This window comes from Dermacentor andersoni, chromosome 6 (genome assembly GCF_023375885.2).
Source record: "Dermacentor andersoni chromosome 6, qqDerAnde1_hic_scaffold, whole genome shotgun sequence".
In the NCBI taxonomy this organism is placed as follows: Eukaryota; Metazoa; Arthropoda; class Arachnida; order Ixodida; family Ixodidae; genus Dermacentor; species Dermacentor andersoni.
Window position 1 is genome coordinate 120,002,595 of NC_092819.1, and position 144,179 is coordinate 120,146,773.

The 144,179-nt window shown below is 45.9% G+C and overlaps 1 protein-coding gene across 1 annotated transcript; it reads right to left on the reverse strand.

Moving 5' to 3' along the window:
• Positions 1 to 23,640: 23,640 nt before the first annotated feature.
• LOC126522198 (sodium-dependent multivitamin transporter-like) lies at positions 23,641 to 107,413 on the reverse strand. Its single transcript, XM_055066301.1, has 9 exons — positions 107,307 to 107,413; positions 91,848 to 91,936; positions 90,509 to 90,618; positions 89,650 to 89,717; positions 65,410 to 65,496; positions 62,559 to 62,728; positions 44,645 to 44,748; positions 24,040 to 24,140; positions 23,641 to 23,978 (listed from the first exon to the last, which is right to left on the reverse strand). Exons 4-9 carry the CDS (start codon positions 89,695 to 89,697, stop codon positions 23,886 to 23,888), a joined length of 603 nt encoding a protein of 200 aa, XP_054922276.1. The 5' UTR covers positions 89,698 to 89,717; positions 90,509 to 90,618; positions 91,848 to 91,936; positions 107,307 to 107,413; the 3' UTR covers positions 23,641 to 23,885.
• Positions 107,414 to 144,179: the final 36,766 nt, after the last annotated feature.

The window sequence follows — 144,179 nt, forward strand, 5'->3', positions numbered from 1 at the left end:
GTTTTGAAACAAGGCAAGGACCCTTCCTCAGTGGCAAGTTACCGCCCGATAGCCCTCACAAGTTGCATCTGTAAGGTGTTTGAAAAAATGATTAATCGGCGACTCATCCATTTCCTTGAACTGAGCAAAATCCTTGATCCCTATCAGTGCGGCTTCCGAGAAGGGTGCTCCACAACTGACCATCTTGTACGTGTAGAAGCAAATATCCGGGACGCATTTGTACACAAACAATTCTTCTTATCCATATTCCTCGATATGGAAAAGGCGTACGATACGACGTGGCGTTACGGAATCCTAAGAGACTTGTTAGAAATGGGTATCCATGGAAATATGCTTAACCTAATAGAAAGCTATCTGTCCAGTCGTACCTTCCGGGTAAAAGTAGGAAATGTACTTTCGCGTCCTTTTACGCAAGAAACTGGTGTACCGCAAGGAGGCGTGCTCAGCTGCACACTCTTCATCGTGAAGATGAACACGCTTCGCGCTTCATTACCACCGGCAATCTTTTATTCTGTCTACGTGGACGACATACAAATAGCTTTCAAATCCTGTAACCTCGCAGTGTGCGAGAGACAGGTACAGCACGGCCTGAACAAAGTCTCAATGTGGGCAGACAAGAATGGATTTAAGATCAATCCTAACAAAAGCTCTTGTGTTCTTTTTACAAGAAAGAGAGGCCTGGTTCCGGATCCTTCCTTAGAACTGTGTGGACAACGAATACCTTTCAGCAAACAGCACAAATTCTTAGGTATCATACTTGACTACAGACTCACTTTCATTCCACACATTAAATATCTGAAAGAAAAATGTCTAAAAACAATGAACCTAATGAAACTCCTATCCCAGACTACATGGGGTAGTGATAGGAAGTGCTTAATAAACCTATACAAGAGCCTAATTCGGTCTCGATTGGATTATGGTGCTGTAGTATATAACTCTGCCGCCCCGAGCGCACTAAAGATCCTAGATCCTGTCCACCATCTAGGAATCCGATTGGCCACTGGCGCTTTCAGAACGAGTCCCATACAAAGTCTATATGTAGAATCAAATGAATGGTCTCTCCACCTACAGAGATCATACATTAGCTATACATATTTCCTTAAAGTACGCTCTAATCCTGAACATCCATGTTTTGATACCGTTACTGATATGACGTGCGCTACACTTTTCAGCAATCGTCCCTCCATAAGACAGCCTTTCTCGCTGCGTGTGAAGGAGCTTAGCGATGAAATGCATGTCCCACTCGTCGAGCATCGCATAATGCACCTAACCAAGCTCTTACCTCCTTGGGAGTGGCAGGTGATACAATGTGACATATCCTTTATGAAAGTTACAAAGCACGCTCCTGAGGCCGAAATCCGAATGCATTTCCTAGAACTCCAGCACAAGCACTCCTGCGCAGAGTTCTACACAGACGCTTCGAAATCAATTGCCGGGGTATCCTATGCAGCCGTCGGCCCATCGTTTTCGGAATCCGATGTACTGCATCCGGAAACAAGTATTTTTAGGGCCGAGGCCTACGCATTACTCTCTGCTGTAAAGCACATAAGAAAATCGAAACTTCCAAAAGCGGCGATCTATACAGACTCTCTCAGCGTCGTGAAGGCCTTAATGTCACTCAGCAAACATAAAAATCCCGTATTTAATGAATTATATTCGGTCTTGTGCAAAGCGTACTCATCTAACCAGAATATCATAATATGCTTGGTCCCTGGCCATAGGGGAATTGAAGGTAACGTTCTGGCGGACGAGATGGCCACGTCAATCACATTGCAAGCGGTTAACCCTACCGCTGCGGTGCCTGTCACAGATCTGAGGCCTTTCCTGCGAAGGAGGCTGCGAGATCACTGGCAACGCATGTGGGACGCGGAAACAGATAATAAGCTCCACCTGATAAAACCACAGTTAGGATTCTGGCCCTCTACTACAAAATCACGCCGAACAGATGTCCTATTCTGTCGTCTCAGAATAGGACACACGTTTGGCACACATAATTTTCTACTAACCGGAAGTGAGCCTCCAGCCTGTGGTAGATGCGGGGAGAGGCTGACCGTGCTCCACGTCCTCCTGGAGTGTCGGGAAGCCGAATCTGAGAGAAAGAGACATTTTCCCTTAGCATATCGGCAGCACATTCCCCTTCACCCATTAATGTTACTCGGCCCAGAACCGCTATTTGACACCAATGCACTTTTAAGTTATCTGAAAGATGTTGTATTGCATGTTGTTAGCCCCACATGTTCGTAGCGCCTCCTCTCTTCAGAGGATGGCGCTGTGATAGTTCTTTCGTATAGCACGTGCCTCTAGGCCCTTGTGTTTCAAGGGCTCCGGCGAGGCAACAGTGCTCCAGCTATTTTAACCATCTCATATACTTTCAATTCTATGTCATTCTTTTACGATGGATTTTAATGTTCATAGTATTCGTCATTAGTCATCACCATAATTTTATATCACGTAGATTTTATGCACTTTACAGCAACTATTTTTAGGCCACTTTACAGCCAAGTCACATCTCCATAATACATCGTCAACATCACCACTTGTCATGGCGCTCTTTGGCCACACCTGGCCCTTGCGCCATTAAACACCACATATCATCATCATCATCAAAAATTCATAAGCAAGATTTCTGTGACCCTTAGTGGGAAAGCGTTGCTGCAGTACTTCACGTTAATATCACTTACAGGACAAACCTTTGTTTTCATGTTTTTCTTAGTTTTTGACGCACATGTTTATTCTACAGGACGTCTTTCGGTCCTTCTTGTGCCGGGCTGTTTCTGCTGCGCATCCATGGCTTTTTCTTTGTGAAGTTGGCCAGTGTGTTTAAAATTTTTGCCTTCACGAATCAACTTCTAGTTGAGTCAGCGTTCATGTGTGTTCACACCTTAATTCATCCTTCTCGTCTCTGTTTGGATGGTTGTCAAATATAAATGCACACCGAATTCGCAAAGTGTCCGTAGAATTGATACATGAAGTTATTTGCGCTGTTTATTTCAGGAAGAACGCTATAGGGTCTTATTTTCTTTGTTTTTAACACTGATGCACATTTTTCTAGTTCAACTTCAAGGAGTCCCCTGAGGAAGGCAATAAGAGTGATAGTAACTTCCTTTGTGTGTAAGATTTATGAATTTCATCTATTCAAGGCATGACATGTCACATGCCTGTTTGTAGGTATGCAAGCATTCGTAGTTTTTAAACATACTAAGCTTTACTTTTCGGTTCTCATGACGCTGCTTTGTACTTTGCTGCATTCTCCAGGGGCAGGAAGCTTTTTTATGCGGTAAGTGCATGTGTTCTTTTTGTATATATTGGAGAAAAATTGTCGTGAGCTTAAATGTGCATGCATATCACTTGTAGTTTTTTTTTCAACACGGGTGCTGTATCTCCCTTCGTCTGTGTTACGGCTTTGTTCCAATTTTTATGCAACCTTTATGTATTCTATGCAATAAAATTTTGGTAGCATTTAATTAGCCTTTTACCTGCGCAATTGTGGTCATTGGTGCTTCGTGTACGCATTTATTTGCGTTTTTCACTGTCTCACCAATCTGGCTGTCCAGTCATTCGAACCTTTTCTCATCCTTTGACTATTTCTGGTGTACTTGATACTGCAAGCGCAGGTGACAATTTATTTGGCTGTTTGGAATTGTTAGCCGTGTGTTACTACCAAATTTCTGTGCTAAATAATTATTATATCTCTTATCGTTCAAGGTATTAGCCTTGCCTTATCTCTTCAATGACTGAGGTACCACTTTGTTGCTGAGTATAGGCGCCGTGCACGCCGACGGACGCGCCACTGGTGGCGGCCTTGCGCAGAACACGCGGGAGAGGAGCCTGGCGCGCGCCGTAGCTTGTTGCGTCGTTGATCGTGCTTCTCTGTCTTATTCACGTTTTCAGAGCAAGATAGGCAACACCATTCGCACATGTGGGGTGGCCAAAGCTTCAGGGAATGTCGAAGAAGAATTGTTGCAGGGTGGGGGCGATATGGTTCTAATCATTCCCGGCAAAACCTCATGAGCGGGAGCAACGGTAGCAAAAATGGATCGTCGCTTCGAAGGGAAATTTCTTGTTCTCATCCTTTCCTTTGTCTCGTCGGTGTTTTTTTCCACTCGATCATAGTTAGACGTGTGAGCAACGAAGTTCGTCTGCAGTGCAGCATGAGGTTTAAAGGCATTTCGCTAAAGTTCGGAATGCTGTTTGCCGGTTATATTGTTTTCTGCTTCTTTACCGCGTCGCGCTAGCTAGGCAGCACGACTGCACGAGCGCATTGCGTTGTATGTTAAAGCTACTGAAGTTTGCAAGAACTGAAATTGTTGGTTTCATGTGGCGCGGTAAATCCTCGCACCAGCTGTCGCGCACTTCATGTTTTTACATCTATTTTATGCTTGCCTTTGCACATGTTTAACTGTTGCTAGTTGCTCCATGCATAACTCTTGTCGATTCTTTTGAGCTGCGAAGTTTTCACCCTGCCTTGTTTGTAAAGGGTATAAATCACGCTGCGTTTTATCGGAATGATACCAAGGAAGTGCTTCTTTAACAGCTTTATTCTTTTCGCCCGAGGGCATCTTAGATATTGTTTGCGTTTTTGGAAATGTGTTATAGGTAGTTAGGGCGAGAATTGCTAATAGCTGCCGCATATGGTATTTTTGTTCCATTTCTCGCTGAAAAGTTCGCGTCCTGTTTGGTAAGTCATCACACCTCGAAGCTGCCTGAGCAAACTTAACACGCCGAGTGATTTGTTTGTTTCACAACGTACTCCCTTCTTGCATGTGAGTTTTGTACTCAACTGAATTCTTTCTTATACATACACTGCAGACGACTAAACTGGGTCTTGCCGCCAGCGCTCATCTACTTTGACTGGCGCTGCCCTGCCTTTAAATATATCATGTGGCACCTCTCTAGTAATATAAAAAAGTACTGAAAAGTTAGTCAGTCTTTAGCTTTGTACGTTTCCAAGCAGCTCCCTTGGGGAATTTAAAATTGCACAAACTGCAGCGGGAACGGTAGTTCATCGGCGTATGCAGCAGAATTGCATCGGCGGTACAGCACTAATACGCGCTTTTATTATCCCGTGTGTTTGGTGACTTCGTTGGCTAGTGTACGCGTTTCCATCAATAAATTGGCAATTACTCTTCTTGAGGCAACTTCGACTGCACTTATTCGGTGATGTCAGATGTATTCATCGGCAGAAAAATCACAATGGCATATGCAAAGATTGCACCGTGCGGATTTGTTTAGTATAAGTCTGCACTAACGACGGGTGCTTATTATTCAGGTACAGAAGCAGCATTGCGGCAAGGACAGAATAAAAAAAAACATCGAGAGATCGCATCACTCAACAAAATTTATCGGCTAGTGAACATGAGCTCCACGTCATGTAAATGGGGTTCATGGCGTTTGTCTGCGGGACACACGTTGCACGTATGTGGACCATGTTGTCCCAAACACCGGTAACATCGTGTTCATACCCGCTCGCACAGAGGTCAGCATCTTCCCTACAGCTGTCACCGTAGAAGAAGCAGCCTGGCACCCAAACAAAGGAGAAATCGCAGCCGCGAACTTCAGCCATCCTTGCTGCAAAGGGTAGTCGTCTGCTACTGCTCCCGAGTGTACTGTTGGAAGCGTCCGCTAGGTGGCTTTCAGTGGCGCCTCTATAGGCGGTGCACGAGGCGTATAGGGAAAAAGGCCCCAAAAAGTGTTCTAATTAGCTTTGTGCAAGTCCAGAAAAATTAACAGAAAATGAGCTCACTAAATTGAGGAAATACCACCAACAAACTCTTCTGTACCTCAATTTAACATATACAAATGGTGTACTGTTCTTGCAAGCCTGGCTCGTCAGAAAATTGATTCAGACGTTCACCATGCCCGACAACTTTTTAAATGATGTCTCGTCAATTAATGGCTAAGTTGAATGATGTTATTTTATAAAATATTTCGCAAACATGAGAATATACACATCTCGAAGACAAAAAGCTCGGGCAAGTCTACTTTGCTAGTTCGCTAAATTTTAATCGCGGTGAAAGACGTGTGCTAAAGCTTGTATATATTTACGTGAAGTCATATGTTTCAAGTCTGTTATTTTGCCTTCTCACAGTCAGCTGTAGCTCTTCCTGTGATGTGTTAGTGTGGGAAACATTTTAATGTAACATATTCAGATCTCTTTTGTGTATTCACACGCAAGCAGCTTCAAGTGTTCATGTGTTCAAAGTTGGTTGTTACAAGGGTATGCTTAAGCCCTGCCTTTTGAGTCGCTTTGCCTTCTAGGCATAAACTTGAGCTGAAAGTGAAGACCGCAATGATCGTTTTGATTGAATTCATATGTACAGGTTTTTTCAGATGTATTTACACTGCTAGAGTGCTGTAGGTACTAGCCTATGTCTCCAGGTTTGATGTAATGGTCCCTTATGTACTGTAATAATGTTTCATGTGCACGCATCTTTAGCGTAAATAAAGGTACTTCAAATTGATCAGCCTCTCCTTTGCTTTTGTTTGTGTTTCAGAATGTTATGAGCATGCACCGGGGCAAGCAAGTGTGAACAGCAAAGCAATTTCAATATACGAATAAAAATCCACTAGCCTAACGAAACGTCACTAATATTTCAATGGCGTCTTCTGAAATTTCAATGCCATCTCAACTGGGCCACAATGTACTTTTCAGTACTGTGGCAATAATAACTCAACAACAGATCAAGAGAACTAGCACAACGTCGGTTCAACGCAGAATCAATGGTAACCCAACAACCATTCAACAAAACGAACACAATGGGCCGTCTAAGCACAATGGACTTTCAATGGTAACTTAACAATTATTCAACATTGAGATACCCAATTTTGGTTCAATTAAATCTCAGTGGCAAATATTCAAGAGCCCTCAACACTCAACCCAATAATTCTCCAACGAACTCAATAATTCCTCAATAAAAAACTCAACATTTACCAACGATACTTCAAGGACTTCTCAATACTTTTTTTGTACGGGGCAGCGTCTAGTGGTAGGGTGTGCTAAGAATTCCTTGCTCTGATAACTTGCAATGAACCAACATCTCCTGAGCCTTAAACTAATTCATTGCCAAAAAGTCGCTCATTGCCGAGAAACATTGCCTGGTGGAGGGTAATGTGTTGTCTTATGCAGGGGCAAAGTTCTATTTTGAGCTCCTACAGGCCGACTCTCTACGCAGACATGTAATGTTGGCGTCTGACCACTTTTTGGGCAGAGAGGACGTTCATCACCGATCAACAGGTCCCTAAGTGCTTTCCTAAGACGGCAGACAATATCCTCAGTTTGTTGTATTTTGGGTAATTGGCCGCCGATTTGGTACGTGTGGTGTTATAACGTGAAGTTTAATGAGTTTTGCGTTGTGCCACGTACGCTGCTAGTAGTAGTTTGTCGCGTATGAAATGCTTTACATCTATGGCAGGGACTTTCATGAAACAATTGCTTGGTTTTCTAGTTATTTATGTGACCATATGGTCGCCAAGCATATTACATTCAATGACTGTGTTTCCAGGCACTCAGCATATTATGATATGCTAGTGAGGTGCGTACAAAGCGCGTAGAATTTAGTAAATTTCAGCAAACACGGGATTTTCGTTCTTTTGTAAAGATATTAAGTTTAAGTTGAAGTTGAAATTTATTTGCATCATCACAATGCGGGAAGGCTCGAGCAAAAAGTGAAAATCAATTCGCTTGAGAAGCGCCCAAGCCCCCAATATACAAGGCATACAAAAAGCGCAGGACGACGGACGACGCTCATCAAGTGTTAAATGTTATTCCCTTTAGTAGGTTTCGCTCATTCATGTGTCTCATAGCTGAGAACTGTGCGTATACGTCCCTGGTAAACATTCTTGTTATTCGATGCAAACCACCAGATTGAATAAAATTAAATTATGGGGTTTTACTGGCCAAAGCCTCGATCTGATTATAAGGCGCGTCTTAGTGGATGACTTCAGATTAATTTTGACCACCTTGGGTTCTTTAACATGTACCTAATCAAGTGCACGGGTGTTTTTGCGTTTTGGCCCCATCAAAATCCTGCCACCGTGGCCGGTATTTGATCCCGCGACCGGGTGCTTAGCAGCGCAACACCGAAACCCCTAAGCAACCATGGCGGCTCCATTCTGAAAAGCATGTGCCAAAATCAGCATAAGGAACGCTACCATGTAACTTTGAAGCTTCAGGGTGAAATTATGGGCACAAGTGCGCATCCCGTGCTCTTGCACAAGATGTTCCCAACAGAGCATGCCACTTTATACCCGTTTTGCAGACAATCAGAAGACACTCTAGCACACATCCTTCCAGAGTGCACTAAGCTCAAGAACCCCGCACCATCCCTACCCCCCACCCTCCCCAGCCCCAACCCCCCCGAGCGATGGGAGACCTTGTTGTCCAGCCCCGACCTACCGACCCAGCTCGCGCTGGCGGCTAGGGGCCAGGAACTGTTGGACGCGTATAGGACCTGATAAGAAGGTTCCACCCCGTCTGGTGCCAGCGTGCACCAACCTTTACTAAGGGCTCAATAAAAGTTGATTCTCTCTCTCTCTCTTTTTACCTAATGTTCGAGGAAGTGCGTTGGTATGTATATTACTGGCGCTTTCTTTGGTAGCGTACTTGTGCCGCTGCGAAATTGTTGGCGCGGCTGGAGTGTTCCGTGCTTTACGCCCCTCGGCGTCTGAAGCTCCTCTGTGCCACAATGACTCAGTGGTTGTGCCAGAGCGGCCATCAATGGATTTCACTTATTATTTTTTTTTGAAAACACCCCATAGGCCCTGTCGGGCATTGATTAAGGGGGGCAATGTAATAAAGAACTGTCAAGTACAATGGAAACAACTCAAAAATAAACCTAAGACAACTGTACAGTGGCTGAACTAAAAGAACAAAACAAAGCACAGCATGATAAAGCATAGCAGGTATATAAGAGGAAGGAGATTATGTAAAAAGCAGGCACAGGCGTTCGCGAAATATTTTACGATCAGTTATCGGGACGATATCATCGGGAAGACCATTCCAGTTTGATATGGCACGAGGTAGAGCAGATAAACTGAACGCAGTGGTTTTAGCGAAAATGCGCTTGAAGCTAAAATGATTATGTAATCTTGAGGACGTACGGACGGGGGTTTCGAGGGGTAATATGCATGGCTTATCGGTATAAACATATTTGTGAAATAGACAGAGCAAAGCAACCTTGTCGCGGATGTCTAGGGGCTGTAAATAAATATTGAGCTTGATCTGCGTTATACTTGACTTTCTATCGAAATTCCGAGTTATATATCGGGCAGCTCTGTTCTGGATGCGTTCCAGCATGGTTATTAAATATTCTTGGTGTGGTGACTATACAGCGGATGCAAACTGTAATTGCAGGCATATGAATGTCAGGTACGCAAATTTACGCACGTCAGTAGATGAATTTTGTGAGTTGCGCCTCAGAAAGACAAGGGTTTTAGATGCAGTTGCGCAAATTGTACTGATATGCGGAGACCAAGAAAGGTTATTAGTGAGGTTTACACCAAGGTATTTGTAAGTAGTGGTAGGTGACAGATTCGTGTTATTTATGGTGTATGTGAATATTGAGCTAGTGCGCTTGCGTTAGAACGATACATTATTACATTTGGAAGGGTTAAGAGACTTTTTCATACATTACACCAGTCGGTAATATTGTGAAGGTCATGCTGCAAGGCGGTATGATCCTTAATGGAAAAAATTGCTCGGTAAACAACGCAATCGTCGGCGAACAGTCGTATGCAAGAGGAAATGTTTGAAGGTAGGTCGTTAATAAATATTAGGAAAAGCAGAGGCCACAACACACTCCCCTGTGGTACACCAGACGTGACCTCAGTGATAGAAGGACAATCGTTAACAACGGTAGATTGGGGACGAAGCGATAAAAAGTTTCTAAGCCAAGAAAGGGTTAGTGCGTCGATACCTAGATGAGATATTTTAGAAATGAGCCGGCAATGGGCAACGCAATCAAATACTTTTGAGAAGTCCAGGAAAATGGCGTCTGTTTGTTGACTGTTGTTCATACTGCTGTGTAGATCGCTGGTAAACTCTAGTAACCGTGTTTCACAAGATAGACCCTTCCTGAAGCCATGCTGTTTCTGAAAGAAAACAGTTATCTTTTTCTGGGTGCGTGTAAATGTGCGAGGCGAGAATGTGTTCACATAGTTTGCATGACACAGATGTTAGCGATATTGGGCGATAGTTTTCAGGCCTATGTCTATCTCCAGTTTTAAAAATGGTGACAACCTTCGCAATCTTCCAGTCGACGGGCAAGACACCAGACGACAAGGACTGCTTGAAGATATGATACAGAATGACACTTGAAATAGATACTGTGTTTTTTAATAGCTTAGTGTTAATACTGTCAATACCACAGGCAGATGTGATTTTACGTTCGTTATTGAGGCTAACAATGCCTTCAGTTGAGATATTTATGGGTGCCATCAATGGGTAATCGTAATCCGGAACCACTGGAATATCGGAATGGTCTTTCCTTGTAAAAACAGAAGAAAAATGTGCATTAAATAGCGATGAACATTCTCCGTTTGAATGAGGTTGTTGTTTGTCGTCTAGCAGGGAAATATCAAAAGTGTGACCGGGTGTTAACGTTTGCCAAAATTTTCGCGGATTAGTCTTCAATAGAGAAGGTAAGACGTGAGCGAAGTACTTTTCTTTAGAAGTGCGTAAGGCTAAAGATTACTCACTGAGGAAACTTTTGTACTTGCTCCATGAGGACTCGCTTGCACAATTTATAGCGTTGCGGTACAGACGTTTTTTTTTTTTATTACGTAGTGTTCGAAGTTTTTTATTGAACCATGGTTTAGACTTGTCGTTGGCTGCCGAAACGTACGGAATATACTTGTCTGCAAGAGCGAGTAATTTGTCTTTGTGAAGTATTCAGTTTTCGTTAACGGAACCTTGGGAAAAAGACGAAAAGAATGAGTCACTGAGAAATAACTGAAGTTCAGTGTTGATGGAGACATAGTTAGCTTTGTTGTAATCCGGAATTTTTTTATACTGAAACCCAGTAAATAACATGGGTATTCGGAGCGTCAGCCGAAGCAGCTTATGGTCACTAAAACCGTCAGACATTAACGACGGACACACGGTTTTAGGTGCAGTAGTTAGTGCCAAATGTAAAACGTTATTGTCACGGGTGAGTTGATTGATTACCTGAGAAAGATTTCAGTCCAAGGTTAATTCAATGATATCAGTTGTGTGCTATCGCGATGAGGACAAGCATGGCCAATTGATATGGGGAAAATTGAAATCGCCAAGCAGATAAACATAACTAGTTGAACATTTCTGCATGGCAGTAACAATGCTTTCGCGTAGTTTATTAACAAATGGTAGGGATAGAGTTAACCCTAATACCTATTATTACCTACAGTATTGACCCTAATACCTAAAGTAGTAGCCATTAAGTTAGCAGTGGTAGCTTAGTTGAACTGTAGGATGTTTGTATTGTGTCTTGTAGTGCTCTTGCGATGTTTTGTGCTCTTATTCGTATTGCTTATCATTGTTTTCGTGATAAACTTGGTGGGCCGCGGAATATCTATAGCAATATCTTGCACAACATTACTGATCATCTGTGTGAGTTTTCTAGATCCTTTATGTCCATAACGTTTCTCCATCCATCCATTCATCAGGCCGCTCAGGTAGTTAAACAGCTGCTCGATTACGCAACGCCCTCAATCCCAATGGGAAGCAGCTAAACGAGTGCCTGCTACAGATTCTGCGGTCAGGTGCACAATATTGCACAGTTCCTCGACACGTCTATTGGATAGGAAATATCGGTGGGAGTTGCGTGATGGAACGTGAGTTACTGCGACGGGCACAACTGTAGATAAAGGTGTAGCGGGACAGTGCCGAGAGGGACTGTTTATGTTTGTTCGAGCTAAGGAATATTGCGCCAGCTTAGACACATTTCGAGCCAGTCCTCCTGATTTCTTATCTTCGCTTCCATATCTCACATATTAGCTCAGGAGTAATTGCTTAATAAAACGTACCTTTAAAAGCAATGCTTTCTCCAGTGACGGATGCTGCTTCAGAGCCCTGTTCTAGACATGTAGAATCGACTATATGTTATTTTTGATTAGTTCTTGCCCACGTTTAAAGACACATTTTGTAGAGCATACAAGCCCTTGTGTTTGACTGCGCAGTAGGACCAACCAAATATGAAAGTTGGAGTCGGGAATGCGGCGTCACCCTTCATTACGTTTCATTAGGCCCTTCCTGCTCACAGATTGTGATTTAAATAGTATATAAGCTGCCCACCTGTCAAAGAATATTATCCATATATTTTGTATTATGTGTGCGTTATGCGCTGAACATATCGTCACACAACAAAATATTCTATTAAGTATTATATTGTTATGTGGATGCACAGTAGGTAAACCATTTAAACGGTGTATTAATAACGGCTAGCAATCATTTGCCAACACAGAAGCCCGCGAATATCAAGCGAAGCACGTCATATTCCTCAGATCAGGCAGATGTGGCTTTCGGGTATGTCCCAGTAATTTCAAGCATCCACTTCATCATCTTCAGGTAGCATATAGCTGGTCAGCACAGCTGGTCGTCAGTGCTAGTGCCATTGTGGAGGGCATCGTGTAATCGGTAACGACGGCAACCCATTCCTTTCCTAAAGCAGATGTTGGAAAGGGTTCGAGAAGGTACAAATCGACACTGAAGAAGGGGTCAGGTGGGACGTCGTTAGGCTGAAGGTAACTAGCAAGAAGCGTAGACGGTTTCTTTCGCCGTTTAAAGAGCTCGCAGGCGCTGACACAAACCCGCACTGAACGGAGAGGCCAAGCAAACAGAAGCGACGGCGCACGCGCTCATTTATCCGAGTAATACCAAGGTGACCAGCCGTTGGGGCGTCGTGAAGTTCACGAAGAAATGTGGAGCGCAAATGTGATGGTATAACGCACAGAGACTTCGCTGGGAGAGGACTCCAGGCGCTCTATTATTTCCCTTAAGTAGGAATCCTGAGGCTGTTCGTCGGCGATGTTAAACAACTGGCTCACCAAAAAGAGGCAATCGGAGAACTCAGTGTAGGAAGAGTCGCAGTCGGGTACAGGGTAGCGGGGAAAACAACCCGTATCTTTGTGAACGTCCCCTGCCTGATAAACCGCCCTGTAAGTGTACTCTTGCACACCCAGTGCCCTTCGGGCGAGTCGGCCTGTAGGATCTTTCAAAGATGAAAGCCAAGAAAGGGCATGGTGGTAGGAAGCGACGGTGAACACTCGGCCAAATAGATAGGGGCGAAATTTTGTAACTGCCCATAAAAGAGCAAGGCGATCACTTCTTAGCTGGGTAATTTCGCTCCGATGCGGACAGCAGCCCGCTGGCATAAGCTATAAAGCAGTTCATTCCGCGTTGACATTGAGCCAAGACAGCGTATATCCCGTAACCGCTCACGTCAGTGCGCACTTCGGCAAGAGCTGACGGGTCGAAGTGTGCCAAATGGAAGGCTTGGGAATAACGCGGCTAACTCACAGAAAGCCGCAGCTTGTGCAGTACCCCAGGTAAGAGGGGCGTTTTATTTAAGAAAAGCTGTGAGCGGTTTCCAATCACTGCGATTTTCTTCACGAACCGGCGAAAATAGGAGCACAGCCCTACAACGCTGCGAACATCTTCCGAATACTTGGGCACAGAGAAATCTTTCACCACTCTAATTTTTTCTGTGTCAGGTTGTACGCCGGCAGCGTTCATAATATGGCCAAGTATCGTTATGTTGCCATGGCTAAAACGGCACTTCGATTAATTAAACTGAAGCCAGACATGGAGGCACATGTCTGGAATCGGCGAGATGGGTTCCAGGCGTGTATCAAACGTCTGAGACAACAAAATAACGTCATCTAAATAACGAAAGCATGTATACCACTTGAACATATCCAGCAGAGACTCATCATTCATTCGAATGTGGCCGGGGCATTACACAGACCGAAAGGCATGACCTGGAACTTGTAAAGCCCATCAGGCGTAACAAAACCTGTTTTCTCTCTGTCCATTGGGTCCACAGAAATCAGCCGATATTCTGATCAAAAGTTGGTAGAGGAAACATCGGCACAGAAACCACACAGAAACTCAAGGACAGTATTAATTCATGGTAGTGGGTAAGCGTCTTTCTTCAGTATGTTGGGGTGGCCATTGTCCACACGAAAGCTACGCGATCCATCCAATTATATTTAACTAAAACAACAGGGGATACCAAGAGAGTGGAGAGAGAGAGAGAAAGAAAGATTTATTAAAATAAAGAGGAACCGCAAGGTCCTTCGACAGGCCTTGGTCGTGGGTAGAGTCCACAGTCCAGGACCCAATGAGCCGCTGCCGCCCGGCGCTCTCTCACCACCAGATCCAGCTGGCAATAGGAGTTGATGCTAGGCGGAGAGGCTTCCCACTCTTTGGTGGTTGGTTGTGAAACTTTAGCGTTGGCTTTCAGGACCTGGAACGCCCAAGTGGCGTGCAAGATCGTGGCCGGGGCATTGCAATCTGCGCATTGTTGCGGGTATTTTGCGGGGTACACTGCATGATACAGTGCGCTCTGCAGAAAGGTGTTTCTCTGTAGCTGCCTCCATGAAACTGCTTCGGCGCCCGTGAGGGAGTCGTACGGTGGGGATATCTCCTGCGATTTAGCCCATATTGTTTATGTATGGCAATAAATTGTTTTGGGAGTGGTTTCGAACTCTCCCCGTCGCGGTTGTCTCGCTGCGAGGCTCGTTAAGTATGCGCTCGAGAACGACCCGACAATGTCCATTGCAAGCATCTTGCTGACTTTCTGATGGATGACGCTTCCCTGAGAGGCAGATTCTCGATAGGGGCGCAGATGAACAGGGCTTTGCATTGCCTGTATGTATACAATGAGCGACAGCAGATATCTGGCCCAAAGGCCGATGAGTGAAGTCGATAATATCTCGGTATGACTCGAGAATGCGTCTAAAGGTTTCAGTGTGCTCAGGCGGAAGGGCATAGGCGATCATGCTGCGAATTTCACAGCTGCCAGAAGTTGTCGGCGTCGGAGTGCCCTTCCAAAGACTGGGAAACCAAGAGGAAGGCGGAAGATGAAAATTCAGGACGATGAGCAAAACGAGAACAAGGTAAAAATGAGAGCCAAGAGATCGAGAAGTGGGCTTGCCTTTTCAAGGCGACATATCCTTTCCTCAGCGCAGGATATACTATATAGGTAGGGTTCTTCGAAAGGAGGGCTGGGTAAAGTGGATGGCCGAGGCAAAGGCCGAGAATGTGTTAGCGGCGAGGGTGTACAATTGAAAAGAAGGGTGGGTTCTTCAACGTCGGTAGAGGAATGTGAAGTAGCGCCTGTATTTTTTTCCGGGAAGGATCCTGGACGACGGGGAGGGAGTAATTATCTGCTCCGCTGGAGGTCAGTGAGCCATCGTCTCTGTGACAGAGAGAATAAAAGAAGTGGTAGAAAATGGTGCTCATGGAAAAAATTACTCAACTGAAATTATTATATAAACAAAAGAAAAAAGAACGAAATAAAATTTAAAAAACAACAAGAAGGCTAAGAAACCCAATGAAAAATAACTAAGTGCATTTCCACTTAGTTATTTTTCATTGTACTTGGTTGGTGAAGCCGAAATTATCAAGTGGAAGGCAGGTTCTGTTAGCCTTAATGCTCAAGACCATGTAGGGTGCAGCGATACAGTGCGTGAGCAGCCTGTCCGTAAGAGGCATCTCATAGAAGTCGCAATCAGGAATAGCTGAAGAATATGGCAATTCAGTATACGCTACGCTTTTAGAAGATAGCCGAACAAAGCCTCTGCAGTGCAAGGGAGACCGAGCAGGTTAGTCAGTGGGTTCACAGAGGCGAGACAGTTCAAGGCGGAGGACACCGTCAGAGCAAGCAATCAGAGCGGCACTGGTACAAAGAAAATTAAGCCTAAGTATGAGGCCTTGAGGGCATTGCGCAAGAACTGTAAGAATAACTAGCACCTGATGACCAGCAACGGTAACCTAAGCTTTGCACAACCGAACAACGGCGGCCATCCCACCGTCAGCGACATGTACGACTCGGGTCCTGGGAGATGTGAGGATCTTCATGCGGCGACAAAAAACTGGCACGCATGCAGAAACGTGCGCCTCAGTATCAACCGAAGCTCCGACAGGGACGTCGTTGACGCGAACTTCAAGGATGTTCCGGTGGGCACGTAAGGGCAGCCGAGGATCTTGGGTCAAAGTCGACACTGCAATTTCCCCTCCAGCAGCTGCGCTGCCTGGTTTTGCGACCAAAAAGTGACGGCTGAGTGATGGCGAAGGAAAGCGGCGGCAAGTCGGTGAACGAGAAAGAGAGCAGTGCGGTGGAGGCGAATGGGTGTACCGAATACATTCCTCCTGGACATTCGGTGCAGAGGGTTTATGCAGGGTGGATAGTAACTTGCAGTACGGAGGGAACCAGAGTAAGTGGGAAATGGGCTATGGGACTGAGAGGTCCACTGGCAGTAGCAATAGCGAGCATTCTGTCCACCTCGGCTGCAGCGGAAACAGATAGGGTTATCGTCAGCTGTTCTCTGTTCCCACGGGTTTCTGGACGATGAAGGCCATGCGTTCCGCGACGAGGCTTATCCGCGGAGACTAGGACCGCGTCTGGAGTCTTCATGGCGCAGACAATTATTCAGAGGCCGAAATTCTCATACTAATGGTGAACAACGGCCTGGATCAATCAAACAGCCGGCGGGGAGGTCTCGGATGCAGGGGTTTTATAAGAAGCCGTATATGCGGCCTCGAGTTATCGTCGGACGAAGTACGGCACGTCGTATGAGGGGGATGGCTGACAAGGAGTTGCATCGGAGGACGATGTTGCAGCGGTATTCGATGAACGCTCGAACTCAAGCGAGATGTGCCAACATTTCGCTTGCTCCGGACGACGGAACTCTTTGAACGCACTGCCAATGGTGGTCACGTTGGTGAAGACGAGTAGATTTGGCGCGTCGTCTACGATATCCTACAAAATGTGGGCAATCTTGTCAGCCTGCGGCGTATTCTGGTCAGCTTATAGACACAAGGCCAGCACACCCTGTATGTACGACGAGTAAGGCTCAGTTGACATCTGGGTACCTACCTCCAGTAGTTTCCTGGCGGCAGGCCGTCGACCAAACGGTTTGCCGAAAAAGTCGCGGAACTGCTGCTTGAGCCTGGTGATTTCGTCCACGTGTGTCCGATAGGAGACGCGAGGGTTTCCGCCGAAGTAAAATATGACATTGGCCAGCATTATAGTTGGATCGCAGCCATTCTGTTTGCTGACATGCTCGTACATACTGTGCCACTCATCGACGTAAACACTGATCACCACGCAAAAGGTCCCAGGGTCGCGGGGCTGTGAGAGTGATAAACTGGACGGTGATCGCAGGCGTAGCTGCCGGCGACGTGTCATCGCCAGGTGGCATGGTGGTAGATTCGAGGTCATGTCCGCTGCGAAGCACCGTCGTCACAAGCATCCCATATCTCCAGGAAATAAATGTTACGTAGAAGCACAATAAGCAAACTAGTTACACGGTGTAATTACAAGCGTTAGCAAACACTGGCCAATATGGAAGCCAGCCAACATCAACATTGTTCCGGTATTGGACACCTCGCCCGTCATTGTCGCAACCACTAGTCGTCGCTCCGCGGTGGTCGTCTCCGACTCACTACATCCAAGTGCCAGACAATCGTACTTTCTCGCCCCATACACCGACTAGGAACATCAACGCCGGCCGTGCTCCACCATGGTCCAGCCGCTCCCCGTCTCCACAAGCTCGTAGCCCCCGTTCGCCTCTCGTTCACCGCTCATCGTCCCCTTATGCAACCGGTCGCTTCGCTTCGGGAAACTAGGCGGTGCAGCTCGCAGATGTGAAGCTGCAACTCCGACCCGACCCACAAATCCTCTGTTGACCCGGCCTACACGTAGAAAGCTCCTGGGCATTGAAGTTGATGGCGTTCCTGTTGCATCTCTCGTTCACACAGGAGCGCCGCTTTCAGTTATGAGCGTTGCTCTCCGCCGAAGGCTAAAAAGGTGTGATTCGCCAATGGGAGTACTTCACCTGTTCTTGGAATGTGCACAGCACGTGTGACCATTGGGGGCCCTTATACCGTTGTTTTATTTATCGCCCTTGAGCACTTTCCGCATGAACTAATTCTCTGCGTCGACTTCCTTTCGAAACATTCTGCCCAAATTGACTGCTCCGCAGGAGTTGTTCAGTTGAATCTGCCACTTCCTGCAGACGCAACAACTTCTGCTTCACACCGTTTATGTTCTACTGAGTTTGCAAGGCTGTCTCCACAGGCGGCACCGAACGTCCTCGTGACACCCTGTCCTCCCGTACCTGATGGCGAGTACGTCGTGTCGCCGGTTACGGACGTGGTTTTGTAGCGCAATATTGTCCTACCAAACACGTTAATCCGGATGCGCGAGAACTGCGCTCGCGTGCCCATCCTCAATTTCGGATTTTCGTCGCATGTGCTGCCACACGGCATCGCCATAGTGCATACCACTCATTTGGAAGAATTTGAGATTTTTGATTTGACCTCTGAATCCTTCCTCAGTACCAACGGACCTTTGTCACCCACTCCTTCGTACTAGACACCTGCGGACGGTGCTTGTAAGATGATTCCCCTTACCTTCCTTCCGAACAAACAACAGCTCTTCGGCACCTTCTGTCATCTTATCTGGATATCTTAGATTTGACGACCGTCCACTGGACCAGACATCTGTTGTCGCGCATCGCATCAACACCGGTGACGCTAGCCCAATTCATAGGCGGCCATATCGCGTCTCCGCAACAGAAAGGAACATCATACAGAAAGAGGTAGGCATGATGTGTTTGTGTATTCGCCGAACTTTCGGAGCCACCAGCGGCGCCTCACAATCGTACTATCCGTGTTCCGCGGGGCTGGCTTTCAGCTAACCTCCTCCTAGCGACATTACGGTCGCCGCGAAATTAACACGCTCGGCCATCTCGTAAACGCCGCCGGAATCCAACCTGATGCACAGAAATTTCACGCCGTGGGAAATTTTCCTGTACCTTGTTCAACAAACTATGTCGGTAGTTTTCTCTTATTTGCTCTTATTTCCGGCGATTTGTGAAACATCTTGCCGACGTCATTCACCCTCTCACTGACCTTCTTAAAGGGACACTAGAGGTTACCATAAAGTCAAGTTAAAGTGATAAGGCAATGCTCTAGAACGTCTGACGCGTCAATATAATCGCGAACAGAGCTTTAGTAACCGAGAAATTGAAGTAAATGCATGACACGAGTTGAGACTCCCCATTGACATTCCGGTACTAGCCCGATGACGAAGGCACTGCTCATCATAATTTATGTCACTAGTACTCAGGTACTCGTATTAAAAAGATAATTTCATTAGATTATAAGACTGAAGAAAGTGCTATTTATATACTTCTATTTGATTCGAAGAAAAAATAACATTTTGACGTTACCGTTGAGTAGTGTGGGGGATCGAAAGGTTTCGTTTTCACTCGACTCTGCACGCTCAACGTTGCGCCGCGCACGCTTTGGAGTTTCAGCTGTTTCTTTATCGCGTCGTGCTGCGGCGGTCCTGCTGGCTCGCGAAACTTGCATTTGGAACAAGCAGCGAGAATGGCAGGGCCATGTGATGTCGTGGGATACGCGAACGGTCCGCGGAACTTGGCCAAGGGCAGTTGCAGCGGCGAATCCAACGTTACTTATCACTGTGTGCCAACGAGTGCGCCTCTCCATTCGAAGTGGTTAAGTGCCATACCTCAGCCACAGCGCGCTAGCAAAAAGCCGAAAAATCACGTTGTGTGCTCGCTGCGCTTTTGTCCAGAGGATTACGAGTTCAACGCCGACTTAGTGAAGTCGCGTGGAGTGCCTTTCAAAGCAGGCCGCCGTCGTAGTAGTACGCAACGACGCCGGCAACGCGAGCCCTCAGCAGCAGGTCACGTTCATCAGTGCTTAAATCGCTGAACTCGAGCCCAGCATCGCGAGCCAATGTGTCGTTGTCAGGGTCGTCCCGTTCCTGTTCTTCGAACACTTATGGAACGCCTAAGCTCCTCGCCCAATGACCCGTCCCTCCGGATGTTCACCTTGCGCGATGGAACTTTATACCGTCGTAACGTTCGTCCTGACGGCCCGGAGCTCCTCCTTGTCGTTCCCAAGCACCTTCGATTCGCCGTGTTCCAGCGACTTCACGACGCTCCTACTGTTGGACATCTGGGCATCACTCGTACTTAGGACCACCTGCTGCGCCGCTTCTTCTGGCCCGGCATTTATCGCCCTGTGCGCCGTGAGGTCGCTTCTTGCGACCTGTGTCAGCGCCGGAAGACGGCTGCTATGCATCCCGCTGGTTTGCTTCAACCCACTGATATCCCTACAGAGCCGTTCTTCCGTGTGGGCCTCAACCTCATTGGCCCCTTCCCAATTTCAACTAAAGAAAAACTGTGCCACGAGATATGCCATCGCACGAGCGATGCCAACCAGCTGCGCTACAGATGTCGCTGACTTCTTAGTATATGAACTCATCCTGCACCATGGCGCCCCTCGCCAGTTTCCCGCAGATCGCGGCCGCTACTTTCTATCGAAGGTCGTCTATGATCTGCTTGCTACCGCATACCACCCTCAAACGAACCAGCTTGCTACCAGCTTGCTACCGCGTACCACCCTCAAACGAACGGCCTCACTGAGCGACTCAACCGCACACTAACTGACATGCTTGTCACGCACGTTTCCGACCACCACCGCGACTGGGACTTTGCTTTACCATACATCACTTTCGCATACAGCTCGACCCGTCACGACACTGCCGGATTTTCACCATTTTACCTATTGTAGGGCCGCGACCTCACCTTGCCCTTCGACACGTTCCTACCTTCCGCAGTACAATCACCCAGCATTAGTTACGCTCGTCATGCTATTGCCTTAGCCGCCAAGGCCCTAGATGTCGCCCGTCATCCCCTCACAGTCTCGCAAGCTTCTCAAAAGGGACGCTGTCACCTTCGGCGCCAAGAGCACCATTTTTACCTGGTTCCCTTGTATTTCTCTGGACGCCTTCACATCGCGTCGGCTTGTCGGAAGAACTACTTTCCCGTTATTCTGGTGCGTACCAGATCTTACATCAGCTGTCCGACATGACATATGAGATCACCCCAGTCAGTCAGCCTTCAGTGCCTCCCAACGTCACCAGCGATGTTGTTCACGTCGCCAGGCTCGAGCCCTATGTCCCTCCATTAAGTGAGGCTCTATAACTAGCACCGGAATGGAGCTAATGCCGCCGGGAGGGTGATGTTATGGTGAAGGAAAAGAAGGTGACATCTCAAGAGAGCCCTCGGGCTGCCCGTCAGAACGCATACAGAGGACCTCCTTCGGCTCGGCATACACAACACCATGGAGGAGATCGCCGAGGCTCAGGAACTGGCCCAGCTAACTCGGCTGTCCACCACGCCAGCTGGCAGGCGTATCCTCGAGGAGATCGGACTCGCACCAACCAAGAACTTGGCTGAAGACACCCAAATCCCCAGAGAAATAGGGGAGAAGATCGTGGTCGCCCCTTTGCCCCGCAACGTTCATCCCGTTCACAACGCAGGTCGTCGCAAGGCAAGAGCACTTAATATACTAAAGCAAATAAACAAAGACAAAATCGCAGCAAGCTTCATGGACGCAGCTGCATACCGAGACGGCAAGGCTTTTGCGGTTTCCGTCATTGACACGCTGGGCAAAGTCATCAACTGTGCTTCCGTCCGGACGACGAACCCAGAGGTGGCCGAGCAAGTGGCCATTGCACTCGCCATGCAAGACGGTCGGAGAGACAGGGTGTATAGCGATTCGAAAGCCGCCATCAGGGCATTCCAGAAAGGCCGGGTAGCCCGGCAGGTAGTTCACATTCTGAAAGGCGCCAAACAGGGCAACACCTCCATGCACTCGATCCTTTGGTTCCCTGCACACGTCGGGGCGATTGAGGGCGTTCCTCTGAACCTCAACGAGTCTGCCCACGAGGCTGCGCGTGGCTTTACCGACCGCGCTGCCCTCGGATCGGGCGACGCTCTCCCCGGACACAGAGACGCTCCTCTCACACACAACGAAATCACGAAATTCTTTTACTTAGAGAGAAGGGTTTTCCCCCCGCCTCACTCCAAGCTAAGCAGGCCGCAGGCGGTCACACTAAGACTTCTACAAACGAACTCGTACCCAAATCCGGCGTCCCTTAATAGCAAATATCCAGAGATTTATCCAAATTGTTCTTGCGTGGCCTGTGGTTAGGTAGCTACGTTGCCTCATATGCTCTGGGAGTGCGGGTCGCTGGGCCCGACGTTCACCGAGGAAGAGTGGGACGCGCTCCTGCGAAGTCCTGTCTTTGAGGATCAAATCCTGGCCGTCCAGCGCGCCCGCGATCGGGCCGGCAGACTAGATCTGTCAGTCCCGTCGTGGGATTAGCCGGGTGCGCGTTTTATCGCGCTTTGCTGGACCAAAGAAAAGTTTATTCACTCACTCACTCACTCACTAGAGGAAGACGAAGACTGGCCGTTGCCTGAACACCATTCAGACCAGTTGTAAATATACATTATTTGAAACTCGTGAGTTTGCTTCTTCCTGCAACAATATTACTTAAAGCGCCAGCCTCACGGCTAGTCAAGTCTCAGTGGGAAGATTTTAGACGTTGTTCTTGCTGTATATTTTTGTCGTTTTTAATGAGGTCACCACTCATTGCGATGACGTTATTTTCGTAATTTCATTCTATGAGATATTAGGCTTGGCCATCGGAAAAATTGTCATTTCCGTATGGCGATGCTTGCTTCTTACCAACATGCAAATGTCTCTAGAAATCCTTAAAATTTCTCCTGCCGCAGCTTTTCGCCCAAGTGCTCATCACCCGGTGCATTTGTGAAGACTGTTGGCTTATGGACTCCACCAGAGTCAAGTCCCAGCTTTTGCATACATTGCCAATGGCGATCAACGCGTGTTTTGATTGAATTCCTGTAGTTGTCGGGCCTCCGTCCTGCTACATGAGTCAGAACTTGCAATTGTTCATGGATGTTTTGAGGTATAGCTTGGTAACACAAGGTGTACAAGACGTCAGCAACCCACACAGATGCACAAACACCCATTGCACTTTATCTGTCCTTTAGCACACGTTTTCAACCCACTTCAGCGGTGGATATGTGGCTGAGCCTCTCTCTAAACGGTTGCACAAAGGATCACCATTCTTGTTTATGTTGTCGAAATGTCGCACTCATAAAGGTGACGGGCACACATGTTCATATAAATGCAATAATAATAAGAAAATGTTCTAGATTAAAAAGTACCGTCACAAGTTCGGAAATTGTAGAGAAAAGTTCGCTAAAAGAGTAAATTAACTCCACATATACTACTAGATAAGTTGGAATATGCAGTCACTAAACGTGACGGCAGCTGGCGCCACAGCCAGTTTTGAGTACAAACACTTACCCGTGAAATAAGTTCCGAACACGTCCGCAACGCCACATGCGGTCCGTGATTACCATGCGTATAGATGAAGCAAATTTATATATCGGATAATACACGCACAGATACGCAACCATCAATGCCAACCTTCGTCACATAAGACGTTAAAAGACACGTATCATACACGTATTAGTCCCTAAATAAAGACAAAAACAAATGATGGGCGCATCAATTCAAATAATGCCGTCACTTAGTACACGTTTATTACTCCTGTTCGTTGCTGTTAAATATTATTGTTCCTCTCCCTCATTGTTCGCTTTCTTTCTGTATTAAAAGTTTACGTCATCAAAGAAGTTTCATGGACCCTCTACCAATTTTGACTAAAATTACAGAACATCGTTGCTTTGTGGTGTCTTGTGGTAACATACTCGTACTTTTCAATTTATTTACATGTGTTCTTTGATACTCATTTTTGCATCCATTGGTGTCTCCTTCAAATGTATGTTTCATCTTTGCACGCAAGAAGATTATCATCTTCAGCTTTGCAGTTGTGCATTGTTTCCTTGGGCACTGCATTCTTGGCTTTCTGAAACGATTAAATGCAAGAAATTTTACCAGCAACTACAACAACGCCTCGGTATTCTTACCTCAATCTTTTCTTCATCACCGAGCAGCCTCGCATAGCGCCAGAACCGAACCGCTTCATCATTGCAGAGGTGTAGCTGTTCATTTCTAATCCTTATTTCTCCTAAAAATGAAATGGGAAACTGTTAGCGTCATCCTTACGACTGGTTTTAGTATACAATAGATGTAAAAAAAAGTGATAAGCATGTACAGTTATAGCGAAAGTTTTGAGAATAAAGAATTTTATGAATAGTATAACAGTAAAAACTGAGGTTTGCGATTCTGCACGCGTTGCTAGTGCAACAGTACATGCATGCAATAAGAAATGCAGTCGGTCTTTAAGAGTAACTTGGTTGATTACTCACCACCCATTTACAAGGTATTGCTGGAGAAAGCTAAATTGTTGAGTAACTTTAGGAATGCAGATTCGCGCTGTCAAGCGCCATCAGTATTTGTCCTGTTCCGCACTCCCTAAAGGTGCACCCGAGCCACAAGATTTAAGTTCTTTTTCACACTAGATGCTGCGAAGACGTTTAGGGAGTGACCAAAAGCATATAGGTGCCTAACCCTGCAACATACTAAACACCAAAAGGCTACAAATCACACCTAAATAAATAAACTAAGCCTCTATAGAGCCGTGCTTGAATTCGGTCCTTAAGAAAATAGCAGATGTAAACCTGAAATTGAGGAGGGAGTGTGAGGTAATGTTTATTCTGATAGCAATTATAAGGACACTCCAGGCACACTTAGGTCGTCGCCGATGCCATAATGAACGTATAAGAACATATTGTGGGACGGTGGGCGATGCAGTACTTTTATTTCAGAGCAGCCGCCCGAGACAGAACCCAAGCAATACACGAGCCAAACGATAATGATGATTCGTGTGTACAAATGACGACGACTATATGCACAAATAGAGCTTAGACAAGATGATGAGTCCTATGTACAGATGACCACGACGTTACGCACAAATAGCGCTTACACTATCTCCCCCCTCTTCATAAAAGCGGTCAGCAAGACCGCAAGCTCGAAAGGGCAAGTACTGCGAATGTATGGTTTAGGTCAGAGACGTGAACTATTTCTGTAGTACGGCCGTAGCGGTAAGTTGCTGAGCTGACACGAGTGACGCGATTGTTAACGGCCGAAGTTCCTTAAGAAACTCTATGAAGAAATTTTTTATATAGCCCCTGTGCGCAAACTTTGTCGCCTGTGCAAACCGAAGCAACGCGAGACGTCAAATTACAGCGAACTTTCCTTTTGTCCTGAACAGTAGTGATGTTAGCGCGGGCAATTTCACGACAGCGGTCGATCCGAGCAGCAAATTCTTCTGGAAGGGGCGGGGATGGAGCAGCAGGTGCTGAAAAGAATGTAGAGTCCAAGACCAAAGAGAGTGCACGACTATACACGAGGAAGAAGGAACTGTGAATGGTTGTGCGTTAGATGGAAGTATCTTAAGCAAATTGCACGGAAGGTAGGATTGTTTCCCCAGTTGTGTGATTGGCTCAAACATGTCGGACAAAGTCTAAAAAAAAACGCTTTGTAAGACTATTTGTTTACGAGTAGTACGCTGATGTAGTCTTATAGGCGATGTCAAAGGCCTGAAGGACTTCATGAAGCACATGCGAAAGGAACGTCTTGCCATGGTCACTGAGGAGGACACAAGGTGTGCCGTGTCCCAGAGCGATACTGTGCACAAAAAAGTCGGCGACTTGGGAGGCAGTACCAGATCGAAGAGCTGCTGTCTCGGTACAGCGTGTTAGATGGTCCACTGCGCTAACGAGCCAGCGGTGACCAGCGGGCATGAGTGGGAGAGGTCCGTATAAGTCTATGCCCACAAATTCGAAGGGGGTAGACGAGCATGGTCGAGACTGCAGAGGACCGGCTGGTAGAGATGCTGAGCGTTTTCTGTGTTGGCATGACGCGCAGGAGCCAACGTATTTGGCGACAGAGGTGGGAAGGCCCGGCCAGAAACAGCACGTTTTGATGCGGTCGTAGGTGCTGTGAAAGCCCTAGGTGCCTGCTGTAGCGTGGCCGTGAAATTCTTCTAAAGCTTCGAGTCGAAGTGATTGAGGTATGACTGGGACCCATCGGCTACCGGAAGGATGGTAAGTTAATCGAAATAATGCGCACCCTTGAAGGTTAAAAGATGAAAGTCGTTGTCTGAAGCGACTGTTGCGGGGCCGCGCTAAGCCAGTGAGACGGTCGATATGCGTACGGCAGCATGGATGAGTACGTTGGAGCAAGACGAGGTCAGTAGACGGATGAAAGTTAACTGACGCAACCGACTTTACCGGGCTACTGGGCGTGCGCTTGGACGTTTGGCTAGATGGTGACGTGCACACCGGGCGGCCCGACGGGTCAACGTGACAGCGGGCAGCGCGACAAAGCCTCAGCATATTGATATTGTTTGTCGGACCTATACGTGATAGAGAAGTCATATTTCTGCAAGTGCAGTACCCAACAGCCGAGGCGTCCCGAAACGTTTTTCGCTAATGACAACCAACAGATAGCATGGTGGTCGGTCACCATTGTGAAAAGCTGGCCGTAGAAATAGTATAGAAATTTATATATTGACCGCACGATTTCGATACATTCCTGTTCTGTGATGGTATAGCTAGGCTCGGCAGGAGAAAGAGAACGAAGTGCATAAGCCACGACGTACTCTTCACCCTTCTGATTCCGCTGCAGCAGGACAATGCCAATTCCATGCTTTCTTGCATCAATGTGAAGAATAGTAGCGGCGTTTGCATCCAAAGGACGGAGCACAGGCCCTGACGTGAGACATCGCTTGAGCGTCTCGAAGGCTGCTTCTCACTCGCCCGATTACACAAAAGGCGTGCTCGAAGTCAGACGTTTGTGAAGAGGAGTGGCGATAGTGGTGAAGCCACAGACAAAGCGGCAGAAGTAGGCCGCCCATCCTAAAAAGCTGCGGAGGTGTTGACGTGGTTGGTGGCAGAAATTGCAACACTGCAGTGATCTTACCGGGATCAGGCTGAAGGCCATGCCCGCTGACGACACGGCCCAATACTTTGTTGCTTCGGCTTGCAAATCGTCACTTTTTAGTTCTAACTTGTAGACCAGCCTTTGCTGGACACGTGAAAACATCATGTACACGTTGTGGGTGCTGGGAGAAACTCGACGAAAAGATGACAATGTCGTTCATGTAGCAAAGGCAGGTCTTTCAGTTTAAGGCACGAAGTACTGTATCTATCATACGTTCAAAGGTAGCTGGTGCGTTGCACAGTCCAAAAGGGATCACGTAAAACTCGAAAAGAACATAAAATGTAGCAACGCAGTGTTTTCTTAATCAGGTTCATGTATCGGAATCTACCAATATGAGGAGCGAAAGTCGAGACTGGAAAAATACCCATCACCTTGTAAGGTATCCAAAGCGTCGTCGGTACGAGGGATTGTATAAACATCTGTACAGGTAATTTTGTTAAGTGCCATATAATTGATGCAAAAGCACATAGAAACATCCGTTCTTTGAAGAAGGACAACATGAGAAGACCAAGCACTTGCTGAAGGCCTTATAATGTTGCGTGTGAGTATGCCGTTCTATTTATTTTCATTCTGAAGATAACAGACCGTTCTGGTGACCGTGATTGTTGCCAGAGCAGTCTGTTTCGTTTCAATGCGTAGTTACAGTGTTCTGACTTAAGCCTCACGAGGAAAAGTCAGAACAAGCTTGATTGTTCATTAAAATATTGAGGAGGGCATTGGTCTTGGCCAAATTGAGATCTGCCCTCAAGGTGGCCTTCTGCGGGCGTACAATGCGTTATGGATGAAGGAGGTGAAACAGTGACCAAACATACTAGCGCAACGTCGGTGACGCTGGCGATGGCAGAAACTTTCGGCAGTAGTAATGGCTCAGGAGTCGTGTTAAAAGCCGTGAAGCTGGCACAGCCGCACGAGAACGAGGCCAAGCAGGAGGCGATGGCGTCGTCGATAGAGCACTGCGCGGGCCCGGGCCGACGCGAAAGCCCGGGCCCAGGCCGGCCCGCGGGCCGGGCCGTCCGAAGCGTTTTCCGGCGGGCCCGGGCTGGGCCCGGGCTTGATAGCGCGGGCCCAGGCTTGAGGACGCGGGCCCGGGCCGGACTCGGACCCGCTCATTAAAAGGCCTAAGTCGGGCCTTCGAGCACACGCGAACATTATATATTAGATGGTCTAAGGTATTTTGTGCAAAGCTGAAGTGACACGTGCAAACAGCTGGCTCTTAGTATACCTTAGTAAAGAAGAGGGAAAAACAGATGAAGCCCTATTTTTTTTCTTTTCCCCAGAAATGAACATTGCTTCTGCGTGAGAAAAAATAAACTATGCGAAAAACCGCTCTTCAAACAATTTCCACGATACCGCTTTTGCGGTTACGCTCTTACCATTCTCGATACTATTACATTATTTTAACGCTACTGTGAAAGGTATCTATTTTTACTGGTGCGTTTATTTTATGCTGTATGCTCATGAAATTGCCGGCGTATATATATATATATATATATATATATATATATATATATATATATATATATATATATATATGCGGCTCCAAATCGCACGATCAAGGTAAATACATGCGCAGCGGCGGAAAAATAACAGCACAAGCAATGGGCCAGATCACGGATGTTCCCACGGGAAGAACAAAGATATCGGTCTTATGTTGCTTATACACTGCAGATGATCAGACCCCCTGGAGATGAAGTTGACACATACGGTACAATCTCTAAGAAAATAAAGATTTTTATGCTGCGCCTATAGAGGTGTAGACTGCATTATACAGGGTGTTTCAGTTACCTTGGGCCAAACGTTTAAAATATGCAAAGGCTTCGTAGCTCGATAGCACGAAGGTAATTTTGTTTACCGTCACCTATAGATACTCAGTTTATTTTTAGGAATTAGCCTAATTAGATATTCAGTATTAATTGTTTATTTAACTTCTCAATTATTATAATTAGATGTGAAGTGTCAATCAGAAAATTGTGGAGCGCCATGGGGAGCTCCCGATACAGCTTTCTGTTGCTCAATACATGCAACATTAAAAATGTTTTTTTCAAACGTTAAAAAATCCCGTGAATACACTCAAAGTGCGTCGAGCGGACAGTCACGCGCAATTTTGCGTGTATTCACGAGCTTGCTTCAAGCTCAAAAAAACACTAATATGTAGCATGTATTGAGCGACAGAAAGATGTATCGGGAGTTTTTCGAATTGTTGATTGATGTATGTACATGTGCGCTTCCCACAAGGAGAAACGAGCACAGAACAGCTGGATAATGGACCCACAGCGAAGCGTACGTTCCTTTACGAATTTAAGGAGTGGCACGATGCTGCAGAAAATCAGCCAGCCGACAGTGAGCTTGACAGTTACCTTCGGCACAGTGACTCGTGCGAGGACATTGAGAAACTGCTTGAATATTGGGAAGCCCGGCGTAGGAAATACCGAGGGCTTTCATTTCTTGTAAAAAAATGACTTTGCATCCCATCCATGGCACCAGTAGCGAAAGCAATTTTAGTGCAGCTGGGTACGTACTCCAAGAGAGGAGGACCTGCTTGAAGCCGGAGAGCCTAGACAGCTTGCTGTTTTGGCGCAAGCACATGTAAATGTTTGCCTTTTGCTGGCCTTTTCAGACTCCTATTCCTGTGGCATCGTCTTCGGGTGCGGTCTTTTTCTGTTACTGGGTGTTATATTAAACGAATTTTCTAACTTTATTTCATTAAAAAGGAATAAACCTCCTATCTGGAATAACATAAAGTATGGTGCGGGACAGGTTGATTACGTAATTATATTGTACATGGCGATTACGTTTCCATGTCGACGATAGAATATGAACGATTTATATTTCATCTGCTTTTGCTGATGTAATATAAAAAATATAATATATGAAAAAGCTTTTTTATCTTGCTGTAACAAATTATTATTCAAGATCCTCTTTTAAAAATTTTGTAAATAATTTTTCGAAGGCAAGTGTAGAAAAGCGCACCAAAGAAAATGTCCCGGGTTTGCCTCTATCCGCTGTTCCATTTTAGTTGCGCACTCCTTTTAAATAAATTTTCTTGCATCTGCATTGTAATGACCTTTCATGCAACACATGTACATGTACCACATTTCATTTATATTCCTTGGTATTACGTGCCAAAACCACAATATGGTTACAAGGCACGCAAGAGAGGCGACAGGAATAATTTCGACCACCTGGAGTTCTTTAACGTGCACCTGAATATAAGTACACGGGTGTCCTTGCATTCCGCCCATATCGAAATGCGGCCGCCGGGGCCGCGAGAATCGCACCCGCGTCCTAGGGCTTAAAGGCGCAATAGCTTAACCACTCAGCTACCACCGCGGGTAAAGCAACATTTCGATGCATGTACACACCGGATCTTTTGTCTGATCGCCCGCTACTAAGCGCAAGGCATCAATAATAATCATCAACAACAAATATCGTCTAGTGGGCCCGGGCCGGGCCTGGTCATGAACACGCGCGCCCTGGCTAAGTCTAGTAGTGAAGGCCCGGGCCCGGGCCAGGCCCGGGCTTCGAACCACGTGCCCGGGCCGGGCCCGGGCTTGGAACCATGGGCCCGGCCCGGGCAGGGCTCGGTCATGTACGCCCAGGCCCGGGCCGGGCCCGGGCTTGGCATCACGGGCCTGGGCTGGGCTCGGGCTTCATAAAGCGGGCCCGGGCTGGGCCCGTGCAGTGCTCTATATCCAGGTAAAGCGGTCCGCCCACCCGGAGTGGAACGCCCGCCCCTCCTCCCTACCCTCCCCCCGGAACACGGCATGCTCCCTCCCCACATTCTTTCTGTACATGCACGAGATTGAGCGGTGATCGCTGGTTCAGCGTCACACGCTTTCCATCGTACATACAGAATACGGCGGGAGGCGACAATTGGACTTCGTACTGAACCTCACATTGTTGGCGATAGTGAGAGCAGGAATGCGCCTGGAGCATACTTATATAATTGCTATCGCAATAATAACTAAATACGTATCGTGGTGTAACCCTGTGCATGTCACTGCGCCAAATGTTCGATTTAAACATATCCTATGGGCTGTCTCTCACGCCCTTCGCAATTTTCCCCACCTCACCAAGAAAAAACAAAGCCTAGCTCCTCGGCGTAGCGATCGTAGATGATCTTGAGTGCAGTCAAGCACTGCCCTGGAGCGATATCTGGCCACTTTGATTCATTCCATGCCATGGTATGATTAGCATAGCTTATCTTCAACTCGGGCACTTGCTTGTAATTTAGCGGCTAGAAGGCAACAAGCACCGGCTCCTCAGCGGTAGTCGTGCTAGGGTCTGGCACTGGGCCTTCCAATTTCTTCTCCAGGTGGTACAGATGTTTTTGGTACTGTGGCATGCCAGTGAAATATTGCAGGCATCCTTTCACTGTTGCTTCATGCCCCGTCCTGCTCATGTACGCAGGCTTGTGAATGACTGGCTGCTTGATGCTGGCAGTGATCAGATTACTTACTTACTCAATTACTTACTTACTCACCTACTTACTTACTTATTTACTTACTTACTTACTTATTACTTACTTACTTAATATTACTAGGTGATTTTAATTTCACGACAATTAATTGGCCGTCGTTAACTTCTCCTGCTAGGGATCCTCAAGCTTGGGCCTTCCTCCAGTGTTGCCTCGATTTCTCATCGCAGCTACTTATTTCTGAACCTACACGTCGCTCCTCAACTTCTGCAAATATTCTTGATCTTATCCTAACCAATAAGCCTTACCTTTGTTTCAACATTAAGCACTTAGGTCTTTCCGATCCTTGTACAATCACCAGAATTGTGAACATCGTACCTCATAAAAAAATCCACTCGCAAAAAACAAATCTGGTGCAACAACAGTGCTAACAACGGCGAATTTAACACTGAGTTGGCATCTTTAGCTGAGACCTTTGTTCGCAATTTCTCAACACGTTCAGTGGAGATCAACTGGAACCTATTCAAAGACAAACTTACTGCTCTCATCGATAGATTCGTGGGCATCATCACTGTACCGTGCACAAAAACCGCGCTTTGGTTTGATAGGCATCTCCGTCACATTAACAATAAAAAACGTACCTTTACAGAGAGGCCAATAAAAACAGGCAATTGGATTCCTGGCAACGCTACAAAGCATCCGATATTGAATATCAGTCGGCGCTGATATCTACTCGTCGCCATTTCTTCACCCATGACTTGGCATCAATGTTAAGTAACAACCCGCTTCAATTCTGGCATACAATTAACCCTTCGAATAATCCTGACGTTAGCTTATGCAATGCTGAAGGAGGCAGTGTTCCTGTTGCTCAATGTGCATAAACTTTCAATAGCGCATTCACAACAGTTTTCACCAGAGAAACGAGCTCTCTAGTTCCTATTACAATAAATTATGGTCCTACCTCAATATCCGAAATAATTAATAATGAGAACGGTATCTTATCTTTACTAAACCCACCGTGCTTGCTCATTGGCTATGGTTTGGGCTGTTGAGCACGAGGTCGCGGGATCGAATCCCGGCCACGGCGGCCGCATTACGATGGGGGTGAAATGCGAAAACACCCGTGTACTTAGATTTAGGTGCACGTTAAAGAACCCCAGGTGGTCGAAATTTCCGGTGTCCTCCACTACGGCATGCCTCATAATCAGAAAGTGGTTTTAACACGTAAAACCCCATAAATAATTTTTTTATTTTTATCTTTACTAAGAAAACTTTAATCCTCATCAGCGACTGATCGCCTTGGTTTTAATAGCAAAATACTTAACAATTCATCTGAAGGTAGTCATCGCATTTTGTCGGCTATTTTTGCGCAGTCTCTTTCATCTGGTTAGATTCCACGTGACTATTCAATATTCAAATATTTAATACATTCAAATATATTCAAATCTGGCGATCGTTCATCACCACTTAGTTATCGACACATTTCCCTAACTAGACCGGCTTGCAAACTTCTTGAAAACGTGACTCATTCACAAGTAAATATCTATTTAAAAGAACACAACATCACTTTAAATACCAACATGGCTTCCGCAAGGGCTAGTCGTACGAAACGCAACTTCCTGGATTCATTCACGATCCGCACTCATCTGTTGATGCTCGTATTCAAGTCGACTCCATATTTCTATATTTTTCCAAAGCTTTCAATAGGGTACCTCACAATCGGTTATTAAGCAAATTAACCCCGCTAAATATTCACCCTCTTGTTATTGCATGGGTTAAAGATTTTCTCTCTTCCAGATATCAGTTCACCACTGTGAATAACCAAAATTCATCCTTCAGCCGAATATACCCCAGTGTCTTACAAGGAAGTGTGCTTGGCCCTTTGCTTTTTCTCATATTTAATATCCGTTTACCTAACTCCATTTCTTCCCATATCCAACTTTTCGGTCACGATAATGTAAGTTACCGCCGAAATAATTCTAACGATGATCGCTTTGCCCTACAATCGGACCTCGATTCAGTAACAGCATGGTGCTCTGCCTGACCCATGCAACTTAAGCTCTTGAAAACAAAATTAATGTCTTTTACTAATCATCAATCTCAAAGTGAAACCGCTTATATTTTAAATAGTGATTCAGTCGAACTGGTAACAACATATAAGTACCTGGGTCTTCACGTTCATTCAGACCTAAAATGGAGCCACCATATTAAACTTATTCTTGCACGCGCTAATCGGTCGTTAGGTCTCCTAGAGCATAACTTGAAGCATGCTCCTTCTCACCTCCGATTACAGGTATTCTGTACACTAATGAGACCTAAAATTGAATATGCTTCAGCTATTTGGGGCCCTCATCAAGCATATTTAATAAATAACATTGAATCGCTGCTGAACCGTGCAGTTCGTTTTATTTACTAATATTATACACGTCATACCAGAATCATAGCATTAAAGAAATGCGCAGGCTTGCAAAAACTATGTCACTGCCGAAATGCTGCACGTTTATCACTTTTTCATAAGCTATATCATCACTCAACACTTCTTAATCACTTTTTTCGTTTGACTTCATCTTTCACCGACGCGAACATCCGTGTAAGGTAGGGCGCTTCTCATGTCTTACATTTAACTGCGCACATTCTTTTATACCACGCACAATAACTAACTGAAATGCTCTCCCTCCATGTCTTTGTACTGCCACTGATACTCATAAATTTTGCAATCGGTTGTCTGCGTTAACTACTGCTTAACATGATGCATATATTATCTCATGTTGAACTTTGTATTTCTTATAATGTAGATCTTGTTGTTTCAGTTTATTTTATGTTGTTTGGAAGATGTATAATTGGTATAATTTTTACTACTGACGTGCTCGCGTTGTCGCATTTTTTTTTTCTTTTTCTATATGCTTGTCGGAATTAACACTATTTGGTACTTTAATTCTAATGTCACATGATGTGTCTCTTTTTCAATAAATTTGTGATGTATTGTATTTTCTATCAATAGCTTATACCCCCCCCCCTACGTAATACCCTCAGCCGTGAGGGCCTTTAGGGGTATTTTGTATAATTAAATATAAATAATCGCCATATGACTGGCGGGGCAGAGTCGGAACCATGCTGTTTACGTCGAGCAGTGAAATCCCTTGTCATACGATGCCGCACTGCACAGCATGCTGCGACCATCCTGCTGCATGCAGGGCAACTATGGTAACACAAGGCTTCCTTCGATCGAACTTTGCTAGGGCAAACTGGTAGGGTATGCAGGGTGCCGGTACTCGTGACTCCCGCAGATAGGTAGGACCTGTTGAACTTGGGTGCCTTAAAACACTTGCGATATTGCTCAAATTTGACTCTATCCGTTCCTGGAACTGGCCCTGCAGAAATCGCACCACAGCTGCAGTTTCTGACTTCAAATCATTCTCCAGTCGATGAAGACGAATTTGAGACGTGCTGTGGCCTAGTTCCAGTGGCTGTGGTACTCGGGCGCACACGTAATCTGTTGTGGCGCTGGTCCCACAATGACGCTGTTAGGTGTATCCTTGATGCTCTAGGTGGCCACCAATGGGTAGGTCCCATCGACTACTTCTATGTTAGTAGCAGAGTTTAGTGCCAGTCTCATGGCCGTCAAAGGTGGTGGGCACGAATTCGCATCCCGCTGTCTTGATGCACAAGGCAGGCTCTACACATCATTGTTGGACTGCGGGGACAGAAATTATGATATATAACGTGGGGACACCATAGCGCATCAAGCACGCAATTTGTGAAAGAGATTGCACATTTGTAGGATTTGTAACGTCTCATGAGCGCAACCTTGTGTTTGATGCGTAATATCAAGTAGAGTAGCAAGTTGGGCTAGTTGGTAGAAGTTCATCTTGTAATAAAGGGGTCACTACGCCATAAATACACGTACAAGAGAAGCAGAAGTGGACAGGACACTCGCGTCCGCTCCACTTCTACTTCTGTTGTCCGTGTGTTTATAGCACAGTAATCCCTTCATTACAAGGTGCACATTACATCTAGTATCGTTGAGTGAGCGCTCTCAAAAGTGACCGCTCCCGCTAAGATCCCCAGACGTGCTACCTAGCTATACCTTTGTGAACGCCGAGTGAGAACATAAATTTAGCTCGTTTTTGTCATGCGTGCCTAGACAGCTCCTGATCTGTGACAGCGACACATGCGGGAACTAGTCGTGTGTTTTCTTCCTCTACACATTGATAAGAAAGTAAGGCGCGTGGGTAATACAGCGGCACAAATGTAAGTATTATTGCTATAACTTGTTTTCATGGCATGTGACTTTAGCAAGCGACCCATCTGTGCGAACCAAACTAAATAGATTTCACGCCAACACTAAGTTCATCCTATTAAACCAGGAATACGTGCACTTCATTATTCCGATTGCAATGATACGCTAAGGTACTCGTAGGTGTCAGTACAAGACATCACACAAGACACAGTGCAAGGAGCGCACGAATCCTATTGATGAAGTTATGTAACCGTATTGTTACTTAAACTGTGCGTATTGTATCTGATTTTCGCACTGTGTTCAGGTTATCCTTGTGTAAATGTGTCATAATTCACATTGCAGCAAATTTTCTGCTTCGGGTCTCAGGGTATCCGCTCCTATATGCATCGTAGGGCATGAATTTACGCTTCTATAAGCACCAATTACTGAGAGTCATAATTTTTCGTACACGTTTCCAACGCCAACTAATGTTCGCATTAGCGGCAGGCTGCGATTCAAAATTTCCTAAAACGTGTGTCTGTGTGTGTGTGTGTGCGTGTGTGTGTGTGTGCGTGTGTGTGTGTGCGTGTGCGTGTGCGTGTGTGTGTGTGTGTGTGTGTGTGTGTGTGTGTGTGTGTGTGTGTGTGTGTGTGTGTGTGTGTGTGTGTGTGTGTGTGTGTGTGTGTGTGTGTGTGTGTGTGTGTGTGTGTGTGTGTGTGTGTGTGTGTGAACGCGCGTTGTCATGGTACTTTTTGTGCGGACGCTTGCAAACTATTCGCTAAAATCCGGGGCCATTCTATATGCCTGTAATGCCGTCAAAATTATGTAATTATGTATTCTCGATGCTATTATCGTAAATAAGCTGTAATACCTATGCGTTCAACAGGTTCGCCGTCGTCCTCACTACCCAGCAAAGAACCGCGAGAAATTCTGAGAGTGATTCAGCAAACTTGTATTTGTATTAACATGTGAGCTTCCAATCTCTTTTTACGATGAATCTTCTTTTTCCTCTCAATTCATAATTGATTCCACATTCAACGGTTTTGATGAATTTGTCCTTGCTACCTCTTGGAGTAGCATGTTCACTTCATCATCAGTTGATTAATGTTACAAATGATCTTTCAGTTGATTATTGGGCTATGGTGTTGGGTTTCTAAGCAGGAGGTCGCGGTATCAAATCCCCGCCACTGTGGCCGCATTTCGATGGGGGTGAGACGTGAAAACGCCCGTGTACTTGGATTTAGGTGCACGTTAAAGAACCGCAGATGGTCCAATTATTCCGGAGTCCCTGACTACATCGTACGTCACAGATTGTGGTTTGGCACGTGAAACTCCATAATTTCATGTTTTAATAATTTTTGGATTATGAAAGAAACAAACGATAGGTGCTGCCCTGGTAAATTTCTTTCTCCTAATGGCAGGCGGCGCAAGCCCTCGGTTACTCCTGTCCGTCTAAAAGTGAGGAAACATAAATAAAAGCTGCTTAATCGACTCATGACTGCCCTTGGTCTCAAGGGTCTAAAAGTGTTTTAAAAGATATCGTACCAATTTCATTGGTGAACTCAGACTGTCGAACGAAGTATGCATAGTGAACGCGCTAACTTGACAAAAATAAAACACATCCGAAAGTACCTTGGAGGGTTTTAATTGACCGTTTTATTATTCAAGTAATGCCCACCTAAGTGAATTTGTTATCGATGGCTCACGGTTGTCTGGCTGTGACAGGAGTTGAGGCTATTTGAATTGCGTGGCCGAACGCGCGTGGCAGTTGTGGTGTGGCGATGTAAACCGAAACGAGGAGCCCGTGCCTGGGGCTGAAGGGGCAGTCATGCCATCGGCCTGAGGTGCTTGGTTTCGGATTTCGCGCCAAACGAGCCGAGTGGTCTGTCTACCAATGGCCAGTGTCCCTGGGTGAGCTGGGAGAGCAGATCGGTCTGTCCCTGTGCCTGAACCAGCTTGCTCCACTGCTGTGCGAGCACCCGACGCCGGCGTGTTCCGCCGCAGCCGAGCCTTCCGAACGATCTGCCGTGTGGTGGGCAGGCGTCACGGCCCAGCTGTCATGGCAGGGGCTGGTCGTGTGTCGGGCGTCCGACGCAGCCTTCATCCCCTGCACCCCTCCCTGCTACAGATTCATCGTTTCAGCTCCTCGTGCTGTGAGTGTGTGGTACCAATACGCGATCAGAAGTCCTTCTACACTGACGCTGTGCATGGCTATCTAAGTGACAGACAGCCACGAAGTTAATAGTGTGTGTTGTCGTGTATGTTGCCCTACTGCCGTTCACGTGTCATTAGGGTCCTTTTGTGTTCATTACGTTATCTCTCTCTGTTTTAGGCCTGGGCCCACATCATCACACTAGCTCAATGTAAGCGGAACATTCTAATTGTGTTTATACAAGCGTTGTTCATGGTGGTTATCCTGAAACAGCTCTTAGCTTTCTTACGAGCACTCAAAGAGAAACATTTGCATGCCATCTGAAAATGAAAACGTGTCCATCGTTTTAAAGAAACTAAAGTCTACGCATTGTCCTGACTACAATGGCTTGACTGCAATCGCTTGACTGCAATCGCTTGACTGCAATGGCTAAAAATGCTGTGTCTGAGATGATGCGGAAGGAAGGGGCGACAGCGACCAGTAGACACCTCACAAGTGAGAGCAGCGTCGCCCTTCAACGAAAAATGCCGTAGGTTCAAGCTGTTGGCGTTGACCTTAGGTGCTGAAGTTCATTGTTTTGCTGCGGGATGGCCATTTCTCTTTGCGAAAAACCCGCCGTTGCAATGGCTTCGACTTGGCTGAGTGCATCTGCTGGAATATTTGCTACTCCTTTGATGAATTTCACCGAGAACTCGGCGAAGTAAGCCAGTTGTCCTACTTCACAAGGGGAACATGTCCTTCATTCAGAGCCAAAAGCATGCATGAGAGGCTTGTGGTCCGTAAGCAGGGTGAAACGGTGGCCCTCGAAGAAGTAGCGGAAATGCTACACAGGTATGTAAGCTGCCAAAAGCTCTCGGCCGAAAGCGCTGCACCTTGTCCCTGCTTCTGACATTTATTTAGAAGAAAGCGAGTGGACTACAAACGCCCACCATGTATTGCTGAAGCACTGCGCCGACGGCACGGAGCTGACGGCAATGCTAGAAGCATCCATCATGAGGGCAGTGGGGGCTAGGGTGCAGTGGGTACAAGCAAAGTCGTATTCCAGGGTGTCTACCAACCGCGAAAGTCGGCAAATCTCAGGAATATTGAATAGTCTGGAAATACTCAGGGAAAACTCACGGAATCTGTGCTTTTATCAGAGAAAATTACCTGTAATTTTATTTAAAGTGAACGAAATTCGCGGTTATTCTGGCTGGAGTAACACAGAGGAATCGTAACGAATCTACTTTCACGCCGTGTCGCCGGCTGGAGGAGTTTCCAGCGTACATTCAACGACCGATTTTCCGGACGCCCGATAATTCGGACAGCTTCGCCGCGCCACCACGTACCCCATAGAGTCAATGTATAAGAACGTCTGAAATTTCGGATGGAAGAACCCTTTGCCTTCCGATTTTCCGGACATTTTCCGTGACCGCAGGTTCGAATTGGCATTAATCAAACAAAGCCACCACTGCCGCCATTTCGATTAGCTCGCAGCCTGGAACGACGCTCTCGTACGCAAATCCCCTTGCAGTCGTCGCCACCAACGCGGCAGCGCAAGGCCTAGCTGCTTCGACGTTCGCTGTCAAGCTTCTTGCCGTTCGGTACCGTATTTTTCATTGAAGGAATTCAACACTGTCAGCAATGCGACTACGCCTTTGGGGTCCTCGCTATTAGCTTCGAAGATCGGAAAGCACGGCGCATTGCATAATGCCGGTTTTTGTAAGTTATCTTCGCCTTGATATAGTAATGCTACGTGGTGAAGCTTACACAAGATGATTGCGGTGAAGCATTACAAGCGTGAGAAGGGGCAATTGTCACGGGACGCAGTATGTATTCCTAAATTATACACGCGTGTACTCGCCATCTATTGTCACAATACGAGCACCGATATGCCTAATAAGTGCACTAGTAGGCATTCAGAGGTTTTTCGGATGTGCTTGTGGCAATTTGAGCCTTTAGGGCAATAAAAGACATGCATTCATTTTGTCGAACTCCCGATTTTTCGGATGTTTTCACGACCCCTAGGGAGTACTAAATATCGTACGTTGACTGTACAAATGACCAAGAGGATGGTTCAAATGGTTCGTGAAGTGAACGTGCGTCGGAAGGAAGACGAGAACAGAAAAGACCTACGCATTGAAGAACGAACGGCAAAGAAAGTGTGCTGCCGCCGTTATGAAGGAGCTTGAGCTCAAAATACAAATTGTTGGATAGTGACAAGATGCAGGTGTCCCTCACCCAAACCAAACTAAACTCTTTCGAGCAGTGAAACGCAACACCGAGGCGTTGTGCGTGGGCTGAGAGTACGTCTGGACAGTTGAAAGCGAATTAACAGCTGCTGAGAGAGTATCTCACTTGTGACAAAGTTCGGACATCATAACAGTGAGCTAATTGATGAAAATAGCTCAAATTCGAAAATATTTGCTTCTGTATGCATCTCTTTTTTACTCGTATTTGAGCACGTTCGACTCGATTCACAATAGGTTTTACCATTTTGTTTTCGCAGGTATTTCATTTGCGTAGTATTTCACTAGCCCCCCCTCCGCTTTCTGTTTTCTTATTGAATAAAATAAGAACTACTCCTTGTTAAAAAAGCTGAATTAAGTCGTTTGTTTTATTTTTTAACATGCTTACTAGAGAGTGACAGCATCGGGCGACATGGTGTCCAGCTCGCCTTCAGATAAAACAAAGTTCTCTGTCACTCAGGAAATTTTCCAAGGGCACTCAGGGAAAACTTGGAGAACTCAGGGAACTTGGAAATGTCAACTTGGTAGACACCCTGCATTCGCCAGTAGCGTTTTAATCTCTGTGAAGGTTTTGTGTGGTGTCTCTGGCCACAGTAAAGGTGATAGAGACTTGACGATGTTGAGGACAGCTTCTGAAGTTGTGATTGTAGCAGAAAAAGACGGAATAAAGCGTCTTTAGGTTAACATAACCGAAAAAACATCGTAACTGCCCTCTGAAATAGGACGAGGAAAGTTGGTGATGGCCTTGACTTTGGAAGGAAGTGGTTTGATGCCTTCGTAGTTCAAGAGATGACCAAGGAACTCAACGTGCGTCTCTAAGTCAACGTGTGTCTCTAATGAGGTACTGGCCACGAGGATCCCATCGCCATAGGGAAAAACGAACGGCAGTCCTCGAACTAACTCATCAATAAAACGCTAAAATATCTTCGCGGCATCCTTGCTGCCGAAACACATCCGGAGGAACTCAAGAAGGCCAAACAACTTCGTTATCGCTGTGTTTGCTATGTCATTTGGAACCATAGGAATTTGATGGTAGGTATTGGCTAGTTCGATATTTGAAAAAATATGTGCGCTATGGAGACATACAGTGAAGTCCTTGATGTTTGGTATAGGCTACCCGTTAGGAATTGTAGTAGTGCTCAGGGCACGATAATATCTGAAAGGCCGCCATGTGAAGGGGAATGACTAGGAGCTGCTAGAGGGTTGAGCAATGCCGATTTCTAACATGTGCTTGAATTCGTTCCTGGCGATGCGTAGCTTCGCTGGTGCAACCCAACGTGGCGATGCATGGCATGGCAGTTCTTTGGTGATTATGTGATACTGAACACTTTGAAACACTGGTTTAGTCCCGTCAGCAAACGCAGTTAAAGTCGGGTATTCTTGAAGGAGGGTGTAAAATGTCTCCACTACACTCTCTCTACACTCTCTACAGCACTTTGCACTGTGCAGGCTAATGGAGCAACCGGATAGGTTTTGCCACCTATGCTTGGTCCAGTAGTGTAACCTAGGACCCACATGTTGGTCATGTCAACGACGAGGCCGTCATGAAAAAAGCTGGCACCTTGTATAGGATCGCTTACAGAAGAAACAAGCAATAGCCACCGGAAAGTTCCACGGAGGCCTAGGTTGAGGTGGAGCGATTTGCGAGGGAAATCGCGAATCCTCGAACCATTCACGGCTTGTAAGTGCAGAGCGGATGGGCAATGTTTGTCCTCCGCTCTTGCCGGCAACACGCTCACTTCACTATCCATGTCAACGAGTAATTTCAGCCCATTGACAGAGTCAGGGACGAAGAAAAGGCAACGGGAGTTTTTCTAAGGGGCCTCTTATCACCGCTAGTGCTCCCGGAGATCGTTCCCCATCCAGCAACAAGGTAGTGTACACCGGCCTGCCGAAACGCCAAAACGTCGAACATACCAGCAGAGAGATGGGAGTTGGTAAGTTGATTGCTCGCGAAAGGAGCGGTAACCATGCGATGATGGCCGAGAGGGTAACGTACGGGCGAGCTCGTGTGTTGGTGGATGTATTTTTAAGTACAGCAGCGACGTGATCCGAGAGCTGTTGGATATCCTTGTCAAGGGTCAAAAAGCCATCGTGCTGTCAGACTGAAGGATCGGCCATGGTATGCTGCTTGGTAAACGATCGCGAAGTAGTTAGATTAACCCTGGCGTGTTCGGTTTCAGCCACAGTCACTTGGAATGCAACGAGGTATGGAGATGACACCTCGTAGAGTTTGTCGGCCAAGGACGCCAGGCCAGGAAGGCTACGCTCCTATGCGCCTAGTAGCAGTATTTGAACGGTAACTGGAAGGCGTTGAAGGAACGGGTGCTTAAGAAGCGCCTCATTGAAGGCGGAGGTTTGTGTTTCAAGTAGATGCTGCATATGTAGAAGGAACTGCGACAGCTGACGATCGCCGAGCTCTATGGCGGATATCAGCTCTTGCAGGCGGCGTCTTTCTCAAGGAAACGTGCGCGTCAGAATAGCGGCCTTGTGGGTTGGGCGTCGGAGAGTGAGGGGCAGTCAGGAGGTCACGCACATGGAGAGCGACGTCACCAGGTAGGGCAGCTAATAGGTGGGCGTAGCTGGTCCGCTGAGAGGTTACGTAGACTGCCTCGAAGCTGGCCTCCACCTGAAGTAACCAGATGCCTGGATGGTGGTGGCTGTACGGCGGCATCCACCTTGACAGCGTATTGCTCCACAGCGATAGAAACAGGAGCAGCGATGTTGAGCTGAGCCGTCGAAGCTCCGTCGAGAAGTGCGGTTTTGTCCTTGGCCCAAGGTCACAAATGTCGCGACAACAGGGAAGACGTAAGCACGACCTGCTTGCAAGGATATAGCTCCAGAGTGATCTTCATTTTCTTTCAAACGCCGAGCTCGCGCCTCTTCTGCCACTTCTTTTGCCGACACCGCGTGTCCGTGGCCAGACTGTCCCACAAACTAATTCTAAATAACATTGGTGCCAGAAAGTAACATTCAGCATGTTTGTTGACTTCAGCAAGGCCTTTGACCTACTTACCCGCACCATCTTGCTCCGAAAACTTGAACACTATGGTATCTCGGGCCTATCATTAGACCTCATATGCTGATATGCTAGTAACCGTAAGTATGTGGTCGTCGTGGTTCGTAACTTTCTCTCTACCTTGCAGCTCATTCGTTGTGGAGCTTCCCAGGGTGCTTTGTTAGGTCGTATTCTATGTAATGTCTATGTTAACCACCTTCTGAATATTGTATGCGATATCTCTTGAATTTTTTATGCGTCTGACAATAGCATCTTCCCCAGTGGCTTCTCTAGTGACGTAATAATTACTAAAGAAACAGTGCTCACCTCCTCGCACAAACAGTCCACAGCAGACGGACCTTCTAATAACACCAGGAAGACTGACAGTGTTATCTTCCATGCAGTAAACCAAAAACTCCTTTTAAAAAACACCCTTTTCCTTCGCAGCCGCCAAATTGATGATAGCTGTTATTTTTGTAGGAGAAGCTTTCGATTCGCAGATGAGTTTGAGTGAGCACGTGTTCGACGTAACACGAAAATGATCTCACTCGATTGGTTTCTTATCGAATTGCCACTTTAAATTCACACAATACTTAACGCTTAGAAATTGGCATGGCATATTTCGCACCTACAGTAATTATTGCCACCTTGTCTGGGGTACCACACGTAAAAATAACGCCACACGCTTATTAATAACACTGCACAAGAAAGCAATAAAGATTACTGTTGGCCCGGCTTACACGGCAAACACATCAAATTTTGTCATACAATACATTGCACAGCTCTCACTTTTGAGCACCGTCTACTTTATAACCTAAGATTTTCTCTGCCATGCGTTTGTGATTCTCCGACAACAATCGCCAAGCTATAACCTGAAGAGACGCGTGTCGCAACACACAGTACAGAGGAATGGACAATACTTTTGACCTTCACCTTTACGTATTTCGATTTATAGTTTCTTGCAATAAATCTTTGCGTGCCCATCCTATAGGATATGAGTGCCAAAGTTTCCGAGAGAGCAACTACTGTAGCAGTTGCGAAGCGATGCCCGATCACGGAAAGCAAAGGTTACAGTTCGTTCTCACTAACACATTAAATATACACAAAAAATACAATACAAACGTTCTTTTATTGCCCCAAAAGCCCTTTAACCTTCCCTTTCTACAGAGGGTAGCATAACTGCTGCTATGTAGTGCAACTTTGGGTAGCATCATTTCCTTAATACTTGCAATTTGATTTAGCACTGTAGCTCTTCCTTCTTGTACGAATTTGTTCTTGTAAAAATATATTTAGGCACCTCTTTGTCAGTATAAACTGTCTTCATATAGCCTATGTTGTTGTGTGTAACATACCGATCGTTATCTCACTTATGCGATGGGCATAGTGGTTATTCTTTTTCAGATTTAATGACTGCTGATATACTCGTGCTGCGGCGTCATTTGCCTTGCCTGTGGTCATGCCTTGGAGTACTTTCAAGCCGCGCTCATGGTTTTTAGCTTCCGTCTGTTTCGATGTATTGTCATGCGAAAAAATAAAGTGTCTTCGAATCTTTGATTACATTTGAAATTTCTGAAGCCCCTCGAAGCAAAATATCAGGCGGAGAAATCTCACCTGTAAGACAGCTCACAAGCACACCGATGATGACAACTGCAAATATTGCAAAGAAACTTGTCCACATGTACGAGACGCGGAAGAGAATGAAAGATTCATTCGTTCTGAAAAAGCAGGAAGAGAAAATGAACTTCAATCGTCGTTATACGAGGTGTCTCATCTAACTTGCACCATGATTCTTGAAAAAAAACTATGACCTATAGAGAAATCGTACCAACTGCGTATTAGCGGTAGCGGTGTGTACAAAAAACCAGCATTTTTCCGCTCACGAAATAATAATTCATGATTGTTTTTACTTGGTCAGCCTTTTAATTATTGCTTGAGTCTCTAACATGTCAGATGTAAAGTTCTAAAGCTTCTCAAATAACCTCGTATTCAAGCATCTTTTTGAGCTAAAGTTTGCCTCATTATTTTTGCCGAGGGAAAAAAAGGCGCCCGCGCAATGCGCGATACGTGAAATACATACGTGCACGCGCACCGATACTCCACCTTTCCTAAGCAAACTTTGATTGCTACAGCAGTGCATTCGTTTATGGTCGCATCGTACAGGCTTTCGGCAAGTAGCATTGGTCGATAGGCTTCACGACCTAACTTGCGGTGAGGTAATCGTTGGCATGTGCCCAGACAACTATGTTGTGCTCATAGCTTGAACGGTAGCACATCATAAAAGAAAACTACAAAATTAATTTAGGCAATTGTCAAAAAAGACAACAATGCGCAAAGAGTGCGGAAATCGAGAAAATGCACCGAGAAATGCAAGAGCAGAAAGGCCTACAGACGAATTTATTTCAATGAAAAAAAAAATGGGGTTTTACGTGCCAAAACCACTCTCTGATTATGAGGCACGCCGTAGTGGAGGGCTTCGGAAATTTCGACCACCTAGGGTTCTTTAACATGCACCTAAATCTAAGCAGACGGGTTTTTCGCATTTCGCCCCCATCGAAATGCGGCCGCCGTGGCCGGGATTCGATCCCGCGACCTCATGCTCAGCAGCCTAACAGTGGTTGCTCAGTGACTACACTGAGCAACCACGGCGGGTCAATGAAAAACAAGAAACAAAGTACGTGAAACGTCGTAGCCGCTGGCGACGAAACATCCAAATATGCAGCACTAGCATTTACCCTTTCTGTGTATGAATTCCTGACAAGACACAAAACCATGCAGCTTTTTTTTTTTTGCTATTTCTATCTTCGTCTCACGTTTTTTTTTATGTGAGGATAGGGCGACATCATTAAAGTACGTGAAACAGTCATGTTTTGCACCAGTCTTAAATTGTTAATTTTCCACTGCCGCTTATAGCACGTACTCAATTGGTCCCCGTCTGAAGCCATACATTACTTGCAGTTCTGCTGCTGCAGCCCTTACCATCGAAGTTACAGTCTAGCAGCAGACTGCTTATTTTTGCGTTTAGTGCGTCCGGTGTGTTGGTTTCACTGCTACACACGTGGTCTTCTACGTAACCCGACATGAAGTCCAGCGGTGTCATGTCCAGCGACCTTGCAGGCCAGGGTACAGGTCCGGGCCGGCCAATCCACTCTCTAGAAAAAATGCCCTGTCGAGCCACGCTCGAGACTGACCTCCACTATGCGCGGGAGCGCCATCGTGTGGAAGCTCATGTGCCGAAGGTGCGCAAATGGAACGTTGTAACTGACGTCGTTCGCAAGGCAACCGAGGATGTCCTTCACGTAGCATTGCGACGTTACCGTGGCGTCAAAAAAATGTGGAAGAGACTCTTAAACTCGCTTACGGGTGGGAATGAGAATGTATTTATTCGCTACCCGCCGCGGTTGCTCAGTGGCTATGGTGTTAGGCTGCTGAGCACAGGGTCGCGGGATCGAATCCCGGCCACGGCGGCCGCATTTCGATTCGGGCGAAATGCGAAAACAACCGTGTACTTAGATTTTGGTGCACGTTAAAGAACCCCAGGTGGTCGAAATTTCCGGACTCCTCCACTACGGCGTTCCTCATAATCAGAAAGTGGTTTTGGCACGTAAGACCCCATAATTAATTATTTTAGTCGCTTTCATGAAATGTGTTCACTTAGGTATTGAGCCGCATGTCGTTGTGCACGTTTTAAACTTGCGCGGCGTTCCTTGCGAGACGTAGTGGCGGTGCTGCAGCTCATTTCATACACTCGTTAGTTCGCGTCCAGAACGTTGTTGTAGTTCTTTCTTATCACGTATGTGACTTGCACGCCGTATGGGGGATTGGCTAAAATATGGATACGCGAAGCGCAGCGGTGCCATTTCGTATTGAGCGAGTGATAGCAAGCGATGACGACGGCCAAACGACACCATCGACACCATCAAAAGTGTTGCGTGAGCTTTCGCATTAGGAAACAGTCGTTGCCGGCTTGTTTAGGACCATGAAAAATTTGACGTCAATCCCAGCATGTTTTTATTTGTTTTTTACTCTTTGTGCCGTCTGCCATATTTTTGTACCCTGTTTTGGGCATGCCGCCGCCGTATTTCGCGAAATGGGGCATATCATGAATTCGCATTAAAAGATGGGTCCTATAATATTGCCATCAAAAATTCTGCACCATACAATAAATGACCATTTTCATTGGTGTCGTGTCAGTGCCAGCCAGTGGGCATCCTGATCATCCCAGTAGTGCGTGTATTGAAGATTACCTTGTACATTTCTGGAGAAATTTGCCTCGTCTATCCACTGCACGCAGGCCGGAATGTACGGTTTCTGGTTCACTATTCGCGAAAATCCAATATCTAAAGTCAAGTCTGTTTTGAAAATCTCGGCCTTCATGCTTTTCATGTAATGTGCATGGCACGGGTGCGCGTGACCTTTCTTTTCTAAAAAAATTCTCCTGACCAATGACTTCGAGGTCACAGCCTCCGCACTGGCGTTGCCCACACTAATGTGAGACTTGGCAGCAAAGTATTCCAAAACATACGTTTCAGCTTTTTGGCCTACAATCCCAATGCTCCATAGCTTTCTTATGGAGCTACCCGTCTCGCATGCAAAGGACTTCGTAGTTCCGTAGTATCGTTGATGGACTAAGGCGCCCTCTACAATGCCTTATCTGGTATCATCATCATCATCAGCCTGGACACGCCCACTGCAGGGCAAAGGCCTCTCCCATACTTCTCCAACTGCCCCGGTCATGTACTGATTGTGGCAATGTTGTCCCTGCAAACTTCCTAATCTCATACGCCCAGCTAACTTTCTGCCGCCCCCTGCTACGCTTCGCTTCCACTGGAATCCAGCCTGTAACACTTAATGACCATAGGTTATCTTCCGTCCTCATTACATGTCCTGCCCATGCCCATTTCCTTTTCTTGATTTCAACTAAGATGTCATTAACTCGCGTTTGTTTCCTCACCCAATCTGCTCTTTTCTTATCCCTTAACGTTACACCCATCAATCTCCTTTCCATAGCTCGTTGCGTCGTCTCTATTTAAGCAGAACCCTTTTCGTAAGCCTCCAGGTTTCTGCCCCATACGTGAGTACTGGTAAGACACAGCTGTTATACACTTTTCTCTTGAGGGATAGCGGCAACCTGCTGTTGATGATCTGTGAATGCCTGCCAAACGCACCCCAGCCCATTCTTATTCTTCTGATTATTTCAGTCTCATGATCCGGATCCGCGGTCACTACATGCCCTACGTAGATCTATTCTTTTTCCACTTCCAGTGCCTCGCTACCTATCGTAAACTGCTGTTTTCTTCCGAGACTGTTAAACATCATTTTACTTTTCTGCAGATTAATTTTTAGTCCCACCCTTCTGCTTTGCCTCTCCAGGTCGGTGAGTATGCATTGCAATTGGTCTCCTAAGTTACTAAGCAAGGCAATATCATCTGCGAATCGCAAGTTACGGCGGTATTCTTTATTAAATCTTATCCCCAATTCTTCCCAATCCAGTTCTGTGAATACCTCCTGTAAACATGCTGTGAATAGCATTGGAGAGATCGTACCTCCCTGCCTGACGCCTTTCTTTATTGGGATTTTGTTGCATTCTTTAAGGAAGACTAGGGTGGCTGTGGAGTCGCTATAGATATCTTTCAGTATTTTTCAATACGGCTCGTCTGCACCCTGATTCCGCAATGCCTGCATGACTGCTGAGGTTTCGACTGAATCAAACGCTTTCTCGTAATCAATGAAAGCTATATATAAAGGTTGGTTATATTCCGCACATTTTTCTATCACCCGATTGATAGTGTGAATATGGTCTATTGTTGAGTAGCCTTTACGGAATCCTGTCTGGTCCTTTGGTTGACGGAAGTCTAAGGTGTTCCTGATTCTATTTGCAATTACCTTAGTAAATACTTTGTATGCAACGGACAGTAAGCTGAGCGGTCTATAATTTTTCAAGTCTTTGGCATCCCCTTTTTTATGGATTATGATTATGTTAGCGTTCTTCCAGGATTCCGGTACGCTCGAGCTCATGAGGCATTGCGTATACAGGGTGGCCAGCTTTTCTAGAACAATCGTCCCACCATCCTTCAGCAAATCTGCTCTTACCTGATCCTCCCCAGCTGCCTTCTCCCTTTGCATAGCTCGCAAGGCATTCTTTACTTCTTCTTTATATAACTTAGCTACATATAACTATATATAACTTATCTGTTATATCCTTTCATTTCCTCTTGTCGCCGCGCGTCGCCCCTCAGAGCTAGAATAAGTTTAGCCTTCTGATCACACGAGAATGGCTTGACTGCTCTTTTAAAGAAACAGCAACGAGGAAAATTTGAGCAAGAAATAAATGCTTGATTTCGAGGTTATCTGAGGTGACCAACGACTTTACAATTACCATGTTAGCGACTCAAGCAATCATTAAAAAGCTGACCAAATAAAAAAAAATATTATATAGCGATGAAAAAGATTTACCGACGATTACGATTACGATTACGATTACGACGTTCAGTGAACTGTGGCGCGAATGCCCTGCTAATCGGGAGATTGCGAGAGGCGGCACGTGGGTGAAGCATGGGCGCGGTTCACAGCAGCCGCCGCAGGCAGATCTCCCCACATGCAGCGCTTTGTGTCCATATATGGTGTCGGTGGCGTGATCGGTGAACGGACAACGCGCTCTACTCTGGCGCCATATCGTGGTCATTGTTGCCGCAGAGGCCGTCTTCCGCTGCACTACGCTTCTCATGCTTTCGCCATGAGCTTCTCATCCACTTTCCTCCTCGCGCTCTTTTCGTTATCGCTATCTTTCATCACCCGCTGTGTTACGCGTTCACTCTTTCATCCTTCGCTAGGCTCGTTCGCTATCCTACGCAAAGGACGCCGACGCTCTAAACATTGCTTGTAAATACACACGACTATCATTAATATGCACTTGGTACCATTTCTCAAGAGCTCTTGCTTTCTTTAAATTTAGGCCCAAGATAACTGGGAAACGTGGTATATTTCTTAAGGACATGTTTCTTTTTTTGTCAAAAAGTAACACACAGAAAGGAAGAAACATAGACGACGGCACGCGCGGCACCTGGTGCATGTTTGTATCAATTGCAGTCACATTGCCATTGTCATTTACGTGCCAGTCGCCAAAATTCACGGACGCCTATTTCAATGAAACAGCTCTACAAAGCAATAGAAAGTTACACTTTCCATCCGAATGTCGGTGAAGAGAAATTACTTTCCCATCTAAACAGCACTAAACCTGATGGCGAATGTGCTACTAACAGAACTGGTTAAACGGCCTCCCAATCACATCTATGACAAGCCCAATTCGTTTGCGTTCTACGCACATTGGACGCAATATCAAGACACATGCAAAGAATGGTTTGTCCTTGTGTGCGTTGCACGTGCAAGATCACGGATCATCAACTAGCTCAAGCTGGCTCCCCTAGGTTGAACTCTGTTCTTTCTCCGTCACCTCTGCCTACGTGTTGCATTGTCTTCGCTATTTGCCAAGCACTAAGTATTGCTTTAACTTGCGCATAAAGCAATTTGCCAGTTGACAGAAAACCGACACTCGCGAAATTTGAACGGAAACAATTTTTTATCATGTTTCTAGTAACCGACGCGTTTCTTGTTCACATAAAAGCGAGACAAATTTGGCCTGCCCTCTATACGTAGTAGATGGCTATCCACTACGTATATCGTGAGCGCAAACACATGCCTGACTTTTAAGCTCATTTTCTCAACATAACATCAACCATTGTACATATTCATTTCATCTGTATATCATCACCAGCTGCGCAGCTTGATCCTCGTGGCCGCTTCACGAGCTCAGCCACGGATAAAGCGGTTGCTTATAAGCGGTGATACATACATATACCTATTTATATATATATATATATATATATATATATATATATATATATATATATATATCGTCGATTCACACACAAACTGGATTGAGGCGTTTCCCATGTCGCAGGCGAACGCTCACAGCACCAGTAATGCCCTCAGGACTTTATGAAGCGAAATGGAATCGCGCATATTCGCCCTCCCTCCCTATCACCCCCAGAGTAATGGCCACGCCGAGCGAGCCGTGCGCATCGTCGAATAAGGCTTGAAGAAGATAAGAGACGCTTGCATCATAACGCCGTTGGCCCGGCTCTTGTGAAATTATCGAAACGCACCACACCAAGCAGGCCCTCCTCCTTCAGAGATGCTATTAGGTTACCGGTTGCGCACAACACTGGACATGTCTTTGCCTTCCAGAGCCTGCCCTGCCAAAGCTGCGAATGACTCGAGCTGGAACTTTGCACCGGGAGATTATGTGTACGTCCGAAATTACGGCGCCGGCGATAAGTGGTCCCCAGGCACTGTGGAAGCTACTTCCAGTGCTCGCCTCCTGGATGTTAACCCCCGTATTCACAAACGCACCTCGACTCGACTCTCCACTCTAAATGCTCCTTGAGTGCGGTTTTTCGTTTCACAAATCGCCCTCGACTCGAAACGCGCCTGTAGTGAAGGAACGATCGAGCGTTTTACTCGAGAAAATCAAGGTAGCCTCACAGCTACCTTGAATCGCTCCTTGAGTGAAGTTAGTGCATAAACATGGCGGCCTTGTTATCTGTCGCTCGCCTCGTCAGCTTTTTCGGATGGATGTCAGTTGCCTCCACAGCCTTTCTTTAGTTAACGATGCTCCGCATATTCAAAGGCTTCGTTTTTGGGACCCGTGCAATCCTCTGGAGTGCTTCGGCAACGGAATTATTCCTCTGCGGCGCCGAGACAGTTCGGCCGTCCTGTCAAGAAGACTGCGAGCTAGTGCAGTGACTGTCGTATTACTCCTAGCATGAGCCAGTTGTTGACCTGCATACAGCTATTGTTTGCGCAAGTGCCCCAAAATTACTATTGGCGCCAGAGAATTTACGTGTTTCTCGCGGCTGATCGTACAAGGCCGCTTCAGTTCAAGCACCTGCGCGACACACAACTGCGGCGGACTTCAAACCTATGAAAAGAAAACAACGAAGTACGAACAACGAAGTACGAAGATTCCTGCGATTAGTGCGTGTATTGTTTGTACAAGCGCCGGCAGTAGCCCGCGTTCGCGCGGTTTGCACTAGGGTAGATCGTCACTGACTACTCTAATTTAAAGACGGCGAAGCACACCGCAGCAAGGTGATCGTCTATATTAACGAGCAAATGCTATCACTCAATTTTTTTCAATTATTTACGCTTTCATGCAGCTAGTTGCGCTAGGGAAAACAATATGTACTGTAAATTCCACCAACTACACACGGTCCACGCAAAATTAAAGTCATAACCAACAATTATGTGAGCCTTGCTTCAACATGTTCAGTTTAATTAGCTTATCATGCCTATGAACATCTAAGCCCAACGAGGAAGAGGCCAGTTATGAAACGGCATTCAGAATTATACGTGCATGTATACACAGGTGAATGGAATGTTTTATTTCAGTAAAAAACACAATAACAATACAATAGAGTACACTTTTTGCACATCACATTATTTTTTATTGTGATAAAAAAAGCTGTAACAGTGCAGTGACAGCTCCTTGTACAGACATTGCTAGCAAGTTGTAGCAGATATATCTCGCATACAGTGTATCTTTGTTGCGAACATTCCAGCTCTCTGGGCGGTTCATTATGTAAGTGTTAGATCGCTGTATGTCGGTCTGGCTGCGCAAGCGCAAGACCAGCTGGAAAATGTTGCTTTGCAAATATATATACGAAGGGTATGAGCTTATTACAGTAAAAAAATCGCGCTCTTGAACATAAAGCCTTAAAAGAATTTAATTAGCACGAAAAGCAAACTAAAGGAAGTGAATACAGTACCTAAGCTTCTTTTCATGCGCCTTAACATCATCCTATATTTATCACCAACCCTTTTTCATATGGATGAACCAGGCTGCTCAACACAAGCACGCAGAGCAACTGCCTTTCCAAGTGTGCTGTGTGTGATTCGTTTGCATTGGTGTGCAAGTGAAGAGCTCCAGTTAATGTGTCCTGCTGAACTACAATAGTTCTCGCAATATTCTGGCTCAGATGTCTATCCAACCGCATCTAACATCCTATCAACTCAAACATCACCACTAAAAGCGATTTGACTGCATGCGTTTGCCTTCATAGACACGCTGTAGCTTAAGTGGTTGTATTTTTTATCGAGGTTTTTTTCTTCAGCCATATTTATTAAAGTAGTATGTACCCCTTAATAATTTCTGGTGAATGCCCGTGATATTATTTTTTCTAAAACAACTAAAGATTATGCTTGTCTTTTTGCACTTTGATAGTAAGCAAATACAGCGTGAACTCTGATCTGGCAAACAGAAGCAGTAGTATTGCTTACAAATATATTCTAGAATAAAACTCCACCTGTATTCTCGACAGTATCCTGTCTGGTGTAGGCACCCAACGGCGTGTAATGGTAAAACCTAGCAGAATATATGCTGTTTATTCTCTGGTTCTAGCCTCAGCTTAAGATGAATTATGAGGGTCGCAACAATGCATTTCTTCCATTGAAAAGGGATGACAGCTGGCTTCCATGGGGCTTGCAGAACTTCACCAATTGACAGAGGAACAAATTCTAGGGTAGCTGCGTGTCTTGTAAGATCCCAAATTAGGTTAAATGATGATGCAGACTGTCACAATGACGATCCTGAAAAATACAGTATAAAGGCACCACTACCGTTACTTCCGACAAGCTGCGAAAATTATGGAATATTTCTTAATGTACACGAGCTCATGCTAAAGTAGCTTCAGCATACTAAAGTGCTGGCTACAAATGCTACGAAACTGCTGCGTCATAAATTGTGGGCAGTAAAAAACTCACATCGCAATCGCAACGCATCATGGGCAACTGATGACTTCGCGCATCATAATCATGAATATATGGTACCCAAAACAAGTTTATGTGGCAGTTGAGCAGGAATAAAATATGCATTTCATTTTGGTATGGCTGTTTCATGTCTGTGGTTCGAAATACCAGGGTCAATTTCCCCATTTTGGCAATGTAGGGAGATGTAACATCAATATTATTTCAATGTTGATGAAAATAAGCACAGACTAATTACAGGGTAGGTCAGTCATGTACTTCTTGAGCACCTAGGTTCTTTCAGGGAAACGGGCTGGTGCAATTCCAACAGGGCAGGCACCATATCTATGGATGCTTTCAGGTCTGCCACAAGCCTTGCTGTGCAACAGAGACATTGATTTTTTCATCAACTGCCCCTTACAAGGTCCACATCCTGCACCAGAATGCCAAACATTTTATGTACACTGGGCGCTCGCGCGCCAACTAATATCAATGTACCTAAGCAACGGAAATGAAAAGACATAGCACAACTAAAAAAATGTGGCCACAGCGTAAACTTAAACCACACTTTATGGAACATGCATCATATGCTACCACATAGCACATTGAAAAAGGTAAAGAGAAAAAACACTAATGCTGGTGATGAACTACTGACAAGCGAATTTTCAGATGATTAAAACATTGCGTAGCGTGTATGTGAAGTGAGGAAGCACTGGAAATGCAGGCACCAGTGCTGGTTCATTGACTATGTGTGCTACAATTTGAACAAGCCGACTAATCACCGCAGTTTCTAAAACAAAGTACAGGACTCAAAAATGCTTTTCTTCAATCTGGCGGTGCTACGCACATCACCACATGCATTCTGCTACATGTATACTATAACGGCTTCTCCTCAATACTGAAACATTTTATACCCAATACTGGAATGATCGTTGGACATAGGCACCGATAGGTACATTCTGCATTTTTGTTTAAAAAAGCGGAACCAATACCAGACTGTCGTGTCGAATCTCCCACAAGCTCCGATTAGTGAAAAAAATGTTTTGCGCAAGCTTATGCTGCCTCAAATATGCTTCATGTGCTAATGCCCATAACATGAACAACAGTATAGCTTGAGCACATTGGAAACGGTTTATCGACAGCGCCGCAGCAACCTCGCGAAAACCGCAATAAGATGATCTGCTTCTATGCAAAAATGGTTCACTCACCGTATTTTCTGTCTTCTTGCTGCTTTCAGCAAACTTTCAGCATGAATCGGTCTCAAATCTTGAAGGTAAACAAAGCTGCCCATCGGCCGTTCCGTCTGTAGCCTCCTTCGAAGTCAATCCGGCTCGGTCACCATACACACACGGACAAAATCACCCATAATAACCGCGATTAACAACCGCAACGTGAACCACCAATGAAGCACTAGGAAACAAAGGGCAGCGGACAAACGTCGGCGCAAAATTTCTTGGTTTTCAGCCATGCGCAATGCTCTCAGCCGTTGGGGTGCGATTGTTGCCAGACCTCAAACATAGCTCCCGCTTGGTCGATCAGCCGAATGCTCACAGTGGCAGCGTTGACGAGCTGCAGTTGTGCATTGCGCCATGTAGTCGTTTGATTAGGAAGACCAATTAACGGAAACATATATTTGCGTTAAATAATTGTAGTTTTGAAAAGCACATTTAAGAATATTCTCGATATCAGACGCCTTTCTCGGTCGGTACACTTCACTTGAGTCGAGGGCGCATTTTCAAGGCGTTCCTCGGAGGAGGAAAGGTGGACTAGTGTTCATGAAATGCAACGGCGCCTTGAGTGAAGGAAGCCCAGTCGCCTCGACTTGGCTGTGTCGAGGAGAAGCTTAAAGTGAAGGCGTGTTTAAGAATACGGGGGTAAGACTGCGGACAAGCTTGTCCGTGGTGACTTGAATCAAGTTCGTGAGCGGAGCACAGATGAAACCCCAGCAGCCGTCGACCTGTCGAGGCCTCCTACAACGGGTTCCCCGGTATTTAAAGAAGCAAGGACAGCTGAAACATACGAGAGAATAACAGAAGCGCAGCCACAGGAGCTAATTCGCTCCGCACGGTCAAAGAAACCTGTTGTGCGTTTTGGTTACTAAGGGTGAAGAAATGCGGTAACCCATGAACTTGACCAGCAAGCTGTTTTCTTTAGTGCGCATGTGCGCACTCTTTCTATCACACGTTCCCTTCCCCTTATATTTTGCTTTATGTATTTCAGAGCGTGAATAAACCCGGCGTTCTTCTGCTGGTACAACTGTCTGGTTCTCTACGGAAGGGGCGTTGCCTCCTCCCGTCAAGCATCGTAGCAATATATATATATATATATATATATATACTACGCAAATGTACTCTGAGTAGGGGACCTAAAGCACAACGTGAAACATTCGGAGAGACACCAACCCAAGAGTGAAAGTAACACCTTAAAACCAATAAATAGGAAGCACGAATGCCAGAGATTGCGAAAAACTGACAGGAAGAAAATAGGTATTGCTGCAGTGGTCTACGATTTCAAGAAAGTAGTAGATAGCATGCAGCAGAAGTTGAGACAAACAAGGTTCAAAGTTGTTGCAATGGGAAGAGAACGCCAGAAAAGTGACAGAACAATGAAATTAAACTAGCTCAAACGGAGATCTAGAGATCCCTTGGAAGAAACAATTTGGAATTCACAGAACAAGTACTTCCCAGATGGCGCTGCATATGGGGAATAAAGGAAGTTAATGTGAGGCACACCACGGTATCTTTATGGCCATGGTGTTGCACTAAGCGCGTGGTCGTGGCTAGGTGTGCCTCATAATTAGGTGGTGATTTTACCAAGTCAAACACCAGTGTTTATTTATATTTAACTTCGAGCGGAAACCAGAAATTGTGTCTTACAAAAAGAAGGCAACCGCGTGAAATTTCAACACAGCTGATCAAACAGCTACATCGAAAGAGTAGAACACCGTTGGCTAGCGCCATCGGCTAAGCGAGTAAAACAGCGAATATATCGCTTAAATTGCGCGGAAGCCGCATGATATTAATTTATAATAGAAAAAAAGATAATTTACCTTTGGATAGACCACTCGCACTACCGTCGTTTATGTACAGAATGACAATGCCGTCCAGAAAGTTAGAGCTTACAAAGCGGGTGGAGAAAACTGTAACATTGGAGCAATTGCAAAATTAATTCAGTACAAGGAGGTGCTTGCATTCCCTACCTAATGCACAAGATTTCAGCATAACAGTAAGATAAGTAGACAATTATACATAGCGTTTCCAAATATTAAAGGAACTTATGAAATTGTAGGCACTGTTACGTTCGGCCAGTAGGGGTAGCGACCTTCGATCCTGTCTTGATTTGCTGAGATGAATCACTTCAGCTTGGTCAAGTTAACAGCGCGCTCCATCAGTCAGACCAGTGATGGCACCACGGTGTGACAAGTTTGATGGAGGACTCCATGGTTGATGGGTGTCACCGGGCCGCCAACCACGACGCTAGGACCAAGAAACTCCTGGGAAAGTTCGTTCGGTGCCATTTCGTTACGGCCGCTGCTAGGGCTCCCAAGCCGACCCGCCTACCAATCAGATGATTGCTTGACCATCCATGAGCTGAGACGTGTCGATTGAAATAAGCGTGCACCCTTCCAATAACGAGTGTCCTCTCTTTTCTCTGGAACAGTGAGCCGTGTGTACCCGAGGATACTTCGCCGATTGTGAACAGAACAAAGGTGCCGGAGTGATTATGAGCACCCTAGCCCTTAAGGCGAAGGTGCGCAAATGAAACCAGGCTATAACAAATAAAGAACACTTTGTATCTACATTAATTATTAGATAGTGCGAAGTATTACTTATTGGGTAAGGCTAACGTACCTGAACGTCATACTGTGCTTGAAATCTGATACCATGTAAGTATCGGAATAGAAGTGAAAGGCGGATGGTAAAACCAGAAACGAGTCAATGTTGGTGGACCGGATGCGCCTCTTTTGAAATCAAAGAAGCACAGAGCAAAATTAGTCTAGAAAAAGACTAGGAAGAATAGATTGTGGCTAATAGAAACTTTATGGCTAATAGGCACCAGTACCTACACCTCCAAATATTGGACACAGAATGGTGGAAGAGGTAAAGGAAGTCGCCGGACAAGTGCCGAGTAATTTTAGTTGTAAATTGCCAACCTGCAATCACGAAAAAGAAAGTAAGAGAAACAGAGTATGTAAATTATATTCAAATGAAACATTCAAATGAAATGATCGTATGAATGAAAAACAAGATGCAGCGCTACGCTTTTTGAGGACCAAGATGCCTGTCTTTTAACAAAAATATGCAGTACCAAACTTTCGCAACGGCATGAGGCATGCAATGGCTGCGGAAACAATCCGGAGACGCATCAGCACATCGCAATGTCATTCTAAGATATTCTCCCACCCAGAACCGAAGGTATTTACCAAGCAGAAGCGCTGAGGTTTAGAGCTGAGGGCAGCTTTAACAGGTCAATAGTCAAGATAGCCCAAAATACGGTATCCTATCCACGATGTGAAGGTGGTTGAACATCGAAGCTGTAAACGACAACTATTACCTATTGCAACGTAGGTTCAAATTATTCACGTTGCAACCTTCCTATGCGCTTTAGCTCATTATTAGCCTAAGACGTTTCGCCGTCCTGCTACTTGAATTGCGTGGCTACTTCGTCAACCTACATAGATTGGACCTGAGAGAATGGAAATTAGGCGCACCTATTGCGCATGCTGCTCCTCAGGAGTCCTCACTATACGTGACCTTCCTATAGCACTGTCACAACAAAGATCTCTTGCAAGGCGGGTTCTTTCTTTCGTACGAAAGCGTAGTCACATCACTCCCTGCTTCGTATGCTATAGTCAAGCTGCTGTCGCCGCGGCAGCTTGTGGAGCAGTAATCTCTACCGAGTTGTGTATGCGAGGAGCGCTACGTGTTTCGCAATAAATGTAGGCACAGGAGTGCCTTCTCATCAATTATGTGGTTCGGATGCTTGTTTTCAGCTTGTTCTTTAATGAAACGTATGCTCTTTTACATGCTGTATGTGTGATCCGAAAGAGTATATGCACTGTTCCCTTCACTTTGCTGAGTGATTGTAGCCTCTGCCTTACGGAAGTATGAGCCATGGCATTTGGGGGTTGCGAGCGATTGATGAAGATATTTTGTCCATGTTACACCAAGCAGAAATCCTGGGTTACTAGCCGTAGACAGCTTCGCTGTGGAGCAATACTTGAAATTTTGACGGAAAAAAGCAGAGATAAAGGATTCAGTCACAGAAAGGTGAATTCACGAGATGCGCACTACACGCAGATTCATAGATTATGATATTGCAAGGAATAACTATCTCATAGGAATTATATGCCGGCACCTCACTTCCATGGGTAAGGCGTTAAAATTCATCCTTATCATCATAATAAGTGCATTGATCTCAAGATATGGAAATTTAAAGGAGCCACTCCGGAAAAGTCATTGTCTGCGTTTGAGGTTGAAACCAACAAAAAAGGCGGATAAGCTTTACTTCAATTAATACAGCATGAAGACTACAAACTCCATGCATTGTAGTTGAATATGAACACTTGTCTTGGCTTGAAAGTACCAATTTTTTTCACTTCACTGAGTACTCCCTTCGCCACGCGAAACTAAGTGTGGTTACGGCTTTTGTTTAGGAGCTGAAAATGCGTTTTTGGTGTGATTACGAGGGAGATCACAATGCCTTCTATTTGCCGTGCTACGTATCTCGTTGATAAAGGAATCAATTTTTAAATTTAGCTTCGAGGTGTTGCCATATATCCTTTTGTCCTAGTTCCTTGAATCAATAACGATAGGTGAAATCATCCTAGAGCAAAAAAGTTTGGTTTCTTTTGGCTCCTGATGAGAGCTCCTTCCTCAATCTACATAAGATGCCTTTTTTGCAGGCACAAGGGTGACGAGGATTCTCCAGGCACATACAAACCACATATTTATTGTATGCACATTGAAGAGCAAGAATGTGTTGATTAAAGCTCAACTTTACTCAAACCTGGCTGCGTGGTTTGTGGTAAAGCACTAAAATTTCAGTTTTTCTAGCTAACTTGTGTAGCTCGGTGGTACATGCACAAGATATACGTTCTGTGCCTATTGACTAGGCGATGAGCAGCTGGCGAGTGTTTACTTTAAATCGGTCTTACCGAAAATACCGTTCCTTTGCAAATTATGTTACATTTTCACCCCAACTTACGGCACACGCACACGCCACGAAAGTACCAGAACCGCACTTGCCCGAATTTCCTTCCACCTCTTCAAGGTGGTTGCCTGTGGAGGAATGGTATCCACTATAGAACTAATAAATGGAAGGTGGTGTACACTCAGACACTCTCAACTACTCAATGGTCATAAAGGCCCTTCTCCGTCCATCCTTCTCGGATTACTTGGTCTTGTGCCAGCACAACTATGGAAACCGTCGTCGAGCACGGCGGAAGGCAGTTGTCGTACCGCTCAACTATCAGGCGAGCGTGCCGATTCCTGACTTCCAGAGCCTATCGGCGGTAAGCTCCTTCGCCTATGTGCTGCTTCTCAGAGCAGCTTGCATATGTGCCACACGGCTTGTTAAAATTTAATGCACAGCGTCCACTACTGGTATCTCATGACTCGCCATTCAGCAGACATGCATTGTATTTCGTCTAGCGGTTGATGACTTAAATGTTCATTGTATGCGACTATAGAACATGCGCTGTAGAACCTTAATGGCTGCTTTATCATCTACGTAACTTCACGCTTTCTTCTGTCTCAAGATGACCTCAATAGTGCCTGGCGGCCCAAACCTCAAGGAGACACTATGGGCCAAACAATGAACTCTTCCTTACCTCAGTAAGGAAGTCTTCATTGCGGATAGGCTACCTTATGTCACTCTGAAAGCTTCCACACTGAGTGGCCCTCGGTGAAGGCTTCCTTAGTGCTTCCTCAGCATAAAGTAGCTCCAAAGCTACCTTCATGCGTCCTTACGCCGCTCCTGGCCCTGAACGAGCGCTTCACCTCACTGCTTAATCACGTGACCTTTGCTTGCGTATGCTCGCTGTCGCCCACCTGCGGAGAAGCGCGAGCACGGTACGTCTTGCAGGCATGTTCGTTTCAGTCACGCGTGCGGCATGAAAGCGTTGCGAAGCGTTGCTAGGCGTTGCACGACGCCGGCGTGCCAGCGTCGATAGAGCACATCAAGTTTTGCACTGTAACGCGCTACTTTGTTTAAGTTTAGTACACAAAACTAGACGAAAGCGTCCACGTTTCTCTATATTAGCTCTTCAATTTAAAGACTGTGCGACGATACATTTTTTATTGAATAATGGTGTTCGCGTAAAGCTTTTAAGAGATAATCTCGAACCAAGGCATGCGGAAACCGCTCCTTACGTGAAGGCGGGTGAAGGGAGCTTTCAGAGTACGCTTGCTTCCTCCATCGGTCCTTCGCTATAAGGAGGCCTCACGTAAGCTTAGGACGCGCTCGAAGGAAAGGAACGTTTAATTGTTTGGACCTATATGTAGGAATATGACGTAATCCTAAATCGATCCTTAGCTCTTAAGTGTGATTTCGGTCGAGTCAGTGTTGTTTTAATTAAAATTGTGCTCGCCGAATTCCAGCTCTTCTCAGCTAAAAATTCCAGGTCTCTCACAAACCAGCTCAACAATCCTTTCCTCCGCGAGCACCTAATATCGCACATTCTTGGCACTGCCATCAAGGCGGTCAACGAACAAAAAGGAAACTCGGTGACGATTAAACAACTGTCGAGATGGTGAGCATCGGCTAAGCAAAACATCTACTGGCCGCATGTACCATGCATCCTGTAATTGCCAATGTTGTTCGGGGAAGACAAACTTTGTCTCCCACCCAGCGTGGTTGCTTAGCGGCTATGGTCTTGGGCTACTAAGCACGAGGTTATGGGATCGAATCCCGGTCACGGCGGCCGCATTTCGATGGGGGCGAAATGCGAAAACACCTGTGTACTTAGATTTAGGTGCAAATCGAAGAACCCCAGGTGGTCTAAATTTACGGAGTCCCCCATTACGGCGTGCCTCATAATCAGAAAGTGGATTTGGCACGTAAAACCCCACAATTTTCTTTAAACATTGTCGGCCGTGAAGCTGCGATACAAGCCTGTGGCGTTTTCATTGCTTCACCAAAACAGGCTTCTTCGCTTAGGTTCACCACAGCATTCACTGTGAAAAAGTTTGCACCCTTTGGGCTGTATATTTGCCTGACAACAATAATCTTCATCTGTGTTGCCCGCATTTACATTCTCTAACGCAGCGAGCCCGGTACTTCAATGTCACGAATGGCGTGCGGGCAATCAGCATGACAAACCATTCTCAACAGAAAAGCAACGAGTGCAGCGCTTTCAAGAAAGAAAACGCAAGCAAGGCACATGACGATTATTGTTGTGAAGCAGATATACACACCAAAGGGTGCAACTGTTTTTAGAATACGAACACCTCATGGTACAAGACTGACAACTGTCGGTCTTGTACCACAAGGTTTGACCGAGTTATGAGTTCAGTGTTTATTTGTGTGTGTGTGGCTGTGCGTTTCGAACAATGTGACATGTTACCGCGGCTGCTCCTTAGTCTTTACTAGCCCAAGTAATTGTTAAACTGAGGCATAAAATAGTAGCTGTTAGAATCCCTTTTTCTTTATATTCGCTAAAATTCAATGGCAATCCCTCTGATTCAACGGAAAAGGGAAAACGAGAATGCGCAAAGACACTTACGTTTCATGTGCGCCTCGACTCCTGTCCAAGGCTGCAACGATGCTCGTATGGTTTGCGGGGCAATAATCCAAACTGACATCCATTCTTGGAGGTTTTCTTCCGCTTCTGATTATTTGGCTGACATGTAATATCTGATACGCAATCGTAATGAGTGTCGCCACGCCGGCTCCCTGCGTCAGAAAAGCAAACTGAATTTAGAGATTCTCAATAATCTGTTCAAATCAATCGTCCAGAGAATACTGCTTATCTTCGGAATGATTGAAAATGTACAAGGTTTGACGGTGTGAGCTGATTTGTATTGTTGGTTATGCAGACAAACCTGTAATAACAATTAGCCCCATAATTCACTATATCAGCCTACGAGACATACATCATTCAGACAATCGTTCCTCGCATATGTTTAAGGCGTGGACTACCACTACTAGTTTCTCAGCTTGGTTTACTGAGTCGTTGTCGTGTGAAAAAGAAATTAAAAAGAAAAGCAGCTCACTACTCAAAATAGCATACTGGCGCTTCTATCAACCGCGTCAAAAATAGCTTATTTCCCGTTCCTTTCGCGCGCACACTGCGCAATATAATGCGCTTCGCACAATATGTCTTATTATGCGTACACGCAGCAAATTTTAGGCAGTGACTTTTTGGGCTCTTGTTTCACAGTCAAGTGTTATTGTGACTGCAAGTGCTCCAAAATCATATGCGCGGGCTTCCAACGTCATAAAAAAATGTATGATTCAGCAAATTTAGGTATAGGTGAAGTGTATGACATGTTAGGGTTGTGTGGCCTAATTAGGGGGAAAGAAAAACTGCCTAACCCTCGTTTTTTTCTTCCTTTAGCACCTTCATAGGAAACGCTTACAAAGTGTCCTCGCTGGAACAACGTCGATAGCTGGACCAGTTGGTACTTGACTGAAGGAGAAGACCACACCGTACACAAGCAAGAAGACGGCCGAACGGGCCACATGTGTGCTGAAGATATGACGTCGATAGGTTAATGTCGTGCCTGCGAGATGTACACTGAATACTCCTTTTTCCTTCATTTTCAGTCTTTATACATTCGCCGTAGTTGGCTTTCTCGGCCTCCACACTGAATTAAAGTGGCACACTATACCTTCTTTCTCGAAATACGAAGCATGTTGTGCGCACTATAATATAAATGTTTAAACTGTGGGGCTTAAATGGTGCCTTTCGAGCGAAACATTTATACATATCGATCACGAGCTTTAAGACCGTACTTTACGAACAACATAGGAAGTGTGCCCAACATTCTCAACGAAGTCAACGTGGAACGAAGTTGACATTGAGAGGGCAAAGGTAACATCCAATAGTGTATGCGAGAGAAGAAAGCTTGACTAGATTATAGACTGTGCAAACAAAGCCTCAACTGTGGGGGTAAAAACTGTGGGGCCTAAATGGTGCCTTCCGAGCGAAACATTTATACATATCGATCAGGAGCTTTAAGACCGTACTTTACGAACAACATAGGAAGTGTGCCCAACATTCTCAACGAAGTCAACGTGGAACAAAGTTGACATTGACCGGGCTAAAGGTAACATCCAATAGTGTGTGCGAGAGAAGAAAGCTTGACTAGATTATAGACTGTGCAAACAAAGTCTCAACTGTGGGGGGTAAAAACTGTGGGGCTTAAATGGTGCCTTTTGAGCGAAACATTTATACATATCGATCAGGAGATTTAAGACCGTACTTTACGAACAACACAGGAAGTGTGCCCAACATTCTCAACGAAGTCAACGTGGAACAAAGTTGACATTGACAGGGCAAAGGTAACATCCAATAGTGTATGCGAGAGAAGAAAGCTTGACTAGATTATAGACTGTGCAAACAAAGCCTAAACTGCGTGCCCTAAAATGCTATATGGCCATTGCCCACTATGTTTCTCACTCACCAGTCAAATTACGTCACACTGCGTTTAAATTGTGTGGAAATAGCGTTCACATTAGATGTAATATTTGCAGTGAAGGTTTGATGGTTTTCTTCTAAATGTGAGCTTATCAAACAGTTATTCTGTATCATTTTTTGTTTGTTTGTTTGCTTGTTTGTTTGCTGGCATGCTTCTTTGTTTGTTTATTTGCTTGTTTGTTTGTTTGTTTATTTATTTGTTTGTTTGTTTGTTGGTTTGCTTGTTTGTTTGTTTGTTTGTTTGTTTGTTTGTTTGTTTGTTTGTTTGTTTGTTTGTTTGTTTGTTTGTTTGTTTGTTTGTTTGTTTGCGAGGTTCGTAGAAGATTTCTTCGGGTTTCTTGCGAACTTAACAGTGCATTTTTTTACATATGTCGTGAAAGTAAGTGACAAGTTAAGGCCGACTTGAAGGTTCAGTTTAAGATATCTGGGTTAATTGCGGACATTTGCAATAATTACATCTGCAAGCGCTGTCATAGTCTGATAAGTATAATTTATGAAAAAACCCTAACTTAACACAGTGTCCTGGAATATCTACAATATCCACGAAGATGATAATGACTGAAAAAAATATACACGCAAAATGGTCCTATGAGGCTCATTGCGTTTTTCGCGGGCCTCTTTGACGCTCGGAAAATACTTTTATGTCGCACGTATCGAGCAATAGAAGACCGTATAGGTCATTTCTCATGTTGCTCTATAATTTTTTCATTGACAATTTTAATCTAATTATAATATTTGAGAAGTCGATTAGATAATTAGGACCACTTATGTAATTAGGCGGAGTGCAAAAAGAAATAATCCGAGCATCTCCAAGTGATGGCAAACAAGATTACCTTGGTTCTGTCCAGCCAGGTGTGACTTGCATATTTTGAATCTTGGTGCATGATATTTGGGAGACCCTGTATATAACTAAAGCAGAGATGTCGAGACGTACCTTGCAGTGCACAAATGGGAACAGCACGGCAAGCAGGCATAATCCCGCGAATGCTGACGTGATGCCGTTGTAGACCATCATGAAGACCTGCGTTGTAAGAGTCCGATGAGGCAGAAAATTTTGACGTTTTCGCGAACTTAATTGTGCACGGTGAAAAAAATTTTATTCAAAGCATCACAAACAAAACGTTACAAAGGCAGTTAAACATCCTTACGTGCATGGAACGCGAAAGCAGTATGACTCTTCCGCGCGAAACTTTTCATTTGGTCATGTGCTCGAATTGGGGAAAGTCAGTTTTGAGGGTCAATCACCCAAATTCTGGGGGTGGGCCAAATCAATTTATGGAGCGGGCTAGGTCGGTGGCCAGCGAGGGGCACCTCAATTTTCTAATGGGTCAAGGTCAATATTCTGGGCAGGCCAGCCAGACTTTGGGGTGGGCCAAGTCAATATTGAGAGTGGGCCACATCAGTTTTAAACGTGGGTCAGTTCAAATTTCGGTTTGGGCGAAGTTAATTTACGGCGTGGGCCAAGTAAATTTTTTGAGTGAGGCAGGTTGGTTTTGAACGTGGGTAAACTGAACTTTCGAATTGGGCAAAGTCGATTTTTTAGGTGTCGGCCGCAGCGCCCGTCTGACGCCGTGGGTGTTCAACGTTCAGTTTCGTATTGCGAGCCGCTGCAGGTCCAGCACCGGGAACGCGACGTCATCACTTGGTCACCTGGGTTTTGGTACCATATAACGATAATGCCGGACGCTCACTGGATTTTCTGCTTCATGGGGCATAGTTATAGTTCAGCGCATTTACGGGCCAGTGGGCCAGCGGAGACGCTACTACGCACGTGTGGTACGCTGGGGCGGCCAGCGTGTTTACGGAGCGGGTCGCTCGCTTGTGGGTTTCATCTTCCCAGCGGACCGCCCGCAGCGCACCAGCGTTTTTGCGAAACAAACATGGTGACCAGCTGCAGAAATAGCGGCATGTGGTCGGCGTCATCTTCAAACGCATTGCTGGCTCGTCTGCAGGTGATACACACTCGGAAGTGTTTCATCACTGAAGGCGACCTCTGTGTTCTTCGAGATATTTCAGCAACGACGCCATTAGGAGACAATTTGAAGTGGATGACCGGGATCGAGAACCTCAAGCGAGGGTACAGGTCTTTTCACTCTAAGTCCAACCTTGTTCGAGTGGTGGCGCAGCAAAGCGCTGAGCTCGACCGAGCGAGGGATTGCTGAGCTAAATTCTCTTCCATTGGTGCGTCGCTCCGCTGCCATCGCCGATCGCCCGTTGGGCCGGCTGGCCCGTAAGCATACTGAGCTATAACTCTCGAATGTTTTCGCATTAAAATATCCTGTAGAGACACGGCGGCACGCCTGAAGAATACATATATCGCCGACTTTTCCGGATTGACCTCTAGGGTGGCCACCATGTCGCCATGTGATAGGAAGTTTTAGTTGAACGCTACTTGCGGCTGCGCTCGGATTTCACGCGATGAGACACGGCAGGACACTGCGTATATTTGGCATTTGTATAAGTTCGTCTTGCGTGATGCAAGTGGTGTGCTGTCAGCTCTGCTGCAATACGACTGAGAAACCAAGTAGGCGCCCTCCCACGCCCCACTACATCGGCTTTGTAAGATGACCGAAGAAATCGGTCGTTGTTCCACAGGTCGCATGTAACGTTTGGCACAAGCGCACAAGTGGTGGCGTCTGAATTGCTAGCATATGCCGGTGTTAGCGGAACTGGTCCTAAAGATGCAACTAAAGCACACTAAGACCAGTGTCGCGGGTATGCTCATCTTCTTAACGAGATCAACGTCTACCTAAGCTTCAGATTTGACGCACTTCAGACGGCGAACCACGTCTGCTTTTTTCGCTTCGGCAGCCACGTCCTTTTAGGGCGGAAAATTCTAAATTTCATTGTGAAATTTTCTTTGACTTTACATTGCAACCAGTGGCCTGCTTGGCTTCTGCGATAAATATGTGACCGGTGATGGGATTCTAGCCAGGTTCTTCGAGCACAAAAGCTGGATGTTCTACCTAGTAGGCCACATACACGTGCATAGAATCTAAAAACCAACGTTTATAGAACCAACGTCTGTTGTTCAAGTGGGGGATAGTGCGTGATGCCGCCATTATCATCGACGTTTGTGCCGCTTCCTTCGTAGCAAGCTCTACTCTCTTATCAGTTGGACTCAACTGTTGGCACATGCGGTTTGTACCAAGGTAGATCTCTCATGGAAGCTCCCATAGAAGCCCACACGTCCTGCAATGGCGGCTTGTGGAGGCATCGCGACGCCATCTATATTCCGCGGCGCGAACTTTTCGCTGGAAGAAAAGTCACCGTTTCCCGTTCAAGGCTACTTTCGCCAAGTCGTCTTCTGTGACAGCTCACATCATATCGCATACAAAGAGCCATGCAAAGTGCACACAACAGTGCAAATGAAGTGTAAGTGAGAACATTCGCCACAACATCGCCTCACAATCAAAGTTCATTATATAACGGTAGGTATTACACCGGTGAGTCATTAGAGTGTTGCATAAATTAAGATCAATGGGTTTGTACAGATATGGAACTGAGTCCCACACGCATGTGGTTCTTAGTACCAACACACATCCGTTATTTTGTTGTCAATATAAAGGCCTTGCTACATTGAAATATTTCACAAAAACCAATCTTTAACTTTCCCTAACACAACACGCATGCAAGCTGTGATTTTTCTCTAGCACTTAAGACATAGATAAAACATATTTTTTAGTGAAAAGGCAGTTAAAAACAAAAATACTTATCTAATATAAGGTTAGTGCTATAAATATTGGCATTACTCTTTAAGGCTACGCGAAAGCGAGTTCTGACGACATTACAATGTTAACACGGAAATGCAATCCCGGAATATCTCAGTATGCATCACCATGAGCAAACTTAAGAAAGCCTGCACAGTTTCACACTCATAAATACTCGCGGATGGAAGCAAACAGCCTGTGACTACACATTTTCCTATTGGAATGACACTGGGCCCTATAACGTAAAACTATTCCAATATGTTTCTATTCCAATCTCCTGACGTCAAATTTGAATAACCACCAACGCAAGCACCGGGCGGTCACTCGCAGGGTTGTCTGAACAGACTAATCAAACGCTCTCCTCGTTCATAGGAGCTCACTTTTGTTTGCTTGAAAAACGAATAACATTGCCTACACTGAGCGGCTTGTCGTATCTAATTCGCTGACAAGAGGCGAGGAGAACGCTCAAGTGGAGAGGGATTCGATGGGGCCGAGCCACTGCACTGAAAGTCGATAACCGGATGAAGAGGGTGGTGCCGGCGTCTACGATTGGTCGGCTTTCCCTTACTTAGCTTGCGGTGGCTGGTCGAAAATCGCGGCGGCATGCAACGGAAGCTCAAGAATGACGCTTAAACGGACCCTCAGCAAAGAATAGTTGCCGGAATGAGGGGGTAAACGTGCCTAAAGTGCTTGAAAACGTTACACGGCCACGCAAGAAGTTTTATTATACGCAAATACACGCACGCAGGTGCGAGTCGCCAGCGTCTGAGTGATCGGCGGCAGCCATCTTCTATTCCTTTCGGAACGGGGCAGCCTGCGGCTATTCCGAAGAAAATTCAGTTTTGTTCGGCATATTAATGCATTTTTATCGCGTACACGTCACTTTGACGCGATGAGTTCTTGCGGTTTTGTGACGTCGCGTGACAGGCAGGTGAAGTGGGTGCAGCCCGAAAACTTTTTACCAATAGCCGAGGGCTAATGGCGAAAAGGGGTCGAATCAGAAATAACTGTTTTTCTTTTTTTCTGTCAAATCATGCATAGTCAGTGTGTACACATCATATCAGATGGGGAGGTATCGCGGTTTTCGTGACGTCGCGAGACAGACAGGCGAAGTGGGGGTGGTCGAAAAAAGTTTGTGACAAATCGTGGATGGCTGATAGCAGAATTGGAATAGAAAAGTTTGGAATAGTTTTACGTTATAGCGCCCAATGTCGGCACTTTTTCAAGTGTTTCCGTTGGTGACGCATTTGATGCACAATATTCATTAACTAGTGTTTTGCTCCACGAGGTGTGGTGGCCGCTTAGTCGCACGAGACCGCATTACAGCCACACCTTCGTGCCCATGTGAATTGACCTTGGTTCGCACAGTCTGTGTAAAAGGTCGCGTTCTAGGGCACTATAACGTAAAACTATTCCAAGCTTTTCTATTCCCATTCCGCAATCAGCCCTCCGCAATTGGTCAAAAACTTTCTTGGACCATCCCCACTTCACCTGCCTGTCACGCGACGTCACGAAAACTGTGATAGCTCCTGATCTGATATGACGTGTACACACTGATTATGCATGATTTGACAGAACTAAAGAAAATAGTTAGTTATGATTCGACCCCTATTCGCCCTCGGCTATTGGTCAAAAGTTTTCGGGCTGCACCCGTTTCACCTGCCTGTCACGCGATGTCACAAAACCGCGAAAACTCACCGCGTCAGAGAGACGTGTACGCGTTAAAGATGCATTAATATGCCGAACAAAACTGAATTTTCTTCTGAATAGCCACAAGCTGCCCCGTTCCGAACGGAATAAAAGATAGCTGCCTCTGATCGCTCAGGCACTGGCGACTCCCACCTGCCGGAGAGAATGAGCTTATTTAGGTATAATAAAACTTTTTGTGCGGCCGCGTAACGTTTTCGAGCACTTTCAGCACGTTTACGACCTTGTTCCGCCAACTCTTCTTTGCTGAGCATCCATTTCAGCGTCATTCTTAATCTTCCGTAGCATGCCGCCGCGATTTTCGACCAGCCACCGCAAGCTAAGTAAGGCAAAGCGGACCAATCGCAGACGCCGGCACAACCCTCTAGATCCGGTTACCCATTTTCAGGGCAGTGGCACGGCCCCATCGAATCCCTCTCCATTTGAGCGTGCTCCTCGCCTCTTGTCAGCCAATCAAATAAGACAAGCCGCTCAGTGTAGGCAATGTTATTCGTTTTTCAAGCAAACAAGAGTGACCTGCTATGAACGAGGAGAAAGTTTGATTGGTCTGTTCGGACAAACGTGCGGGTGACCGCCCGATGCTTGCGTCGGCGGTAACGCAAATATGACGTCAGGAGATTCGAATAAAACATATTGGAATAGTTTTACGTTATAGGGTCCTAGGTTTCCGATTGCGTCTTTGGCGCGCATGCGTTCCTTATGGGAACTGCTTGTGGGGCTGGCTGTACGAGTGGTTACACGTGTAAAATACGTCGTGACTTATTTAGCCTCATGTGACCTGTATTCTCTGAGCTGCATGCGAGCACGCAATTTCTCGTTTTGGCAGCTCACTGTCGGTGAAATCACGCCTTTATGACGCCCGCTTTTCTTGGGGGAGGGGGAGGTGGGAGCTGACATCCTGGAGACGCACTCTCATATCGATGGCAAAATTGTTGAAATCACTAGAGACCAGTGAAGACTCGTGGAAGGACACGTACAAAGGGTGATTGCGGACTTGCCTAGTTACCCAAGTTTCTGGCAAATGAGAGGAAGCTGCAAGAAAGAAGCGAGAATATCTATATACATCGCGAGGAAGAAAGCTAGGTTGATGAGCGTCTCAAGAATGTGGCTCAAACGTACATTTGCCCTAAACGCTTTCAACGAGTTGTATTGATGTAATTGAAGACAGGAATTTTTGCCTTCCTCGCGCTCACTCAAAACGCTTCAACATAAAAATGGACGTTTTATGGCTATCTATGATTCTTCGAACGCATTTACGCATTTTTGTACTAGGTTCCTTGCTAATAACCAGGGGCTCTATAACGTAAAAAGATTTCATTCTGATCTTAACCCAATCTGCCGACGTTATATTTACGTAACCGTTGACGAGGGCGGGGCCCCGCGGCGTTGTTTGAACCGTACAATTAAATGCCCCCCTCGTTTACAGCTGACTTTCGTTTGTTTTCAAAGCGAATAGCAGTGCGTGGCTTGACACTTCTTACGTAATTGGCTGCCAAGTGGAGAGGACTGCGCAGAAGTCGAGAGCGTTTAGATGGGTCAGAGCTAGCTAAGTGAAAGTAGGTAATCGCAAGCGCATAGCGGTGCTGGCGCCTGCGCTTTGCCTGCTTTCCTTAGTTTCGCTTGCGGCTGGTGGATGAAAAACGCGGCTGCGCAGAACGGTAGTTCAATTCATTAATGGAGCTGTCGCGTACTAAAGACCCGAGCCCTAGCCCAAGCACTCCATCTTTTTATTATTTTACTCGCACCCTTCCTCTTTTTTCTTATATTCTCTTCTGCTCCCAATGGCCACTGTCGGCAATGATCAACATATTCCAACTGGGCCAAGCTGAACACTTGGCAGCTGGTGCTCCGTAGTTGGCTCGGAAACGTACACCTTCTGAACGGATCGTCTTATTATCTGTCCAGGAGCTAGCCGAAGTGCACAAAAGCGGGTAATGCCGTTCTTTCCTGGATGCACTCAAAGAACTCTGTCCAGCATCCATAATAAGGGACCTGCGCTGTCGTCATGCACACGCTCCACGTCACCTTCGCGCAGCTGGAGTAGTGAACGAAAAGGGCTGTTGTGCGTGTACCGAAGTAAGAACACGGACAACCGCTTCCATCGGATACATAACTCACTCCGCTGCGAGGCACTCACAATACTGGGTGTGGCGGAGCAGCTCCGCTCTTGTCGATGACGTGCCATCTGGAACGCTGGCTTCTTGCGGAAAGCATACGGCGCGTCTTCCGAGCAAGAAGTGCGATGGAGTCAGCGTTTGCAGTTCATCCGGGTTGCTGTCGAGATAAGTAAGTGGTCAGCCGTTTATGAGCGCTTCAACCTCGCATAGCATGGTAGAGATGACCGAGGTGGTGATACTGCTGTACTCAAGTGAACGTCTGAATGCGTGTTTTGGTAGTCTCATCAGGCGCTCCTACCAGCCTCTTCAGCAGGGAGCTCTATCTCTAGTGAACTTCCATTTAATCTTGACATCAGCAGCGTATTATTGGAGAGTCGTCAGAATCGCCTTAAGCACTCGCGCACAGCTGCGCAAAGACCGCGTGATATCCGAGTATATAGTGTCGATGATTCCACGCTGCGAGACAAAATGATGAAAGGCAAGAAGTGTGATGGTTGTTGTTATATTCGTAATCCGTTCTATATTAGTGTCCATGATTCCACGCTACGAAACAAAATGATGAAAGGCAAGAACTGTGGTGATCGTTGTTATATTGGTCGTCCATTCTATGTGGATGGCGCAAGTGACGGCACACGAGAGGAACAGCATGTATGCTGTTTTGCTAGTAGCAGCCACATCACGCATGTGGAGGGTTCTGCAGTAATCCAAACCAACTACAGAGAACAAACTTGCTTCGGTGATTTAGTCTTCCGTCAACGGAACAAACGGCACTCTCTTGGCGGAAGATGAACAACTATTTTATCATCACCGTCATCATCATCATCATCATCAGCAGCAGCAGCAGCAGCAGCAGCAGCAGCAGCAGCAGCAGCAGCCTGGTTACGCCCACTGCAGGCCAAAGGCCTCTCCCATACTTCTCCAACTACCCGGGTTATTTACTAATTGTGGCCATGTTGTTCCTGCAAGCTTCTTAATCTCATCCGCCCACCTAACTTTCTGCCGCCCCTGCTACGCTCCCCTTCCCTTGAAATCCAGTCCGTAACCCCAAATGACCATCGGTTATCTTCCCTCCTCATTACATGTCCTGCCCATGCCCATTTCTTTTTCTTGATTTCAACTCAGATGTCATCAACTCGTGTTTGTTCCCTCATCCAATCTGCTCTTTTCTTATCCCTTAACGTTATACCCATCATTCTTCTTTCAATAGCTCGTTGCGTCGTCCTTGATTTAAGTATAACCGTGTTCGTAAGCTTCCAGGTTTCTCCCCGTACGTGAGTACTGGTAAGACATAGCTGTTATACACTTTTCTCTTGAGGGATAATAGCAACCTGCTGTTCATGATCTGAGAATGCCTGCCAAACGCACTCCAGCCCAATCTTATTCTTCTCATTATTTCAGTCTCATGATCTGGATTCGCGGTGACTACCTGTCCTTAGTACATGTATTCCCTTACCACTTCCAGTGCCTCGCTACCTATTGTAAACTGCTGTTCCCTTCCGAGACTGTTAAACATTACTTTAGTTTTCTGCAGAATAATTTTTAGACCCACCCTTCGGCTTTGCCTCTCCAGGTCAGTGAGCATGCATTGCAGTTGGTCCCCTGAGTTACTAAGCAAGGCAATATCATCAGCGAAGCGCAAGTTACTAAGGTATTCTCCATTAACTCTTATCCCCAATTCTTCCCAATCCAGGTCTCTGAATACCTCCTGTAAACACGCTGTGAATTGCATCGGAGAGATCGTATCTCCCTGCCTGACGCCTTTCTTTATTGGGATTTTGTTGCTTTCTTTATGGATGACTACTGTGACTGTGGAGCCGCTATAGATATCTTTCAGTATTTTTACATACGGCTCGGCTACACCCTGATTCCGCAATGCCTCCATGACTGCTGAGGTTTCGACTGAATCAAACGCTTTCTCGTAATCAATGAAAGCTATATATGTGTTGGTTATACTCCGCACATTTCTCTATCACCTGATTGATAGTGTGAATGTGGTCTATTGTTGAGTAGCCTTTACGGAATCCTGCCTGGTCCTACGATTGAGAGAAGTCTAAGGCGTTCCTGATTCTATTTTTATTTATTTTTTATTTATACAATACTGCGCACTCATAGTCCAAGCAGGGTGGTCGATACAAATACAAGAAATACAAAAGAAACAGCAACGAAAAAAAGCAACAATTTCACAGGCTCAGAAAGCTTATTTCACAGTTTGACCACTTGTTTTGATAAGGCAGTGCCATTCACTAATGGTTCTCGGCACATAAGAAAACCTAAATATGTATGTGCGAGCAAAACATGGGATTAGGTCGTTTTCATTGTGGTGTCGGGTCGGCCGGCTAGTTAAGGGCGACAAATATGTTGATGCGTTTAGCGCTAGTTTGTTTTCCTAAAGTTGGGAACAAAATTCGAATCTAAATTTTTGCCCTCGTGCCTGTAATACGGGAATGCCGTTTGCTTGTATTAAATCAGAAGGTCAATATAATGCTGAAAATTTGTTAAAAATAAACCTTACGGCATTTTTCTCAATACGTTCAAGACAATCAATGTTGCGCTTAGTATGAGGATCCCATATAATGCACGCATATTCCAGTCTTGGCCGCACAAGAGCAGTATAGCAGAGCAGCTTAACATTAGTGGGAGCAGTTTTAAGCTTATGTTTAAGAACACAAAGCTTGCGGAAGGCGGATGAACAAGCATTAGGAATATGAAGATTCCAAGACAGGTTTGAATTGAGCGTTACACCAAGATATATATAGCAATTTACTTCTTGTAATGGTGAAGACCCTAATATGTAGGTATATGACAGCGCATTTTTTTTTGGCGAGTTACTCGAAGGGAAACACATATGCTCGTGTTAAGGGTCATTCCCCATTTTAAACACTAATCATGTATATTGTCCACACTATTGTTGAGATCGCTGTAATCGTTAGTGGAATTAATTTCTTTAAACAAAATACAATCATCAGCAAACAATCTTATTTCTACACCAGGACGAACAACGTCAACAATATCATTAATATACAGTATAAAGAGCAAATGGCCTAACAAGCTGCCCTGAGGTACACCGGATGTGACCGGAAGACGGCCCGAGTGCTGACCCGCTACATCTGTTGTGTTATGGTTGATAGTCCCTTCCGAAATCCGTGCTCATATTTGGTAAATATGCAGCGTTCCTCGAGGAAGTTTGTTATACTAGTAGCTATGATATGTTCAATAATTTTACTTGCGAAGTTAGTGAAATAGGACGCTGATTGTCTAGTGTCAGGCGGCCTCGCTTTTTAAAGATGGGTACAATTCGGGCTGTCCTCCAATCACTGGGTAGTTGTGAAGTCAGCAAAGAAGTGCGAAAAATAATAACCGAAAAATTTTGCAAGAGGTAAAGCATATCGTCGTAGGAATACGTTTGCGATATTGTCAGGACCACACGATGTATTAGTTTTCAAATTTAGTAACATGGATACCAGACCATGTCATTACCTTAGTAAGTACTTTGTAGCCAACGGACAGTAACCTGATCGGTCTATCATTTTTCAAGTCTTTGGCGTCCCCTTTCTTATGGATTAAGATTATCTTGGCGTTCTTCCAAGATTCCGGTACGCTCGAGGTCATAAGGCCTAGCGTATACATGGTGGCCAGTTTTTCTAGAACAATCTGCCCACCATCCTACAGCAAATCTGCTGTTACTTGATTCTGCCCAGGTGCCTTCCCCCTTTGCATAGCTCCCAAGGCTTTCTTTACTTCTTCCGGCATTACTTCTGGGATTTCAAATTCCTCTACACTATTCTCTCTTTTATTATTGTCGTGTTTGCCACGGGTGCTGTGTATATCTCTACAGAACTCCTCAGCCACTTGAACTATCTCATCCATATTAGTATGAATGAGATATTTAGCATTTAGCATTTAACAACTATTTAGCACCCTTTTAGTGGTCTGCCGTCCTTTTTCAATCGAAAGCCCCTCTCTGAGCTCAGAAAGCGTGGCCAAGACTCCACCATGGAGTACGTGCTCACACGCATCTAAAACAATGAGATATGTGAATGCGTGCCTTGTTGGTAACAGGATTCGGTACTTGACGTTCAAGGAGGCTGCGAGCTCCTGCAATCGACAGCCCACACGAAGTAAAGCATTTGAGGTAGGGATATAGTCGAACAACTGCAGTTTTGGGTGGTAGCTCTTGCCCTACGCGCACCGCTTTCACATCTTCAAAGAAAATTTCTTGGACGTTTTACAACCTGTAATGTTGCGCTTCGTAAAGCTCTGCTGCGGTTATTTGTCCAGCAGCCGAAGATCGTTTCGACAACGTGTTTCCAGCAAACAGGTAGACTCCCCAATCGGTGATTCTAGTTTCTTCAGTGTACTCTTCCTGTCAAAAGATACTATAACAAGAGCTGTAATAAAAGCTGCAAGATACATTGACGTCTCATCTGTCAGTCACCAAGTCTTCAAATTGTTCTGGCAATTTGGCATACTGAGTAGTAATGGGATGTTGCAGTTCATGAAGCTAGGTTGGACCGTGGAACCATAAAGCTGACAAAAAACGACAGCGAAATTACACTTTTTATGTCTACAGGTCTGCTTGGTTGTCTTTTCCGTCACAATTGTGCCTCTGTATCGGCGATGTCAGGCCGTCAATCGCGGCACTCGACGACGTGCGTACGAACAGTTCTTTTTTTTTGGCATGCTCCAAATTCAGTATAAGGCGACGAGTGAGTCGGTCTAAAAGTGAACTGGAACAGAGCTCATCAATGGCAATGTCTTGACGTATCCATTAAAACTAGCGCCGATGACGCATGCTAATAGCTACAGGCGCGGAAGAAAAATGAGCTTTAGTGGTGCAACACAGCTCTTCCGTATCAGGAGTTGTGTTTTGTAGGTGCTGTTTGTTCAGCACGCACGCACGTAGATACAGGCGCCGTACACTTTGGTACTTGTGTCTGACGGGGAATACGTGTAGCTTGATTGAAAAGGCTGCATCAGTTGCTCGCAGGATACCGGGGTACATGCTGGCCAAATGAGCATGCCAACTCTTCCGGCTTGTTTGTTGTCTCTAGGGAAGGGCATCGTCTCATGCGAATTTCCTCTTGCACAGGTCTTGAAAGAGCAGCTTTGCTCTGAGCGTAAATGGCACTAGATACCCCAAAGGATCGTACACCCTTGCTAATGTCTGAAGCTCCATGTTCTATGTAGAAGGCTTTTTCACTGCGAAGTCGGACGCTTCGCGCATAGCGAAGAGAACCTTTTTTTACTTCGCGCTCCCAGAGTACGCCTAGCACCTTCACTACGGGATTCTCTCCGGCTTCGTCTTCCATAACAACGTTGTCGCACAGGAAGAGTTTCCGCAAAACATCTGAATTAGAAGCCCACTTGCGCAGTTCCATGCTTGCTTCAGAGAATATTGTGTGTTTCACTGTACACTATTGCACTTTTATCTACATTCGGAAGTCCCACGATGAGGACATTGACGCAAAAGGCCTTTTCCAGCAAAGTCGCAGTTTCTGGATATCGCTCTCGACATGCCGATACGTCATGGCGAGTGGTGCCTGTAGCGAAAAAAGAACTGGATGAGGCTCCGAATGAGACCTGCGTCATGATCCACTTAACCATCGGTGGAACATCTGAGGACAACTGGTCACTCCAGGGTAATCACAGCATAAATATCTGCAAGTATGCCTTTTGCATATCCGTATTTAGGACAACTGGGTGACATGGGAAAATGATTAGGAGCTGCACAATGTCAACACCGATCTTTATATTCTTTAAAAGGAAGCACTGAACACCACACGAAGCTTCGTCGTGACAGCGATTCGGCGGACAACTGCATGATGGGGCATATTGTTACGTAGTAATGACGGTAAAGAACACAGTAGGAATACTGTGAATCACGATACTAACTTGTATTTCGCGAACCTGTGCCCACAAAAGCAGGCTATACTTAAAGTACAACGATAGCGGCGAACAGAGTCGGCGATCGTCGAAACTTTGATCAGCGGGTCAAGCGCGTCACCTTTTATACATGAGCCATAGAACGTTCCAGAGTAATCTCTGGTGCCCGCGCCTTTTGCAGCAAGGTCTACACTATTCGCGTCACGCATACATGCACTCACATTACACAAGGTTCGGTGAATAGACAGCGGGTAGAACCATCGATATCATTCCAGAAACTTCACAAACTCCAGAAACTTCTAGAAGTCCACGTGCCAATATAATACATACTTTTCTTTGGCGGTAGGTCTTTGCCAACTCGCTCTGCGTGCTTTTTGTTCAAATACGCGTCATACTGCTTTAGGGGTTCACACTGTTGTAGAAACCTTTTGAGCTGGACTCGCCTAGGGCGCTCGGCTAAACTTCAATTATCGCTGCCTGAATGTATCCCTGGAGCTTGTATCATTAGCGGTAGTTGATAGCGCCCATCAAATTTATAGATGCTCTCTTCCAATACCTCAACTTCTGGGTGAGCCTCGCCATTTTTCTGCTATAGATGTGTCAATTGCAATGAGATCGGGACGCCACATTGCAGACAGATTGATCGCAATGACGAATAGAAGTCGTGCTGCAAATCAGGAACAGAGGACTCGTTGGCGGGGAGCCTCCTTTGAGTTCCACGCTTCCCTGAGCTTTCCTTCCGAACTTGGTTTCCACGACTGTTACATCACTCGTCAAATTATGAATGATTCCAGCGGCTACATTCCAGTACACATCGGAAACAAGTAAAACGCTTAATTCATCTGGCTGTCATCTGTTAGCGTGAATGTTCTCAGCAACGTCATATCTCTTCTCCAACAGAAGCTGCAAGACTATATTGCTGAGCGACGTGCTTGTGACGGTACACACTTCAGATACCTCCAGAGCCTCAACGGTTACCGCGATGTTGCTGTGCTAGCCTCGCAGATTTAAAACTATCCGATGAGTGCGCAAGACTTGGCGAGGCTTCGAGTGGCTGAACTTCGAGTGGCCGGACACTTGAGGTCCTTCGAAAGGTCCGCTCGAATAAAGGTGTCCTGGCTGTCGCTCTCGAGAAAAGCGCGCACGAGACACCTTCGTGATTCCCACTCAATGCAGTCTCTTTCTATCTAAAGCAGGACCGCACTGACTTCCCCCAGGGCGCTTGGAACAAATGTCACCGGAGACGGACTGGTACCACGCGATGAAAAGGCACGGTGTGTCTTGATCCACTGTCGTCGCGGTTGTTCAGGTTGATACAGCTGCACTAAATAATTAGCAGATAATGTTCAAATCACAGCGATGGCACTTCCTGCACACGATACTGTGCGAATGTCGGCGAAATCGTGCCACGTGCATGGCCCTGGTGCAATGGTAGCAACATCTAGTGCTGCACAACCGAGCCTATTATTCATACGCAGAAATTTGGACGTTGCATTCCACAACGGTATTACCACTGGGCAGGCTTCTTCCGCAACGGTACAGACTCAGTTGCAAGCGCGGATGGCGTTGGCAGATGTTTCGTTGGTGTTGAGAGAAATAGGACGTCATCTTCTGGTAGGCAACGCGAGGATTCGGACGTCCGGCGCCCTGGCCTGCCCTCCTCTCCTACCTGAATCTGAATGCGTAGAAAAGAGCATTTCCGTAGCCTCCCGAGCTCTCTTTAGAGGAGTCGTATCATCCGACGTGTCTTCCAACGCTTCCTTTGGCTTCTGGCGATAGAATATCGCGAGGTCGTCGTGCACACACTTCATGAGTACGGAGTTGAGGACTATGTTATATCGATCAGGTGAGACACCCAAACTGGTCAATGCGGAGACCCGAAACTGGGCCTTATCGTAGAACAGCCGAAGTCTTTCGACCTCTTCCAAAGACTTGACTGGTGGCAAGGCGAGGAGTTGGTCAACGTGCTCGTTGATGAGCAAGGCTCGTCGACCAAATCACTGTCAAAATCTTGATGTTGTTGCTATAATCTTCTTCAGTCGATCGAAAGCCATCGATTACTCTCTTCGCTGTGCAGTCAAGCATGATAATAGATGCTTCAATTCCTCTAGGGGCAAAAAGTATGTCTTCAGATGCATTGTGGCACTAAAGTGATCCCACAAAGGCTGCCAATTGGGAAGTTCGCCGAAAATCGTAGGAATTGGCCGTTTTGGCAGAACCACTGCGCGATGATGCGGCGCGGTCCCGTGACTGGTAGTAATTGATTTTGTTGGTATGCGAGGTGAACAGTCACAAACCTCATTTTCTGCTCAGGTGCGGTCACTACCGCCGTCGTCGGCATTCGGTAGAGTTGCGTCCGGACTTAAGGCACTCGCCACCTTCGTTTGCTTCGCAAGCTCTCGAAGAAAGGACCAGCTGGGGGCAATGGGTAAGAAACTTTTAGGCCGTCTTCGGTCACTGCCTCGAGTTATTTCGCATAAGCGTCGTCATCAGTGGCGTCCAAGATTTGCTTGTCAAATCTCACGAGCTCCGTGCTTTACCGAATAAGGTGGGTAACGGGATAAACCAACTGAGAGGCATCGGGAACGGAGGCCGGCCGTTCGTCGGACCTGAACGTAATAGTTTTCGTGATGCTGGCTGTTAAGACGCCACGGCTCCTGCGCAGCCACTCGTCGGATGCCATTGAAGCTGGAAGACATAGAAGGCCCATGACCGGGCACTTCGCCGCCAAAAGAAATGCCGCCTAATAAATAACCGAGCCCGAGCCCGAGCCCAAGCACTCCATATTCTATTGCTCGTGCCATTCCTGTCCTTTCTTCTGCTCTCGTCCACGTCGCTCTTGTAACCTTGTAACCAATGACCACTAAAATGAATTCTCAGCGAATAAGAGTTTGCAAAGTGATGTCGCATGTCTGCAGAAAGAGCTCTAGTAGATATACTGCCACCAAAACGTTTGTTGTACAAAGAGAAATTAATTCTCTCCGGCAGCTCCGGCTAGCCAGTGCCATAGCGATTGGTCGGCAGGTATCTTTTATTCCTTTCGGAACGGGGTAGTCTCCAGCTGTTCCGAAAAGATATGAGTTCTCTTCGGCATAATAATGTAATGTGGCTTTAGTACGCGCACGTGATTTCTACTTGGTTAGTTTTCGCAGTTTTTGACGTTGTGTAACACACACGTAACGTCCATACAGCCTGGTCTAATTGCGGGAAAGACGTAGAATCCCCCAAAAAAGTTATATTTTTTTCTTTTCTTCGGCCCAATCACGGATAATAACTGTATACATGTCACATCACATTGCGAGTTCTCGCGGTTTCTGTGACATAGCGTGAAAAAAAAGTTGAAATGGGGATAGCCCAAGAGATCTTAAACCAACCTTGTAGGCCTAGTGTGTGTGTGTGTGTGAAAACTTTTATTGTAATGAGGTCCGGAGGCTCAACTTCTTAAGCCAATGCGGACCGCTCCCTCGTTGGCACTGTCAGGCCAAGCCTTTAAGCGACATCATGGGCCCTCTGGACTGCCCCTAGTTGGTCTTGAAACAATTGTGTTTGAATCATTTTCTCCCACTGTGTCCATTCTTCAACGAGGTTGGGGAGAGTCGCGGGACACCCCGCCAGCATATGTCTGGTTCCAATGATGACATTACAATCATTGCAGTCCATCTTAATCTCCCTCTCTGGATATGTTTTATTAATGCTATACGGTGTGGGATATGTACCCGTTTGCAATAAGCGCCGCGAGACTGACTGAGCCCTATTCAGTTTTGAATGTGGCAATGGGAATTGTCTGCGTCCTGAATAGTAATGTTTGGTATAACGTCATTGTATGTTACTAAATGATCTCTAGATTCCCTGGCTTGATGGTGAACGGCTCGGTTGTGACTGTCACGGTTAGCAAGTCGTCGTGCCAAGTCATGAGCAACTTCATTGATATTTACCCGAGTCTAATCAATTTTCCCCTTATGCGCAGGAAACCATCGGATTTCACTTCTCATAATCCCAATGTTTTCAAAAAGTTTAGCTGGAACTCCAGCTACGTAGCCTTTATCAAAACACTTTACTGCGGATTTCGAATCACTTTAGATGCAGGCCCGCTTATTACTCCTGATGGCTAGAGCAATTGCCGCTTGTTCTGCAACCATGGGGTCCTTGGTAAAAATAGTGAGAGCGTCTTGCACCTTCCCTTGATAATTTGATACAAGGCCGTATATGCCTCTTTACCTTTTACCCAGGCAGCATCAAGTATAGCTGCCAGTTGATTCTGCTGCTCTATTTCCTGCAAGAGTGCTTTAGCTCTTGCCTTTCTCCTTTCGACATTATTTTCTGGATGCATGTTTCTGGTGAGAGGGTTGGTTCTGATCTTCTTCCTAACTTCAGTCTTTAATTCTACTTCAGCCTCTATTGGGCTCCTTGATGTATTAAATTCTGCATCTATTGCCTGTAATATGTTCCTGCCAGCTCGTGATTTTGTCAATATTTCGTGTTGTGCTACCTGTTGGGCCTCCGCGATTTCTTCCATTGTGTCGTGCACCACTAGACTCATGAGGTTGTCGGTTGCAGCGTTACTAGGTATCCCTAGGGCTACTTTAACGAGCTTCCTGAGCATCACATTAAGTTTGTTAAGCTCTGCCTGCTTTCATTTGAATAATCCAGCCACATAAGTGAAGTGACAGAGAGAAAAGGCGTGTATTAGCCTCAAAGCGATGTCTTCTCCTATGCCTCAGTGTCTATTGGTAATTCTCCTTAGTAATCTAATGACTTCCTCTGTTTTATTCGAGATATTGTTATTATTAACAGACTTATTATTAACTTATTATAACAGTGTGGATTTTGTACCGGGGTGGCCGTGCGTACAATATATTGTATTGTTCTATATTTAGCATTGTTTCCGTCTATGTGATACCCAAGAACCTTGATTTTTTCAACTAGCCTGATTGCGGATCCTTCATGAGTGTATAAGCACACTCTCGGCTCAGCTTCCCGAATGTAACCTCTTGGTTTACGACCTTTTCTGCGATGTTTAATGACTAAGAGTTCTGATTTGGCTGCCGAGCATTTGAACCCCATGTATTTCAGTGTGTTCTCTACAACATATAAACTTTCCTGTAATCTGGTCTCTGTCAGTCCTACATTACCCTTGGCACTCCATATGGTTATGTCATCGGCATATATCACAGAATGTATACCCTCAATTTTCTCCAGGTTTCTTGCAACCTTGGACATTGCTAAATTGAATAGCATAGGTGAGAGCACAGCCCCTTGTGAAGTGCCCCTATTTCCCAAATTCTTAGCTTCAGATTTAAGCTGACCCAGCATGAGTTGTGCAGTTCTATTTCTAAGAAAGTCCTTAGTCATATTAAAAAGTCTCTTACCTAAACCCATCTCCGCGAGAACGTTAAGTATTGCCTCATGCTTTATACGATCAAAAGCTTTTTCCACATCCAATCCTAAAAGAGCTTTCGTATCCGCTGGGCTGGCCTGTATGAGTTGGTCTTTGATCAGCACCATAGCATCCTGAGTTGACAGCCCGGGACGAAAGCCGATCTAGTTGTATGGAAGGATGTCGTTCTGCTCAAGGTATTTCGTGAGTCGATTTAGGATGACATGTTCCATAGCTTTGCCTGGACATGACGCCAAGGAAATAGGACGGAGGTTGTCCAGAGTGAGTTGTTTGCCTGGCTTTGGTATGAGGATAGTATAGGCCACCCTCCATTCCTCTGAGTATACCCCTTTCCCCAGCATTCATTGAAGTGTTCAGTTAAATAAGTAATTGATTCATCATCAAGATTTCTTAATATCTTGTCAGTTATTCCGTCAGGACCAGCCACCGATCTTCACTTCACTCTCAGTGAAGCCACGGTCAAGTTCTTCACATATGCCTCCCGTATATTCAGGGCTCTCCTCTCCTTCGTTAGGATGTTTAAGTGGGAGATATTTGGCTGCGAGACTATCCACGATATCCCACTCTGTTTTATCTTGGCTTTCCTGATGAACCAACTTAGCTATAGCTGTTCTCTTGCTTGTCCTTGTGTCATTCTCGTTGCCAAGTGTGTGAGGAGGTTCCAGCTACCTCCACGTTTGAGTCTACCATCAGCCGAATTACAGATCTCATTCCACTGTCGCTTCACGAGGGTCTTCAAATGATCAACAATTTCTCTATTTAATGGCGCTATTTTTTCCTTAGCCTTCTGTTAAGTCTCTGCGTTTAGCCTGTTTGGCCTCAATCAGATCCGCCAACCTGCTGTCTATAGCTTCAATATTTTCCTCTGCCCTGATTTCTTTAGTGGCCTATTTGACGTCCTCTCTGAGCTGGATGACCCATGTCTGAAGGGGCTCCTATTCGGCATCTAGAGGCCCCACTTTCCTTAAGTTCGCCCTGATTTTTCTGAACTGATCCCCATCAGTGAATTTGAAGATTCTAGTTTCCTGTCTTTGTATGCGTATGGTTATGTGTATGATGTAATGATCCCTGCCGAGATCCAAGTTTGAATTTTCCCAATTGGCTCCTCTTGAATTGTTAAGACTGCTGTAAATATTCAAGCAGAAAAAGCTTTGCGTCTTACCTCTGTTCCTTTTAAGTATTATCTCAACTAGAACAAATTCAAACCTGGAATGTCTAAGGTCAATATCATGCTCAATGTATGGCAACTTTTTGTCAATGAGGGTCACCAACCACCTCCCCATTTTTGTCTCTGCATATAACTTTGTACCCAGTAAGCATAATTTCGTCCGCTAAGGTTTCCTGCAGCATAATTACCTTGGGCCTGGCGTCAGAAGACCTGATCACCTGTTGCAGTGCTGCTTTTTTGTGTTGGAACCCACGACAATTCCATTGCCACTGGGTAAATCCATGATTACTGTCCATTGTTATTAGGTGAGGCTGCCTTTCTATTACCCGTTATTTACCTCTTTGTCATGGCCCCCGACAATCCAGGAATGGACTTTATACTTTCCACCTCCGATGGCAGATACTCATCGTCGTCATCCCCTCGTGCCTCCAATTTCCTAAGTCTTTTTCCGCCGTTAGCCTCCATTTCCACAATTTCTCCACTTTAAGGTTTGTCGTTTCCACTGCCTCTCTTATTGCTTTAATTGCCTCTTTTATTTCACTGCGGGCTGACAAGACTGAATCATCCTCGGAACTCATCGCTCTCTGTTTAGGGGCAGGAAAGCTGGATTCCCCTGGATCGTTGCTTTTGCTTATAGGTCTATCTATCTCTACTCTAGCAGGGCTCGACTGCTCTTTTTTACGAAGCTCTACTACCTGCCTGGTCGATTCCTCATTATCTTTCCTTCAAGAAGTTACTTCTTTAATTAATTACTCTATTCTGGCATCATTGTCATCACCCACATCAGGCGAGGCGCCCCCAGCAACCCTCGCCATACCTTTTACTTTGTCAGCCCAACTGGTTCCTGGCGTCTTCTTCTCGCCAGGTATTGAGTCCCTTTGCACGAAGCGCACCTGCGCTTCCCTTAACTTGGAGCGCCTTCGCTCCATGGATAGTGAACGATGCCTGGATCTGGTGCGACTCCTGGAGCGTGAGTGCTCCCTGTCCTCGGGGGCATGGTTGGGCGCCACCTGTTGCGCCTTCGACTGCGCTCTTATTGACGACTGAGTCCTGTTGCACTCTCTTCAACGTAGTCGTACGACGTAAGGGACTTGAAATCTATGCTTACAAAACTTGTCACCGGTAGGGTGATCGCCTTCACAAAAGTTACACCTAGGTACACACACATGTTCATCTCCTGGGTTGCAAGTTCTACATCCGCTGCACTGAACAAAGTCAGGTGTTGGACCCCCATCAGAGCGGTGCCCGACCCTACCGCAGGTGAAGCAGACGTCGAATTGCTTCCTGTAAAGGTAGCATCTCACTAGTGTGGATCCATACCTGACAAAATTGGGCACTTTGAGTCCATCGAAAAGTACAATGACCGATCCCGACGTCTTGATGCGCTTAGCAGCCTGCTCAAGCGGGTTCAAGTCATGCACGATGTTTCTTGTTATCATAGCTTGGGAGTCTCTGATGTCCACTCTTCGGATGACGCCTTTGCATGTGGCATGTGGTGCCGCTTCATATGCATTAACCTCGTATTCCGCTTCCATAATTTTAAAGACTTGATTCTAACGTACTTCGCAGCGTGGTCGGGCTTAGGTGTGCTGACTACGATCATATTTTGAGTGAAGTTTTGGGCAGACAACACCTTCACGGGCCTCCTCTTCCGTTAGGCCGGACGCCTCGACGAATGCCGAACCAATCGTGGTGGTGCTCACCTTGTTCAAATTGAGTCCTCCTCGAGGCCGTATAATGATCTCTCTGTGCTCCTCAGATAGTTGAGGCATCCTCGAAGCTTTGATAATCCAATTCTTAACCATTCCACCGACGGCGGTTTTCTTTATGTCATGCTCTCGTTGATTACGTGGCAATGTGCTCTCCTCATCCACAGCCTTTGTGCTAGCTCGTGATATTCGGCCTGCCACTACTTGCCAGCCGAGGTCGTCCTGAGCATTGTTTCCTTCATTTTCAGCGAAATCTTCATCTTCCATGTTTGTATCCGCCATACCTGCGGGCAGGTGGGCTTACCAGCCCCAACAGAGGCCCTACTCCTTACTAAGCTTAGTCGGCGTCTAGGAGCAGAAATGGTTCCGTAAAATTGTGAAAGTACGAGCCCCACCTTGAATCTTGGTGTCAGTCGATTCGCCGTCGCTTGGCGGATCCAGTGGTATGCTTCTTTTTGTTGTACTCTCAACATTGGCGAGCGGAGCATGGAAAAAAAAGACGAAGCCGATGCTTCCACGTCTGCACTGCTCGGCACTTCTTCTTCTTCTGTAGGCCTAGTGGCTGAGATGCAATATAAAAAAATTTAAATCGCTTTATGTTATAGTGTCCCATGTGAGTGAGCAATGGGCAGACCGAGCTAACAGCTTTCGTCTGGCCTGAATTCCATTTCCTTTTGAAGGATACAGGCATTTGTGGTAATTGCGTGTAGTGTGTAAGACTGTAAATAAGCTACGATTTACGTGTACATCATAGACACGTAAGATACCAGGTGCTTTTTTGGCTGCTCCAAATTTTGAAAACTCGCCTGTGGCATATAGCACAATTCTAAGCCTTATTTAAGCTAAATTACAAGAGGAGGCCGCCATTAGTTTCACGAGTAGTCAAAATGTCTAATTTAATATTTACCACACCTATACTAATTAACTTTTAAATAAATTCCATTTCCGCATATATATCAACCTGCGAATTATAGCCGGTGAGTCCGCAAGGGCCATCCACTTGGAACGAATTCTCAGGACTACACTTGTTTAGAGATATGGATTTTCAATGTGTCCGACGAGATGCATCGGTGTACCACTTCTTTGGGCGCTTGATTGCATAAGACAGCATTTTTATAAAGAAATCGTAAGTGAAAAAGCAGTGCATTTTTACCGCAAGTTAATACCGCAAATCTTGGAACCCATGCCATCCTGAGATATCCTTTCAAGCCGACATGCCATGAAAACTCACTACCTCCAATTCGTAGATGGAAATATGCGCCGTAAAGTAATTTTTTACAAACGAACTCTCCCTTTCGTAAACAGGCTGACCTCGTCGGCCGTGCGCAACTCGAAGTGCAACACGAGGCAAATAACTTGTGGGCAAAACATTTCCCTCTCACCAAGAATACCACAGCATCCGCTGCGATACATTTTTACGCGGACGTTAGTTCGCTGCCAGAAGTTAGCAGTAAGCGGTACGTCTAGCTCTTCGCCAGCGGCCAGCAGCACCGTGATCGTTTCATCATAGAGGGCTTGAAAATTTATCCGAAGTGTTGGCCGAACGTCCGATTCGGCGAAGTATGTGTTCACTTCGTTAAGTGTGGGCCATACGCTACGGGAGCAATGAAGTCGTACCGCCCGCTTAGTGCGTACGGCGTCGCCATAAATGAGCATGTGCAGACATTCAGTAGAGCTCACTGAGGATAAAGGGTGCATAGGAGTGACATTTACGATCGCAGTCAAAGTTCTATGTCACGACTGAATTCACCCGAATCGAGTAAAAGTGCGATCGGAAATGTCTGATTATGATCATTTAATCCAGACCTGGCTCGGCCACAATTGGAAGGGCCCGTATGGAAGAGGCCTCAATCGATGCAGTAATAGATTTAAATTTCTCTTCTCTGCAGCATCAAACCAGTGATCACGCATTCATATTAAACTAATGGAATGAACAAAGTAGAGAGGTGCCTGCGTATCATGTGCTGTCTTAATCACCTAAACGCGAACACGGCTGCATTTGTCCCAGTGATTGCCTCCTATGTTTGCGCTCTAAATAACATGACGCAGTATAAGAGCAGCAGGACACTGCCCAGGCCGCAGCCAAAGAGGTCAGTTTTTTTAGAAAAGCATCAGTGGACGCCACAGAATCTGCCGACGTATGATGGCTGCCCTTTGTCGCGGGCAATCCCAAGCCTGAATAAATGGGAGGCTCTGCTATAATAAACAAAAACCCATCAGATTCAGCAGGCGCTAGTCCGACGGGCCCGCGACATCCACTTGCTCAGTGGAGTCGTTGACGGTCATAATAAAGTTCTTTCTACGTCTGTCTTTATTGGCGCATTGCCGAGACCCGTGTTTGTCACTGCTTCTCGTCTCTTAAGGCTCATTCACACTAGGCCAATACGACACCGATTTCGGTCTGGTGACTGTCAACGACAGCGCATTTTTCTTTTTCTTCGTTTCGGCGCCTCTCTCACATTGTACCGACGTCTATCAATCTGCCCACGGTCGGTCGAGAGCTCGGCGTCGGTACAGTGTGACAGAGGTGCCAAAACGAAGAAAAAAAACGCTGTCGCCGACAGTCGGCAGACCGAAATCGGTGTCGTCTTGGCCTTGTGTGAACGCACCTTTAGCAAGCGGAAGACGCCGTTCCCACTGCCTTTTTCGTGCGGTTTAGGCATCCGGCCATGCAATATCTCCCGGGAATGACGAACTGGCCGGGCTGACGCGCACGAAACACACAAACAATTACGAACACGCGTGACCCACGTAGCTGTCAGCGGGTGCCAACTTGCATTTGGCGTGCTTTTCGGGCACCAACAGCTCCCGCGTGGGCCGGAAGATCACACGGCCGACTCGTCATGACGCAGCTGTGTTAGGGCCTGTTGTAAGATTTATTGTCACGGAATTGTCACCGCTACTGTTGTCATGTGATCATTGTCGTCGACGAATAGCCATTGTCGCCACTGGCGTGCCCGTGCCGTGCACGCAATTTCTCACGCATGGTGCCACCTTGTAGCACTTCGGGAAAGTGAAATAAAGCTATGTTGTCCGCTTCTTGCAAAATGCTTCGATTAACATTATTTCCCACTGAACGTGGCTGCTTGAGCATAATTATTTTCTTTTGTGTTTATGCACGATAACAAACCTGTATTTATATAAGATAAGTCGCGCACAAGACAGCGCCACAAAAGATACGCACCGGCGCGTCCACGCAGGCGTTAAAAGATGGCTCCATAAATACCGCTTATTTTGAGAAATCGTCGGCTGTTAATAAAACTTTGAAACTAATTTTATTTGACTTTTTTCAATACCGTTAGAGCGGCAGCAAAAGACCTTTTTCAGCAGCATGTGTGTATTTGTGAATTGTCCGGTTTCGCCGCTACTCTGATGTCGAATTATGCATACATTCTGTGTTAAAGGCCAATTCATTTGTTCGCTGATGTCTACTTACAAGCAAAACAGCTTTTTATTCCTAAATAACGAAACGTCGTGCTCACCATTGTTACAGATCCCATGTGTACGCAAAGGGTGCTGTAAATTGTCATACAAATTCCTAAAATGAAAGCTGCAACAAATGGAAACATTGAAATTCAAGCTGAGTGATCAATGAAGATTTTTCCAAGCATGGGCGGTGCACAAATCTCGACGTAGTGGTTACACTATGTTTCATCTCTATCTGAATTACAGCATGCGGTCAGATGTTTAGCTAGTCTTTTTATAGCTAGATGAAAGAAAAAAAATGGCTGAACACATCCCTTATGCATCTCCATACAAGCAAATCTTTGTTTGTTTTCGAGAATTTTGCATTGAAGCACAAGAGTACAATGCGCAGGTCTACTTATTTACAGATTACGACGGAGCCATGGCATTGGGTCGTATCTTCCCTTGTTCCTAAACTGCTTCGAGCTTTCGAGGAGGTGCCATTCACAGCCGAGAAAAAGGATAAAAAATATATCACAGTTATTGCAGCCTGTACCGTTACTACCAAAATGTACTTGATTACATAGCCGATAACATCTGCGAAAACAGCGACTAACTCACTTATCGTGTACTTACACTAGTGCAAGTGTCTATTACACAGGATAGCGCGCCAAGCTGAACGAAGGTCACACAAGCTATCGCTGCATCTTTAAAATCATATTGAAATGTTACTGCCGTAAAACATTAGCTCGCTGTTACGCCACTAATAAATATATTGAATATCTCGTGTCACTTTATGACAATACACTTTAAATCCAGGATGCTTAAATAGTTACAAAACAGAAACGTCTGTCTTCTTTTCAGCATCTACATTAGGTGTTATACAGCTCCTATAACAATGTCGTAGCAAGCACTTGCTTTGAGCCATCTGCTTACCTATTCCACGTGTGATCCACAGCACATGATGGTCAGCATTCTTGTATCGACGAGCAATCACATCCACATATAGTATGGCCACTTGGGAGTTAATTGTAGAGGACACCGTGCTGATAGAGGACGAAATAAATTAAGAGAAATGAGAAGTGGTTAAAGCTTGCATAAATTTCTAGCGGGCCGTGGAATGTATTCTGAAAACAAGGCGAAGAAATTGTGGAAACTCGCCGCTATGAAAAATTTCCATAAGAAATGTCAACGAAGCAATATGCGCCGAAGATTATCATTTTAGCGATGCTCTTCGTACCACAGACAAAATTTTTCGCCCCCTTAAATCTGACACAGCGTCAAAATACTTTTCATCCACAAACTATGTAGATTTATATAAGGGAATTTCTTAAGGAATTGCGCATGGCCGTATGCGTCTTCTTTAATATATAATTTTGTGCTCACATTTCCGCTATTTTCACATTTTAGCACTTTTTGCCAGGCGATAGATTTGCACTGGCTCATAAGGGGCGAAAGAGTAACACCATTAGTGAATACACCTTTGTACGTGTCATTAACACTGTAAATTATTACGGGAATTAAAACGTGTGCTTTCAACGTAAAATGTTCCTTATTGGTGCCAATACTGCACCGTTCACTACAGCAGGCCACGTTCTGCATATTGACCAACTTCTCTTCCGAATCTTGACACAAGCAAAAAACTGAGCCAACCGGCCACAGGAACAAAATACTTGTATGTAAAACGCAACATAAAGTATCGGCGCACGAGGTCTAGATTACTCATTTGGTGAACCCACCATGCTAGCACAAAATGCTCATGTAAACTACTACAACGAAAACGTTTTTCACTCTGCACATGGACTTATCAGTCTATGTCCAGGGTAGAAGTAGAAGTAGACATGAAGTAAACAGTATAATTCCTGGAAAAGAACTACTTGAGATTCACGCCCCCAAAACCACAATTTTGACCACTTGGGAATCTTTGACGTGCACCAAATGCATACCACACGCCCATTTTTGCACTTGATACCCATAGAAATGCGGCAGCTCCTGTCGGTAATTGATTCCTCTACATCGTGATTAGCAACGCAACGCCACAACCGCTAAGTCACCATGGTTAGTAAAAATCGGAATGTCCAGGGCTCCTTTACTACTCAGTAACCTCTTGAATAAAAACCAGAAGATCGGCCACCAATGTATGTATAGCCGTTCTTGAAGTCCTTAGGGCATTTTCGTTCCATGCTTAAGGACGCCGAAGTCAGGTAGCTCATGGGTCAGGCAAGCCACACAAAGAATTTCAAAAAGAACATGCGGAGAAAGCTCCTTCGCTTACCTTGTCGCAGCACTGACGATGCCTGCAAGAAATAAACCGAGAAAGCCGGGTACGTGAACCAAATACGTGTTTACGTAGTAAGGGAGAATCTGAAATAAAGTTAAAGAAGCTGAGACATATTTCTTATGCAAAAAAGATACGCTACACGACACAGCTCGGTTTTTTTACGACCGTAAGGTGTGCAGTTTAAAATATAAGCGGTTTACTATTAACCATCGCTATGTGTGGCCGAAACCCAAAATTGTTTGCTCACTATTACCCCATATGTCAGGTCAGCTCTCTCTAAGCAAGAAATTGAGCAGTTCATCGTACAGTTCACGGAAAATTTGCATTTACCGCGTTAGGTTGCCTGCGGTCATTGCGGAAAGATTGGACAAGTGCTGAACTTCTGGTGCACAATAAGAAAAAAAAGCTAGATCAGCAAAAAGCACAACAAATAACCAAATTTCATTAGGACTAAATGGTTGTTTTTGATTAAATACATTTGGGAACAACTATAAATACATGTTCATCAACATGACAACCCCCTAATCAACGATCATATGGGTCCTCTGCCGGAGTTGCTTCTGCAAAACTTGACGCTCATGTTCATCTTCAGGCCTCCTGTGTCTGTTTTTGTCTTGCTCGCGACATCAGCAATCAGACAAGCCCGTATCATTCGTTGTCTTACAATTGTGAATCTTGTCGCCTTCCATGAACGGGGCTGTGGGCAACTTGTACAGCGAAAGCGGAACAAAATGAGACCCGGGGCCAGATGCGACATAATTCACTATCGCCATCTAACCTGAAATCCTTTCACTAGAAAACCCTCAACATTTGACAGTGATGTGTCGCTCGCTTTCCGCTTCAAGTGACTTAAATATTATCATGTTTGGTCGAACGAACCTCCAGGAAAAAAGAAATGAGTAGTTAAATGTGAGCTATGGGGTGATTTAAAACGCAGCCAATTCTGCAGTTACGTTTCTGGAGGACTGCAATGGCACGAGGAAAGTCTGCACAATAAACACAAGAGTTGTATCAGTATCCTTGTTCACTAGGCAGAGCTCTTGAAATGTTTTCACCGTTTCTTTTTTCTTACTTTGGAAAAAAAATTCCAGTATTACTGGGGGTACAAAACGCTTCATTGCGACGCTTTAGAAAGCTACAATCAGTGTGAGTGGTTTGTATGCTCGCTCGTACAGAGTAATATTTTTCCTCTCTGTCTAGGATGGTCAGAAAAGGGAAAATATAGCGAAGAGACCTTGCTCACGTAAGGGAGACATCAAAACATAAATTGAAAACATAGCCTTACTCGCATTGCTGCGAATTGCAGTAAAACACCAAGGCGAGACTCTTCGAATTGCAGCACTGCTTTTGTCTAAACCATTGGTGAAGCTCTGATGCGACACCTTTAACCTATTCAGGCATTTTTTGTGTGCCTGGTGTGCTGAATGACAGATCAAAACGATCTGAACTTAGCACTGTGTCGAACTAATCCCCCCACAAAAAGAAGCTGATGATGTCTGAAGCTGCCAAATATGGGGCCCAATCTGCGGCGAAAAACTAAAAAACAAAGAAATGTAATGGCTGAAAAAATAGGGCCACGCCGTCCAAGGCACAAAAGGTGAAAATTTCTCTGTGCCCCACCAATGTCATAGGAGAGGAAGTGTTTTATCTGGTTGAGTCTGCCTGTTATCTGTCTGGATTCAGTCCGAAGCATGCGCGCACTGCACCCACAAAGGTTGTCATGGAGTCCGTGGTGGCCTCTTTCCTTGCTTCAGCTGTAAATACTAGCCCTAATTCATTTTTACGGAGGTGCCTCATTTTGCCAAAGGGATGCGGACAAACCGAGACATTTGATGATCTTACAGCGAAGCTGTATATGCCTAGCTGAAACGCTCCTGGCCCTACTACAGAAACGCTACTGCGGGGGTATGAGCCATTGTATTCGTCTTACGTGACGGACGGACAAATTTCTCGTAAAGTAGGCATAGAAATGGCTACGCATTTAAAACTTTTACAACGAAGCTGCATATGCCAAATCGGAACGCTCGCGGTCCCACCACAGGAACCCTCCGGCAGAAGATGTGGCGCGCCATTGGCTACGTCGATAGTGACGGCGTTTCTCTCTCACACCAGAGCACGGCCAGAGCAGTATCTCTCCGACTTCGTAATAGGTTAAAAAATTGCAGGGTCTCTTAAGATCTCGCTTAAGAGGTCATCAGCGAAAGCCTACTCTTCCTCCGCTTATCATTGGCCTCTTTCTCTTTGCCTCTTCTCTTTCTCTTCTTTCATTTAGTCATTACTGCTAACTACTAAGCATTTTTAGTCATTTGTAATGAATTGTGGTCATTACAAGCCGTCGTTAGAAATGTTGGTCATTTCGTAGTCATTACTAGTCATTACAAGTCATTTCAGTAATTTGTCTTTACAGGCCATTACTAAGCATTTTTAGTCATTTCTAATCGATTGTAGTCGTTGTAAGTCGTTAGACATACTGGCCATTTCATAGTCATTGCAAGTAATTTCAAATAATTGTAATGAAGAAAAGAAGATAATGACATCGCGATCATAATCAAGAGCGGAAGGCCTGAGATCGGCGCTCGAACACCACCATCTTGTTCTCTCGACCTACTGTTCCGAGCTACCGCCTCTTTGTTGGACTCGTCCAATAAACCTCCTTACATTTGGTGGAGGTGCGGGGTACGCACATCGCCGGCACCTTGGAACTCCGATCCCGTACGTTGCACTCGACCATGCAAGCTGACGCTGCCCAACCGCCGCCATCTCTCCCGGTCGCCGTTTGCCCTGGCCCGGTTCCCCAGCGAGACCCCCCGGTATTTTCGGGTACGGAGTGGCTGTCGGCCTACGAGAAAGTTAGTGGATCCAACAAGTGGGATGACGCTGCTAAGCTGAGTACCGCGCTGGCGTGGCGAACCTGGCTGGCGTGGCGAAGCTTTGGTATACGAACCACGAATCGGAATTTGAGAACTGGTCCGCTTTTAAGGAGGCAATATCTGCCGTTTTCGGTCGCCCTGCCGTGCGGAAGTTACGCGCCGAGCAACGGCTGCGCACACGGGAACAGGAACCTAACAAAACGTTTACCGCCTATATTGAGGACATAATCGATCTCTGCAGGCGCGCTCATGCTTCAATGAGCGAAAGTGCCAAAATACAGCATATTATGAAGGGTGTCGACGATGATATCTTTCAAATGCTTCTTGCGAAGTCTCCTGGCACAGTGTCTGAAGTGGTAACTCTGTGCCACAGCTATGATGAATTGAGAAGGCAGCGGGCTCTCACCCGACCCTCATCTCACACGTACAGTCAACCACTCGCTGCACTGGACATCGTGCCGGACCAGTCACACCTTCTCGCACAAATGAAAGAATTTGTGCGTGAGGAGGTGGCCCGCCAGTTGTCTCTCCTGCCGTTTGCTCAGCGCCAGGAGCTCCCACAGCAGCAGCAACTGCAGCGACCAATCCCGTTTGCTCCCGTGCTTCGGCACGTCATCCAAGAACAGATTTCCGAGGCCATGCCGGTGCCCATTCAGCAGCAACTTGTCGCCGCGCCTCTTAGTTACGCTGACGTAGTAAAGCGGCAGCAGCTTCAACAGCCCTCACCTTCCCATGGTGTGTCGTATGCTGCAGCCCCGATTCAGCCGTCCGTGACATGGGCTGCTCCCATCACTGCGAATCCCTGGCGAACACGCAACAACCGGCCGATCTGTTGTGCATGCGGTGGCCCTGGTCATATCGCCCGATTCTGCCGCCGTCGCGCGCCAGGATACTCAGACGCCCGTTCGCAGAACTACATGGATCGTCCCCGCTCTCGGAAGACGACGACGCCGCTGACGGAGCGCACGCGCCTCGTATGGGCTCCGTATATTTCAAACTCTTGTGGCCAAACAATCACCGCTGGACCCAAACTAACGTCGGAACCAGCTTCTGGAAGTGTTCTGCTACCGATCAAGACCAGTCCCGACGCCAGGGACCCAGAACAAGGGTTTCCACGACCACAACATTGCTAACCCTAACAAGATCTTCAGCTGCTCCGTCTGGCGGAGAGACAGGTGCGCTGCAGCTACGAAGGTGCGCGGCGTCACTGTCGCAGTCCCGGCTCCCGAGGACTTCGCCCAACGACTCGCACCCTCGTGAAATCAAGTAAGTGCAGTCCCTCCCCTCGTCATGGAGGTAGTAGAGGTTGAAGGCACGGAAATGGCCCCCGAAGAAGCTACCGTTGAAGCAGGGTGGCTTGTCAGCCACCGTAAGCAACGACAGACTACGCAGGCATCATCCCTACTCATACACGGATCCCTCTGTGCAACAGCAAGCGCACGCACCGAGAGTACCGAGCAGTCCGCACTACGCCGACGCGCACCACGGCAACCACGACTTCCGAAGAATGATATCAAGATCGTCATACGCCCAAGAGACGGTTTCAACGTGTCCAAACTAGGAGACGCCCAGATACGCGACTCAATACTGCAGATCACGGGCATTACAACCAAAGAAGCAGAGGACGACATTTACCGCTCATGCACGGATAATAACGTCATTGTAGTTAGCACGCCAATGATGTCTAACGCCGAAAAATACTGTCGCATCCGCAGTCTCCCCATCGGAGCAGTCCGCTACGCTGCCACAGCATACGTCACACCGCCGGAGGACACAGCCAAAGGAGTCATACATAACATCCCTTCATATGACACGGAAGAAGACATTACCAACAGTCTCGTTTACAAGAAGAACCCTACGATTCTGCAGGCCCGACGCATGGGCAGTACTAATTCAGTGCTCATCGTATTCGACGGAAAGCAAGTACCGTACCATGTCTACTACCGCGGAGCAGAGTACAAATGCTATCTACATAAGAAGCGCATCGAGGTCTGTGACATCTGCGGGACCGTCGGCCACAGGGCCGATGTATGCCCCACACCAACCCAGAAGAAATGCAAGAGCTGTGACACAGTAAATCCGCCGGCTGATCACCCCTGTCCCCCTTGCTGCGCGCTCTGTGGCAAAGACCACCCGACTGGTGATAAGTCCTGCCATCGCCGCTTCCAGACACCACACCTCCTACTCCAACGACGATTGGAACGCCTACGACTGGGACAACAAGGAGCTGACCAGGAGACGGGGCCATCGACTTCTGCAAATGGAGACTCAGCTCTGCCAACACCGAAGTCAACACTACAACCGCAGGCTCCCGAACGCAGCAATTCACGAGGACGCAGTCGGTCTCGTGGACGCAGCCGCTCCCGAGGCCGCAGTCAGTCACAAGGACGCAGTCACTCCCGGAGCGGACCGGATTCAACACCGCCGCAGCAGCAAGGAAACGCAAGCCTCAGAACGACCACAGTTAAAGTGCAAGACGCACCCCCCAAGGTAAGCTGGGCCAGCATTGTCTCCCACACAGGTCACACCACACAACCTATAGCAACCCCAGTGACCACAGTTAGTGACGCTACCATGCACAACTTCATGCAGGAGCTCCGATCCTTACGTGCTGAGATACAAGAACTCACGACAGAAAACGCTAATCTGAAATCACAACTTGCAGACACACAACCAAAACATTTACCATCAAATGCAGACATCCTTCCTGTCCCTGCAATAGATTGCCCGCAAACCACCCAACAACCAACCTCGCACAAACGCAAAGCTCTCGAACCAATCTCAAAAGCGGCAGCACCAGCATACACTTTAGAAGGAAATGTCAACTGTGAGGCTCTCACTGAGCTGCAACAGCGGATAGAACGCAACCTCAACGAAGCATTAGATTGTAAGCTTGCCACATTGCTCGACGCCTCCATTGCAAAGGCTCTCGAACGCGCAATGGACAACCTCCTTACGGCGAAACTACAAACGCTACTACTGCCCAGAATTGAGCAAGCCTTTGCGGCAAGAGAACAACAGCGACAGGAAAACATGGACGACACGCGCAAAGTGCTTCAAGACATGGTCGCGACTTTGGCTCAAAATCACAACACCCGTTTGACAGAATTGGAAAACACCCTACTCCGTCCCAGAGCAGGTCCCCTAAAGAAGCCGTACTCGCGTCCCGACAAAGATGGCTGCGAGTAATCCAGAACGTGTTACCTACTGCATTTGGCAGTGGAACTGCCGGGGCTTCCGGCGAAAGCGAGCACACTTAGAGCAATACATTACCTCTCTCGCACCACATACTTCCCCCGATGTTATCGCATTACAAGAGACCGGAGAAGTGGCTAAGCTGTCGGGATACGCGGCATACACCGCAGTTTGCAGTGATAACCGCAGGCCCCAAGTAACCACACTAGTTAAGCGAAACATTCCAGTTATACAGCATCATACAGGCATTGATACAGCAGCCCACATTTTTCTGGAGATCATCCCGTCTGCAAGGCGCAAGCAACAGAGCCTCTTCATCCTCAATGTGTACAGCAGCCCCAGAGAACAACATAGGTTTCTACGACTTTTCACCAAAGCAGATCAAGTAGCTAGGGGAGCCCCCCTGCTCATCGTAGGGGACCTAAACGCCCCTGCGGTGGCATGGGGATACCCAATGGACCGCAGAAAGGGAAGACAACTATGGCTTGACGGACAGAATCTAGGTCTTACTCTTGTCACGGATCCAACTTCTCCCACTCGTATGGGAAACAGCGTTAGCAGAGATACTACTCCGGACTTGACATTCGCAAAACGAATTCCACAAGCAGACTGGATCTACACACAAGACAACTTGGGCAGCGACCACTATTTAATCCAAACAACAGTTCGAGCGGGCCCGCGAAATCCCAAGGGTCGTCAACTCCGCATAACGAACTGGGACGCTTTCCGGCAGGCCAGAGCCCTCACCTCTTTCTCGGGTACCCAACCCCCTTTCGAAGATTGGATCGCATCCTTGCTCCAAGACGCGAGCAAAGCCACTAAATTGGTGCCTGAAGAAGCCAATCTGCAGGAGGCAGATAGCAAGTTACTTCATATGTGGGAAGCCCTCGCCAGTCTGCAACGCAGATACAAACACAACAAGCTCAACCGAACGCTCAGGAAACGTATTAGTACTCTCACCCTTCAAATCGAAGACTATGCACAACAACTTACTCGTCAAAATTGGCACAGCACATGCGACAGCATGGAGAGGCAACCAAACCTGCCCAAAACGTGGAATATCCTCCGTTGCCTCCTCGATCCGGCTAACAGCAAGAACACACAACAGCACAACTTGCAAAAAATTATTCACACCCATCCGGGCACGGACGCACAAGTTCTTCAAGAATTGATAGACCGATACATAGGACCTCAACCTACTACACCCGCTCCAGCATACACAGGCACCGATAACGACCACCTGGACGTGCCCATAGAAGCGGCAGAAGTACGTGAAGCCATCCTCGCACTCCGCCCTAACTCAGCCCCGGGACCTGATGGCATTACTAATAAAATGCTTCGCAACATAGATGAGGATTCTATACTAGCCCTCACAGCTTATTTTAACGCATACTGGGAAACTGGAAACCTCCCCTCACAATGGAAAGAAGCCAAAATTATTATGATTCCCAAACCCGGGAAGCGCCTCCTACTCGAAAACCTCCGCCCTATCTCCCTGACTTCATGTGTCGGAAAGGTCCTCGAGCACGTCATCCTCACACGCTTAACCAGACATATGAACGACAACGACCTCTTCCCCAATACCATGGTTGGCTTCCGCCCGAAACTTTCTGCTCAAGATGTCATGATTCAGCTCAAGCACCAAATTATCGATGGCGACAAAAGCTCCAGGCTGGACACCAGAGCCATCTTGGGGCTAGACCTAACCAAGGCCTTCGATAACGTCACGCATGAGGCCATACTGAACCAACTGGCACAACTCCAGGTTGGACATCGAACATATAACTACGTGAAGAATTTTCTTACAGGTCGCACGGCGACCATTACCATCGGAGGGTTGCAGTCGCCAATTATTCACTTCGGCAGCAAAGGCACGCCGCAAGGATCGGTTCTATCCCCTTTTCTGTTTAACGTGGCCTTGCTCGGACTACCGCCTGCATTAGCCAGCATCCCCAACCTCAAGCATAGCCTCTACGCAGACGATATCACCCTGTGGGTCACCGGGGGCAGCGACGGGGACATCCAAGACACGCTGCAGCAAGCCATCAACGAGGTCGTTGCATACGTAGAACCGCGCGGCCTGGCGTGTTCCCCACAGAAATCAGAGCTCCTTCTGTACAAGCCTAATTGGGGAGGTCGACGTCCAGACCCTCACCCACCCGAGATAGAACTTCACGTGCACCAGCAACGCATACCTACAGTACCTAGCATTCGTATCCTTGGCTTACGCATCCAACAAAACGGCAGAAACACGGAGATACTCAAGCAATTAGATAAACATGTACACCAAACCACTCGCCTCATTGCACGCATCGGAAATCGACATCACGGCATGAAGGAAAGCAACCTTATACGCCTGGTAACCACCTACGCCCTGAGGAGGATCACCTATGTCGCCCCGTACCTTAGCCTCAATGACACTGACAAGCTCAAACTCAATACCATGATCAAGAGGGCCTATAAACAAGCCCTACATCTTCCCATCACCACCTCTAACGAGAAACTGGACGCCCTAGGCATTCATAACACCATAGACGAGCTTATTGAAGCGCACCGTATTAGCCAATACGAACGACTTGCCAATTCCACCACGGGCAGGCACATTCTAGGCACCCTAGGCATAACCTACACCACCCAATTCGGACCAAAAGTACCCATCCCTCCAAACATTCGTGATCAGCTGGTTATCTTGCCCATACCTCGCAATGTGCACCCTGAACACAATCCGGAGCGACGTGCAGAAAGAGCTAAACAACTAAAAAAGCGCTACGACCAAGCCGCTGACGTAACCTACGTAGACGCAGCAGAGTACCCCAACCAAAACGCCATGGCGGTCGTCGCAGTCGCGGGTCCGCAGTACCACCTCTCCGCGGCCGCATCAATATTCGCCACGCTACCCGAAGTAGGAGAAGAAACGGCCATCGCTTTGGCCTACGCGGCTACCAATGCACACTGCATCATCAGCGATTCAAAAACGGCCATTCGTAACTACGCAAGAGGACTCATAGCACCCCAAGCGCAGAAGATTCTCTCTGGCACTCCTCCATCAAGGCAACGCCGCGTGCAGATCATCTGGGCCCCTGGTCACTCGGGTCTGGCTGGAAACGAAGCCGCCCACAATGCCGCCCGAGCTCTCGCACACCGGGCGCATCATCCTTCTCCTGCGTCTTCCGATCCCGACCAGCCCTCTGTTCTGCATCGCGGTCACGCGCGGGACCGAATGGTCACGTTGAGAGAAATTCTCCTGCACTACCGCAGAGAGCGGTTACGCTACCCCCCAGCACACAAAACACTGAATAAGTCTCAATCCACCAGTTGGCGACTCCTTCAGACACGAACTTTTCCGAACCCCGTGCTTTACAACCGCATGTACCCCGATGCATACTCACCACTCTGCAAAGCGTGCAAGGCCCGCGCCGACCTCAATCATATTATCTGGCAATGCCCCAAAGCCTCACCCACCAACACCTCCCGCACTAACACACGCATCATTAGTACGGCCGAGCAGTGGGAGCCATTGCTGCTCAGCTTGGACCCAGAGGAGCAGCTCTGGGCCGTCCGGATGGCCGAAGACGCCGCCAGAAAGCAAGGACTGGCCGCCGTCTGAGGAAGGGGGGGATTGGGGGTTAGCCTCCCGACCCCCGCCACCCCTTAACCCCATCAAGGACACAATAAAGTTTTATCTCTCTCTCTCTCTCCCCGCTCTTGTTATGAAAGTCCGGGTCCGCAAACAAGCACGTCTTCACGTGACTATCCGCAACCCACCTGTCGTCGCTCACCTTCACCCCGTCGCCGATCCTTGTCGCCCATGCGTCGTCGACCAGCCCCTGAACATGAGGGAAACTAGCTCCCGCAGTTCGTGAGGCAAGAACTGCGCTGTCAAAATGGTCAAGTCCTCGAACATTGCCGTCAAATACTGTCGAAGTTTTTGTAGAAGGCACCCATGCATATTCACTTGTCCATACCGGTGCTGCCGTTTCTGTTATAGACGCCACACTTTGTCGCACGCTTCGGAAGGTGACCACGCCTCTTGAGATGATGCCCTTACGTACAGCGAATGGAGAACCGGTTCGGCCTATAGCTGCCTGCACTGCTCGACTTATTATCGCTAAAAAGCACTACATTGTTGAGTTTATCGTCCTTTCATCCTGCTCGCACGACATCATACTTGGCTGGGACTTTCTATCGCATAATCACGCCGTTATTGATTATGCCACATCTGAACTTGAGCTCTTCCCGTTGTGTGACCAGTCTTACAACCCCGTTCATCAAGCCGCACACAAACTAGTCATAACAGAAGACATAGAAATTCCGCCGACAGCAGCTGTTTTGCTCCCCGTGTTCACCAACAGCATATGTGATAAAGCTGAATTCTTTGAACCATCACGCCTCCTTTTAAGTCGGAAGCCACTTCTTCTGCCTTATTCGACCCTCTCTATTTCGAATGGAACAAGCGCTCTCTGCCTCACAAATCCTCTTCCGTATCCCATCAAACTGCTTAAAGGTGAATTCCTTGGAATGCGTGCAACCCATTGATATCGTCCAAACTTTTTCCGTGCAGCAAGATTCAGTTCGACGCGACATCGACGTCGTCAGGGCTCTTAATCTTTCTGATGTACCAGCTTCCGACCTATTTAATTCGTCGATCGCAGAGGGACTGTCACCATTTGAACGCTCTGCTCTTCCCCAGCTGCTCTACCAGTTCCGCGACTCTTTCGATGTTGCCCAACGTGCCCTTGGCCGAACTTCTACCATTGTTCACTACATTGACACCGGCTCCAACTCGCCAGTGCAACAACGCCCTTACCGTGTCTCCACCGCGGAACGTCAAGTTATTACCGACCAGATTGACGACATGCTTACACGCAACGTTATTCGCCCTTCACAAAGTCCGTGGGCACAACCTGTGGTTCTCGTTAAATAAAAGGATGGATCAATTCGAGTCTCCCTGGATTACCGGCGCCTAAACAAGGTCACTCGAAAAGACGTGTACCCGTTACCCAGAATTGACGATTCCCTTGATCGCCTACAGGGTGCCGAGTTTTTTTCATCGTTAGATTTGCGTTCCGCGTATTGGCAGGTGCCTTTACCAGAGGCCGACCGTTCAAAGACACCCTTCGTCACGCCTGACGGTCTATATGAATTCAATGTGGTGCCCTGCGGCCTCTGCAATGCGCCTGCCACCTTCCAGCACATGATGGACTCGGTTCTGCGGGGTTTGAAGTGGCACATGTGTCTGCTACCTCGGCGAACTTGTTGTCATTGCGTCAGATTTCGCAACCCATCTGGAACGCCTCTACCATGTCCTGACGTGTCTGAAGACCACTCAGCTGCAACTAAATCTCAAGAAGTGCCGCTTGCTGCGCGAAAACTTACAATTCTCGGTCACGTCGTATCAAAAAACGGTGTGCTTCCGGACCCGGCTAAACTACGTGCCGTGAGCGACTTCCCCAAGCCGACGACTCTAAAGCAGTTACGAAGCTTCGTAGGCTTATGCTCCTACTTTCGTCGGTTTGTGCGCAACTTCGCCTCTATAATCGCGCCTTCGACCCAACTTTTAAGCAGCGCCTCCAATCTTTCGTCATGGTCTTCTGAGTGTGACCAAGCCTTCTCCACCCTTCGCCGTCTCCTGACGTCACCACCAATACTGCGCCACTACGGTCCTACGGCCGCAACTGAGGTGCACACAGACGCCAGTGGTGTGGGGCTCGGTGCTGTTCTCGCACAACGAAAGCCTGGGTTCGCGGAGTATGTCGTCGCATACGCCCGCAGAACGCTCACCAAGGCTGAGTCAAACTATAGTGTCACCGAGAAAGCATGCTTGGCAATAGTCTGGGCGCTTGCCAAGTTCCGCCCTTACTTATATGGCCGGACGTTTGATGCAGTGACGGACCATCATGCATTATGTTGGTTGTCTTCGTTGAAGGATCCGCCAGGTCGCCTTGCCCGCTGGGCTCTTCGACTTCAAGAGTTTGACATTCGCGTTATATATCGTTCCGGACGCAAGCATGCCGATGCTGATGCACTGTCGCGGTCACCACTATCCACCGAAACTGCGTCCATATCCACCATAGACCACCCATTGTCAGCTCTTGACGTCACCACAATCTCCTCTGCACAGCGCCAAGATCCCTGGATCACTTCGCTTCTTGACGTTTTATCCGAGGCACCCACCCTTCCGACCACTCGAACACTGCGACGCCAAGCTTCGCACGTCAGCATCCGTGATGGCCTCTTGTACCGGCGCAACTACTCGCCAGATGGTAGGAAGTGGCTCCTAGTTATCCCCAGAACGCTGCGCTCTAAAATCTGCGCGTCCTTTCCCTCCGACCTGCAGTGTGCTCACGGCGGTGTCTTCAAGACCTATGAAAGCTTACGCAAAAGTTACTACTGGTGCGGAATGTTTCGATTTGTCCGCAAGTTCATTCGCGGCTGCCACGAGTGTCAGCGACGAAAAAAACCACCGCATCCTGCCGCTGGGTCATTACAGCCCCTTCCATGCCCAGACCGCCCATTCGACCGCGTTGGAATTGACCTTTATGGATCTTTACCTTTGACCACGGCGGGCAACCGATGGGCTATCATTGCTGTCGACCACCTTACACCATACGCCGAAACCGCTGCTCTCCCCACGGCGACAGCACAGGACGTCGCCTCTTTCATCCTCAAGCATTTTGTGCTTCGACACGGTCCTCCTCGCGAACTCCTCAGTGACCGTGGCCGCGTATTTCTCTCTGATGTAATCCAAGCACTTCTCCATCAGTGCAACATTGTACATCGGACGTGTACTGCCTACCAACCTCAGACGAACGGTCTCACTGAGCGGATTAATCGGACACTGGGCGACATGCTTGCGACACATGTTGCATCTGATCACTCAAACTGGGACCTGGTTCTTCCGTTTGCGACATACGCGTACAACACCGCTACGCAAGTCACAACCGGGTATTCCCCCTTCTTCCTTCTGTACGGTCGCCAGCCGACGCACGCTATCGACACGGTGCTGCCATACGCACCAGATGCCTCAAAGTGCACGCCCATGTCGGAAGCCGCCCGTTACGCTGAAGATTGCCGACAACTAGCCAAGCGCTTTACTACAGCCGACCAACAGCGCCAGAAAAACGCCCGCGATGATGATCACTCTCCTGCCGCATCAATCACTCCTGGAGCACTTGTGTGGCTGCTTGTACCACCCTGCGCCCCTGGCTTGTCGTCCTAACTTCTCCCAAATTATATGGTCCCTACCGCGTCGTCGAGTGTACTTCCCCCGTAAACTACGTCATTGAACCTCTTACGCTGCACGGCGACCGTCGTCGACGTGGACGTGATGTTGTTCACGTAGACCGCCTCAAGCCGTACTCGACCCTCTTGTCCCCACCTGTTAGATCGCCAGAATGGCTCCACCTTTCTCGACGGGGGCAATTGTAATGAAGAGAGGAAGGTAATGACATTCCGATGATCATCAAGAGCGGAGGGCACGAGATCGGCGCTCGAACACCACCATCTTGTTCTCCCGACCTACTGTTCCGAGCTACCGCCTTTTTGTTGGACTCGTCCAATAAACCTCCTTACATAATTATTAATCATTACTTCTCACTAGTAAGCATTTTTAGTCATTCATGTTCAATTGCGGTCATTGCAAGGCGTCGTTAGACATGTGTATTTTCGTTGTTGTTAATAGTCATTTCAAGTAATTACTAGTCATATTAGTCATTAATACTCATTAATAGATATTCTTATTCATTTCTACTCAATTGAGGTGATTAAAAGCCGTCGTTAGAAAGATTGGTCATTTCGGAGTCATTAGTAGTCATACACGTCATTAGTAGTCATTATTTGTCATTACTAGGCTTTATTAGTCATTATTAACCTCTACCAATCTCTATTATAAAGTTATCATTCACTAACTGTCACTATAAATCATTTTTCATCATTCAGTGTTTCTTTATTCTGTCTTCATACGGCGTGATGACGCTTCGGCGCACACTACGGCCGGTCAGGTCTCCTGACACAAACTTCATCACGAGCCTAGAAAGGCTTTCGTCTTAAATATGTGTCCCTGTTTTTAGAGAAATGAAATTTGCGGCCCCGTTGTGTCACATGGTAACTACAGTGTATAACCGAGTAATAAACACTATGGTTAACACATTACGAAACAAATATGTGCAACCTAATTCCGAAATACTTTGATGAACCCGCTTGAATAACACAATGAACAGCTGATTGCAACCCCTGCATAATGGTAATTACGCGAAACCCCATGGGCGGCATTTCAAATAAACAATGTAATAAACCCAACTCATACGTGTCCATAACCTCATTAAGAAACACAAGGATGTAAGCAACCCAGCGATAAACACCGCGGCCGCACATTTCAGCTTCGCTGGTTTACCATCTGTACGAGGTGCCCGGGCAGTCATTTTGTGAAATAATTTTTCTCATTAAATACACTAATCAAAGTGAAATTACTTTCTCAGGTGACAAAAGAACCTAATAGCTTCTCAGCATATTTTTTTACAATCATCATTAAATAGAAAACATTAGAAATGAATTTACTTATTTCTGTTCAATTTTACCCAACCTTATTTTATATGGCGGTGTCCTCGTTAGTGGCTTCTAACTCAGTGATCTTTGTAAACTTTTCATGCTAGAGATTTATGCAGAATAATCAGTTACAGTATATTTGCGAAAGTCTGTTTACCTGCCCAATTTATTATACTGATAAAATCCATGCGCTAATGAACGTGCGCGAAACTGTGCTATCTCTGTCTCTCCTCTCTCTGTCTTCATCCCCATATCCCCTTCCCCCCGCGCAGGGTAGCGAATCCGGCGTGAGTCTGGTTAATCTCCCTGCTTTTCCTGTCTTCTATTTCTCTCTCTCTCTCTCTCTCTAATGAGCGTGTATATTCCTTTACAGCACATTTATTGAAGCCATCGAAGAAGAAAATAAACCTAATTAAATAGAATGGTCCGGCAGTTATGGTTGTGGTGACCTCAGGTGGCAGCTCCAAGGCCGCGTGATTTATCGCAATCTATATCGTATTATTCTTCCAAACCGCAACGACAAAAGTACCCAGTCCAGGCCGTGCACCATCGTTTCACATAGCATGCTTTCTCTCTTGCAGCCAAAGAGCATAAATGTAAAAAAGGGTGACCTGATAAAACGGGACGCTTATATGGAGTGAATTTCGCCTTAGCTTTAGCTAGAGCAATACTATGATTGAAACGTAAGAAGTGCACTCATGCATTTCAGTTGACTGCCAAACAAAGCATTTCTTTTAAGTTGCGTTATTAGCAAGATACTTAGTTAAGTTATTAGCAAGATTATTTTGTGAATAGTGTTGGTGGCAAGCAAATGGGCGTAAGTGCTGAGGGCTGTAATCCTCACTTGATCGATGCTGGCTATTTTCCCCAGCAGTCCAGGATCACAGCCACGAAACCAAATGGTCAATGCGACACCCAGAGCCAATCCTGAGATATAGAGCAGAAACAGGAGCCATGCGCCAGTGAGGGCAGTTCTGCGGGAAGACATGTTGACCCAATAAAGCCCAAAATTCTAAAGCAGCGTGAGCAGAAGAGGGCGAAATGGGAACAGACTAGATGATCGCGAACGACTGTAGGCTTATTTGAAAGGCATAATCCATGTCTTTACATGCCGTCTATGTAATCCATAATCCACGTAAAAAAGTTGTACATGTATACGCATGCGCAAAAATTGTCTTAACTGCCTTCTCCATCGGCTCGCTCTAGAATGCTTAGAAAGTACAGCTAGCAGCACGAGAGGCACAAAGCACTATGTTATCAACGACATAATTAGTTGTGCAAAAAAAGACATTTCTTTATTAGGAAAGTTTATGGTGGGTTGGCTAATCAAGAAGGAGCTTCCTTCTTTTTCCATTTGACATGCTTGAAGAGTTTCACGCGTGCTCATGTTGGGTAGGCTAAGCGAACAGGTAATGAAGACAAGGAAAGCGTAGGAAAACATTTGACAGTGCTTTATTTTGAGTGCCGAAATTATAAGTAAATGGAAGTGAAAAGTGGACAAAAAAATATTTGCTCTAAAAAAATTTGCTCGAAGATGGCAAAAGTTTGCCGTCTCATTATCATGAAAAGAGGTGGAAATTATGTGCTAGCATGATTCTTCAACACAGCTTTGCCATTGTGCAGCCAGAGACGCTATCAGATTGTCCGTAGCATTTGTTCTAATGAATGCGCGAGAAAGGTATTATGTATGCTGCGATTCCGCAATATATACTCGTTGTTGAAAGTTAGCGCCAAAAGTGTGTGTCATCTATGTTCTTCTTTTGTTCTGTTTCTGATACGCTACGCCTTTTGCCTCAGTCATGATATCCCCAAAATCCCAAAGGTGCAACTTTATTCCACTTGAGTCGGAAGAAACAGAACGCCCCTTATTAGGAGTGTCATTTGAGTTCTAAATTGTACGCCGCTCTGGCTGGGCGTTGTTTTAAAAGCTTAAGTCAGGAATATATCACCTCCAAGAAAGAAAGAACAAAACAGTTTATATAAGGCACCAAAATTCCTGATGCATTAGTGTTTGCATTATAGCATGTCTGGTACACTCATTACTGTATCATTTCGAAATCTCACCCACTCTGCCTTTTGTCTAACATGTAGGACGGCACCTTTTTAAACATCCAAAGTGACGAAGTTTCAAATACATAGCATAGAAATACTATCATATATCGACTGTGTACTTTATGGACTGCTAATCGCAGTATCAGCAACGACGCACTATATTTAAATCTGTTTTGTCATATTTTTCTGCGGTCAGATAGGTTCATCTCAATTTTCTTGCACCCACGATATTCCACCTTTTGTCAGGCGATGACGTCTGGATAAATACCCACTTAACAAAGTTTGCACGTGCAATCGTTATCCCTTCTCAAGCTTTCCTACAAGCAATTTGCGGAATAAAGGTGAAGATGCAGCGTACAGCATGTAAGACACTAGCAATGGATGGGTTAAAACGCTTTAGGAGTAAGCTTCAGCGATGGTACTACCTTTGAGCTTCTTTGATCGTCCGAGAAGCCAGCAGCCGTTGAGTCACGACTTGGTCCATGCATATCCTGTACGCTGACAAACCGAATGAGCCAAAAAAAGCGGCCCATATGTTTTCATCACTTGTGAAGTCAAGGCTGTAGCTGTGAAAAAAAATGTTTCATTATTTAACATTCTTTCTCCTATGCAAAAAACGCGACCCTTGTGTTACAGGTATCGCAGGAGAGACTGCGTCACACAAATGTTAAAACTTTTTAGTTTATATACATTTGGCATAAATAAACAGAAACATTGAACAGAAATCTTGATTCGGATAATCAGACGTCAAATTAAAATGGATAAACGCTTCTATTTACACTCCCAAGGAAGATGAAATCCGTGAATAAATAAAGATATTGTTTTTCATCCATAGAGTACCCTTAGTGACACATTGGTACGCTCATCTTTTTCTATATGCAATTTAAATATGGAACCATTTGGCCAGGTCTCCGTTGCCTCTGATTATGTCATTGCTATTGAACTCACTGTGAACAGGAATTACCACGAATGTGAGGCTTCTCGCAATGTATGGATTGTTTGTTTACATTTGTGTCGCATCAGCTCTGAATTTCAATTTTTATTTTTCCCTTCCTCTAATAACCGCCACTAGTGGGCTGACAATAATGAGTGAAGGAAATTCTTGTAGGCCACTGCGTATTTTTGGGCAAACGCTCAAGTGCACCATCTGGTAGCTCATTGGGCAACAAACACTTTTAACCTAATGCTGTTGCGGGTGGTTATTTGTAATTTCGTTGCTTTAATTTTGTGGCTAGCAGAAGCGCTTGCTGCATAAAAGTCAACACATGCTTTTGCTATTCCCGTTTTGCATTTTGTATAAACCTAGACAACGGGCATCACCCCCTATACGCCCCTCGGCGCGCTTGAATGCTTTTACTAGAGACGGATACTTCACATCGGCTTTGCTGCCACTTTTCTAGTTTCTGTATTCAAACTCAAATAACCCGTCGCTGCTTCTTAATTACAACAGAGCTTTCTTTTGTTCCTAACTTTAGCCTAATAACAGGGTTGCCACCCAAATACCAGTTTCGTTGCCACCGTTAGCTTCTCCGCACTAAAGGGGACTGCGCTGCTCTGCACTCGGTTCATCCCAATTACCGCCTAGATCGTTTCTCGCAAGACGAAGCCTGATCTGTTCAACACTTGCGGGAAACAAATCCAATTTAAGCAATCTTAAAACTCAGAATGACACTTCAAGTAGCGTTTTCCCCACGATAGCTCCTTAAAATATGTCTTCAAGAGAACCTCTAGCGTGCGCGTCGGCGGGTTAACGCACCCGTGCGTTAACGTACACGTCTAACGTACCCGTGCGAGGGCCCTGCCAATGGCGCAGAGTGAAAAACACTCAATGCGATATTGTGTAATATGCAAAGTAATATGCAATGCAAAGGTGTAATATTTTTGAACTAAGGAGCGATGATTACGTTTCACTTCAATTAGCAAGAACGCTGTTAAAATTTCTAACTGAAAGTCGCCTCATCTCTCGGCTCAAGAACGGCCTGACAGGTAGGTTCTGACGCACCTTGCGCAATGTGTAATCGTACCGAGCACCGTCTACATATATCATTCAAATTCTATTCTCATTATATGTAGTGTCTCGCTTCATTGTTAATTTTCTTTCCTCACCATCCCTTATACGAAGCAGCCAGCCCTCTGTTTAATCTAAAAATGTCCTCTGCCTGAGCCTCACCGATTTACAAAAACGGTCTGAAACATTTTGTTTCAGCAATGTTTTCCTTTTCAGCCAATAAAGTTAAGATTACTTCTGCTCACTTAGCGAGAAACATAAGCGCAACCAAGGGGCAAAATTTATCTTTGGTTTCAATTGTATAAAGCAAACAGACAGTGAGAAAAGGGAAAGCACATGTGCTACTGTTACTTTTGGAATAAATCCATAAATCATTAGAAAGAGGAAAATGACAGTGGAGGAAACGACAACTTCCCTCAGGTGTAAACCGAAATGACATATACCGCTTTGCGCGTGCGGTGCTTTACATTTTAGGCCACCGCGGCAGCCATCCTTCCAGCGTCTTTCTCTGGTATCTGTGTTTGTGTAAAGATTAGTCTTCGGAGTGTTACCAGTGCTACTGACGGCCACGTCGGCGGATGCAACACACTTTTAACCGTGGGTGCGGCATATTAGGTGAACTTTAAAGCCAGCAATCAGTGATATCGCGCTTGTAAGTGTTCAGTTCTGGAAGGTACGAGCGATGCTACAATTCACGGGTTAAATGTAATGATGCAGAGTTGCGACCTGGCTATGAGAGCGGGCCTGTGATGCAGGCTGATGGAGGGCTCTAGAGGACACAACTCCCGTGTTCCAATTGCTCTTGTTCATACCTGTACAGACGCCAGATTCATAAATGACCTCGCGAATACGTGTGACGGAAAAGCTCGAATGTTTTGACTAAAGCTTCTGCTCCCCTAATTCATTGTTTCAATCATGGTCAAATCAGTCAGCTTCCTTAAAGGGCTAAACGACCTTCACGCATTCCCACCACCTTCTCCATCAGAAACGAAACGCCACAACACTATATAACTAGAAAATAGCGAGACGTTGTAAACCAAGTATTATTGCAATATCGATTATATGGACACTCCAAGCGCATCTTGGCCACCGCCGGGATTTTCTGTGTAAACTCCACGTGCAATAACATCGTCGCCCAGAGTTGAATGCTGCATGTGCGAATGAAAGCACGCGATGGTACCGACGATCGCGGCTAAATCTGGAGTGAGCCATCAATCAATCAATTTTATTGTTGTTATACTTTATTATAACTATAAAAGAAATGCAATACAGAAGAAGATCCCGAAGTAAAAAACAGTCAGGGGGGCTTCCTGTTATAACATGTATATCAATTTAGAATGCACGATTAGCAACAAAGGTAACAACAGCGTGAAAACACGATCAACATATTAGAAGTAATTAAGGAAACATCTAGTAGTCGGAGATTACACAGAAATGAGCAAGAATAATTCTATATTGAAATACACATGAAAGTACGAACATTACAGTAATTGAATAGGAGTATAATGACTATGTAACAGTGCGCAATCCAACAGTGCAACAAAACTAATTTACAAACCGCTAATAATCTATGAACATAAAACGAGAAAAACAATAATACATGGCTACACAGTGATGAATGTATACACACACGCATACATACATACACATATGCACACATACATACACATATGCACACATATATACACATACACATATATACATATACATAGGCAAACACACATGAACATATATACGCTTGTATATTACTCAAGTGGGGTATGTTGTTATAACAACTGTTTTAGAAGCCACCGGAAACACTGTAGTGAGGAGCATGATTTAATATTTGATGGCAGTGGATTCCAAAGTGAAACTGGTGAAAGTAGGCTGTCATTTTACTGTAGTTAGTATTGACTTTAGCAAGCAAGAGATTATTATCTTCAAAAAACCGAGTGTTATTTGTATTGAAAAGTTGCGTTGGGGGAAGTAACTCAGTTGGAATGTCACTGTTTCTACTTCTATACAATATAAGAACTAGTTTGATTTGAAATGTGGAGGCTCAGGGTAGAACTTCAAGAGTGCGAAAAATGGGTGCTGCTGATGCGGTGTAGGAACTATGGGGAATTATTCTGACCGCCTGGTTCTGCAGGTGAATGAGGGATGTCAAGTGTGCGATGTATGTGTTGCCCCACGATGCAATGCAGTAAGTAAGGTGACTGTTAATGGAAACGTAGTAAAGTAATTTTAGAATATGTTGCTGAAAACAGTGTCTAGTTCGACTGAGCACGCGGATGCGAGGAGCAGTCTTCGTAGGGACAGAGTTTACTTGAACGTTATACGTAAGTTGAGGGTCTATTGTAACAGCTCGAAAAGCCATAAAATTAGATGGGGTAATGACGTAGTTATCAATCTATGTATAGTTCAGGCGTTCTTGTAGGCGTTTTTTGGGGACGAGTGAAATAGCATAAACTCTGTTTTAACAGGGTTTACATTTAACAAGTTGATTTTACACCAATAAACAAGATTCGGGACAGCGGCTTTTAACTTTCTTAGTATGCTGTGAATGTCTTTATCACTACTGAATATGGAAAGAAAAAGCGGAGGGCAAACGCGCGCTCTTCCTTCCCGCGAAAGGCCGTGGGGAGATGGGAGGGAGGGAGGGAGGGAGGGAGGGGGGAGGCTTTCTGTTCCGGCAATAACTCTATATTTCGCAACCGAGCCCGAGAACTGATGATCGCGGCTCGATCTCGCGTGCGGTGTATGGAGAAAAGCGGGGATGCTGCGCGGGAGAGAGGGGGAGGCGGCTTCGACTTTGCCAACAAGTGCGTACTTAGCACGGTCGCGTGCGCCGTATCTTCAAAGGGATCTGTGGACGGCTCATGCCTGTGTGTGCGCTGCACTTTAGCTGGTCTTGTGTGTTGTGTTGAAGCGACTGCAATATACGTCCGATAGAACCCACTCCTTACATGAACATGTTTTTTGTTTCTTTCAAGACATGCCAGGATAAACTAACGCCACGACCGACGTTAGTAAACGATCAGCATCTCCAAAGTGGATATGGAGTTTTCGTTCGTTTTAGCAGCAATATTCTAGCTAATCGCCTAGGCAATGCTTGCAGATGAACACCTTGTTCTAGCACACAACTTTGACAGTCTTGAATGCCATCGTGAAACTTGGGAATGATGCCTTCAAAAGACCTCTTCCACGGTAAATGATAGGTGAATTCCACCATGTGAGTTCGATTTCTACCGCCACCGATCACGCACCAGTTTCATAGGCACAAGGGTACCCAGGCTTCGCATCCCGCTTCCTTCAGGAGTGATACGCTTGAAGAAGCAGCCTGCGTCCTATATGACCATCCAAACCCTTGTGAGTCAATAAAAGCAGGTTTGGGTCACTCCCATGGCGACAATTTTGCATGTTGGGCCCCAACTGCGACTATGGAGGTGGGGCTACCTTCAGCATGTGGACAAACACCCCATTCTAAGCATCGAGGTCTCGGAATGGCCGAGCACCATACCCACCCTTTGCTGAATGTGATTGCCGCTACGGCCGAGAGTTCGGCTGGTAAAGCTTGCTAAGCAATAGGCTACCGTAATACACTACATTAGTTTTCTTGCTTCATTTGCACTCTTACCTTGTGCAGAACCATGAGCTTCACTGTAGTCAACGTTGTCGTTGGAGTCGCGAAGTTCAACAATTCAGGAGCACTCAGATGTTCGACAGTTTGCACCCTTCAAGCTAATAGCTCCCCGCAGAGGCCCCTTCGTCGACATCCACAAAAGTAAGCTACACCACCACCGTCCTTCTTTCATTGCGAACATTTTACTTTCATATCGAAAATTTCACATGTTTCTATCGGACGCCAAGTTTGCTAATCTGCTCCCTTAGTTGTCAATATTCAACCTTGCTAGGAACACTAGTAATAAAAACATAGGATTGATGCAGCTGTTACGTATGACACTGACCTGGTTTCATAGTAGCGAAAAGGGAACGTTGGCAACTTTTTTTCTTCCCTTCAAAAGAACGTCATTTTTTTATATTCCAGACATGTGCATCAATCATTTCTGTAGACGTTCTCGAGTTTCTTATCGTCGATTAACACGAATATTTCTATAACAAGAATTACCGCCGCATGCTGAAATATTACAGTTTGATAACAGCCACAATGCACTTACTTTCCAAAATACTTCAGTAAGTCAACGCCACCGAACGGCTGGACTGTTGACTTTGGCAGCAACGAATCAATTATTATCTTCACGACAACTGTAGTAGGTGCGACTAAAATGAAAAAGAACTGCATGCAGTCCGTCCAAACAACGCCTCGAAGGCCTCCCTGCAGAACAGAACACACACACACAATTCTTCAGCGCTTACAAGGTTACGTATATGTGGAAACATGATCACATGGCCAGGGGAAAGCGGGCTCAACTCACAATGCAATTCTAATAAATCTGAAAATAACTCTTTTATTCTTCGTTGCGAAGGTAATATTTGAGATAAAGTGAGCCTTCTATAGGCATTTAACTGTGAGCCTACAGCCACCGCAAATTTGACAGGACCAAACAGTTCGTCCTTCAAGGAGCACCAGCTATTTTCCTCACGTCGTCAGTTTTCTACAGGTGCGTCGTTCCTCGACTTTGAATCTGTACTGGACGCCAAGCAAAACCGTAATTCCAACTTGTATTCTGCATGCACGGAACACCGATCCGTTGTTTTTTGGGCGCCCACAGCGATTTAACCCAATAATGTAAGGCTGGCTTCAGGATCACCCCTCCCAGCTTTTCCGTTCATTTCAGAGAACACCCATAAACATGTCCACACTACGCAACGCTTCACTTCATTCTATAGGCATGCCGTGGCACGCTCTTCTATCATGCAATCTTCTACGGCTGCCATACGACTGCTACACGCGCGTGATTAGCTATCATTCCTTGCCAGCATTTATGATTTCTACCTGCGATCATTACACTTTCCTTTGTAGTTATCTATGCACAGCGCAAGGCGTACACACAACGCACAATGCGTTTCGCTGGCGAGCTTTCTTTGGCCTTTACCGAGAGCGTCAGGGAAGAGTATATTGTGAGCTATTCTTGGCCCGGCACCTGTCGTTATAGAAAATCTCCAGTTCACCAACTGATCATTAAATAATTCAAGAGCTGAAATGTAATTCTGTGTTTAAACTGAACAAATTATTTAAAATATAACCCATATAGCATGCCCGTTCCTAACCATGCGTGTTCACGAGAATTTCACGAGAATTGCGTGAATTGGTGACGGATGTAACCAAGTTGCAATGTACTGGCCATCATTTCATCGGTAACCATGGAATGCAAATATGGAAACAGCTGTTGCTGAGACTACTAATTTATTGTGCTTACCAGCGCCGTGTAGATGGTCCCGGTTAATCCAATAATGATGTTGCACCAAAAAAGCGGTGCGTTCAATGCTGAAAAATGACGAACTCTGTAAACAATGACATTGGAGCGCGACTGCTTGGGCACGCATGGTAAATTTCGTGGGAACAACTCACGCGTGCTTTTAACTGGTGAATATTCTTTCAATGAAGTATACATGCTGTGTGCGCATGCACTAGGTGAATGTCCATGGCGGGAACACAATGATTCCATTTATATACATATCCTATTTTGTTTGTGTGCGCCACGAAAGCACTCAAAATTTAGGTACAAGAGATCATTCTTTAACACATTGTCTAACCTATGTTAACATTGAACTTGATATTTTCTTCGGATAGCTAAACTCCTGCCCACCAGATAATTAGGGGGAATGCCACGCAATTGGAGACCAATCATGATACAGCGACCGATGCGGCGACGCAAGAAGAGAAAGCGGGCGACGGCATTTTTTCTGAGTGAATATCGGGGTCACGCCATCATCATTCATCAATTCATCACGCCATCCTGATTTTACGCCCATTATTCAAGGAGAATAATTAGCGATTATTGTAGCTCTTTGCAAACTCCCACCAAATTAATTTCTCGGCAGCTACTACAGTGATCAATTCTCAGTGCAGCACAGCACCTGTATCATCATCCGGCAATGTCCGAATATCTTAATATTATTAATCTATTCTAACACGCATGTTACACTTTATGTCGATATTATATCACTGTGAACTGTCTTTAAATAAAATGGCTGACAGGCTCCCGTGTATATATGCCCTGCTGGATTAAGCATTTCTGTTCTGCACCCCGGCCTGTATCACGATGTCAAAATTTACCAAATTTTCTGTTTGAATATTGTCCAAAACTTTTCCAAACCATTTGCATTTCATATCGGAAAGCAATACTGTTCAACGCGTCAACTGAAAATTGACTCGCATAATTACACTGCCACATTCTATCTTAACACAGGTCTGGCTTGGAGCCTCCTCTAGGTGCTATATCTGCTATGAACCTTAAACTTCTCATCATTTCTTATTTCTTGCCGGCGATCTAAACGTCAGAGAAAATAGTATTTTAGATTCTATCTTGTCTTCTGAAAACACGTTACTCGTGCAAATTCTCCAAATATTATCTCCGTTAGGGCACCTACACTGGAACTTAGCTTCAGGAACGTATGTCTAAGCCATCAGCGAATTCTTTTGTGAAAGCAGCAGAAAATGTGGTTACATTACTAAATTGAAATTTGACAGTCACATTTGCAAATGAACTTCCATTCCTTTGACTACCTTCAAATTTGCTGTCATTTCCTAAACAGATGTTCTCCTTTAAAAAATTAGGAAATTAGGAAAATTGCAATACGCGTCGTAAAGTAAAAAAAAAATTAAGTCAAGTAGTGCAATTATGTTACAATTGAAGTAAGCATTTCAATTTCTCAATGAATTAATGCCCTCCCCATCGAGTAATTAGCATAAGAGTTAGGACTCTGATATCTCCCACACGTAAATATTATAAATTTGGTAAAGCTAAAAAAACAGCCCCTGTTTTTCGCCGCGTGATCAAGCTGTAGGCGGCAGCACTGGCGCCGCCTTAGTATGGATATTCAGTAGGTAGCGCGCATTGAAATACTCACCGTGGTTGCTTCGCTGCCGGCAATTTCCGCCGATTGTGCGCTAATAAAACACACTGGCTACAAAAGCTGGCACTCTCCAGTTCCACATTTTTGCACCCCACGCGAAAGTACGGACTGCGTGAACTGTCATTCAGTGCAGCACCGAGCCTCAGCTACAAAGTCTGCTTCGGTACTTGCTTGGTTCTTTTTGTGAGTGTACTGCTTGCGTTCTACCCACTCTTTTGCTATTCCTGTTGCTCAACTCAACTAATGCAGTATTTACGGCAAACTGTGCACTCTTTTAAATGCGAAGCATTTCTTGTCGAACATTAGCCACTTTCAGGGTATCTATCTATCTATCTATCTATCTATCTATCTATCTATCTATCTATCTATCTATCTATCTATCTATCTATCTATCTATCTATCTATCTATCTATCTATCTATCTATCTATCTATCCATCCGCCTACGTCTTGGTGCTCTCATGGTCGTTTCGTTAACTTGGTATATATTAAAATTGGCCTAGTATGAAGATAGTGTATGAAGAACATCAATGATTGATCATGTCATGAATATCATGACATGTGTGTCATGCAAGTCAAGTAACAGCCGCCTGCGTCTTGGTGCTCTCATGGTCGTTTCGTTAAGCTGGTATGTACCTAAATTGGCATAGTATGAGAAGAGTGTACGACGAGCATAAATGATTGGTCATGACATGAATGTCATCACATGCGCGTCAGGTAGATCATGAAACAGCCGCCTACGTCTTTGTATGTACCAAAATTGGTATAGTATGACAAGAGTGTATGACGAACATAAATGATAGGTCATGACATGAAGGTCATCAAATGCTTGTCATGTAGGTCCTGAAACAGTTGCCTACGTCTTGGTGCTCTTATGGTCGTTTCGTTAACTTCGTGGGCTCCCCCCATACTAGTCGCACAACATCGATTCGCACAGGGCATCTCAGAAGTGCCTCCATATTCCAATGGAATGCGAGAGGCTTGAGGTCACGTATTTCGGAGTTGCGGCAGTTCGTGTTTGACAACCACTTCCCTATACTGATTATCTGTGAACCGAACTTATCAGCCTCCATAAGACTATCAGGGTATGAACCTTTTGTTTCAATCACGTGTGTCCGAAGTAGTAAGGTTTTGGTTTACATCCGCAAAAACCTTACGTATTTTTCCCAACCCGTAGCGCCACACGACGGTAACCAATACGTCTGTGTTACTGTGAAAAAGAAGAGGCTGTCTTTTACTCTTATTGGCGTCTACCTATCCCCAACCAGTCAGTTTGATAGCAAAAGACTAGAAGATATCATGACTGCTACTCCCGGTCCTTGGATAATAACAGGGGATTTCAACGCTCACCACCATATATGGGGAAGCTCCAGAATAAACTCGAGGGGCAGATCACTAATATCTTTTGCATCAGGCCACAACCTATGTCTTCTAAACGACGGAAGCCCGACATTTCTGCGAGGAACAACGTACAGCAGCTGCCTTGACTTGACTTTTGTGTCACGTTGCCTGACTTCGAGCGTGCAGTGGTTCACCGATATTGAAACCCATGGAAGTGATCACATTCCGACCTATGTGAGAATCGATGGATTAGACGCCGCATTACCGGTCGTATCTGGCCAAATCGACTGGTCAGTCTTTCAAGCTCGTGCAGAAGACACATGCAAGAAACGTATCACACGCAAATTAGAAGAAATAATTGCTGACGCAATGCAAGATTGCACGCGTTGCTTCACACAATCTTCAAAGCGTACAGAGAATGACATTGAGTTGGAAAGGCTTCGTGCACTACGTCGCCGAGCTGAAAGGAGGTACAGGCGCACGAAGTCAATTCTTGGCCTCAGAGAAGCTCGGCGCATGCAAAAGAAGATAAAGCGGCGAATGGATAAGCTAGCGGATCAAAGATGGAAATGCTTTTGCGAGTCACTGGACCTTCGCAAGCCATTATCCCGTGTGTGGCGTACCCTACGGGGTCTTAGCTCAAGCCCCCAGCAACGACGCCCTTTCAACGCCCTTGCTCTCTATGAAAACCGCCGCGAGATAGAAGTTGCGGAGGAATTTTGTGCGAAAGTCGCCGGCGGCACAAATTTAGTCTTTGACATGACTTTAGGTGACATCCCCGGTCCACGAGATACATGTATGGACGCTCCATTCTCTATGGAAGAGTTAGAAGCTGCTATGGCGCTCTGTAGGTGTTCATCTTCACCAGGGCCCGATGGGATAACATAGTGCTTTGCGCCACCTAGGTCAAGAAGCACGAAGAGAACTCCTCAGCCTTTTTAACAGCTCATGGCGAGATGGTGTCGTCCCACAGGAATGGAAACGAAGCCGCCTGGTACCGCTACTAAAAACTGGAAAGTCACCGCTCGAACTGGCATCGTATCGGCCGATAGCACTGGCCAGCTGCGTCGGGAAACTCATGGAACGTATGATCCTCATGCGTCTCGAATGGTACCTTGAACACAACAAAATTTACCCTGATTCAATGGCGGGATTTCGACGAGGCCGTTCATCGATTGATAGTGTCATCGCTCTGCTATCATCTGTAGAACAACAAAAATCTCGGCAGCGATTATCAGTAGCCCTCTTTCTTGACGTGAAAGGCGCCTACGACAATGTTTCCCATCAAACCATTCTAGACGCACTTCTGACAGTTGAACTAGGAGGGCGAGTATATCGATGGATCAGAAACTACTTGACACAAAGGTCCTTGTTCGTGCGTACGGAAGATGGTCCGACTACCGACCACTACACATGCCGAGGCGTTCCCCAAGGCGGTGTTCTAAGCCCTGTTCTTTTCAACCTCGCGCTTCTTGGGCTGGCTGAATCCCTACCGGAAACAGTGAGTGTTTCAATATACGCCGACGCCATCTGCATCTGGACATCAGCGGTCACTCGCCTGCAGGTTCGCGCAAGGCTACAGCAAGCAGCAACACAGGCATCTGACTATCTTCGGACACAAGGGCTTACCATCTCAACAGAAAAATGTGCGTTAGTCGCTTTTACGCGAAGAGCGATGTCTGGTTATCCAGTGTACATCAATGGCCAGCCTATCTGCTACAAGAAAAATCATCGGTTTTTGGGTGTCATTGTTGACCGGGACCTCTCTTGGAGCCCTCAGGTTGCCCACTTGAAGAAGAGGCTCACATCTATTGTTCACATCTTCAAGTCCATCGCCGGCAAAACATGGGGATCGTCAGTGGGCTCCATGCTACAGTTATATCGAACACTTTTTACCGGATTTCTACGCTATAGTTCTCCCGTGCTTGCTAAAGCATGCAAGCCAAATCTTCGAGAACTTCAGAGCGTGCAAGCACAGGCACTACGTGTTTGCCTAGGCCTTCCGCGGAGCGCCTCAACAGCAGGAACCATTATAATGGCTGAAGACCATCCGATCACGACTTACATCAGCACCGACTCGTTAGGGCCCATGTTCTTCATATTTCACGGATTCAATCAAGCTTTCTTGCCTGTCTGCCAGAACGACGACCACAGGCATCCTTCTCCAACGAGGTCAGCAAGCATCGTGCCTCCCTACCATCGGGCTTCACACCATCAGCACGTTCAACCTCAGCTTTGTGGTGTTTAAAACAACCTCAAGTGCGTCTTACGGTTCCAGGGATAAGAAAGAAGACCAACCTGCCTACCTTGACCTTGAAGCAAGCAGCTCTGGATTGTTTGCACACTTTCTACTTTGACCGCGTCGACATATATACGGATGGCTCTTCCACCCAGACCAGCTCCACCGGGGCAGTGGTTATACCATCACGATCACTAAGCATCCGATAAAAGATTTCTCACTTGACAACATCGACCGGTTCGGAGCTTGTTGCCCTCCGAGGTGCCGTAGATTATATTAACAACCAACCGGCTAATCGGTGGGCAATATTCTGTGATTCAAAGGCGGCCTTACAATGTCTTCTGTCATCTCTTCGTCGCGGGTCCTGTGAACAACTCGTATCGGAGATACGAGAAATGCACCATCACATGATTACGAAAGGGCACGACGTCGTGTTTCAGTGGCTGCCTGGCCATTGCGGTATCCCCGGCAACGACGTCGCTGACGAAGCTGCTAAGAAAGCACATGAAGGAGCAACCCTTGTTTCTATACCTTTATCGCGGACCGACGCAGCCCAACACTTAGGCAAGCTAGCGCACCGTATGACATTGGAGAAGTGGCACACACCTGATTTCACTCAACATCGATTGCATTCCCTCGATCCATCTATGCAACTGAGGCTGTTACCAGGGCTTCCGCGTAATGAGGAAACAATGCTGCGCCGCTTACGCTTGGGCGTCGCATTCACGAATGCATATACGTTTTTAATTGGAATGGCTGATACCGCCGAGTGCAATGCCTGCGGTGTCGAAGAAACTATAGACCATCTACTGTGCTACTGCCCATCATTTGAAAATGAAAGACAAGAACTCTGCACAGCTCTCAACCAGTTAGATAGAAAACCGTTCACCTTGAACAAGATCTTGGGACCATGGCCTCGCATATCGCACCTACAAAAGGCCACAAAAGCGCTGCTGCGATATTTGAAAGATACAGGATTGAGTGAGCGTCTGTGATCCGGACTGAGTGACTGAACGATATCCCCGGTGGACTTTCTCTTCTTTCTTTAATCTTTCCGTCCCCGTTTCCCTTTCCCCAGTGTAGGGTAGCCAACCGGGCTCAGTCCTGGTTAACCTCCCTACCTTTCATTTATCATTTGCTCTCTCTCTCTCGCACAGGGCATCTGATCTGCCGGCATTTTTTTGTTAAGAAAGCCCGACAGCATGCCAACTTTTAAGCGCATTTATTGGCTTGTATGGAATGCTTTTGTGTGTGTCTGTAGTTCTAAACCGCTACTATGATCGGCAAACAAGCGCTGTAGCTGTGTGAGGCGGCACGTCCGCACGACTGCGGCGTTGCTTCACCCACCGTTTTTCCTGTTGCAAGAACAGTACCAACATTTCATTTAATCACACAGCTGTCTGGCTACTTTTACGTGCCCGACAGCCATTAAAAAAATATTGCGAAACATTTTAAGATGAAAATATTATTTTCTTTTATTTATTCTCGGAAATAATCGTCGCTACCCTCGGTCAAGCTAAGAATGTCACATGAAAGGGTGTGCTGTAATAACCACCTGCAACTCAGTGCTATGGCATTCTGCGTGTAGCATCCGGCATGTCACATATATTCCTATTGTATTATGCAAATTTCACTTTCGTACAGTGACAAAAAATCAATGCAGCAAATAACCACAATTATCTTTCAAGGCAAAATAATTTCATTGTAGTGGCTTCCGGGCCGTATAATAAGCGGTACCTCAGGCATAGATAAAGTTGTTCGTGCAACCTCTAAGCAGCAATACCGCAATTATGCGCCTAAGACGAAGCGCACCCCATGGTCCAATGAACCTCGTGAACGTTCGTAGGCGCTCCACAGCGCCTACGAACGTTATGACGGCCATTGCGTTCCACGTCTTGAGAGGGAGCATTCATTTTCTTTTTTTCTACGCTGCCGACCACAACCAAAATTGAGGATGAGCTCTTTACACGTCTAGAAATCCGCAACACCGTTAGAAATCGAACCTTTTTTGGCAAAAATTGCGATTTGATCCCCAGATTTCGCCGCCCCTTCCTATAACTGCGACATATGTACACGAGCACATGCGACGTATCAGAAAAGATGCGTCGCATATGCATAGATGACTATCATGTGCAATGGACATGATAATGATAGCGTTATCTATGCCCCTCGGTATTTCTGGGTTCCGGCTGAACTGATAGGAAAGAAGTAACGCAATGTGTGCTGTAGTGCGCGTGCGGATAATTTACATTTCAAAAGATTGAAAGGCATCAACCATTTCTTACAGTATGCAGCTATGGGGCGCGATCGGAGATCGTTGTTCAGCGCGTTCGTTCGGTTACCGGCGCGCGCGGTTTGACTATAGGCCGCGCCCACGTGGTCGGCCTCGGGGCGCGGCCACGTTTTTGGCGCCTTCAAAATGACAACACGCTCTTGTCAATCATCTTGCAACCGCGCACGTCGTGTGCTAGGAGCCGAACGCGACTGTAAATTGTGAAGTTGGAACGATCATGCGCTTGTTACGAGACCGGCTTCGCATGGCGCGTCTGGTGGATTGGATTGGGCTCAAATGGCCACTGCGGCCTTGGAATGGCATGTTCGGGTCCAATCCATAGTCTATTTCCAGAAAATGGCGCTTTCAATGGGAACTTCGGTTGTAGCGCTGGGTTGCTTGGGAAGGAAGGTGAGCTGTTGGAGGTGCGAAAAGCGTTTGAAAAGGTCACAGAAATCGAATTTCGACGTCACTTTCATTTCTCGAAGCAAATAGCGCGTTGGTTAGGCCCCATCATCGGATGCCAGCGAACCAATGGAATGTTGTTGTTACTTCTCGAAAAGCGCGCCATGTCCCCAGCGTTTCTTCTTTTTTTTTCCTCTGTGCGCGACATCACCTAGAGACGACGCAGGCAAACTAGTAATTATAAATTGTAGCAGTCATACGTATTACTATTTGAGATCGTGTTTAAGCTTGAGCAGAAAAAAAAATACATATTTTTTATGTCAGCATTTTATTCACTGAAAGAGGCGAAACATTTCATTTTTAGTATACTATCGGCAAGCAGACGAAAACAAACGAAGGAAGTATACTTCCGAGGAGCTCACCGCTTGCCGTTTCGCTGTTCTCTCCGCCCCGTTCTCACAAATTTCGCATATTGCCCACTTTGTGACGTTGCAGTAACCGAACAGAACGCGTATCGAACAAAGATCTCCGATTGCGCCCATGTTGTCTAAGTCACGCTTAGAGGAATGATGTCGCCTGAAATTTGAAAAGCATTATACATCACTTTCGTAAATCCTTTGGACTTAAGAACTGATTAATAAACGTCTTGTTTCGATTTTCTCTTCGATCCCTAACTATTTGTGTAATAAAGCCAAGACCCTGACTTTTCCCTCGATTATATGGCCCAAATAAGACAGCTGCAGTTGTGACGGATCCGGTACTCTGGAGGCCGATTTCATCACACTTTGCATATTTGCCTGCTTGACCCCGTCATGTCGTCTTCCATCATTATGTTGTTCGATAGCCATTAATAATAAGCAGGCGAGTAAGGTATAAAAAAAGCGGAATAGGTAAATGTGGGGAATTGTTGATGAGAACGCATGCTGTCAAAAATGAATTTTAGTAGTGGTTGATCGGCGTCAATAATGCCAACTATTTCCTTTCTTCTTTTTCTTTATTTGCTTTTATGAAACCAAACGACACATATAACTGTTTGGGCGTAATGCCCTGCTATAAAACTTCACAAATTCTGGTTAATATGGGAGACTCGAGCGCAACTTCGCTTTGTTAAAGTTGTTGAAGTTTCTCGAGCATGATACGCTGGTGACTTCATCAGAATTACCTTTGCAATAGCGATCTTGCAAATCCTGCTTATATAAGCTCCCTCTATGTAACTTCCCAGACAACACCACGACTGTGCGCCGCAAGTATCGTAAACAGAAAACAAAATATATTTCTGGAATAGTACATTCAATGTAAACATACCTGTGACAAGAGTTAGCGAGGCCGCAAATATTGAGATTGCGCCCACACTTTGCTGCAAAAGATAATACAAAGATAGCAACTGTCAAAAATATATAAGCTATTTAGGAGTTATTTTCATTCGCTGAACAGCGAAGGAATCTTAATGTCTCGTTTTTTGCTTTATTTTTTTCAAATGTGGCTTCCTTCAACCTTGCGGTATAGGTTGAAGCACCTAAACCAATCACGCAAACATAAGAGACTGTGCAAGTGCTAGATAACATTTACCAGGTTCTTTCAAAATACCAGTGTGCTCTACTGCTGATAATGATTTGCGATGTTCTTCGAAGCCGCCCACAGCAGGCCAGGTTATTGTTTTCTTTCTGGGATCACTTACAAGAATTAATAACAGTCTATTTGGATTTTCACTATTTCAGCACTGCTTACCAGGCAACTATTTGGCAATAACAAACAAATAAATTGTTTGTAGTGCATACTTTTCCGCATGTTTTCTGCTTGACCACATTCGAAAGAATGCGCTCAAAAACTAGAAATATCCTGCGTCATCCAGCTAGCATTCCATCACCCCATCCGAACGCAAGCGAGCAGTGGACGACTAAGCTTCGCACTACGTCTTATCCTGGTGAATTCTTTACCTCTTTCTGTTCCGTGCCTCCCCCTCACGTTGTGTAGCAAAAAGGAAGTTTGTCTTGTGAACGTTTCCTAAGCTTTCTATCCCGCCATTTCCCTCTAGCCGATGACCACATCGTTGCAACAACACGTTCATGATCTTGGCGGCTTCACCCTTTGTATCAGCGAGATTCGCTGTCACCATTTGCAAGCCGAAAAAAATAAGAAAATACATGCTGTTTCAAGAAATCCATGAACTGGCTGAGAGCACAGCCATCATTATTTCTTTATTTTTCTTTGTAGTACAAATGGGCAAAAGCCCGCTGCTGCAATGTATTTTTTCGCCTCCGTTCCGCGATTTCCATCCCGAGTGGAACAAATATATTCTCGCCGACAAAAAGCAACTAATGATCGACAAATTCTGCCCACTCCACTGCATGACAACCAGGGCGCAAATATATATATATATATATATATATATATATATATATATATATATATATATATATATATATATATGAATAATGTTATGCGTGAAATATGACATGCGAGCATTTGGACCGCTGTGAAACTTTAAAACTACTCTTGCACTTTCGGAATAAATTCATAGAAGAATTACAGCAATATAACTAAGCTAATTAGGTTAGTGTAATTCAGTAATGTTAGTGTGACTTCCTCTGTTCTCCGCCAATATTATTTAGCTAAAGTGCTGATATTCGAAAGGTCTTACCGTGAGGATAATGTAGATAACGCACGCTGTCAGGGAAATGAAGCCGTTGAAGCGCATACGAATGTACTGCCGGAATGAAAAGGAATGCATTTATCAGTGCGTTTCATCCGACATTACTGAATCGAGCAAAAGCAACAAAGTATTAAACACTGTTACGTTATATCTCCAATGTGCTGAAAACTCGTTCTCATAACATGAACTTCTCAGACACATAATCGAAGTCATCATGATTCCACTCTGTTTACGTATATACCAGCCTTATCGTGATTCTTGTAGTGTATGTACACCTTAAACCCCGCTATTGTAAAGCGCATGCACGATGCCAAACCTTTCACGAAAACGTCTGCCGTACCTGCGACGCGGCTTCTTATTAACGCTGAAAAGTGAGAGTGGTGCCCTCTCGCATGCGACGTCACCTGGTAGACTCCGCCTGGTGCTGCTGCTGCGCGCGCGCTTCCTACGTGAAGGTTAGTCGACGCGGTTGGTCGACCTGCTTTTCTCAGGTTATTAAAATGGCATGGGTTTGCAGGTTTATAGTAAAGTATGTACGGAATATTCCGGAACAAAAATGAAGACGAGCCATCCCATTAATGCGACAGTAATGCATTAGCGTTAGATTGCCCTCGTTTTGACCATTTTTCGTGTTCCTGTTTTGCGCGGAGTGATGACTCGAACACCACTAACAGCGTTGAAACGAATGATTGTGCTATCATCAATCAGAATATGTTCTGCATGTCGGATGGCCATAAGGCGTCTACTATTAGCTCCGCGGGGGGGGGGGGGGGGGGGGGGAGGGGATTTGTGCCGAGTCACGACCTCACGGTGTTATGGTGCATAAAATGTCCGATAAGATACTTTACGGATTCTCTGGCCGACTTGTGAGAGGTAACGTCAGTGAACGTGCTTTACTTGGCGGAGACGGACTCGCTGCTCGTGTCAAGGCGTAGCCCGACTCTTTTGTCGAGTTCTTGGACGAACTTGCGGTGCTTCTTCATCTCCTGGTTAACGGATCGCCGCATGGCGTCTCCATTCATGTCTCGATGCTCTTTTATAGAATCACTCGCACCATTCGCAGAAGTCCATCGGTGTTTTTACCTATACAGCACACTATGGGACTACTGTTCCGCGCTGGATGATCATGATGATGACGATTTATTGGCATCCCCTTTCAAACGGGGCGGTGACAAATAGTCACCTGACCTCTTCGAGTTATTTAAGTATTCTGTACATGAATAGGTATGCTATACCTCCCTAATAACACTCGATGCCATCTAGTGCCACTACCGCGAAGACTGGTCATCACCATCATCATCATCAGCCTAGTTACGCCCACTGCAGGGCAAAGGCCTCTCCCATACTTCTCCAACTACCCCGGTCATGTACTAATTGTGGCCATGTTGTCCCTGCAAACGTCTTAATGTCATCCGCCCACCTAACTTTCTGCCGCCCCCTACTACGCTTTCCTTCCCTTGGAATCCAGTCCGTAACCCTTAATGACCATCGGTTATCTTCCCTCCTCATTACATGTCCGGCCCATGCCCATTTCTTTTTCTTGATTTCAACTAAGATGTCATTTACCCGCGTTTGTTCTCTCACCCAATCTGCTCTTTTCTTATCCCTTAACTTTACACCTATCATTCTTCTTTCCATGGCTCGTTGCGTCGTCCTCAATTTCAGCAGAACCCTTTTCGTAAGCCTCCAGGTTTCTGCCCCGTAGGTGAGTACTGGTAAGACACAGCTGTTATACACTTTCCTCTTGAGGGATAGTGGCAACCTGCTGTTCATGATTTGAGAATGCCTGCCAAACGCACGCCAGCCCATCCTTTTTCTTCTGGTTATTTCAGTCTCATGATCCGGATGCGTGGTCACTACCTGCCCTAAGTAGATGTATTCCCTTACCACTTCCAGTGCCTCGCTACCTATCGTAAACTGCTGTTCTCTTCCGAGACTGTTAAACATTACTTTAGTTTTCTGTAGATTAATTTTCAGACCCACCCTTCTGCTTTGCCTCTCCAGGTCAGTCAGCATGCATTGCAATTGGTCTCCTGAGTTACTAAGCAAGGCAATATCATCAGCCAATCGCAAGTTGCTAAGGTATTCTCCATCAACTTTTATCCCCCATTCTTCCCACTCCAGGTCTCCGAATACCTCCTGTAAACACGCTGTGAATAGCATTGGAGATATCGTATCTCCCTGTCTGACGCCTTTCTTTATTGGGATTTTGTTGCTTTCTTTGTGGAGGATTACGGTGGCTGTGGAACCGCTATAGATAGCTTCCAGTATCTTTACATATGGCTCATCTACACCCTGATTCCGTAGTGCCTCCATGACTGCTGAGGTTTCGACTGAATCAAATGCTTTTTCGTAATAAACGAAGGCTATATATAAGGGTTGGTTATATTCCGCACATTTCTCTATCAGCTTATTGATAGTGTGAATATGGTCTATTGTTGAGTAGCCTTTACGGAATGCTGCCTGGTCCTTTGGTTGACAGAAGTCTAAGGTATTCCTGATTCTATTTGCGATTACCTTAGTAAATACTTTGTAGGCAACGGACAGTAAGCTGATCGGTCTATAATTTTTCAAGTCTTTGGCGTCCCCTTTCTTATGGATTAGGATTATGTTAGCGTTCTTCCAAGATTCCGGTACGTTCGAGGTCATGAGGCATTGTGTATATAGGGCGGCCAACCTTTCTAGGACAGTGTTCCCACCATCCTTCAACCAATCTGCTGTTACCTGATCCTCCCCAGCTGCCTTCCCCCTTTGCATAGCTCCCAAGGCGTTCTTCACCTCTTCCGGTGTTACTTGTGGGATTTCAAGTTCCTCTAGACTATTCTCTCTCACCTTATCGTCTGGGTGTTACTGGTACTGTATAAATCTCTATAAAACTCTTCAGCAACTTGAACTATCTCATCCATATTAGTAACGATATTGCCGGCTTTGTCTCTTAACGCACCCATGTGATTCTTGCCTATTCCTAGTTTCTTCTTCACTGCTTTTAGGCTTCCTCCGTTCCTGAGAGCATGTTCAATTCTATCCATATTATGCTTCCTTATGTCAGCTGTCTTACGCTTGTTGATTACCTTCGAAAGTTCTGCCAGCTCTATTCTAGCTGCAGGGTTAGAGGCTTTCATACATTGGCGTTTCTTGATCAGATCTTTCGTCTCCTGCGATAGCTTACTGGTATCCTGTCTAACGGAGTTACCACCGACTTCTATTGCACACTCATTAATGATGCCCACAAGATTGTCATTCACTGCTTCAACACTAAGGTCCTCTTCCTGAGTCAAAGCCGAATACCTGTTCTCTAGCTTGATCTGCAATTTCTCTATTTTCCCTCTTACCGTTAACTCATTGATCGACTTCTTATGTACCAGTTGCTTCCGTTCCCTCCTCAGGTCTAGGCTAATTCGAGTTCTTACCATCCTATGGTCACTGCAGCGCACCTTGCTGAGCACGTCCACATCTTGTATGATTCCAGGGTTAGCGCAGAGTATGAAGTCTATTTCATTTCTAGTCTCGCCGTTCGGGCTCCTCCACGTCCACTTTCGGCTATCCTGCTTGCGGAAGAAGGTATTCATTATGCGCATATTATTCTGTTCCGCAAACTCTTCTAATAACTCTCCCCTGCTATTCCTAGTGTCTATGCCATATTCCCCCACTGACTTGTCTCCGGCCTGCTTCTTGCCTACCCTGGCATTGAAATCGCCCATCAGTATACTGTATTTTGCTTTGACTTTACCCATCGCCGATTCCACGTCTTCATAGAAGCTTTCGACTTCCTGGTCATCATGACTAGATGTAGGGGCGTAGACCTGTACAACCTTCATTTTGTACCTCTTATTAAGTTTCACAACAAGACATGCCACCCTCTCGTTAATGCTATAGAATTCCTGTATGTTAACAGCTATGTTCTTATTAATCAGGAATCCGACTCCTAGTTCTCGTCTCTCTGCTAAGCCCCGGTAGCACAAGACGTGCCCGCTTTTTAGCACTGTATATGCTTCTTTTGGCCTCCTAACTTCACTGAGCCCTATTATATCCCATTTACTGCCCTCTAATTCCTCCAATAGCACTGCTAGACTCGCCTCACTAGATAACGTTCTAGCGTTAAACGTTGCCAGGTTCATATTCCAATGGCGGCCTGTCCGGTCATAGCCTCACAAAAACATGGTGCATCGGTACTTGTGAAAGCTTGCTTAGAATCGCCTCATGTAGCAACCAGGCTTCCTTCGCGCACTTCGGAAGTATCGATGCTGGATGTATTCTATGAGCGTCCGCTTTAAAACGAGGACACGGGTTGCCCCACCAACTTCTTTTTCTTACTTTGAGTAATGCCTTACTTATCTTTTTAACAGGCGAAAATGTTTCCAGCATCAAACTTTCTGAACCACTCTTGGGGTCTTGCGTCTTGAAAGGCGCGTGGGACGTTGCCGCCAAATATGTTCCCTCGGCAGCTCCCCCGCTCGTGGCAGACCAGGTCGGTGGTGGCGTGTTTAGTCACAAAGCCTGGTTCGTCGAACTCATCTCGGCAATCCCGCGATGCAGAGTGGCGGACGCGGTGCATTGTCCTTGGTACACAGTACACTTAGTGACGCCGTTTGGCTAGAGGATGACGGTGGATTTCCAAGAAAAGTTGACGCCGCTGTCGCAACTGGCTGGCAAAACTTGCACCTCAGCGGGCCGTTCTTAACAGCGCCTCCATGGTCCGGAAAATCTCGACTGTCCAGCGCTGACAACCGCTGCGCAGGAAGAGAAAGGCTGGTGGCCAGGGGGTGATGCCTTGGCTCCCAGCGACCACTTGTGTAATGATGTCACCGCCCCAAAACATTCAACAAGGACAGGCAACTGCAAAACGAACCCCACAACACGGCTCTGCGCCGAGATGACGTACCCTGGATCTCTCTTTACAACCGCTAGGCTTCAAGGAAAACATAAGTGCAGAAACAAAAAAACGCGCCATTTCGCTATGCCAATTTTTGAGGCAATTTCGTGCTGACAAATTCAGCAGTCATGGAGGGCATCCTGCTAAATGAGAGGGGATCTTCTTGCCTTAACAAAATTAACAATAATCACCCAAAAATTTAGGTGGTACCCTTAAACGCAGAATTCAAATTAGCATGCTCAAACCATCCGCATTGCTATGCAACTTTCTCTTCTTATATCTAACGGAGAAGCTGTACTCTTGGAGAGTGAGGCTCCATCGGAGCAGACGGCCATTTTTGTGTGACATTTGATTGAGTTACGTCAGAGGGCAGTGGTCGGTCTCGAAGATGAACTTCACTCCGTACAAGTAACACGACAACTTCTGGGCGGCCCAAACTAAACAAGCACATTCCTTCTCTGAAGCGCTGTAGGCTTCCTTTCTTACAGTTAGTTTACGGTTGGCATAGCGGATAGGATGCTCCTCGTTATCCTCGCCTGACTAAGTACCACGTCCATACCTCTGTCGCTTGCGTTGCATTGAACTATGAATTCCTTTGTGCAGCCTGGCGCGCTAAGCACAGGACGAGAAACCAATAGCGTTTTCAAACTTTGGAAAACGTTCTCTTTGTACTTATCCCAGTGTACGCTACTCGGTGCTCCCTTTCGGAGGGCGTCCGTTCATGGACTGGCCATTTGCGAGTAATTCGGAATGTACCATTGATAGTAACCCACAAGTCCCAAAAATGAACGAAGGTCTGTTTTCGTGCGCGGCTGAGAAAATTCTCCAATCGTAGCTATTGTCAGCTCGGCCGGCCGTCTCGTGCCCTAGCCGACAACATGGCCCAGATACGTAACCTGTGAACAACCAAATCTACACTTTTCCGCTTTCATCGTTAAGCCGGCTTCCCTCAACCGTGAGAAAACCTGTTTGAGGTGCGATACGTGTTGTTCCCAGCTGCCCGAAAAAATTGCTACATCATCAAGATATGGCAAGGCGAACTCCTGAAAGTCTTTTAGGACAATATCCACTAATTTAGAGAAGCTAAGCGGCGCGTTCTTTAGCTCGAAGCTGAGTGCGAGAGGGCGAAAAGTGCCTACGGGTGAGATGAATGCGGCATAGCGGCTGGCACTTTCTGAAAGGGGAACTTGCCAGTACCCCCGCACGACATCTATAGTTGAAATGTATTTAGCAGCGCTAACTCTTTCAATTCGTTCCTCAATGTTGGATACCGGGTACAGCTGATCCCTAGTAACGACATTTAACTTCCTGTAGTCAACACACGGACGAGGGTCCTTGTTAGGGGTTTCTACCAGTATTAGCGGTGACGTGTAGTCACTCTCAGCGGGTTCAATAACTCCCAACTCTAGCATGCGCTGTACTTCCATAATTTCTCTCTGTTTGGAGACACCCTGTAATGCTCTGATCTTACGGGTTCGATTGATGTTAGCTCTATTTCATGCAATATTAGTTCGGTTCTACCCGGCCCATCGCTGAATCTGTCGAGATATTCCCCTAACACCCCTTTTAGCTCATCTAGCAGCTCGGGTCATAGAGCGTGCGAGCTTACCAAATGTTTTACTACTTCTTCTAGGCCGATTTCAGAGTTGGAGGTCGCCCTCTACTCCTTGAGCTTGGTACTAGTGTCATACTGATATTTGATGGTACAGTTAACGACTCCGCTCCGCTCCACATACGGCTTCATCAAATTGAAGTGATATACCCTCACCTCCCTCCTGCCACCGGGCATTTTCAGAGCATAGTTAGTATCTGAAAGTTTGTGCAACACTTTAACGGGCCCGTCCTAGTGAACTTCAAGCTATTTCTTCCTTGAATGTTTGAGGATCATTACCTGGTCTCCGGCGTTAAACGTACGAAGCCTCGCATTCTTGTCTTAATAGAATTTGGCGCTCTTTTGAGCTACTCCCATGTTCTTTTCGACTAATTCTTGGGTTGCGCTTAGCCGTTCCAGCAGATTCAGCACGTATTCAACCACTGTTCGCCTCTCCCCTTTTTCCTCCCACATCTCTCTTAACATTCTCAGTGGAGAACGGAGTGTCCTCCCATGCACTAGTTCTGCTGGCGAGAACCCTCTCGCTTCACGTGAAACCGTTCGCAAAGCAAACAAAGTTGCCGACAGAGAGTTCTCCCAGTCCTCCTTATGCTCGTAACAGAGCGCACGCAAAATTCGCTTAAGCACTGAATGCCACCTCTCTACACTGTTTGACTGAGGGTGATAGACGGAACTGTGTATCATCTTTACCCCGCACTTTTGCAAGAATGTGGAAGTCAGTGCACTGGTGAATACTGACCCCTGATCCACCTGAATTTTGGCTGGAAACCCAACTCGTGCAAATACTGTCAAAAGCGCGTCTACTACTTCGGTGGAGCTGAGCTCTTTCAGAGGAATTGCTTCTGGAAACTTTCTAGCCGGACACAGCATGGTAAACAAGTACCTGTAACCCAATTTTGTTTTTGGTAGAGGCCCTACCGTGTCGATCACAAGTCGTCTGAAAGGTTCAGTTATTAAGGGCACTACCTTTAGCGGAGCTTTCCATGTCTCTCCTGGCTTACCCGAGCGCGAGCAGGCGTCGCATGACCTTACAAATTTTTCTACGCCTTTGAAACAGCCAGGCCAGTAGCATGCCATAAGCAATCTTTCCTTTGATTTGTTTATGCCTAGGTGGCTGGACCACCCATTTCCATGACAGAGTCTCAAACGGTCCTTCCTGTACTTAGTAGGTACGACTAATTGATCTAGAATGCTACCCTTTCGATCTCTGTAGTGCCGATACAACAATCCTCCTCTCTCTTGTATCGTCACGTTGCGCCTAGCAATGCCTTCTTTAGCTGTGTGGTGTAATTTAACTAAGCTGTCATCATTCTTTTGCTCCGCTGCCAGTGACTCTCTGTCCACACGTAAGAGCTGATCAAAGTTCTTTGAGGCCGGTGATAGTAATGACCCTGTGTCGCTTGCGAGTTCATCAGCGGGCTCTTCCTGCAGGGGTGAACTTTGACGCCCTGGTGATACGCTCTCATTGAGCTGGTCAGCTGGCAGGCTTTCCTCGACCGTTTTTTCATCCCTCGAGCCTAGCTCAGATTCGGTTATTGAAGTCATCTTTTTTGCTGCTTCCGCTGGAGCAGCTGGTGTATTTTCAGCCGAAAGCGACGCAATTTTACGAGCTTGGCCTCGCGTCAGTGCCTGTACTACGCCCTCTCCGAGTTTAAGCCCTTTTCCACGCAGTAACCGATTCGAACGATTCGAAAAAATGTAAGGGTACTGCAGTGACAAAAATTTGGAAACTGCAACCTCGGTCACTAGCTCCCCTTATGATCCACTGATTTTGACTTTGGCCATGGGCAGACACACGCTGTGTTCTTCTACATCCTGTTTGATCCATGCTACTTCTCAAGTAAATTCATCTACCGCCACGTAAGACGGATCGACAATGTCCACCGTGGCGGCACTGTCTCTTAGCACCCTGCATGGTTTGCCATTAACTTGCAGGTCGTGAAGATATGCGCTTAAAAGATCCATATTCTCCTCTTTTTCATCTACGTAGTAAAAAACTACGCTAGGCTTTCCGCGATATGTCCCAGTTTGCGGCACTTATAGCAGCGGATCGGTCTAAAAGATTCGATTTCTTTTTCTGCTCTTTTTGTACGCTTTGGCCGCTAAGTTTCTCCTCGCTTTTTTCTGCGGGCTTTTCCTCCATGTCTACAGGCTCCAATCGTCTAGTCTGCGAACCCCTTTTGAACAGAAATGGTTTCCGCGGTCCATTTAGACCGTCCCAATTACCGTCCTCGGCGTTCAGCTTTCTACGCGTTGCGTACTCTTCGGCTAATTCCGCCGCCCTTTCAACAGTGTTTACATTTCCTCTGTCTTGCACCCACAGCTTCAGAGATGGTGGGATGCTTTTGTAAAACTGCTCTAGACACATGCATTCAATGATCATGTCGTTGCTGTCGCACGCTTCCGCTCTTTTCAGCCACTCGACTAGGTTGGCCTTGAAGCCATATGCAAACTCCAGATACCCCTCGCTATCTTTCTTACCTGTGCTTCTAAACCTTTGCCGAAAAGCTTAAGCTGAAAGGCGGTATTTCTTCAGGAGACTAGCTTTAACTTTCGCATAGTCATATGCATCCTGTGCCGTGAGTCTGGCGATTACTTCCGCCGCCTCACACGGCAACACATACCGCAACCGCTGTGGCCATGTACTCAGACCGAAGTTCATCTTCTCGTTAGTCCTTTCAAAATTGCTTAGGAACAAGTCTATGTCGGTCCTGACCTCAAATGGCTTTAATAGCCTGTCCATGCGGTATGATTCTGACTCACTTGATCGTCCCAGAGCCCCTTCACTTCCTTGAGACAACTCCAAACGTTTCCTTTAAAGTTCCAGTTGCATTTTTCTTAACTCGCGATCTTTATCGCGTTCCTCTCTCTCTTGTTCTTTTCTCTCTCGTTCTTCTCTCTGTCTGTCCCGTTTCTCTCCTTTTTTTAGAAGTTCAAGCCCCATTTCAATTTCTTCCTCTATTTCCTTGCGTACATCTAGGCCCAGTTCCTCACCAACAATCAACAATTCGTCTCTCAGCAGTGTTCTTAACTCCATGATTGCTGCTTTACAGCATTGGTTCTGCTCGCTAAATCTACTTAGGAAAACACAACCTAGCTAACAATCAACAATCTAGCTTCCCTACAGTTCTAAACAGAACAACCACAAAATGAAGCCTAGAGACTCAAAGCAAGAACCAGGCACTCACCGCAGACACAGCCCCACGTCGTAAAGTGCGTCTCACCGCTATCAGCCAGTTGTGAGGATTGGGAGGTCAATCCCACCGTTCGTAACCAGTTGTCAAGATTGGAGTCGAGCGTGAATTAGATGGTAGCTGGCCCATGCCGCCGTCCAACTTATCCACGTTGAGGACGTTGTTGAAGGGAAAGACTAACGAGGAATATGGGTTTATTTACAGTATTTACATAAGGACGTTGCAGTTCATCAGTCTAGCATCACTGCGGTCGAAAGTACACTGAGCAGCCGCACAACAGCGGTTTATAAACACTCGGTCCTCCCTCAATCCCTAGGTGAGGGAAACGTTCGACCAGTAGACGAGCCACCTCTCTGCGGGAGGGCTTGGGGCTGATTTACGCTCAAACCGCCCATCGCCGCGCGCCGCACCGCATGCATGCGGTTCGTGAAAAACGGGCGGTTGTCGCGATCGGTCACAAAATTGCATTTACGCTGAAACCGCAGGATGCGGTGCGGTTCGCATGCGCCCTCTGGTTGTCCAAATAGGTAACCAGCAACTGGCAACATGCATCAGCGACTTGGCAGCCTCATGTGCTGGCGACCAGCAATATATTGCGCCATGCCAGGATTTTGTTATTACGTTTGTTCTATTATTACTTATTTATTTATTAGTTAGCTCGACGGCATCCGCACTTCGGTTTGGGTACGCGACGTATGTTGAAAGCCAGCAAACATTCGGCAGTGCGCAGAGCAACACTGTTCTAAGTCGGCAACTATCGCTAACAGCAGACGACACTGGCATATCTTTGTCGATGTAGGTTGAAGCTTCCGCGTCATGGTGAAAACGCGACTCTTGCACTGTCACCTTCTGAGCTGCATGTGTGGCGTTGACGTGGTGACCCACCTTTGGAACACTGTGCAGTCGTCTTACCTGTGCCGCTTTCCTTTATTTGTTTATTGCTACTGCATAATGTTGCGGCAACATGCGTCACTATGTGCTCGGTTGTGTATGGCGCGATGGCGCACTTTTTGTAGCTGTGCTAGCGAAAGCTTATTTTGTGGACAAGCGACGCACCACCGCTCCTCGGCTGGACAAAGCACCAGCGCAGAAGTAACGGGAAGCGACCCTATCCCGAGTCAAGTTCTGAGAATTCTTCGTCGTCGCCCTCAGCGTCTCGGTTACCGGACAAGGACCGAGAGTTTGCCCCCTCGAACACATGCAGCTCTCACCTGCGTCTTTTGTGGACAATAAACGTAGTCTGTTTTCTGCCACAAACCAATGCACATTCCTTTTACGAATGAGGCCAGAGCCTGTACGTAACAGCTTGCAAGAACGCGCATACATGAACACACAGGTGTATCTAAGCCAATGAGCAAGGGATCTGTCGCAGCAACAGCGTAGCACGCTGAAGCGCCGTAGCGTTATCTATTAACATACTCCTATACAGATGGTTCTATTATCACGGAATACAGCTGTGTTGATTGACAAGTCACTTCATCACCGAGCACGCGTGTGAATCTTCAACAATGGCTTGTTTATTCAGTTGCACTTTGCTGCTGAGGTCATTTTAGTAGCTGTCAATAGTGAGCCTACAATTCATTACATGATGTAATATGGCATCGTACTTCGGAAGAACGATGAAACACCAAATGAACGTACAGGAGCGCTGTGCAACACACACAGAGCTAGTATTTGTTCACTCTATGTTACGTCATTGTTTCAAAGTGCACTGCCATATTAAGTCATGACTAACCAACTAGCCAGCCAGTAAGTCTTAAGCAATTGATTACAATTATGACATACATAAAAGTGATATGTACATATCATAGTTACTTCTTCAGGCAGAGATGCTTCTCAGATATGTTTTCAAGAGAAGAATGTTTGCATGAAAACAAATATTAATTCATATTGCTGAAAAGACACCCCATATAGACATGAATTCACGCAATGTTTCCATTTCTTGTTAGTGCTAAATATGTCCCTGCAAATCGAAGTAGCGTTATGTCATTCATGCCTTAAGAGATGACAGAGGTCTACGGGGGCACACAAGGCAGCAATGCCCATATATAAAGGCCTGAGTGGCCAATCTGCTGCCCCTTCCCTATTTATCCATACCTCTACCAGCATATAAACAATATACAGCCTGTGGTCAAAGTGAATACAGTCATGCTTGCTCTCTCAGCAATGGTGACAATCAAGGATGATTGCCTTGAGACCGTTTGCTGCTGTGAACATCATTTATGCATGCATTTTCTTTTTATTTTTTTCTCTAATTAACAAAGAAGCTTGCACAGTCAGTAAGCTATAGCAAAGTAATGTTATTTGATTGCGTTGGGCATGGCCCAAATGTCTCATTCATGAAGTGACAACCTAGCTAGCTAATGCACAGCCACATTAAATAGAGAAGTACATAGGCTAAGAAACAGGTGCACAGTAACTGTACTTCATCTCAAAGCAAACCAAGATTATCAAGCAACTATAGAGATCTAGATAAAGGGGGCGCAAGCGTTGAGGCCCTGTAGTACTTGTAGTATTGCCCTGATCTAAAACTCTCTAATAAGCTTTGCAATGAGTGCAGTGATCTTGCATGTGAAATGGTTGATATAGTAAGTCGTTTTATGTTTGCCTTTCTTGATCGGTAACAGCTTAAACAGGTACATGACAAAGAAATGAAATGCTGGCTCATATGGTGCACAAGACACAAGTAGGGGAGGACATTTGCAATGCCTGCTGTAACACCAATTCCAACAGGCAGTAGCTTGTAAGCAATCAATACATGTTCATTGTGTCAGTGCAACTTGCACCTACCTCTAATGAAAGCACAGAATGTCTGCACAAAAAAGTAAGGGAATATTTATTGCCATTTTTTTCCATAGCCAACAGACAGTTTCTTGGGTGGAGCTTTGTGACGAATTCATAATACAATCTGCAATGCGAACATGTTCTATTATCCAATCACTTAAGTAGTCAAATAAATGCACATAGCCCCATAACCACTGCGAAACGGAATGCAGAAATTTGTAGTTAAGAAGCCACAGCGACTCGCACTCTGTGCTGAACATAAAATAGAAAACATGCGTAGTGGCAAATTGGGTGCGCATTCTCATCTGTCATACAAATCCATAGATTACAAGTAATCTTTAACTGATTCCCATTTTGCTTACAGTTGCACAAACCTTACTGCAGCATCCACTGTGGAGTAAAATAATCTTGCAAGTCACAGCTACTTGTTCACTCTATTATTGTATATTAGCCCCCAGGCTCTCCTGTATTCCTTCACGCATGTTACCATAGCATGGCTGTGCTCAATCACCTCTTTCTATTCCACTGAAATGAACATGGCATATAGTTGTTACCAAAATATTCTCTGAAGCATAACTGTTTATCATTTTTTAATCCTCTGAGAAGTAAGGATGGATGTTCAACCTTGCTGTTGTGGCATTTCATAGGTTCTAATCCACCGTCATATTTCTAAACAAGCAATGATGAAATTATATAGTCAAGCCATACCATTAGGACAACTGACGTATTGCTTCCCCAGGGAGTCTCACTGCCACCTCCCCAATTTTGTAAATACTTAGACATGTTGACAACTTAGACATGTTCAAGTTAACTTCACAGCCTATGTTTTAACACGACAAATAAGCCTGATTAACCCAACAGCCCTTATATCATTCTTTTAATCACTTGAAACACTAACTAGCACATGGCATGTAGTCATATTATATTCTGTTTGTATGTTTGGTGAATTGCAGAAATCATTTTTGTCGCCTTTACAGCCCAGCTGCTGATGTCTTTCTTTATAGCTATTAAGCAACAACCTTACTTGGTGCATTGCTGCGAGAACTACAACTAGCTTCACAGCAGCACTGCGCATGTACCCTCAAACCACATCGTAGACATGCTTCTTTACATACTAGAGGCTGGCCACAATCAGCATAATTTTGAAATCTAGATGAACAGGGTGCGAATTAATGTGTATCAAATAAATGTCTGTTTCATTGAGAGGCTGTGTACTTGCGTGCGATATAGTTATCGATTCACTACAGTTATGGCAGAAGAACAGAATACACAAAACAACAAAATCATGTTCTCTCTGAAAAGCTGCTTTTTGCCACTATTATATGCAGTAAAATAAGACTTCAGAAAGCACAAATATGGCTTGGGCGCATCTTTGTGCATTGTATAAGAAGTAGGGTGGGAGGATGATAATTTTTTTTCAAACACAAATTGAACAAAAATAGTAAGCATCAAATATTGAATAGTGACGCGACGACGTTAGTACTTGTAGTAGCAATATATATTTCCATAGATTTAGGCACTACCTCTTAACCAAACTAATGCAAAAGATAGCTAACTATTGGGGACAAAGGATAAGTGTTAAATGCAAGGCTACTAATTGTTATATTAAAAAAACTTCTTGAATAGTCTATCAACAGCTTTAGAGCCTCGTTGCAAAAAAAAGCTTTCCAAGAAATAATGGCTGCTGTATGAAGAGCTTCCAAAAATGCACAATAAATTCTTACCAAAAAACATGAAAGTTGTAGAAAAAATAAACTTAATGAAGGACCAATGTTTTGCGGACACATGTAAACGGACTCTTTGCAAGGAAAACAACACAGACTTGTCGCATAAAAGATAAATCTGCTAGATCAAGAGATGTGTGGTTGGCTTTTATGAAAAAGAAACCTATGGGAAACTTTTGTGCCAATATGGCTAAAAGATACTTTCGTCACCGTGCTAACCTGTTAGCCTTTGGCAGGCTTGTCACATATTCGTTGTTAAAAAACTTCTAATTTATATATTGACACAAAAGCCTCCTCTGATCACGGAAAAAGAATAGAATTGTCATATAGTATACATAACATTAAGAACATCAGGGTACTATTTTTCACATTATACAAATACTCGCGAAAGACAAAACTGCTAGAAACAGCATAACACTGGCATAATCCGTAACTGATTATGTCAATGAGTTTCCCATTTCATGTGGCAAAGTTGCATAGGGCAGATGGGATGTGACATCTGTGATTCGGAGATGCGTTATTGTATCTGGGTACAAGTATTATACAATTGATCATTCTGGGAATAAAGAAATAACAAGCATTGATTACCACTATGTCATCATGTCACTTCTATCTGAAAAGTGACTATCATTTCAAGTTAAAGTTGCATTGAGCATCATGTTTATGTGCCCATATATGTGTGTCCCATGAACCGTTGCTTTAAGTTATGACGAGTGTCATGTCATTCCTGTATGTAATTGTGGTTTTACACAATGCACCTATAAAACTTTTGATCAGCATCCTAGTACATTTCCTTGTATTTGCACACAGGCTTTCTGTCGCAACACCCTCTTCGCACTCACGATAAATACTGCAGTCAGTAAAATGGAGCTTTAGATTGTTTCCTAAACTGCTTTCATTCCAGCAAGTAGACGCCGAGCAGACGCTGTGCCACAAGTGAACATTTATGAGGGCGTTCATCTTTGCTGCTTATTAAGGTGGCTGCAAGGTAAATGGGGGGAAAGTGTAAAGGTGAAGCAAAGCTCCGCTGTCGCATGACGTAAACAATGCTTATGGTTATGGCATCGAAACATTTTTTGCGTCAATCCTCCAACCATGCAGCATGTACTGACAGGATGGAAAGCAGACACCAAGCTGACGGCGCAGCGCGATGAACACATCTTGAGGGGCATTCAGCCTTCCTATTAGCTAAGGAGCCCAGCAGCTTCTCCAGTGCTGCAAGGAACTACTGAGATGGAGTAAAGCTCACAGAACCCATTGTTAGCGCGAAAGGTTGGTGTCGTGTTCCTGGGCTTCCGTGAACGATGGGGCAGACTAAACCTGAAACATGTTTTATTGCATGGCAGCAACTTAATGTGACAGAATGACAGCCAAGAAATATAAGGACAAAAAGCACACCACAGCTTGGCGGCCAGCGATTATATGCACATAGTGGGCGAGGGTGATGCGATTGCAATATGACCCGCGTGACAGAAAGGGAAAAATTATCACACCTGTACAGATATGCGACAGTTGGGCAGTGACAGAGAAGCTGCTTTGCTGTGTCGTCACACGTGCAAAAAATTGCATAAGGAGCATTTGCATAGCTTACATTACAGCAGATGACACATAGCACAAAATAAATAATTGCAATACAATGTGTTCTGTGAGCTTTACTCCATCTCAGTAGTTCCTTGCAGCACTGGAGAAGCTGCTGGACTCCTTAGCTAATGGGAAGGCTGAATGCCCCTCAAGATGTGTTCATCGCGCTGTGCCGTCTGCTCGGTGTCTGCAGTGATACAACTTCTAAGCTGTTCCCTAGCCTCCCCTCTTCATAAAGTGTAAAATATGCAGAGACAGCTCTGGAAACAAACGTGTACAAAGCAAGGAATCTGCTTTGATACAATACCTATATTGAGATGCATAAGAGCATAGGCGACCAGCGATGCTTCTGCAATGTTTATTACTTCAGAGCACATGCAACTGACAGAAAAAAATTCACAGACGATTACGATACTCTCTAATATGAAATTTGAGTGCAGCTCTACACGTGTTGTCATTTCGCTGGTGTGGACAATCAGTCTCGTGTGGCATGTTGCAAACAGAGCGAAGTGTGGTGCCACTGCCTTGCTAATCTGGAGATCGCACACTCTAAAAACTAAGGGAGTGCCGGGCACTCTCTTTGAGGGAGTAGCTGCTTGTCCCATATTTCACTCTCTTTTCGAGAGTAGATCGACCCTCTTTGAGAGAGAGTAGGTCAACTCCTCCTGACAGAGTTTTGTTACTCCACCGCAAGGGATTGCTAGTACTCTTCCGCAGAGTGATAATACTCTTCCCACAGGGAGTGCTAGTACTCTTCCGCAGAGTGCTAATACTCTCCCCGCAGGGTTAATAGTACACCGCCAGACCGAGTACTTCTACTCCCCCAAACAGAGTGCTTGTACTCCTTCAGAACAGAGTGCTAGTACTCTTCCCAATACCCTCTTAGCCAAGTCCTGATCACGCATGCAGGCAGGAAATCAGATCAAATTAGGGCCGCTGATATACTGTTCCCTAGGCGGCTCCTCAGAGACACTGGCCCGATTCCAAGCGGCCTTCAGAATAGGCGTGAGCAAAGTTATGCAGGATTTTAAAGTCATTCTTTCCTGGCTATTTGCTGCCTACCGTGAGGCGCGACTGCTCTGAAGCGGCCGATGCGTATGCGTCACGAACGCCACTAAGGAGAAAAAAAAGCGATTTAACACTTAATCTGCAAATATCTTCGCAAATTTCACAATCAGGAGTCACACAATCTAATTAGAATACAATTGTCAAGGGAATCACATACTTATCAAGAATCACAATGCTCTATACATCATGTGAATTCGAACCCGCGTACACTCGCATTTGTACAATTCAAAACACACATCATAACCATTACACCACAGCGCCGCCACGCCCAGTCGTGTTCTTTTAGAGCTTATATATATACCAAACGTATTTGATGAATCGGCTGTGGTGGGTGGGGTTTCTCTGCAGTGTGCTGTGCTGTTGTGTACTGGAATACGTGTGCGTTTGCATCATTTCCATTCCTTGCTACGACTAACGAAGGAAGACAACGTAGACGACAACGTGAGAACTATTCACGGCTTGTCGTCACCGCAGGAAAATAACAAATGTGCCGTTCAGCTCATGATCGAGTGCTTCTCCAGTCCATGTTCTCCAAAATACGCGGATACAAAGTATTGCGCCAACCATCCACGTATGTGAATTTAATTCGCGCGTATACTGGTGAGCAACTGCGACGCCAGTACCAGGCATTTCGACGTGCCTCACGCTGCCGTGTAGACGTTCTTTTCAAGTGCATTAGTTTAGAGTTTGGTTCAGTCCGCTGTGAGCTGTTGTCCTGCATTAGCAGCGGATCGTTAGCGTTTTGAAGCGCATGCATTCCAGCATTTGGAGACTGCTTATGCCGATAGCCGCGTCAAATGCATTGGCACGCATGTTTAAATGACTAATGTGTCCACTTGTTACGCGTGCACTGCTCGTATCCTGTGGCAGTGCTCGTTCTAAAAGCTTCGAAG

Coding starts and splice junctions, on each gene's coding strand:
- LOC126522198 (XM_055066301.1), bottom strand. CDS start 89,697: ATGACAATTTACAGCACCCTTTGCGTACACATGGGATCTGTAACAATG. Junction 65,497..89,649: donor ACATGGGATCTGTAACAATG/GTGAGCACGACG, acceptor CTTACAACGCAG/GTCTTCATGATGGTCTACAA. Junction 23,979..24,039: donor GTGATGAAGAAAAGATTGAG/GTAAGAATACCG, acceptor TAATCGTTTCAG/AAAGCCAAGAATGCAGTGCC.